The 144,179-nt window shown below is 41.0% G+C and overlaps 1 protein-coding gene across 1 annotated transcript; it reads right to left on the bottom strand.

Moving 5' to 3' along the window:
• Positions 1 to 51,371: 51,371 nt before the first annotated feature.
• On the bottom strand, positions 51,372 to 105,803 carry LOC136291899 (uncharacterized). The gene is made up of 7 exons (XM_066186990.1): positions 105,653 to 105,803; positions 53,586 to 53,686; positions 52,877 to 52,929; positions 52,156 to 52,301; positions 52,007 to 52,074; positions 51,677 to 51,762; positions 51,372 to 51,459 (listed from the first exon to the last, which is right to left on the bottom strand). Exons 1-7 carry the CDS (start codon positions 105,801 to 105,803, stop codon positions 51,372 to 51,374), a joined length of 693 nt encoding a protein of 230 aa, XP_066043087.1.
• Between the last annotated feature and the right edge of the window lie 38,376 nt (positions 105,804 to 144,179).

Here is a 144,179-nt window from a genome sequence, read left to right as displayed (position 1 = left end):
TGGTCCCCTCCAACTCAGAGTATTCTGTGATCTCTGACTGCTCTCCCTGACCAGGATCAGGGAAAACATGTGATGAACTGACCATGTGAAAAATTGACCAATACTCCCTTGGGGTGGAGGAGGTAGAGCTGAGAAGGAGGTGGGGAGTTGTTTTTAAGGCCTTCATTTTATTTCTTATTATTCTGCTCTGATTTTGTTAGTAATAAATTTAATTAATATCTCTAATTTGAGTCTGTTCTGCCCATGACAGTAATTGGCGGGTGACATCTCCCTCTCCTTACCACAATTCACGAACCCTTTGTTATATTCTCCCTCCCCTCTGCAGCTACAGAGGGGAGTGATAGGTTGTGGTGGGTGCCTGGCATCCAGCCAGGGTCAACCCACTACACCTTTCCATTCATTTTTTTCAGTGAAATGTAAACAATCCTGAGGCCATGTGATTATATTTGTAATATGCACATGGCAACACTTAGAGATGACAGAGGGATAAGTTGCACACTGGATGGAAAATAAGTCTAAACATTCGCCAGCTTATATTTAGCATAAGTATCAATCAGTGTGCTCCAGTGGATCTGCTCCAACATACCCCACTGTGGAAGCAAGCCAAAATCTGAGCAGCAACAAACAGCCCATTATCAATCCATTAGTCCTCACTGACTGAAGTGTACACATAAAATCTTGTTTTACATGCATACTCCTGCCATTCCCCAGCAGAGATAATGAGATTACATGTGCTGTATCACTCAGCCCAGAAACTTGTCACATTCTAATGAGTTTCTTCTCTCTGCCCACAGACACAAATGAAATACCTGCTTTTTTCTATTGTTACCTGAGAGGCAGCCAGCAGTCAGATGCTCACTCCAGAAAAACTAGTGACACTGCAGCACCCAGCTAACACATGTGGATTGATTATTGCCAGTTTTGTCTGTCACTTTGCATCACAAGGAGACAGAAAAGCACAGGTTGTGGCTCCCACGACAGTGTTACAAGCTGGGAAATTGAAAGTGGAGCATCCCTCATTCCCCCCATTTTCAATATAAAAACGATCCTGCCTGCCTGCCTTCCTTCCTTCCTTCCTTCCTTCCTTTTGAATTTGCACTGGGCACAGTGTTGATAACTCCAGGAGTCACAGCTCTTTCTGCCCCTCAAACCACCACACCACTGAGCAGGCTGGGGGGCACAAGGAGCTGGGAGGTGACACAGCAGGGACAGCTGACCTCAACTGACCACATGATACTCCACATCTTATGGTGTCTGCTCATTATAAAAAGCTGGGGAAGGAGGAGAGGAACATTTGGAATTACGTTGGTTGTCTTCCTCAGTCACTGTCATGATGGAGCCCAGCTCTCCCGAGAATGGCTGAATACCTGCCTGCCCGTGGGGAGTGGTGAATTCCTTTTTGCTTTGCTTGCATGTGCAGCTTTTTTCTTTAGTAGTTAAACTGTCCTTATCTCAGCCCACAGATTTTATCATTTCACTCTTCTATTTCTCTCCCCTCTCCCACTGCAGGGGACTGAGGGAGCAGCTGTATGAGGCTGAGTTGCCAGTGGGGTTAAACCACAATTCTTCTCCTTTCTAAAGCTGTGGGTACTCTGTAAACAACTCATTAGGTGCTCATTCCTTCTCTTAAAGCGGAGTAATGCCCTTAGCAAGCAGACAGCCATAACTGAATTTGGCCAGCACCAACGAGCACCTGGAAGAAGTTTCCCCACCCAAAATTCCACTTCTTTCAGAAAATCTTTTTGGGAAAGATATTTCTTTGTCTTTTCCACTGTGGATTTCTCTCCTACCAAACGGTGAGTCCACTGGGGATTCACCCAGGGAACCCCACAGTGAACCCATCCTTTGGATACTGATGGGACAATGCCACACAGGTAAAAGTTTCCTGGGTGTCCCACAGTGCTTCTGCAGCACTACAGTCCACAGTGCTCCATTTCAGGGTGTCCAAGTGCAGTGGTGCACATGCCTTCTGCCACTGCTCTGTTTTGGAATAAGGTTGCTTTTTGCAAAAAAGGGAAAAAATGGCTTTGTAGAAGTCTCTGTGCTAAAATTCTGCTTTGAGCTGTTGATCTGCAAAAATGGCTTCCTTTGTTTTAGTGGGGAAAGCCCTGCTATAAATAAAAGAAGAATCTAGCTGCTCAATTCTACTTTCCGATGCTGGATAGGTCTCCATTTTTGCTGAAGAGCTGGAAAGGTAAAAATATATATAAAGGGATGGCAAATTTATGCCCTAGATTTTAAAGCAGAATAGCTCATTGATCCTGTCTGGCAGATTTGCTTAAAATTCAGTGGTACAATATGTCTTAGAGCCTGAAGAGATGAATGAGGATCTGTATAGCTTGCGTGAGCTGAGGAGAAAAAGAAAAAAAAAAAATCTCCCATTACTGCATAGAGTGGTTGTCTTTTCAATTATGGATGAAAAGATGAGTATGACCCTGAGGGGTTGGATTCAAACAGAATGCAAGGGGGGAAGAGCCCTAAAAACAAGCAAAATCTTTGCTAAGAGATGATTAAAAGGGAACATAAATGTCTGGAAGTGTTTTGAAGAAGGAAGCGCAATGGAGTGGGGGAAAATGGTTATGGTGGAATATAGAGTAATGGTATTAAATTAACAAAAGGAAAAGGTCTGTTGAATATAAATAGAATCCTTTCTGTTTTCCTGTGGCATCATCTCCCAAGGGAAGTTGCAGGAGCTCCATCATTTGAGTCCTGGCAATATACTTGGGACAAACCACAAGAAAGTGTTGTTTAAGGCACATTACTGAGATGTTCAGGGATGGAGTTCCTGACCTAGTGCCTCATTTCTCCCTCCCCCCTTCCCTGGGAAGCCACAGCATTAATGAAAATAAGGTGAAAAAAGAAAAGACACCAGGGTTGGAATAGAGCTCCTGTTTATACATGAGTGGCAGGGCTACAGCAGCAGCAGAAAGAAGCACAAAGATGTGTCCAAACAGATCCAGAGGACTGGTGATGGGTGAGGGAGATGCACAGAAAAACTAAATTGCATGAGGGGTGAGAAAGGGGCAGGTGAATGGGCTGGCCAGAGGCAGGCAGTGCCCCTAAACAGGGACTAACAGAGCTGCACAAAGGCACTTGTACCCTGGCTAGATTTCTTCTGCAAGGGACTGCTTTTGGACACTGCACTCCTGTCATAAAGAAAAGTAAATTCCTGGTAATTAATGAAGCAAGCTGTTCTTGCAGGATATGGTCAGAGAATAGGGAGCATCAGGCAAGGTAGGAGCTGCCACTTCTACCTTCCCAGGCCACTTATTCCATGTCTCCTATCACCTGGCAGAGCTTGTAACAGCTTCCTTTGAAAGGAATGCTGATCGTAATGCTGATAATTCCCATCTATATCTTAATTACCATATTTAAGGGTCTCAAATGTATCTTGAAGCATTCCTTGGCTGAGCCCCTGGTGCTGCAGAGGAGACTGGCTCTTTGCGAGAGACGACTGCAGGGTCAAAGGGGTATATTGTTCAAGCAAGGCCGTGAAACCTCAGATGTGGAATCCCAAATGCTGCTTGCGATCTCCCAGGCTGCTGCTCAAAGCCCATATCTGGTCTTGAATCCTTGTTTACACATGAACTTTGTGAACATGCACCACTTCCACTGCTTAAAGTTAAGCACGGGCCGTGAAGAATTTCTTGAACAGAGCATCTAACTAGAGTATGGCATAAGATATTCCACCCAGACTGCTCAATAATTATTTTCAATGAAAAAAAAGTGAACAACATTTTTCGAGTGAAGTCCCTCAGCATCAAATTAAAATGACCTGGAGATGTCTGGGCTTTGCAAGGAGGCACTTTTAGGAATCTGACCATTTAGTTTTCCTTTAAATTCAACTGAAACCTTCAATGCTGCACAGAATCACTTGTCTGCAAGAACAGGGGTCAGAGGAGGCAACTGAACAGAGTTTCTCTTCTTTCCTGAGAAGACCCTTAAATATAAACATAAATTTTCTCACAGAAGTGTGTCCAATAGCTAAAAAAATATAAATCCACTCACAAAAGCAAGAATTCATTGTTTTAAAAGTAAAATAAAATAAAACAGCCATAGAGCAAATTGCCCCTCATCAGGACAGCAGAAAAAACTAATTTCTACAATATAAGACAACAATGATTATTAAGTTTCATGAAAATAAATTCAACAACCTTAAGAGTAGGCTATAAATGCTTAGTTATTATGTCAAAAATTAACATATGAACTTCAAATTTGTGCACCAATTCAAAATCTGATTTAACGAACTGCTGTTATAAAAGTCTATTGGTGAGAATTCCATTATAAAACCAAATGAAATCTTAGCTCTACATGAAATAAATATTTTTTCAAAGCCTAAGCAGACTGGGTTAACATGCAACGATCTAAATTATGTATTAAACTCAATTATTTTTATTATTGCTTTTCTATTAAGGTGACATGATTAACTCCATTCTTATTAGTCTCAGTTATAATCCGACTGCATCTCAACTTTGGTATCTTCTTGGGTAGAATTTGTTCACAGAGTTATTGTAAACAAGCCTGATCTCCAGAGTTCTATTAAGGGAGGTGTTTTGCGAAGAACAAAACAGCACTTGGTTTAACAGGCGTGTTATTGAAGTGGTGCTTTCCATCAGTTTTGGCAGCATTTTGAATGGAAGAGTGTGAGTATCAAGGTCCAAGAACTCACTTGTTTGGTTCTTATCCAAGTTGATCTCATGGCTGTGCTTCTGAAATTAACATTTTGCTTTTACACTTTTTCCTTCTTAATATTCACCAAAGACCTGACCCAGTTTGAAATGTGAAAGCTCCTTCTAACATGACCTGGGCTCCAAATCAGGTTCACTCAGCCCAACAAAGGAGGAGTCATTAGCATTAGGATCTGGAGTCATTTGACTAATTCAGTGAGCTAATGCAGCAAGTTATTTCAAAAATATTATTTTATTATAACACCATCTTCGTGCATATGGAAATCAAAATTAATGGCTCTGATTTTGAAGTAATTTATTTGTGTGGGTTTTGAATCTTGAAGCATTCATCATTCTTCACATATTCCTTTTCCTAGTGCAATTTCTCACAGCCAGAAGTTGTCTTCAGCATTTATAAATTTTCTGATGTTAGCAAGATGTGCAAGTTCGTTGGGAATGTGTTTTTAGTCCTAGTGAGTATGGACTCAATATTTTCTGAGCTTGAGAAGAGCTTGCTCTTCTCAAGAGAAACTTTTCAACAGTTTTCTTTTTCCCAAAACAGCCTGGTGTAAACAGTATTCTTCTTCCATAACAACAGGTGTTGTTTGCTTTTTCTGTTCCTTAGCCAGTGGGAGAGGAGTCAGTCCTATGAACCAATAATGTGGCTTTTTAGCGCAGCACTTTATAAAAGGGCTGGATGAATTGTAAATAAAGCCTTCTGATTTCTACTGCCTTCTGACTGGAGTCAAGCAACTTTATTTCGTGTCCCATTGCGACATCAAGTCATGAGAGGAGACTTCACTAGCTCAGCCCTTCTCTAGGAGTTTTTCAGTAACTGGAAATGGGCCTTAAAAAATGTTTACAAGATGTGGTATGCCCAACCTGAAAAACAAATACAAAAGTCAGGAATGTTGTTCAGATCTGTTCTCATTTTCACTGGGGGACCTTTGCTGCATTCCTAGGAAAAGCTTTGAACTTTGGCTTGAATGAGCTACTACTGCATTTGATGTGCTCTCCCCCTCACACATAGGGTTCCTGTCTGTAAATCAAGAATATTAACACTGATCCAAAATCCAAACCTTCATTGACTCAGTGTGGTGTTTGCACCCCATGCTTATCTTCTTGGAAGGTCTCCTTCCAACCCAAACCATTCCATGATTCTATGGTATTGTGTCTGTGCCTCAGCGAAAGCTTTTTGTTTATTCATTTGATGAATTCCTTTGAGTTTAAAGAAAGGAATTAATTTCACTTATTTCTTTATGTGATCATTAGAAAAGCTTTTAATGAACATAGTAAAACCCAACTAATTATCACAACGGCATTTAACTCTAAATAAAATTGACAGGAAGCAAGAATATGATACATATAATTTTGCACAGTTTATTAAAACTCATTTATCACTTTTTTCCTCCTAAAGTAACCTGATCATATTATTCCATGATAATTTAGCTAATATTTTTTCTGTGCATTTAATATTTAAGTGGCTTTTACTGATATTAAAGTCATAATGCATTTTATGGAAATTACCTTGCATTCTAATTACTTTTCTTGGTGAGGAATGGTAAACAGAATTATCTCGTTACGCTTGTTGTAGATGAAAGCAAAGAAATATTTAATGAGAAGAGACTGCTAAAGGAAAAAAAAATCTATATTCAGATTTTTTTTCAAATTAGTCCATTTTGCCATCAATTCAGAGACACACCACTCCTAGAACCAAAGCAGGAACCAGGCATGTATGTGAACAACAAAAGGCTCTGAATGGCAAGCTGTACTCTTTTAACATCAGTAGTTCCCTTTTTTTCTGTGGCCTGTCCAAACATAAGCTGAGGAGAGTTGGGAGGAAGACAATGGGCTACCACAAGAAAGCAAGAAACACAAATAACCGTGTCCTTGAGCCTGAGCTGCCCCACGCTTTCAGAGAATGAAGCTGCTGCTGGAAAGCTATGAATTGCACCTACAGAAATGGAGAGGTCAAGGCCTGTGTAAAAGTTAACCCCTTGTCCTTTTTTTCCCAGTTCTCTATATGAAATATACTTACTTCCGTGGAAAAATAGAGGAATTAATTGTGGAGAAATCAAGTTTTCCTGCCAACTCTTCTCTCAGTTTCTCTACTGAAGTCCAAGTGGAGTAAAAAACAAGGCTGGATTACTGTCTCTGAAAACAAAACGGGGGAAAAAAATATGAACTTTTATGAAGATGAAGTTGTGCTTGAGCACTATCTGAATGAGGCTTCTTTTCTTTCCTAAACCATCGTTTGGGGTATGTAAGGTGGAATCTGGCTCCAGGGAAATCATGGTTCACTGGCCACTCTGTGTCTGACACCTCTCTGAAAATCAAAATACACCATGGCTCTTGCTTTGTTTGCACGACATTGTAACATCCAAAGAGCTGCAGTAGAGCGGCTGAATGGAAAGTACAGTATGAAGAAGAAATAGGTAGAAAAGAGGAATAAGTGAACAGTAACACTAAGAAATTAAATTCCAGGTGTTGTTTCTTTGGGGCTCCACAAATTTCCCTGGATTTGCATTTTCCCTTTCTTTTGCACTGGTACAGGGGTTCCCCTCCACCGACCAAGACCTACACATGTGGCAGCAATGGTTGTACCATAGGTAATATATTTTATAATTATATTATAATTAAATTATAATATTATGATTATATTTATAATTAAAAATATAATTATAAAGAATAATAAAGAAATATCATAATATACCACCCATAGGTGTGACATGGATATTTTTCTGGCCTGGCTGCCATGTCATGAAGGAAAATCTTCCTGTAAATCTGGGTGGGGACATGGATTTTTCCAGCCTGGTGTGTGAGAAGCTGCAAGAAGAACAGGGGTGTCCCTTCTGAAAGGACATCTCTGAGGCTTTTGTTTAGTTTAAAGAGATCATCACATTTCTCTTCCACAAGCTCTTAATTTCAAGGGTCCGTATGTTCTGTTTGCATTTCCAAACTCCCCAGCAAGACAAATAATGAAAGATATTGCATTTATTTTACTTTCAACCTTCCTGTTCTGGTAACTTTGGAGCATCAGGCATTAAAGGCAACTGGATGGAAAATGTAGAGTTAAGCTTTAACTCACACTGAAATTTCAAATTCATTTTAATTGAAATGTTCTGTGAATTTCTGTCTACACTAAGCAAATTTTTCTACTTAGGAGAGGGAGAGTAGCAAGTTCTGTGAATAATGCCTATATTGCAATTTTCTAAGCTTTCTTTCCACTAGAAATGACCTTTAAATAAACTGATTTTAATTTACTTTTCAACTCATTCTTTCTATTTTTTGAACAGCAAGCAAAAGAAGCAAAGAAGGCCTTTCCCCTGTCATCACTGGAAACTTCACTGTAAGCTCTAAATGCAGTAGTCCAATCCAGTAATCTATTTATTCCTTTTTAGCCAAAACATCTTCTGCAACCCCTCCCATAGCTCTGCAAACAATAATTGCAATAATATTTCACCATTGTATTAAGGATCAGGTTATCTGTGCAGAACATTTAGAAAGGTCAGTGTCTCATATGTAACTTATAGGCAAAAATAAAACGACCAACGAATGTCATTGATATTTATTGCAAATGCTCTATGACATTCCGAGTTTGCCATGCACATTTCTCCCTGTAATAGAACATGCTTCTAAAATGGATTAAATCCTGATTTGATTTTAGTACTCTACATATTACAAATGCATTTAATTTTAAGTGACAAAATAAAATGTAGCATATGACATCCTAATCTGATGTATAGCAGTTTCACCAGCAATTCCCTGTGAGATACATCTTTTTTTAGTAAAAATGTCAGTGCTGCTTGAGTTAGCTCAACAGGGCCTTGTGCTCAAGCAGCACCACCCTTCAGTGTTTTCTCTTAACTAAATGTTACCAGAAATGAAGGGGTCTCAATAAGAGCAAGTCGAAGAAGGTTTATTTGCTTTACTAGGCACAAAGAGAACTAACTCCCTGTTGCTGTGCTCCAGCTTATTCGAATAGACAGTAAAGACAAATGCAGGCAGTGCTTTTGAAGGTCCACTGGAAGACTTCCCGTTGGATTTTAAAGACTCAGGAGGAGCACAGACAGAACAAATGTGATGTGACTGTGTGTCAAAGGCACAGTCTTCTTTTGGAGGTCACTGGGTATCTCACTGATGGAAAACAAATAAATGAGTAATAACATTAACTGAATGATTGGGTTATGGGCATTATTTTCTCCAGAATCCTTCAGAGGCTTCAATGTGTTGACATCAGCGAGGCAAAATCCTCTCAGGGCATCATGACCATTACGACCTCTCTTCTTTCAAATTATGTTAGTTCTGAATAACAATTATGGAAATTAACTTATTAGTGCAAATTGATACATGATGCTGGGCCAGCAGAATTGACCATTCTGTATTATTTTATTTATTTAGGCTGCAGTACCGGTTATAGTGCAATAAATGGAGACTGACTCTTATCATTAATGTAGAAGGATATTTAAGTTACGGGTGTAACAAGAAATTCAGTTATGTGAAATTTACCTCAGAAACATCAAAGAATATTCTGGTATTATTTGCAATTTGCCATGGGTGGAAAATGAAAGAAAGGGTTAGCACAACACAAAGTCTAAATATTAAGAAACTATAATTGTTCTTTGAGCATCAATAAGAAATCCTGTTTCTTTCAACTTGTGCCATCTTAGAAGAGGAACACATTTTTTTCCTTGCATATTTGTTCATGTCTTCCCTCATTCACCTTTTTGCCACCGCAGTTTGAGATGGGGAGGTGAAAACTGGACGTAAAACTGAGCACACAGATGTCAGAGGGAGGAAGCTGAAAAAAGACAAAGTGAGTGTGGGCAGAGGGGTTGTTCCGAGGCTGCTGGTGGCGCTGAGACTTCATCAGGATCTCATGAGGACCCTGTGGAGACCTCCCCACGCTAATGCACCAAGTGTCCCATCTGCCCAGCCACAGGGAAACCCCACGTTCCTCCAGGAAGGCATTAGGGAAAACTCTGCCAGTGCCAAGCCCAGCAGGCCTGGATGGAGGAGATGGAGGAAATGAGAGGGAGGAAAGCCCCTGCGCATAAACAAACACCCGATGTGAGCGTGACCCAACCCCAGTGAGAGCTCACACAGACACCACGGTCTGCTCACCATCCACCTCCCTGCTGCTGCACCATCCTCCAGAAAGTCCGTGAGGAAAATCTGAAGGAGAATAAACCTTTCGATGTGGCCGCCTGCATTCAGATGCAAATTTTTATCTATAAAGCTCGAGATTATCACCCTGCCGTGGGACCACAATGACCTGTCCTGAGCCTTGTCTAGGACACCACAAATCAGCTTTGCCAGTGCCTGTGCCAGGCGGGCACTGAGCCCTTCTAATCTGGCCTCTATTGCTCCAATTAACTGGGGACAGCCCCCGAGGCTTTAGTGTGTTTGCATCGACGTCTGACAAACCATCACACATAATGAGGAGGAAAACAAAATTTGGTGCGTCTTTACATGGAAGCAAATTTTCTCAGGAAAATGTAAAGATTGTTTTTTCAGCTTCCTTCATGCTACTGCAGGGAAGTACAGTAGCAGCAGTTGTAAAGCAAATTTTAATGATATGCCTGAATGTCACAGTTAAATCTCTGACAAGTTTTTACAATGGCAGCATTTTGATCTTTTTTTTCTTTCTTCTTATTTGACCCTAGAGATTACAATCAAAAGCTTTCCTTTTTTTTATCACATTAAAACATTCAAACTTTAACATTAAATCTTATCTAAAAATTGACAAAGCCTGTAATTCAAAATGAAAAAGGAAGATAACAAATACTGACACTGTGCAAGGAAAAAAAAAGTTATTTTTTAAGTTTTAAAAAATTAATTACGTTTTAATTTCTTGTCTTTGCATATATCATGCAGTGTTTGGGGAAAGTCTCGTTCCTTGCAATCTTACCTGGCTATCTGTGTAATGACATCTGGCTGTGCAGCTCCCACTGGCCATTTCAGTCATCAGCAAGCATTTGAGCGCAAATATGTTCTGTGAATGCTCATTTTCCTCTGGCTGTTTCAAAGACGCTTGGAAGAGAGCTAGGAATTTCCAAGAAGGGCTGGATGTATCAACTGCCCAAGCAACGTGTGCAGCTGGGGCAGTGAAAAAGATGAGAGAACAGGACCCTGTGTGTTTGCATCAGGATTGCACCAGAAGTCTCCAGAGCAAAACCAAAGCACAAAGGAGCCACGGGCTTCTTGCTGGAGGTGCAAAAAATTCAGACCCTTAGAGCACGAGGCAAAGAGGCAGAGATGTAAAATGACCTCTGGCTGGGAGGATACCCAGTGGTTTAAAAGATGGGGTGTTTTGCATAACACAGACACGAAAAGGCTCAGGGGTTTGGAAGAGTTTCTGGAAAACGGAGCAGCTGCTCAGTGTCATGTCTGGACAGCGAGTGCTCCTGGGTGCCCCTGCTGCCACCGGGCCCAGCAGAAGGACAGGGGGTCCCTCTGTGCCCGAGGCCATGCCTGCTCCTGGGGCAGATGGGGAACCCCTAGCCACAGACAGGAGACTAGGGGGAACAGACAGGAACGTTGTCAGCTAAGTAAAAAGTCCCTTAAAACAGACTCCTTCCTTACAACCTGCTAATAGAAATAAATACCCAGTACGCGGCAATCCCTCTCTTCTCTACCTGCATTTCTTGTGCTAAACTCAGAGGAGAGTTGTCTTAAAAATTCACCCACTAGCCCCAGTGAAACATTTTACCTGCTCAGAGGGATCCCTTCTGCTTGCTTGAGAGGGGCATGGGAGGGACAGGGAGGGAGGGAAAGCATTTCATCCTGGTCAAAAGCTGCACAAAGCAGTTTGGTGCTCAGAGCCCTCACACTCAAACAGGGGAACGCAGGACCAATAGCAGCTCTGAGAGTTGCTATTGTGCAGCTCTCACTCCTGTCTGTTTTGTCATGGTAAAGGAAAAATAAGGATAATGGTATCCGTAACTCTTCATGAGCACTTATACCTGAAGCTATCTTGGTGCAGCTTAAATCAAGATAATATCTAAAATTTTCCTTTCTGAACTCTTTCTTTTTCTTCTTAAATGGCAGCTTTCTGAGTAATTTTAAACTGTCAGGAAAAAGAAAAAAAAAAAGCCAAATAACAAAAAGCACCAAGTACCATGGCTCTTTCTTTCTCAGTCCTGATAAATAGATGTGAGTCTGCTGACAAGGAATTCCAGTGAGCTTAGATGTCTGTTATACTTGTATTTTACTCCTCCTAATATCTCAAAGATTTCTTTGCCCTCTCTGATCCCAGCTGAAACTCAGCCAGGTTGCATAAAAAAAAATAGCAGCATAAATTGAAAGTTTGCCAGGAATTCCTTGTTGTGGCCTTAAGTACAAAACTATTACAGTCTTTTCCTCTTCAAAGAGATTTCTTGCAGTTTCATAAAACAATCGGTCTCATCCAATGAAGTGTGCCTTTCAAAAATTCTTGTTGCTGTTGAAAGTCCATACCATCACTTTAGTTTTATCTCAGAGTTTTCCAGAGAGGTCTATTGCTCTGTGTCCTTCCTTCACCTGCAGAATCTGAAGTCTGTCTGTTTTAACTTTAGCTGCACCACTGCAATTCAATCTGCGGGAGAGGCATGGAATGTACAGTCTAGGTTAAATTTTTAGTCTTCTCATTCCATTCAAGTACTCATTTCCTCCAAGAATTCATTGCAGGGCTATATAGTACTGACACTTTCTCTAGAACACTGTGTTTCTAAGGATGTAGAGAAAGTTAACCCCACTTCCCTGGGATTTTAATCACTGATCGTATATCACCCCTGTGTTAGTAACAACGCAAAGTCTAGCAGGACAGGAGATATGGATTAATTTGGGAGGCAGAATTCATGATCATTCATTTTCCCATTATTACTGATGCCATCTCACCTGTATGAGCAGATCACACAGTGATGCTTCTGCCAGTGCTGCCAGCACACCTTGCTCTATGGCACCAGGGACTGTCCTCCTGAGATAGGGGAAAAGAGTTGAGAAGTTGGAAAGTGAGAGTTCTGACCCCAGGACCTGACACCAGTTAATAGATTTAGTACTAAATGTAAATTATTGCTAATATAAGAAAGTGGAAGACAATTTTAGCTGTTAATGAGAACAAGTATGAAGTAATTATTTCTTGTCAGTTTTAATGAGAGACAGCAAATAATGTACCAATGGATTACCACTTTATGCCCTTGTCTTCACTGGAATAAAGCTCCATGTTAGAGCACAAAAGATAATACAGGACAAGATGGAAAAATAACCTAAAAATCACTGCTGTGAGAACATCTGTAAAAGTCAAGTGCTGAATGAGTTCAAGCTCTGAAAATGCTTGGCATTGGCTTTATTTATGCATTTTTAATACATCCAACATGATCTTGATTTGAGAAGGAACAATACTGTTATACCAAGTAATTTGTTGATAATAAGTTCTGTCTGGTTTTTGTAATTAAAAAAGGGATTAAGAAAGGCTAAATCATTAAGGCTTGAACTGCTGCTGCTGGGATATGCACAGTAACACACAATTTATAAACTTTTGGCAGAGGGATTTATTTACCGATGCTTTTTCAAGATACTTCTTTCTTTATGGTATTTATAGAATGTGAGAAATAATAGACTGTGATTATGAGCAGAGAAGAGCAATCATCCTGATAAATGCCAGTGAATTGTAAAACTAGAGCCATTACATAAGGATGCAACTGCTGAATCTTGCAGCTCAGCTACTTTGTCTTTTGCACATTCATTATGTCAAGGGTAAATGGTCAGGTTTGGCCGGTGGTTAGGGGAGCATCGGAGATGCCAAAGCTCCTATGGCAAACCCAGTGCTCAAGTTCTCAGTCTCAGAAAATGGTCATTTTTTTCCTCAAGTTTTTTGGTTTGTGCATCTGTTTCGCAGATCTGAGAAAATGCAGAAACAACAGAAGGGAATGGGGCAGGTCCTCTGACGTGAACAGAAGCAGAAATTATAGGACCTCCTTTCACCCAGCATCACAGGAAGACACGGACTGGTGTCTCTACATCCCAAACACAACAGAATACTTGAGGAAATTCTTAATATCACATCTAGTGCCTGAGTAAAATGTATCTCATTGTTAAGTGGGATGTGTGTACCAGCCTGGGCTGTGGGTCTGTAAGAGGGAGAGGATGCATCCCCTTCCCTGTTAATGGGATGGAACCCAGCACCCCAAGCCAGCTGCAGCAGTTTCAGTGCAGAAATGTTGATTCAAGAAATTCTTTGCCTACACCAGACCACAGCTCTTTGAAATGCTTGTCGTTCATGACTTGGAGAAAACCCTTCCAAAAAAAACATTTTTAAATTTTATCACAAGTTTACAGGGTTCACTTTCTCAATTGCTTTATCTTTTATTGCTATGCACGAAATAAGGATAAAAGTCCGTACTACCTTTACAAATAGTAAACAGCCAGGGTAAAACAGACCTTTCTCTCTCTGTAGATATTTAAGTAGATATTGATATTTAATATATTACAGATGCTTTTTATCATAAACATATCTCTCTGAGTGTATTATCAATGAGGACCAAACAACATCTCTTTTGAGAAAACAAGGATTTTCAAATCTAGTGTAGGTAGTGATAGATTTAGGCTCAGGACTGCATTATGTTGGAATCAATGCTGTAGTTCTCTATACCTACTTTCAGAGCAATTTGGTGCAATCTTTTTCATGGACTGGAGATAAAAAATATTCTCTGCTACAGTGAAATCTATTAAGATCTATCAAACTTCAGGCAAATCACTTTCTGCTTGTTAATGCCACCTAAGAACAGCCAGAGGCTTTAAAATATATTATGGTCCTTGCTGAGCAGCAGCATGGATCCTAGATTACTCTTGCAAAAATTCTGAAATTATGCCAATAGATTTCTTATATTTTCCTGTGCAAGAACAGTATAGGAGATAATGAGAGAACACCAGGAATCAAAGCTTTTGCTTTAGAAAGATTTACAGCTGTTCCTTCATAAGTCAACACTAAATAATTAAAAGACTTGTAATTAAAGGCTAATTCAGTATTGATTGTGTCTTAGAGCAAGGGGGCCAGTTCACTGTTCTTGCATCATCCTGTGAGAGCTTCATCAGCAAGACAGCAAGAGTGCAATTACCCTAAGTAGCCCACAGTAGTAGGGTAGGATCTCCTCCGACCCATTCTGGTGGGCTGTGGGGGATTCTCTCACAAGGTCTTCAGTATCACACATCCCCTCCAAAAGAAAACATCAAGTCTGTTTCATTTGGGAAAGTGAGCACATGGACTCTTCAGTCCGGATGTGTTCTTGGTTCTCTGCTCCCTCTCTTCATGGTTTCTGTGATGGCCCATTCTGAGATGAGCTCTGTCTTCAGGGTGTCCGGCTGCTGCCTCCAGTACATTTCATAAACATGTTCAGAGTTGCCGTCTGATTAGAGGAATAAATGAAAAAGGGAGGGTCACGGGCACCTGTTATCCAGTCTGTAGACCCATCTGCCCCTCTGCAGCCATGCACATAATTTACCCAGACTTTTTGGAAGTGGAAGACTTCAGTTTGGTGATGCACACAGAGAACTTACTCATCATTGCACTGATGAACAGGGAAAGACAACGTGTGGTAATATGGCAAAGGTGGCTGTCAAAATTCAGGAAGTCCCATTTCTCTCCATGACACCTTGATGATTCTCTGATTAAATTTCACTGGCCCTTAAGTATTCTATCCCCACCAATCAACTGATTTTTTTTTTCTTACAGCATATGAGATCCTGTACGCACCGTATATCATAGAAATTAGGTCATATTTAATATACTGAATCATAAACATTAGAGATGGAAAATCTCATTGAGCCATCAAATTCATTCCTTTGTCAGTGGACAAAGGTTCCCATGTAGAATAGAATTTAATTTTTAGCATATAGTATGTTCAGTCCTAAAATGTTTCTTTTTTTAGTTGTTATTCCACAAAATTAATTTAGTCCTTGCTATCAGGGATTTTTATGATTATGTGAATTTTCTTTTTAAAACTTTGCTCCACAACTTTTAATTATAGCTCCACATTGCTCCATCTCTAGAAAATAGCATTTGCAGGTAATAATCATATGCCTTCTTTCCAGCACTATTCAAAATATAAAAAGATGGGTCTAAATATGGAAACAATCCTGTGCCAAGATCTCCAAATACCCTGCATTTTGTTTTCTATTCATGATTAATTTTTTTTTCACAGTTTGGGAAACTGAAATAACCACTTTTCCTTTGGAAACCAACTTTTTCTTAATGGAACTGTTAATTACTTTTCAGTTCTTACTATCATGAAAAAGTCCAAGACTATGTTTTCTTATAAAATCTGTGCTTTTTTTTTAGCTAAGATTATGAACAAGAACTAGTTATTTAGACATACATGTGTTTGGGACTCTCATGAATTACAAATCAATTCTTTTAGGTGACCTGATGGTTTTGCATCATATCAAAACATCAAACACTTCGACAGCAGGAAGCATTCCATTAGATATTCCTGCTTTAGAGGGTAAAAGACACAAAAGTCTCTCTGGAGGACACTTTGTGGTTTTTCCTTTCTCAGTGAGCACAAACCCCAAGGAGAAATTTACTGACAGAGTGTATTGAGGTGGGAGACAATCTATTTTTTTTATTGTGTTTTATCTAGAGTGCACCAAAATGGGACAATGCTGAATCACTGGGTGGGACTGAGTATGGAGTATTTTTTCTGTCACTGAGGAACACCTGGGGACAGAGACAGGAGATAGGGCCATATCTGATAAACCTTGTGCTCTTCATCTGGTCTGAGATAGACTGTTGTCTGGTATCATTGTGTACTCAGATAATGTAAAACAGCCAGAAAAACAAGAGATAACAGAGATCACAGGACCACAGACATGTTACAGGTGTAAGGGACCTCTGGAAGTCATCTGGACCCACTACTCTGCTCAGGTAGGGTCCCCTGGAGCAGGCTGTCCAGGATTGTGTCCAGATGACTTTTGAATAAGTCTGAGGTGGGAGACTCCACAGCCTTTTTGGGCAACTTGTTCCACTGCTCACCAGCGCAGTAAAAAATCTTTTCCTGATGCTCAGACTGCATCTCCTATATTTCAACTTGTGCCCTCTGGTCCTGTCACTGGACAGCACTGAAAAGGGCCTAGCTCTGTCCTCTTGGTACACTATAAATCAGGTATTTATATGCACTTACAAGATCCCCCTGAACCTCCTCAGCATGACCCCTCTCAGCCACTCCTCCCAACTCTGTTTCCTTTGCAAACTTGGTGAGGGTGCCCTGATGAATTGAGATAACCTTTCAGGCTTTTACAGAGTATTTGGAGCATAAAGAATGTGGCCAGAGAGGATGGCCTATTCATGAATTTTGATAATATAGATTGCTTTCTCTTAAGGCTTCCCACCAACTTATTAGAACCTTTGGCTGCCAGACAAAGGGTAATTCCTGACCAGTTTTGCTAATTTTCCCACTTGCAGCAATGTCACCATCCTACTTGACCTTTCAAATCAATTCATCTTGAGATACATTATTGACTAATTTCCTGAAATTCAGGTGAAATGTGTCCATTTTTAACCTTGTCCTTCCTTACGTACAGAAATTACCTTATCCTCTGGTACTAGCATTGCCATTAGTAAGCAATCAAAATTCTCCTCCAAAGGCTTTTCGATTTTATTTGCTCTTTCCACACTGATTTCAGTGATGTATTTCATCTAATCCTGGTGCTTTGTCAACTTTTTAATAGTACTGAGAGCTTTAATTGCCTTATTATCTCCTCTTCTGCAGTGAGGACTTTTTCTTTAGCATTTCTATTCCCCTCAAGGAAAGCATGGACTCTGGAATATTACAGGTCCTCCATTTCCTGCGATGAAGAAATTGCCCAGACCCTTAAGGATATCTACTTCATCTCTCAGCAACATTTAATCTATCATGGCCCCTCTTTATCTTCCTAATAAATTTCCTTCTCAGGCAGCAAAGACTTCATCATCCATGCTCCTCAGACACAGCAGTGTCCTGATGCTTTGTGTCCTTTTCTTCTATTTTGCAGACAGGAAACGCAAGATCTCAGGGCTCAGAAATCAGTGAGATTTTTGGGGTCAGGACTACAGACTAGGGATAGCATTCAGCTGGGAAAAAATGAACCATGGGCTTTGCTGCTTGTTTTTCACAGAAAAGCTGAGAAAAGAAGAAATCTGCCTGCCCAGAAGGATTTGACACTATAGCAAACTGAAGTGTGCCTGTCAGTCTTTCCATAGATGGCTGGCATTGGGGAACAGAGCAAAAATCTGCCTCCTTTCCCAGTTCCAGACTGTTTTCCGCAAAGCTTAGATTTGGGTGCCTCATTATGTTGTCCTCTGAAGTAAAGGCACAAAGTGGGTTTGGATAACATGAAACAGGATGGATGCTTAAGCACTGGCTCTCTGGATTACTGTCTTTGCTGCAGCCTCTCGTTAGAGATGCCAAATGGCTCCCCTGGCTCTTCCCCTGTGCCCATTACTGGGATCAGTGGCAGGGCCCCAGCTATCACTGTCCTGATGCCTCCCAGCTGCCTGCCCTGACCTGCCTTTGCTCTGCCTTTTTCAACCTCAATGAGCTTAGTGTGTGATTGGTGATTACCCCCCAGACCAGACACTGCAAACACTGCACACAGGGAACTGGAGGGATAACATAAGAAATTCAGGATTAAAATCTTCTACTGTCTTGCAAATGGATGCTGCTTTATTTACCTGACTTTCCTACCATGCACTCCAGATTGTGCACTTGCTCCATGTGTCACCTGCAGACAGATCTGCTGAACTGAGAATAAAGAGATGAATTATGCCAGTGCCTGAACATAGCCATGAAAAACATAAATAAAGGAAAAAACATATTCCTGCTCAGAGGTATATTAACTGGAACTTTTATGTTATTTATGTTTTGCCTCAGATACACACGTATACCAGGAGAAAAAAAAATCTTGTACTTAGAGTAAATCTACTGCACTTTGTTGTAAGCTTGGAAAAAAAGGTGTGTTGATTGATTTCCTTGTCTGAGTTATTTAGAAAGAGCTGAAAGCTGGAGGGCTGTTAGAGTCTGGTACAGTGAGTCCTTTTCCCCCTGAATAAAAACATTTAAAGGCTCTCAGTGTTTGTGCACGTACTCGTGTTATAACGCACGAATTAAATGTCAGCAGAGCCAGACCCTCAGCTGCATTTGATGGCAATACTGAAGTCAGTGCAACCACATTGATTTATGCCACCTGAGGAACTGACCCAGAGTTGTTACTTTTCACTGGATGTCACAGAAGAGCTATAAACGGATTTCTGAGCGCACAGAAAAGAAAATGCAACATGGAGAATGACTTGAAACCAGAAGCTCTGTCTGAAAGGAGTGCTCTGCCTTGGGGTTCCAAACACACCAACCTTTATCAGACACTTCCAGTGGAAATGGTGTTATCTGGGCATCCAGTGCTCCCCCGTATTCCAAAGGGAGGATGAAACAGATCCTATCAGTTCAAAGACAGGGCTTGTCTCTGAAAATTGTTCTCTTACCCCTATTACAGGTGATGTCTATGATTGCAGTAGCAAGAATTTCCATTTTCCTGACAGCAGCTTTACTGTGGGTTGCAGAACAGTTTCTGTGCATTGCCCTGCAGCTACCATACTTTGGCCTCAATATGTTATTCAGCTATTTTATGGGTTTTTTTCAGTAGCTTTTCTGTGGAATGGGCAACAAATACAAGTACTGTGGCAGTGAAAAGACTATGGGTTAAAAACCTAAAAACACTCCATGCTGTGAAGCATTTAAATTCTTAAACTAGATTTAAGGTTTATAGTTCAAATCTGGGTTGGAATGGATGCATTTATGTGGATTCTAGCAGAGCCCCTGTGGCTTGTAGCTGCAGGGGATTTGGTCCAGCTTGATTTGATGAATTGCTGGTTTTCTAGTCAAACACTGAGATTTGACTGTCTCATTTTGCAGTAGCATTAAATAATCCAAAGACATTTGTTTGTCTTTCTATCTCCACTAAATCTGAAAACAGTTTGAACCTGATTTTTGATTCATAAAGAACCTCAGTTAGATGGAAAGGCTCACACCTGGATATGCTCAGGCTAAATCCAAAAGGAAACACTAAGGTAAAAGTACTGTATCTCCATTTCTGGTGGATTGTTTTACTGTTTACAAATCACCTTCTTTAATATCAGGTTCTTTTTTCTTTGGATTAATTAATTATTTTACAGAACAATCCAGACTTATGGAAATCATCTTTCTCACACAGAAATAGTTATGGTGGAGAATTTTGTGGGTGTGTGCTGCTGTTACAGAGATGACAGGCTTTGGTTATTACCCCTGCACACACAAAGTGTGCTGTGCAGTCTGGTCTAAGTTGTACTTCCTCTGATAAATAAGGAATAACATCCTCCAGTAGATATTTTCCTGAATAAACAATAATTCATGCTAAAAGGCACAAAACTTCTCGGATTAATGAATAATCCCAGAGATATCCTACAGGGATCTGAGTATGTATAAATAATATGACCAGCAAACAGGGGTTAAAAGCAAACCAAACTCAGTGGAAAGTTTTCACAAACTAAAGGCAGTGCTTTTGCCAGGTTATCCAGCTACTCACTTATGGCTGCTGGGAACTGATAGCTGGGTACCAATATTAGGACTCGACCCACTTTAACACATGAAACACATCACCTCCAGGAATTCTGCATGGCATTTGACTTGCTGTTTGAAAGTCACAACTTCTGTCTGATCTGCAGCTGGGAACCAGGCTTACTGTTGTGGCATGTGAGTGCTTTAATAGATTGTGTGTTGGTGTGTGTGTCTTGAACTTTTGGTGAGCTCAGCTGATCCAATCAGTGTGTTCACAGGCAGCAAAGAGCAACACATTATGCAACTCAAGACTCCTCGTCATCCTTGATGAGAATTACTTCTAAGGCATCAAGAATCACTGTTAAATAGAGGGTTAGTGACACTGGTGAGCAGACAGAGCACATGCTTACTGCTTCAGATGGAAGTGTGCTGGCTAATGAGAGAGGCAATGACATCCACTCAAGGCCTTGCATCTTTTCGATGATGTGTCACCATTCAAAGGGCATTGCAGATGTCAGCTGATAAGGGAAGCCTAAGTAGAACTGACATAGCATTAGGGTGAAAGAACACAGAAAGTGTCTGGGCTGTCATATTCTGATGAGATAAGCCACCAGAGTTTCCTTTTCTCAGACACCTATTACACAAGTGCATTCCAGGTACAACCTCACCTCCCAACATCCTGCAGTCAGAAGGAGGAGTAGAAAGAAAGGGGGTTTGAGCTTTGAAATTTTCTGGGGTTTTGGTTTTCTCAAATACCAGGAGAAATGAAGAATTGGATGCAAAAGTTTAAATTTCTGGATTAAATATTTCTTTGTGAATTTTAGCCATGATGTTTCTGAGCTATCTTTAGTTCAGATACCAGAGGTTCCTGCCTGCTTTGGATCAGTATCCTGTTAGTCCAAATCATTCACTCAGGTTTCTACTGTGAACATAACAACAGTCAGTAAATCCAGGGTGCAGGAGCAGGATTCGTGAAAACACAGTTTTGTTAGCTTTGTGGGCGTCTTGGTTTTGAGACAAATTAGCAGGAAATTAGTTTATTTTGGTTTAGTCTTGAATTTAGAATAGAGAGTTCACCAGTAAAATTCAACAAATATTCAACAACACAAGGCAGCTAAGTGACATGATCACAGCCAAAGCAGCCTGTAAGAGCAATTTTCCAGTGAAGTACAAGGGCAGGAGAATGGGAACACCTCTTCTCCCCTGTAAAAAGGGCAGAGGAGCTTCTGAAGACTCAAGTTTTGTAAAAGGGTCTGTTCTTCATTCCCATCTACAAGACAGTGTGACAGGATTTTTCACCAGGTATGGTGATTCTGTAACCTCAGCTGTCTCTCCCAGAAAACCAATCCAATGTGTCAAATAACTTGGAAAAATACCATCTTGAGGACAAAATGGACTAGTTCTGTTTTCTTTGTCTCATATTTGTAGATATGATCCCAGGCTTCTAGATATGCCCCACTGAGGACAGACAAGTAGAAAACACCCTGATTAGCAGAGTTGTCTTGAGCTGCCTGTTGTCTTCTCACACAGAGTGCAGCTCACATTACTGTTCTCTTTAAATGCCCCACTTTATTCAGTGCTGAATTACAGCTGGACAATTCATCCTGGCTAAACTAAATAGGATAGTTGCACACACTGCAGCCTGTCTGTCATAGGTCACCATTATGATATTAATGACCATCTGTAAGCAAAGTACACGGGCAGGGTATGATTAGTGCAAGCAATTTAGCCACTATGCTTTTGTCAGCGTGAATGCAGTTTAAATTAAACTGTAGTTGGCTGCAGCTGAAGAAGCTTTTACTTAGCTCATAATGAGCAGATTCCAGTTTTCTCACAAAATCCTTTCCTTCAATAACTACTCACAAGGCACTTGCAGAGTTGCAAAGTCTCTGTGCCTACATCTTCTATTTCTGCTCTCTTGGCTGGCAAAACTCAGCAGGTTCCAGATCAGACTTTCCCCCTTTTCCTTTCCTGAGAGAGAAATATGATTTTTGTGTAAATCAGAGTTCTGTCTTTTGTACATAGGTACTGGTGGTTTGAATGGAAACATTTCACCTTTTAAAATTTTTTTTCTCTTCTGAAGCCAAGGTGAAAGCCTGGCTTTTTAAAGCTGAAAACCTGATTACTGGAATACAGTTCTCCCACAGTAGTGCAAATTAGTCGTCCATTGTGCAGTTTTGCAGCCAAGGGAAGACATAAGACTATCTTAGAGCCAACCTCTAGGGATGCAGTACTCCAATTCATTCTGCTGTTTGTATCTCAGAAATCCTCCAGAGTGCAATTCAATGACCATTGAAGCCAACTGGCATTGAACTCTGCCATAAATCCAAATCTCACGATGGACAGGGTTTAAAAATCCCTTGACAAAACTGTGGATGATTCTGCTGCAGTGGCAAAAAGGTCTAAGGGGAGCCATGCTCTGGGCTTAGGAGGAGAGAGGGAGAAGCAAAGGAGTGGTTTTGCCTCTGCTTCTGGCACTGGCCAAGCTAACAATAAGGACAAGGTATCGTTCTAGAAATCTGTGGTTTAAAGATAATGCCGGAAAGCCGGAGAGGGCAGGGTAGAACCAGGGTAATGACTTAAGAATGATACAGCAGTAATCAGCTACAATGGCAAATAGAGTGTACAGTGCATCAGGACAAATCTGGATGCCTTTTCTGAGCACAGGATTCAGCAGAAGTATGCAAAGAGTGTCTGGAACCTGTGTAGGGGGTGAGCCAGTTTTGTGCTCCTGGCTTTGAGCTCTGTTAGTCTGAGAGGTGTGACAGCCTTATTACAGGCTTCAGGAGCAATAACCTTATTTTCCCAGCTTTCTGAGCAAATAGTATTCTGATTGAATCCAAGTGAGCTGGCTTGCACAGAAGCAATGAAACAGCTGATTCCAGTTACAAGAGTACTGCCTTAAAGTGAACTTGGGGAGGTTGCTAATAGGCCTCTGGGGTGCTTTCTAGAATATCATAAGGAGTTGGAGTTTTTTATAGAATTAAAAAAAAATGCTGGACAGAACATACACTGGGGAGGGGGTTAGCATGATGTAATTTAGGGAGTGTAGGCCAGTCCTGGCTTTTTAAATATTCCATGTTTTCCTCTTTTCTTTTCCATTTCTTTGTCTTTTATTTTTTGGTCTTCTTTTAGTTTTGATATTCTCACACTACTTTCTCCATTTCTCAGCCTGTTTACTTTGATCAATGCTGATAAACAACAATCCTGTTTCTTGCCTTAGCATCTAGTCCTGGCTATTCCTGAAGACATTATTGGGCTGGGTGGATTTTTATTTTGACTTGCTATGGACATCCCTATGCTGTCATACTGTTGACATATGCGTTACAGAATTTCTGAAGTCCACAAGTCATTGAAGATTCCCATGTTGCTTACCTACAGATATATTTTGAAAACTTACTCTCTGTTACCCTGAAGACTTTCTTTCTAACATCGCTATATTAAGCACAATAGACAAAATATTGTCTGTGTCATTGTTACATTAAAAGTTCATAATTTATATTCAAAATCTAAATATGCATTGATGCCACAGTACTAAATAAGAAAGAATTAAATGCAGCCAAATAGTTCTATGCAGAAGACAGAGGGAAATTATGAATCTTCTCATTATGAAATTCCTTTATTCTCTGACCAGCTGGCTGGAATTTTTGGAAAGAGCAAACAGATTATTTCTGGTGTTTGACCAGCACTGCCACATATTCGAGACACTTATCATAAAGTGGACCCAGCGGGACAGCTGTTAGAAAGCTTCCAAAATAAATGTCGCCTGGATTTCTGGCCAACATGACCATGATCAAATCCCTTCTTATTTGGCATTGCTGAGCATTACAAGTCTGTTTGCTTGGTATTATTGCTCTGGAATACTTATTCTCAAAGCAATAATAATGTTTGCCTTTACATGTGGAAACATATTAATAAGTGAAGTAGAACATAAGCTGGTTATTATGTTAGGTGTTTGCCTTGTATTGCTTATTCTCCTTGTATCTAAAAGTCTGAGATGTCTAACTGAGCAGCAGTGAGGCCTGTTCTTGGGTAATCAGCTACGTACTCTAAATAATTAACAGGAAATAGCTCATGATCAGTTTGTGGAGGAAATCTAGACTGGTACTTGTGCATATGGCGATGTATGACAGTACATTAGCAGAAATCAGGACTTGCTCTGATTGGCATTTTGACTGCCATCTGGCTTTTAAGAAACACATCCCATTCTCCCTAATTTGAGAACGGCTGCTTTTGCACAAGGCTGCTCATGACAAGCGTCTTGCACTGGGACAGGAAGGGAAGGAAGGCTGTGATGTTTGATGTTCCCTCTGCCCTGAGACCTCCAGGCCCAAAGCCCACTGTTATATGGACTTAGCTCTAGGAATGCATCCCCACACCTGAGCAGTGGTTTCTAAAGAAGGAAAAGGGGTTTCAGTTACATCCCTGACTTTTATGGAAGGGCACCAGAACTTTCTCTGTCTCTCTCACCATGGTTGGCTCTGTGCCAAGATAAGAGCACCTATTGAGCTTTGGAAATTTTTCTCAAAACCTGCTGCTGTTTTTATTGGCAGCAAGCCAAATTATTCCTCCTTAATCGTTGTGTACTTAAGAAGGAGCACAGAGGTGCTCAAGTGCTTTTGGGGCTGTCTTAGACAGGTGTCAGATGCTTCTTTGGCACCTGAGCACGGCTTTGATCTTTTGTTTCTGTATCGTTTGTTATTTCCTCTTTTATTAAAGCCTTTGCTTTACAAAACACACCCAAGGGGCCGTCTGGCAATATTACTAAGCCAGTCTGGGAGGTTACAAGCAACCCTCAGAACCTGATACGTCTTCAGGGGGCTCATTACACTCTGGCCACGTGTAAGACAGTATCAGCGGGCCACCTCCTTCCAGTGCTTAGGGAATTCAGATCTGAGACTGCCAGGGTAGGAAGGAGTTTCATACTCATTGAAAACAATGAAACTTGTGTGGCCCTTAACCACACTATCACCGCACCGTTGTTTCAAAGCCTCACATCCCAACATTTCTTCACTTTGGCTTATTCTAGCCACGTAAGGAAAAGTCTGTGGGAGAATGGAGTTGAGAAGTGCAAAGGGAAAGTTGAGTTTGCTATCCCATAATATAACACAGTTTAGAATCCTTTCTCAGGAAAAGATCAAACTCCAAGTAAATTCAACAGCAGGTCCACAGGGTGGCCAGTATCAGCATATTGTTACAGAGGTGAAATCTTCCTGATAGCAGCTAAAATAAAATTGTTCATGGTTCTTTGGTCTTGTGTTAGCATAGTCCTGTAGCTAAAATCACCCTTTATCCTGGCATTTGCAGCACCATGCTACTGGCCTGAGTATCACTCTGACTGTGAATTTACTTCCTTCACTACTCTGTTTTGGTTTATATAAATTTGCAAAATGAAAACTAAGACTTTCAATCTCCGCTCATAAAATATATTCTCCTTTATCTGACCCAATCAGTGCATCCACTCCTTAAATCCAGCCTTCAGACTGAGTTCTTGTCAGTGCCTTGCACAATGGCACTCATACTTCCTCCTTAATGTTGGGAATATCTGAAGAGATACCATCTATTATTTCAGCTGCTCTTCTTACTCAGCCCACAACACATTAATGACTCATTGAAGAATGTTTTTTTCTTCTGAAATCCCTGAGTATTTTCCTCTTTGCTGTGTCCAGCTCATGAACTCTCTAATCAGCTCTCTCATCAGTCTCCATGTGCATGACATGCACCTCGGCTATGAACCCACATTACATTTCTAGCATTTTTCATAGTACTACAATTCTTCCTTTGTTTTCCAATGTCTTATGATGCTTCTCAACCCTGTTTCATCAGCAAAGACTTACACTTTTAGAGCCAGACCACCTAGAGAAAAGTGGTCCCAAGACTTTCCTTCTGGAGCTTCACTAAAAACATCCTCTAATCCATTGCCATATCCCCTTCAGTCAGTTCCTCACTAATTAAATTATTTGCTTTCATCTCCAGCTTGCTCAGTTTAACTACTAATGTCCCAGGTACTGAGTGGAGAGGACATTTCATCCTAAGGAAAAATAACTGTCTAACTGAGTGAGAAGTCTGAGTTTGGTACAATTAACCTTCAATAAAACTTTTTCTGTGCTTTATTTTGTTTTCCCTCCCTTCCTAATTTATTCTTAAGCATTTCACAAACTAGATCAGAATGTACGGCCTCTAGGTACTAGATTTCCCTTCCTCACTCCTTCTTTCTTTATTTACAGAGACTCCCAATCATAAAGATGTATTATCTGTAAGTTTTGATATTTGTTCTCAAAATTTCATAGCCCTGTTCTTTGAAATTCAGCACGAGAGAGCACTCAGCTCACCCAAATTACATCTCCAGACACTGTCATTTCCTTTAGCTCAGCCCCACCTCTGTAGAATGTCTATAGCTTCACTTGATAAAATCACAGGACTGGAAGGGAAGGTTCATCACCTAATGCCCTGAGCAAATCATCCATAGTTGCATTATTTTTAACTCTTGATTGTCCAACTTACCTATAAACATTATTTTGAAGATTCAATAACATTGCCAGACAGTATATTTGAGAGTTTGTTTGTCCTTACCAATAAAATTTCCCTTGTGTCTAACAGGAAGTTTCCTCATCTAAAATTTACACTCACTAGTTCTGGTTCCAGTCATCATGGACATGGAAAGAAGACCATATCTTATCTCTTTCTCTGACAGCCTTTGGTCTTCTCAAGTGCTGAAGTTCTTCTTCAGTAGCACAAAGAGCCCCAGTTCTTTGCTCACACACAATTGGTTGTGTTAGTGTAGACTGTGACCACTCTTGCTGCTGTTTTTTGGACAGTATCTTTCTCAGGGCACTGTGCTCTAATAAAACAAAAATCTCACAGAACCTTTCTTGGTTCTGAGTCAGATACAATAATTACTTGATGTGCTTTCTGACAGCACTCCTGCCTGAACTAGAAATTATATCACTGGCTCATGGCCACCTTTGCTCTGCTATAACCCCAAGGTCTTTGTGCATAAAATTATTGCCAAGTCCATTTCCACCCTGCTCAGAGAGGTGCAGTTGGTCATTCCTGCCCAAATATTATTTACTTTGCTTTTTCTCCCTAACAAACTTAATTCCATTCATCTTCCTGCTAATTTTCAGAATGTCCCTTCAATAGACAAGTTCATTTTGAATTTTCAATGAGCCTGTAGTCCCTTCTTGCTCCATATCCCCTGCAAATTTAATAAACATACTTCCTATTCCATCATCCCTGTTAATGAAAATATTGAATAAATGCAGACTTAGGACAGACTCCTGCAGAATGTCACTCAATACACCCTTCCATTTGGATAATGAACCATTGATAAGTACTTGGTATGTATAGATTTCCAATCACTTTTTCACCCCTCTCATGCCAATTTCATTAAGAGAGTATTTGGCTAGCTTGCTAATGAGAATGTCATGTGAGATAGTGTCAAAAGCCTTATTCAGGTCAAATATGTCTGTTGCTTCTCCCTCCCTCACGCAGTCCTCAATCTGGTCAAAGAAGAAAGTTGGATAGATGTGACACAGCTGGCTCATGACAAATCTATAGCGTGTGCTGCATACCCACTCTTATCTTCCAGGGGACAGCTTGTTCCAGACTTTTGCTAGAAATCAAAATGAAGATTGGTGGCCTGTCTCCTTCACAGAATTTCTGGTTTTTTCTTCCTTAATAACCTGAAATCCCCTGGCTCTACTTCCTTTTACACACTCCTACTTGGCTGTTTCTGTTATGTGCCTTCAATGTACCTTTTATTGCCTACTTTCTCTTTTATCACATGTTTGAGAAGATAAAGCAGTGTGTTTATTACCTGCAAAGCTCCTTCTTGTATTTTCTCTCTGCCACGGAAAATATTTAAATATTTTTCATTACCTCTATATTTTTCTTTCTTTTCTGTTCTGTGAGGTTTCACTGCCTCTGGCTTTATAGAGGAAATGGAGGGTGACAGGAAATGTAGAGCAGGGGCCAGGTTCTCCAACACAGAGGTTTTCCTTTGCTTCTGGAAGCGCCCACCATGCACGGGAATGATCTGCTTATCTTCAAAGCAGAGAATGTGTCCTTCTGGCACTGCTTATAGGTCCCTAAAACACCCTGCAAAACAACTGCACATAACTGCAGGGGATTTTTCCCTGTCAAAGGTTTTGCAGTCTTCTGAACTCTAAGAGCCTGCAAAGCTTCTTGTTGTCAGCCCAGAGACCACTTTCTAAGTTGTCTGCTCTATTAAGCAAATCTTTCCACATTTGTTGTAATTTAGAGTGTTTAGACTCCCCAAACATGGTTTATTGCACCATTGAAATACTCTCATTCATTTTTAAAGGTTAGACAAAATCAATCAAAACAAATCAATTTACATTTAAAAAATTGTGTTAATGTGACGCCGTTATGTAACGGAGACTGAGGAAGCCTTGGTTTCACAGGTAAATTAAAATAGATCTAGCAAAATAAATGAACTGCTGCTATTGTGATGACTAAGAACAGAAGTGATTCATCAAGTGAAGAAAAAGAAATTTGGGTCTGGGTCTGAATCTGATGTAACTCCAGGGGGTGATGCTGATTCTAAACCAAATGAGAACTGGTCCAGAGCCATTAATTGAACAGCATAATTAGTTTCTGTGGGCATATTTTTTAGATTTTTTTCCTCCTAACCACTCCCTAGCAGTTATATTAATAGTATATACATCTCCCAGATGAAGCTTATCTCCATATTAAATACCCAGTGTGAAAAATGGCTGAACATATTTGTGAACTTTATTGTCTCCAAGTGACATGTTTGCTAAATTTCAAATCATTACAATGCCTGACAATCTTGGTCATTAACTCCTGCTTAAAATTCAGAAGTTCAGACAATATTACAAGCCATGCTGGTAGCCTTGCACAGCTCTTGCCTGAGTCAAGGCAGAAAAGAGCATATTGGAGGCTGAACACAGAGAAAAGAAATTGTCTGTCAGATGAACTTTCCTTCTCCTTGCAAATTCTGAGGAAACTTGGGTGAGGCAGCTCAACAATTCCGTGGCATCTCAAAAATGTGAGGTCTTCCTGCAGTTTTTTCCTGCTTCTTTCACTGTCTACTTCAGAGGTGAACCAAGCCTCTAATTGCTGAGGTGGTGACGAATTCCAGTACTTTGGCCAGAATTTTGGGCACAAGTGGCAAGCTAAGCACTGACCTTTCAACACATGTCAGTGTGTTTATGATTTGCTTTCTTTGGAGCACTATCTAATCACATTCAGTCCTGTTTATAATACTAGAGGACATGAATGAGGTTTTTTTCACACTTACTCAATAGCAGACTATACCTCCATTTTCTCTTTTCAAAGGAAAAGAACTCTTATTTCGTGCAGAAGTTAGAGAGGAAAAAAAAATCACAACAAAACCGTCACGTTTTTGCCATTATATTTCCAAATTCCAGCTGGATGAGTTTCAGCTGAAGTGTCCAGGGGGAGTGTAGTGGCACCAGTCTGGAGCAAGACTCAGATCAGCAGCAGGGGACAGCAGCCCATTAATGTAAGGACAGGGCTGAACAAACTGCTTGGAACAAAATATCCTGGATCCTTCTGTTCATTTTTAGAAGCCAAAGCAACTTCAGCACTCTAAGGAGCTGTAGGAAAGTCTGGAAAAACCTACTTTATTTACCGCTTCTTACATTTACAAGATCTACTTACAACTAGGAGCAGAAATGCTGATGTTTGGATTAAAAGTTGTTTTAAATTTTGGTTGGGAGCAGCAGATTTGCCAAAAGTCTCATTAACAGACCCTGCTTTTGTCAGTTTTACAGCCCAATTGCAGTGGCTTCAGAGCCTTGGTTACAACTCACCCTCTGAACTTGCAGATGCTTTTCCTCACCAAGTCCTTATCTTTAAAATTGCTCGTTAATCAAGGCCTCCTTAAATCCTTCAGCAGATAATAATCGATAGCAGCCTTAGCGAAATTTAACTGCCTAAAGGTTTTGGCAGTAGAAAATACTCTATTTACTTCTCAAAGTGAGCATTTCTGAGTTAAAAATCCTTATAAGCATAAAGAGTGAAAAAAAAAAAGCATCTTGGAACTAAATTAATAGTAAACTATGTGTATTTGCTCTGGTGACAGCTTTGTGAGCAGCATGGCTGCATGGCGAAGGCACAACCATTTCTGCACTGCTTTCTCAGAAGAAAAAAAACCCCAAAACCTTCTGCTGTGTCTCAGGAAGAAGGAAAGTCTAAGGATATGGCACTGGATGGGGTGTCATGAGACCAGGTCTTCCTGCCTGACCTTTTGGCTGCTCACTTAATCTCTCCCTATTGCAATTAATAGGCCCGTCATTGGGGATAGCACTCCTCCTATCTCTTGCTCTCTCATCACATCTGTCACATTTGTTTCACTCTTTGGGTGACAAACTTTCTCTCTGGTAGTGCCCTTTTATAATCTCCTTTTGCAATCCTCCAAGCCTAGATCCAGGCTGCTTTAAGAAACAGATTAGATTATTGCTTCTGAGCAGTGGAGATGAAGGTCTGCCTCAGAAAGTTGGACAAGCTGTGCAGTGATTTATTGGCAGTGCAGTGATTTTGTTGCCACAGCAGAGTAAGTCTTGAGAAGGAGGAAAACTCAGGGGGACAAGGTGAAACTCTGGGTAAGAGGTGGGTGGGGGAATGCAGCTTCTCTTCCCTCTCTTTCTTTGGCTCTAGTTTTTTACCTCTTTTGGTATAAAACACACAGTCCCCTTATGCTGGGCACTATCTAGTCTCTACCATGAGCTGGCTGTGACTGAAAATTTCCAAGCATTCGTTGTTTTCAGAAGTCTGCAGCTCCCTTTGCAAGTGGAAAGCAAACAGACCCTGATGCTGCACTAATGGGTGGGGTTTTCCCCTCTCCTTTCCATCTTCAACCACCCTAAAATAGCCATCTCAGTTTTGGTCATCAGTTCTTTAAGGGGAAATTATGCTAGGGAATGGAAAACTTTTTTAATGCCAAGTTTTAGCAATTATTGTGTCAGGTTCCAAATGTCTGGAAAATAGTGTTTCCTAATGGAAACTGACCCTTCTCTCACCCAGATAACACTGCCACTGTAGCTAATATCATGTGTCTCGTGATACTGACTGTCAGCTGAAATTGATTACCCAGGATGTTCCCCCCACACCCTGCTGTAGGATGTCACTGCTCATATTTATAACTGGCCTCTATCTGCATACCTAACAGTCTGTATGTGCAAAGCCTTGTCCTCATTCTCTCCAGAAATGTTTATTGAAAAGAAAAATACAATGTCCAAGATTTCTTTCCCCCTCCCATCATTTATGCTGTGAAAGAAATTTGTTGGTATTATAAAATAATTTGTATATTTGAAAATTAGTTGTAGCTTTCTGAACTTCACCTCAGCTCCACACTGCTACATTATATAAGTATTTATTTATGACCTGTGTAGATTTAATAAAAATGTAGATTTAACAAAAAACTCGACTGTATTCAAGTGTCAATTGGTACTTAACACCCAGGCTTACATTTATTGTAAAGGTTGTTTTCTTGAGTGCTAGAGAGATGAAATATCGAAATCCTTAGTTCCAGGAATTGCATTTTTTATGGTTCCTAGAGACGTCTCCCTGAGGACCCAGAGCATGATGGCATACTTTGGTAAGGAAATAAAAGCCCAGCTACTTAATAAACAGTCTGTCCCTTCATATTTTAAGATATCTAAACAGTATTTGCATTTCCCAGACTGGTACATGATGTTCTGACGACATCTCAAGACATCAGGTAAATAAGAGAAGTGAATGCTCCCTTACTTCATGGGAAAGGTGTTTTTGATGTTTAAAGCACCATATTCCATTTCATTATGGCAATGCTGGACAGACTTAATGAATGTTTTACTTTGATCCTTGAGATTTGATGTCAGGAATATCAGATCTCGAGAAAAGCAGTAGGATTTGGATCTGTATTCATCACATGTTTGTAAAAGGAATGGAGGATGAATAGCTTTGCCTTTGAAGGAGAGGAGCTGAAGAAGAAAAAGATGCATATTTTAACTAGCAGGCCTTTGGTAAAACATGAGCACATGTTAATGGAACAGATACAGCCATTCCAGCTGCCATGTTCCACCAGTGCTGCGCTCAGCAGATGGATCTGCAGTGACTTGGATCAGCCTTCAGAAACAAAATTGACCTCAGCTCCAGCATACAAACTTTCTGCATCTCATTGGCTCCCCTTCCCAGGCACTGTGTTTTCCTGCTTGAAGAGGTTTAAGTCTACAGGGAAGATATTTTTCCTGCTTTGGAAAGTCACTCATACTGCAGTGCACTGGGATCTTTTAATATTTTGACAAAGGAGCTGAATGGTTCAGCACAAGAGATCTTTCCCCATTCTTTCAATAGTTGTGCAGCTGAATGAATGGAGAGGGGTCTATGAAAGGAGACTGAGTGTACCTGTCATAATCTTCTCAGCTGATTTATTTTCAAGAAAAGTCTAAAGTTTTCAGTCCCTTCAGATGTGGTGTATTGTCTCACAAATAATTTGATAACTAAGGTTGCTTAGATGGTTTTACTTTTTTGCCTTTTCAAATCAAATTACTTACAGTTTATCTATGTGTATGAAAAATATTTTTTAAATTTTAGTGCTGGAGAGCAAGAAGGTCTCATTAAAAATTGAAATTTTTTTTTTATATTTTTCAATAAAACTGTAATGCCCAGAAAATTGAGCCTTTAAGAATTTTATTATTCTAGTATCTTTTCATGTTGATTGCTGAAATAGTCTAGCTTCACAAAAATCTCCTCACAAAAAAAAAAGTCAGCCCTTAAATTACTGTTAGCAGTGTACAAAGAACTTCATCACATGCTGTTTTAATAGGAAGATCTCAAAAGCAAGCAGACACTGAAGCTGATAATAGCAGTTAATTACTTCAAATGGAATAAAATTCCTATTGTGAAGAAGATCACCTTTGGAGCATAGGCAAACAACAGTTTAAGGAAAATGATTTTTTCCTCTGCATTGCATTTGCCGTCTTTGGGTCCTTTCCTACCACATTTATATGTGTCCCAGATGTGAGGGCATTGGGGGGCCTTTTTTTCAATTTTTATTCAATTTTTTTAAAATAGAATAAAAAACTAAAGCAAAACAAAAAAAAAAACCACCTCTTTTTATCTCAGCATGGGGGGAGAAGATGGGGCAATACCTTCTTTCTTCATCTTCAGGAATGCCCCATCAGATTTTTTTTTCACAGTCCTAGAGGAAAGAAGCAGATATGTAAACAAATATATATTGATTTATTTGTGGAAGATTATTCAGTTGTTATCATAGCAAAGCCTGGAAGTGGTGGAGTCAGTGCTCGTTGCTGGAGGTACGTTTCCATAATAGGATATGCCGTACTATTTGTACTCCATCCAGCTGGCCCATTGGAGCATAGTATTTTATGTAATTATTGCAAAAATTTTAAAAGATAAAACATGTAAATGAACCTGAGTGGTAGTAATAGATGATTTTAATTACCCAGACACAGACAAGATTGCATTAAGTAGAGGAAATATATTTCTAAATCTGGAATGAGAGTGCTTTCTAATTCAATCTGGGCATCAGCTGACAGCCAAAGGAACAAGGCTGGGTTTGGCTGTAACTTGGAAAGAAGGCTGACAAAATAATGTTAAGGGACAATATGGCCTTCAGTATATTAGTTGAGGTCACAAATACACCACAGAAGGAATTCAAATGACAGTCAAAGCTATGAAGGGAAGCTATAAAGAGGACCCTAACCATCAGGTTCAAAATAGCAAACTGGGGTGCCCTGTAAAACAAATTAAATAAAGCATTAAAGAGAAAGACAATAGAAATCAAGAAGGCTAAAATGAACACAGAATATTCTGTGATAAACACACTTGACAAATGGCTTGCCTTACACCTGCTCATATTCTCATTTGTCAGAGGCTGGGCAAATAACCCCTTCTTCAAATGTAAGATGAAACTCCTCTGTGCTGCTTAAAACTCATAGATCTACTGGTCACTGAAGGCAGAAGAAAATGCACAAATTTTTGTGACACTCTATAAAGACTGACCTCCTTCTACCCCTTTTGTTTGCGCTTAGACTCATCCTTGGAGGAGTTCTTCACGCTCCCTCTCAGTGTTTGGGTCTAGTTTATTTAATTTCCTGTGCTTGCCCCTTTTCCCTTGTTTGTGTTCTCTTCATATTTCAACAGTGCAGGTGCTACAGAAGAGCAAGAATATAAAACTCATGGACTATTGGTGTATGCTGGAGCCAGACCTGGAAGGGATCATGTAGGATGCCAAATCAAATCTTTGCTAGGATTGCTGACATGAACACACGGAACAAAAGAACTAAGGGAATTCAGGGGAACACCCTTATTTCTCTGTCCCATTAGAGCTGAAGAAAACACAAGGCAATGAGGCTATCCAGCTGTTAAAGACCATGACTGGGAAGTTAGTAGCAGTCGAGTTGATAATGTTTCTAACAATCTGAATGTTTTCTTCCCTTCAGCATTGACAAAAGGAACTGAATGTCAAATTTCTGTGCATAGGGTACATTTCCCTTGTGGGGGAAGTGAAATGTTAAAAGGCTCCCTGATTGTACCAGAGAAGATAGGCAATTAGAAGTATTAAAAGTTGACAAGCAGGTTTCTATGAATTATATCTCAGAATTCAAGAAGTAGCAATGGAGATAACAAAGACCTTTTGCTGCTGAGTATTCATAGATCACCACAGACAAGATCAGAGGGTAAGAACAGCAAAAGGCAGGGCTAAATCAACAACAGTGAATAAAAATTGACTGGGGCAAAGAAAGAAGTAAGCCAGGTCTGTGTCTGGCTTGAGCAGGAGGTGTAGTAAGTGCTGTTCAAGGATGAAAGCAGCAAAGAAACTGGTGGTCTTGGGCCTGTAATGGAAAGATTCAAGTGTCAAAAGAAAGAGGAAAACACAGTAGCTGGGGAAGTAGTGAAAAGGAATCAAGCCAATAAACAGCTGAAGTTTTCCTGTCCTACCCATTCCCCTCAGTCTCTGGACATCCTGCCTCTGAATGGGTATCCCAGCAGAAGGATGGCTTTCCCAAAGCACAGCCTGCAATTCAGAAATGGCCCTTACAGAAGTCATGAAACCAATCCCTTTCCTCTTCTTGCCAATGCTGTCCATGGCTCCTGTGCTGTGCTCATCCTCCCTGCCCCTGGAACCCCCTAATCAAAAAGGGACATTAATCACAGGCCACTTCAGCTGGCTTTATTGCTGGATACTTGCACAGCTTCCATGTCTAAAAGTGCATAACACCCTAAGAACCCCGGGGGGGCATTGAGGTAGAGGAGAGAGCATTTTGTTCCCCTGGGAGACCAGGGAAAGGCTCTGCCAGCATTTCCTGATACTGCCTCTGTTTGAGAGTTATTTGGAAGAATGACAGTTATGGTAAGAGCAGAAGATTGAAAGGAAGCAATTAAAAATGCTGTCATAGATGATCTTACGGAGAGGAATCATCTCTTTCCCGGCATTAATTACAAATAGTACAGGGGATGATGACCAGTCCTTTAGGCCACTTTCTACTTTAATGTATAGTGTTTGATGCCTTTGCCCTTCTGTAAGCTTCCACTTTTAAAAATCCCATTTTTCTGTGTTATGGCAGCACAAAAAGACTCTGCCTAGACAGCAGGTTCAGTAAAAAAAACAGGGATTAAATAAGTTGTCTTGCACGGTAGGTGGACAAAATGGGGAGGAAATGGGTCCTCAAGCATAAAACAAGGATGTCTGAGGCACAGAGAGAAAGTGATTTGCACATTTCATGAAGGGAGTTAATAAAGGACAGTCAGATAGTGTAGGGGTGGGCAGAAGAGCTAATTTCAATGCTTTATTCAGCAATGGGATTCAGGCTTATCCAGAACCTCCGTGAATAACCAACACAAATACTGTAATAAATAACAATGACAAACAAAGCTATGCAGCGATTTATGGAGATTTTTTTCCCATTTGCATTTTGATGTCTTTTAGAAAGTGATTACTTTTTATTAAAGGAAAAAAATCATAAGAAAATTCTGAAGTGCATTTTGTTTATTTGGAGACTAAAAAAAAAAAAAAGCTGTTAGCAAGAGCTGAGTAGTTAGTCTGCTTTTAAACCAAGAGAATCCTTCATTCTAGGCTTACCTGAAGAACTCTGTGACCTTGTGTAAGTCTGATCTGATTTCCTCACAACTCCACCAATCCTAGAGAAAAATAGGAAAAAAAAAATCAGGATCTCATTTAGAATCAGGGTTCACATCTCATCTCTTTTCCCTTCAAAAGTGAACTATGGAAATAAGAAAGATGACTATTGTTTAAATACTGGGAAAAATATGGAAACAAGATGAAATAAGGGAAATGGCTGCATTCTGTAACCCACTTTGACAATGATTCAGGAGTAAACACACCCCAGGTATCCAGCAAGAGTGAGCACAGTCATTATGAGCTTAAACAATGGGCACAGTTGTGCTCATTGCTACCCTTGTGTAGGTCTGCTTTACAATCCAGGTTTTCACAGCAATTGTCCTGAGCAGAGACAAACCAAAGATCTCAAAATATGAGGCAACACAGCCTGGCTGCACAGTGCTGAAAATCCAACCATTTGAGTTGGATTCTAGGTACTGCGCTTGATGTGCTTTCTTAGGAGAGAATTTTGCCTCATTTCCCTGTTTATATATATATATATATATATATATATATATATATATATAATTTTTTTTTTAGGAGAAAGCATTTTTAGTGCTTACTTTAATGATGTACTGATCCTCTCAGATATCTGTTTACACTTATCTTTGCTTTAGGAAGGAATGTCAATTTTCCACAGTTACTATTCAGCACATCATTCTGTAAAGACCTAGGAAAACCTGAACTCTAAAGAAGCTGCCCTGGGAACCTGGTCAGGAATTTTGCATATACTACACAGCAAGACCAGATAAAAGCATTCTAATTTATTTATTTTATGGGCAAGTAATTATTTTATGCTTTGGTCAGTCTGAACTATGGATGAAAAATACTGTAAATAGAACCACTTGAAAGTGCTGTAGAACTCTCAGATAAATAATAAATTCACCTGTGAATTTGAGGAAAATATTTTGACTAATTGTATATTTCAAAAGCATTACATATTAAAACATAACTTTATTTGAGTTGATAAGCAGGGCAAATCCCAAGTGGAATTCTCACAATTTTACTATCATTTTCACCTAAGGAATGTTTTCTTAAAGCAAAATTAAATCTATTTGTTAATCATCAGCTAAAAGGAAACTGATTCTTTGCATATTTTTTGCCTTACTGACATGGTTACATAATTGGTCTGGTGACAGCAACACAACTATTGCCCACCATTTTGTCTATAAATTTTATCACTACTAGAAATGTTTTTGTTTTTGTTTTTGTTTTTTTTTGGTTGGACTTGTAGTTTTGTGTCAGGAGCAATCTCTCTAACAACAGCAATAAGTGTGTGAACTTTCCACTGCTGAGTGTCAACCCTCAACACAAAAAAACAGATCTAACTTTGATTCTGTCAGGTGATTTTGTCTATCCTTTGTTATATCTGCCAGTAGAAAAGTCTCGGTTTGAGACTTGGTAATGCTCAAGAAAATAGGGTTAAGCAAGAATTTCTAGACTGCTTGATTCTGCAACTTCACTGTTAAATGCTCTTCAGGGTTACTCTTAGATGACAGTCAATGTGGATAGTCTGGTTTATTTTTATTTTTGATTTTTTCAGATTTTAGTGAACTGGAAAACATCCAGTGAAACTTAATATCACCACAATCACACCTTGGCTGAAATTCTGCAGTTCTCAGAATTTAGTCTGGACAGGTGAATTTATAATTTTCCATTTATGACTCAGAATGATCTTTGAAAATTCACTGAAATTCTCAGAGAATCTGGCCTGAATTTTGAAACTTAAGAAAAAAATCCCAGGTACTTATATTCCTCATAATACAAAACAGTATTCAGAAAAGCTTTTGCTAAATATACACAGAAAATAATAATTTCCCCTTATATTTATATACCTTCATTTGTTTGTCTCACTTTGCCTGCATATGGTGTTATGTTACTGTGAATACTGCTGCTTCCTGGGCTACTGCTTTTATTTCCTGAGAAGATGTATGGCCAGCTCAGCTTGGGAAGGTGCAGAACAGACTTGCATGTGGATTCTGGCTCAACCCTTTCTTCCTCCTGCTACGTTTGGCAAGAATTACACAGGCAGAAACGTCACTCACATTGTCAACAGGGACAATCCCGTGGAAACCGCAGAGGAGGGAAAAAAGCTGCCTGCTTTTCTTTACATCTATTTGCCAGCATAGAAATATCAGATAAGGTTTCCTTCCTGACCCTAGTATTCAGTAGTATGGTGCTATTGTTCTCATCCAAAGAAAGATGCACAGGTTTGCCATGGGCATGTCAAATGCATGGCTGAGGGGGAACAGGAGACTTCCTGTTGCCATGGAACCCTCTCCAAGGGAGGGTGATGGATCCAGACCCCAGCAAGGCTGAGCTTGGCTCTCTAGAGCTGGGGAAAAGAGTATTTTCTGAAGCCAAGCTGGATGGAGCCTTGGGCAATCTGATCCCGTGGGTGGCATCCCTGCCCATTGGTGGGGTGGTTGAAATGAGATGATTTTTGTAATAGATGCATTGTATAAAATCACGTATTAAAGTTGTGTGTGAAAAATTATACATTGAAATTAAAAACCTGGAGTCTTGGAGACAGTCCTAGGGCATCTCCAAAATTCCAAAGTCTTCTTTGGTTTAGAGGTGCCACCACAACATTTGCAACATAAACAGTGGAGATAACATTAAGATGACCCATTAATCAAGGGGCGGGCCACATTTTCGCAGCTACTCAAGAATCTGATATCGATCTCGATGGAAATCTAGCAGTCGACTTCATCAAGTGCCCCAAAAGAAGATTCAGTGACTCTGTTTGGACTTCTTTCCAATTCTTCAGGAACTCCTTTCAAAACATCCCTCAAGGAGTGAAAGACATTGAGGCAGTCGTGCTTTTTGCAAGCAGTCGTGATTTTTGCCTCAGGGCAGAAAAACCGTATAAAGTTAATGCCCTGGGACTCCGGATTTGTGGGCAATACCGGAGAGCACCCTTCTTGCTGCCTGGTTGTCCACCCAGCATTCGATCAATGTTGTCCTGATTTATCGTGGTGTTTCGAAATTGATTTTTGAAATTGCTAAATAAATCTTTGGATTTTGAATTGGCTCTTGATCATTTATAACAATTTTTATGGTCCCTTCCACACCAAGACATTTTGTGATTATATGATCCTGTGGTACCACCCCAGCAACACTGGATATGAGGAACATAAGAGCCATGATGTCATCACAACACTAATTTATCACTCACTGCCAACACCTAGACCCAGTTTTCAGGGCACAGTTGCAGCCTACTCTGTGCCATTTTTAATGGTCCTGATTCAGTGCCATCAAAATGCTCAAGGACAGTGCCACAGCCTCACTTCCCAGCAGACTATGCTGAGGTGTGCACAGCCATCCTCCACCACTGTGGCAGGACAAATCAGTCACATGTACATGTATTTATGCAACCATTTCCAGGCAGCATCTGTCTCTCCATTTCAGGTGGAAAGTCAAGGGTCCTGACAGCCTAAGCCACCAGTTTTTAAAATTTCAGTCTCTGTAATGCCCATAGTTTGGATAAAAATACATATATCAAGGACTCTTGAAAATGGATGACTCAACATCCCCTTCATAACCTTAATTATTCAGGATTTAGCTGGAAAAACGCTGGTGCTGTGCATTATTCTGTGATCATGTAGTTTCTAGTTCTACCAGACTGTGGTCTGTGATTTCCCAGAAATCTCAGGAGCTTGCTTAGACATGGGAATAAACTGTGCAGTCCTCCACTGGCAAATCTGAAGTGGTGCTCAGATGCTCCTGCCTGGCATCTCTTTGTTCATGACATGGAGAGCCACAGCCCAGCTGGAGCAGAGCCTGGGGCTGAAGGCTGCTCCTGTAGGTACAGCATTTTATTTTGCTTCAGAGGCCATGGTTGCTGTTTCTGCAGAAATGTAGCTACAGCCAGTAAAACAAATCAGAACAAAACAAGACACAAGAAAAGGAGGCAAGCCTAATAATAAATCAAGCCAAACAAATATGCTGGGAGCAACACTGTTTTCCATGGTGATCAGCTTGTCAATGAATCACAGAAAACTCCCAGTGAGCAGTTCCACACCGAGATGCTCCAAACCTCCTGCCCCAGCCACAGTTCACTCAGCAGCTCCCTGGGAGGAACAGCACACAGATCTGTGCTTACAACCTGACCCCCCAACACAGGTCCTCATGCTGCTGGTCCTGCCACAAATCTGAAACACTGAGCCTTGCTTAAAAAATGCATATAAATCAGTCTGAAGTCCTCTGAGCTTCAGACCACAGCCCATTACGGGCTGAAAGACTGCAGAAAGACATAAAATATGGGTTTGTTTGCCCATATCAATTGCCTTTTTATCTCCTGTCTTCTAGGCACAAAGGAATTTGAAGTGAGGAGATGTCAGTTTTGGTTTGTATGTTCACGGTTTCATTGTAATAAATTATGTCTTTGACACATTTTTGTAAAGGCAAGGAAAGAAAAAACACCCTGCCCAAACCCTTGTAGTCTCAGGTACAGAGAAATCACATGCAGGCTGGTGTGATCAGTTTTGACACTGAGAGAAATCAAGTAACTTGAGAGTTTTAAAAGAGACATCAGAAGGTAGGCTTCAGATGCCCCGTGCTGTGCCATGCTGGGAACCAACATCCACACCCTGGGGAGCTGGAGGGAGAGGCTGGAGCTTGCAGGAACTCATAGACACAGCTGAACCACTCTTGCCTTGGCTGTGCTGGCAGGGATGCTGTGGGGCTCAATAAATACTGACAGAGTTAAAGTGTCCACTGCCACATGAGCATGAAATCATTGGCTTTGCTGCCTTGCATAAATTGCAACAGCCTGAGAAAATGCAGCAGGAAAGCCATGCAGGCAGGGAAATGCTGCTGCCTCGTGCCTGCCCTGCTGCTCGTTCCTTGAGCTCCAGGTGACAGGGAGTTCATACATAGTTACTGAAGATTAGTCAGAGAGGGGCAACTGGAACCACTGCCTCTACCCCTCCTCAGCTGCCAAATGAGTCTATCAGCACTGCTCTCACTGGGAGATTAATTAAAGTCTGTAAAGCGCTTCGGATGTACTCAGATGAAATATCACAAGATATTTAATCCTTTGATAATATTTATTTGGCTGATGCCTGCACTAGAAGGGGAAGGAAAACCAGGGCACATGTCTTTTTAAAAACATCCTTTCTCATTAAAAAGAGCCTAGCTAAATTAAAATGTTTGTGGAATGTGTTTCCTGTCAAACCTCGAGCCTGGGGGGAAAAGTACTGGAGAAGCATTTGTGGCTGCAGATGATGTGTCCATCTGAGCACAACTGCAGGGCTTTGTATGATTTGTGATATTAAAAGCTGACTTATTCCATTTTCCTGTAATATTTCATGCTCTTAATTCCTGCATTACTATCTCATTTAGTACAGCTACAGCACATATTAATTGCCTATCCAGACAAAACTTGCTTAAGCTTTTTTTTTTTTTTTCAAACTGAAATGGAAGCTGGTGACTTTATTCAACTCTTTAAGACCCAGATGGAATCTTTTCTGAAAGCCTCAGTAAAAACTGGTGGTTTTTTTGTTTCATTATCTAAAAATCTTTAATCTTTCAAAACTGACACAAAATACATAGTTACTGCTCTCACTTTATTAATTTTAATTTGTTTTGATCCCATATTTGCTGTTTTAAGAATCATCCCAATCTAACTTGAAGATTAAAAGCCAGACAAACAGCGTATGATACAAACTTCACATCTGTATTGTGTTACACTTGGCAAGAGAGATAGGAGCACTCATTTACTGGAGCTCAGCATGGGGTGAGAGTTCAGAGGTTATCATTCCTGTTGGCTTACAACTTTACAGATGTTTTCCCTTTATGAACAACAGAACTGCTTGTCAGTCACAGCCCAAACCTAAAAACCAGATGCTTCTACCTTCTTTTCATAATTCTTTCCACAGTTCTTTCCATGTTTTGCAGTCTCTTTTTAGGGTTCAGTAGTAGGGAAATGATTACAGATTGGCAGTTGAAAAAGATTAGTTAACATTTTAAATGTGTGGGGAATATGGCAAACTAAAATGATAATGAAAAATAAAATCATAGTCAAAACATATGTGAAACCTAATCTGCAATAATCTTGAATTAATATTAAAGCCTATATCACATTTTTCCAGTCTTGCCACTGTGGGAATACTGAATACACACATGTAATATACATTTATATAAATTGGTCATCTAGGTGATACATTGCAGTAAAACCTAAATTTGATCTGATTTAGGTACATGACTTATTAGAGTTGTGAGCTTTAGTGTTGTCTTGGCTTGGATTCTCTAATCATTTACAAAACACCTAAAGAACAACACCTGGGTAATTAAAAATGCCATTTGACAGAGGGAAACTATAACCAGAGTATAGGTGATTGACCAAATCTCATAGGGTCCCTAGGAGAGAATTAAGAAATTACCCAGTCCAAGTTGGCCCAGTGTAATTTTTTTTTTCCTCTCATGCAGTGAATGACACTTAAAGTTTGTATTACAAATTCAACCTCAATCTCAAGAACCATAGAGTCCTAGAATTATCAAGGCTGGAAAACCAGAGCTCTAAGATCATCCAGTGCTTTCAGGTAGTTGTAGACTAAACACCCCCAGCTCCCTCAGCTGCTCCTCATAAGATTTGTGCTCCAGAACCTTCACCAGCTTCTGCAATAATTTTCATCTAACAGGTGAAAATTTGCTTTAAGTTTTGAGAACTTCTATTTAAGAGAGTTCTAGTCACTGACAAATTTTCAGGTGTGTGGAAATATACAAAGATTGTTTCAGATGGCAATGAGCAGGTCACAAAAAAAGCAAGTAATTTAAAGGGTTGCCCTCTCTGATTAATCCTCAGTAACTAATTATGTATTAACTCTTTGTAAGCTGGACCACAAGCCAGATTCACTGGTGTGAATTTTACACAGAGTGGATATTATTTTGCAGAGCAGCTGATGTGGAAGTCACAAAGCACCAGTTACCACACCTCACCTAAGGAGAAATAAATCACAGAACACTATCTGATCACTCTTTACTTAAATATTAAATTTAGCTCTTCCATTTTATAGTTTCATAGTCATCTCTTCCTTTTGTAATCCTAGAAAGAAATATAGTTTTTGTTCATCTACACTTTTCAAATTGTAGCTGTGATTATATATGCATAAGTTCTTTATAATAAAGAGTACCTAGAGTGACACACATTTGAAATCTGCATTATGCATCTGGAAAGACTGAGTGGGGATGGGTGACTTGTCACAGGCAATAAAAAATGTCAGTGGCACATGTTTGTGTGTAGTCTGAGAATGCTGTTTGATGTACTTATCAGTTTCTTCCTACAATATGCTGTAGTTACTGAACAGCACAGCTTGGCTATTGATGGGTAAAAGAAGTAGAAGATAAGAGAATAGGCAGACAGTGATTTGGATTCTGCAGATGATATTTTGCAGGTTGGAAAGGACAAAGACAAACTGCAAGCACCAGCAGCTGATATAGCCTCAATAGGAAATAATTCTGGGCTTGGAGACAGAGAAAAAACATATGCACAGTAAATCATGCAAATCAAGTCTAAATGGTGGTGCATTTGACAATAAGGCAGAAAATTATGGAGTTGGAGGTTTTGGTTTTTATGATGGGGTTTTTTTGCTTCAATTTTGTAATAAACTTCTGGTTGGACTGATCAGCTATTAACCTCTTAGCATGCAAAAATCTGTGGTGCTGGAGCATACTGGGATAACAGAAAACTTGTACTGGGGAGATGGAGGATGAAATAATCGTCCATCTGGGTCTTTACTGACTTCCCTGGGTCCCCTGAGAAAATCACAAATGGTTAAGAAGCCAGTTGGTCGGAGGAAATGGGGCCAGTTCCCAGTATCTAAGGGTGAGAGGTTCTTTCTCACACTTCATTATTTCCAGTTAACTGCTCATTCTTCGTATGTTTAAATCCCTTTAAAAAGTCAACCAAATGAACAAAACAAACAAAACCAACCCAAGAGCAGTGAGACTGTTTCATTCCTGCTCCCCTCCGTAAAATCCCTGGAGCACTTCCCCTTGGAGAGGATGCTGACCAGATGAGGACAGCCAAAGGGAGCTGCCGGCAGTTTCTTTGTCACGGTAACATCCTGCAGGAGAGCGTGATACTTGGGGATAGAGCTAACGACCAACTGTGGCACCATGCCATGGAACTGTCAAATTATCTGGAGAGAGGATGGTAATGAATGTGCATCACTGCTACATACAATTTGCTTTTAAGCAGGTAGGTAGGGCTGTGACTGAACAGAAGCCATTAAATCACAAACAGAAGGAGAGCGATCCAATTTTCTGCCTTGCTAAGGATATGAATAGTTTTAATGATAGCTGAAGACTTTGAGTTTGCCCTTCCTTTTGTAATCGTCCTCAATTGTTTCCTTCAAGTACAGCAAATCTAATTCTCTAGTTCATACCATCAGCGTTGCGCTGGTCTAATTTCATAGATGTTTTCTGAAGAAGCAGTTTTGTTTTAGTGCAATGGAAGGAAAAATGGAGTTCATTGTTCAAAAGCTCCTCTGGCAATGAGATTAATGGAATATCTCATTTTACCTCTCTTCTGTTGCATTACTGGAATGTTTTCTGCAAAAGGAACTGTGATGCATCTAGGCAGCAAATAAAAGAACAGTGGGACCCAGAGTTTGCTGTATGCAAACTGCAAAAACTACCCTCATCATCAGGAGGCTCTGTCACCCACCGGCTGTGGATGTGCAGAACTGCAAACACTTTTAGTCTAATCTTAGTGACAAACTGTAACTGGCCCAGATTTTGGTCACTATAAGATCATATTTTAGGCAAGAAAGGGCTGTGTTCAAATGTGTATTTTGTAAAGAAGCCTACAATATAAATTTTAGTCAGATCAGCTCAAATAAGATGAAAGATTGTTTATAGTGAGTTCTGTCTGCCAGTATTTACCTTTCCTGCACTGCTGAGCCCTTTCTCCATTTTGTTAAGATACAATTGAAAATTTTGTATATATAATTTTTTTACAAGGACGGCTTTCTGCTTTTGCAAACTGACCTTAAACTCTGTACCTTAAAAAGTAAAAACATATGTGCATTAAAGATACTTTCAATGCATAGTGCATGTCTTCAGAATAGCTTTTATCTAGTTATGATTAAAAACATTTCACCACCAAGACAACTTGATGGTTTTATGACTTATTGACTGCCCTGTTACTGTGTAACATAGTTAATTGGCTCTCTGCTTGCTTTAATCTTGGATGTTTGATTCTGCTAAATCTTTAAAACACTTTTCTGACTACATTATCCTGTAAGTATTTAAAATAAATGCCCCTCAAATGCATTTTTTTTTGCAGTTTTAGTAAGTTCTCTTTAACAAATAAATGGGGGAAAAAGTGGAGACAAGGGAAAATGCATGAAATATTAATAAAGGCTAATATGATAGAGTCAATAGATAGACATTGTTAAGATAAAAGCTTGTTTAGCACAGCATTCAAGTTTGGATTCTCAGCTGGGACAGTCTGAAATAGATAACACTTTCCTTTTTCCTCTTTCCCCTGTTTTGACACAGGCAGAGCCAGCAGGAGGAAATTTTTTCCCTTTCCCCCTATCGTCTGTCTGCAATGGCCAGGAGGAACTAGTCCTTCCTGGAGATCTTGCATGCAGACTTTGGATGCTAAAACACCGTTTGGAAGAGGTGGATAAAATGTGGATAGGGCCAACATAATATCAGGCACATCCTGTGGGGACCTGCAATTCTCTCAGGGGTAGTGCCACTGATCTGACCATGGGTGTTGTAGATACTGTGGAGATGGATAGCAGTGACAGTCCAAAATAAGCCTCTTAAGAAAAGTGTTAATGGAGGGGAGCGTTTGTGTGTGTAGGGGTTGGAAAATGCAGTGAGAGCTGGACAAGAGCATGGGTGCAGGATGATTGGGTCATAGGGCAGTCCTGCTTTGTCCAGGAGAGTTTGTACAGCACAAATACTCCCTTCAAGGCTCCGGGGAACAGCATGAACCTCACCTCCTCATGGGGACAAAGGCATCTCCCTTTCCAGCCAGGTGCCAGGGGAATCAGTTTGTTTGCACACTGACAGAAAAGAAACGTCTTCAGTCTAGCTGCTCCATCAGAGTGTATCCTTTAAAAACCCAAGTTAAACCATTAGCCATGCACTTGTTGGGTGTCTGTCACAGACAGATCCTCCTGGGGAGCTCTGAGAGGTGGGGAATGACTCAGGCTTTTTAAAGTAATTTAAAAATTACTATTTTAATTGTCAGGAGACAGAACTGAAATCCTGATGGATTTTAAAGGTCTGCTGCGAAGGCAATGCGAAGTGGTAAAGGATATTAAAATGATATCCCTCTAGCTGTTTATTTTTACACAGTTGAATCAAAAGGACATAACAGGAAAGTTTCCCTATTCAACCGTGTACAGGGTTTCTTGTCACTAATATGCTTCTGGTGATTTCTGTGAAACCCTTCAGAAAAATGAAGCCTTGGAGAAAATATTTTGGGGAGTGAGGTGTCTGCATGGTTTTGTGTCCCTTGAAAGCCTGCTTTTTGTGTAGGACAGTGTCAATTAAAGTCATTCCTGTACCATGTCGCTAGAGGGACATGAAAACATGGAACAGATTAGTTCCTGTTGTTCTTAGTTACTGCTCTTCAATGTGAAAAAACACAACAGGCATGACTTGGATCTTTTGTTCTCTGACTGAATGAAGGAGCTTTAAAATATCATCTCTGTTTGATGCTTGTTGAAAAAAACCCAACACATATTAGCGCTGAAGACACTGCAATAGTATAGAGGTACCCCAGCAAGTATTCAAACAAGATGCAAAGAAAATCTTCAAGCATAAGATACAAAGAAATAGTGTCTTTTACAATCCTTTGCAAATTGACTTGTTAATATCAGGTATTTATATTAAGCTTAGCCACATACTTGCTCATATTCATTTTAATAGGGGAGACGAACTGTGTTAGACTTGATTTCAGTTTAGGGTGTGATCTCAAGCCATGAAACTTTCCGTGTCTCCTCTGGGCTGTGTTTGGCAGCTGTAGGGGAGAAGGAGGCTCTTCCATGGGCCTTTCCCACAGAAAAACTGCAGTGCTCAGCTGGGAGGCAGCAATGGCACTGCTCCTTAGCTCTGTGAACAGCTCTCCTCCACCCTTGTGCAGCTTCAAGCCATAAAAGCCAGCTCTAATCCTCCCACATCTCACACTAGACTGGAAAAGGACCGTCCTGGGGCTGGTGTGAGCTGTGAGGCAGCAGCTGTCATGACTGTCCCCATGTGTTGGAAACCTGCTGCCTCCCAGCTGAGACCTAGTGTGCCTGCCTGCATCCCAGGCAGGAGTCCACCCATGCCTGGTGGGATGCCAGAGGTGCCCCAGGCAAACACACAGCAATGACACTGCACAGGGAATCCCACTACTTTAAGCTTAATGATGTTCTTCACATTTGTCTTGAAATAATCTTGTGGGCAGACAAGGTCTGTGCAATCAAAAATCAGCAGTAACCAGGTTTTAGATACGAGTAATTTACAGGGAAGCAAATGTGACACCACTGCCTAAAATCTCTTTTTTTTGAGAAAGCTGTTAAGAAAGCAAAGCTGAGGCATACCCTCTCTTGGCCAGCCCGGCTTCCAGACTGCTCCAAGCACACTTTGATTTTATCTGACTCAGAGACACAGGGCTTGCAGTCATTTTGCATCACCCTCTCTGCCTTTCCTCCAAGTCTCCACCTGGCCTTGGCTGCCTGAAGGTGCCTACAGCTCTCCCCTCACACCAGCTATCCATATAGTGAAGAATTTTGGTGCCCAAATGGGATAAGAGCATTTCTGTTTCTGCATTGGAGACAGGAGGAGAGTGCTGGTGACAATTGTGTCCCTTGACTCTGTTTCACGTGGGAGATTTTACTGACACCCTGTTTGTCCTCAGCAACTGCAAGGGTGCTCAGAACTGTTTTCCTTTCCAAAAAACTCCTTGGGTGGCTTCTCTTTTGCATGGAGTAATTAAGGAGAGGCAGCTGAGCCCTTTCCCTTCATGCCGTTGTTTCTCCTGGGTATCACATTACAGGTGCAGGGGTCAAAGTGTGACCGTGTCAAAGACTGGTGGCAATAAATAGCTGCAGAAGGGGATTTGTGTTACTGCTGATCTGGTGGGAAAGCAGAGGGAGGCTGGTCTCTTTTCTTGCTTCTATCTATCTATCTATCTATCTATCTATCTATCTATCTATCTATCTATCTATCTATCTATCATCTATCTATTTATTTTCTGACTGGGTTTATTTTATTTTGTTTTTGAAGAATGCAAATACTCAGGAGGGCGTTTAGGTCTAGTTTGTCCCTCATTAGCTTTTGAACTGTTACTCCTGCAGCGTGATTAGTTACGTGTTGTACCTGTCACTGCCTCTGCCCTTTGTTCAGTCTTGCTAAAATATAGTAGTACCTCATTTCAGTGATAGGCTTGACCTAGAGTAAAATGGGCAAATTCTTACAGAAAGTGCAATAATTGCAATTGATTTATTCTTCTATGGGGAAATAATGTCTGTCTCAAACAATAACATCAGCTTTCTCTTAATTGCATTACATTAATATCAGACTATTCTGTATTCGTATCCACATCCAAAGCTGTGAAACATGTTTGGGTTGTGTTGGGTTTTTTCCCCTACCCTTATGACACAAACAACTCCCAGAATAGGTTACTAAATATGGGAAGCCCCTTTTTGCCCACTTTATAGAAGAAAGACAAAAGGGAAGAAAAAGAATTTTTAGTAACACACTGAATTTTTAGTAGTAAGCAGGAAAGCTGTATCTAGCCTACCACAGCCCCATGTTTATCTTTGTTGCTAATCCAGTGGTGGGGATTATGCTGTATTAATGATGTGTGGGAGCTCCAGACTATTTCTTATTCCTGGCTCACAACATCTGCTTTAAACAAATGTCTTTTGTGCACATATGTGACCTTTTGGCTACCTGCACTTAAGTCCACCTGTCAGGATGGCATCATGCCTGCTCATGAGTGTGGCCCAGCTGCTGGGGCACAGAGGAAATCAGCCTCTGTGGCCCTGTAAATGTTTCTCCACTCCAGAACACCTCCCTCTTCTCCCAGTCCCATGGTGCACATGGCTCCTGGCTTTGGGGAGCCACCAGCCATCTGATTTCCAGAGGGTGCCAGCCTTGGACAGCTGGCTGGGGTTTCTGGTGGGACATGATGGCAGACCTGAGCTGGCACCAAGCAAGAGAGATGGCACAGCAGCCTCTCTGGCCACAGGGTCCCTGCAAACTCCAGGCACAGTGAGCTCAGTCTCATTTGCAGCAGGAGGCTGGGACACAGCTGACATCCAGCCTGTAAACCCAGCCCTTTTCAGCAGGGCAGAATCACGGATAAAATCCCAGTCACTTTTCTCCTTCCTAAGGTCGACCTATGCAAGACATGGCACCTCAAGAGAAAGGTTTCACCAGAATGGTTTTGTTCAAAATAACTATATTTTGTGAACATTGCCTGATTTTTATTTAGAGGGGATGAAACTTCAGTTCAGAGGAAAAATTCCCGGTGTCTGATGTTGTCAAAGCATCAAATTTCACAGTATAGTATTTGGCACCTAAACTTTTTTTATTCCCCCCCCCCCCCATTTTCACTGTGAGATGCCTGTTTGAAAGGCAGGGTTTGTTTTCCAACTTTTGTGCAGTTGGACACGCTTGCTTGCTTGGAATGCAATAACATGGAGCTCTCCAAAGTCACTTTGGGCTGAATTTTGACAAAAATTACACCTGTTCTGTTTTTTCAAACTGAAAAAGAAGTCAAAATGGCAGGATTTCCCATGAAGTGATAAGTCTCATTTCTCTTATGCTTTGGCTGGGTTCAAATCACCATAGGGAGAAGTTTCCAAGAAGGTTATTTATAACTTTTTGAATATGGAAACATTTCAGTGTTTTCAACCTGCAGCATGTGGAAATAATCAGGGAAAAAAAACCCCAAACATTTCCGTGGTTTTTGATAACTGAAACAACAAGTGCTAGGTCCAGGAATAGTGAAAGAGGAATGGGAATTAAAGTACTTTTCCATATATAACATTGAAGGAGAGTGGGTGGAAATGCCCAGAGATAGGGGTTAACCCAAACACAAAAGAGAACTTTACACGCCCTGCACTAATTACACTGAGGAACCTTTTGACACAGGACGTTGTGGAGGCCAAAATTTTAAAAATTGTAACTGAGTTCAAATTGGGAGCAACAGATTTGATGTAGGAGGTCTATCAGCGGCAATTACAATACTCCAGATGTTACTTCCAGCTCAGGAAGTCCTTGAGCAACAGACTGCTGGAAGAGTCCCTCTATTTCCTCTGCTTCCTGGAGCTTTTCTTTAATTGTGTGCTTCTGTTGGAGGAAGAATAACAGGTTGGAGGATCCTTGGTATCATGTGTCCTTGTGTTATTGGCTTGTCAGAGAACTTGGACAGCAGCCGTGGCAAATGGAGGGTGTGACAAGAGACTCCAAATGAAATAAGACAAAACAAAACCACACAAAAAGTACAGTTTCTTTGGTTTGCATTTCTTTGAAAACTAATTTCATATAACCCTGTTTTCCAACCTCAATAGCTGCAGGACACTAAGCAGGGAGTCCTGGCGGAGACCCTGCTAGGAAAGTCCAAAGGGATCATCAAGAGCAGGCAGAGAGGAGGAGAAAAGGAAAAGAAAGTTTAGAGATGGTGAGAACAGAGGGCCCTGTTTGGCAGCTATTTAGTGCTTATCTTAGTATTGTATTTGGCACCCAGTTACCACAGGGATGTGATTGGCAGCTGATTGACAGGATTACGTAATGGAGCTGTCTCTGTTGAGCAAGAGCCATATTTTCAGGGGAAAAATACCACTCTGCTGCTGGGGATGGGACCAGTGCACAGTCTGCTTGGATCAGCTGAGGGTTTTGAACAGAATTTTCTCTTTGAGCAACTAAATATTAACAGCTCCTTCACAGTGAAATGGGAGTGAAAATACCATCAGGACTTCAAGGGTGTTTGGACATCTCATCATCCTCCTGCCCATCTGACAGACCCTGAGGCATCTGCCAGGCTGGCAGCACTGAATGCCTATTGAGCTAGCAAGGGGGCACCCCAACCTCAGGGAACTCCTGTTTCTTTGCAGTCCTAAACCCAACGCTTTCTGAAACGTCGCAGGAGAAAAAGCTGCAAATAAGGACAGTGGTAACTAAATACAATACAAAGAATTGGTGGATAGCACAGCAATTTTCCTCTTGGATATTTAAAATAACACTGGTTTTAGGAACTGGGGCACAGTGGTGGGCACGAGCCAGCCTTGTTTGTGTTTGAAGGGCAAGTGAGCTGGTTTCCCACAGGACACCTCAGCAACAAGTACCTTGATCCCACCAGTGCTTTTTCTTACCTGACACTTGCTTGATTTTTGAGAATGTGGGGCTTGTTGTCCCTGATCATGTAACCCTGGGCTTTGCCCACACATCTTTGGGATTCCTGTGTGAAGTGAGGGTGGTTTTTTAGATGGTTAGATAGGAAATGAGCTCCTGCAGGGACTGAGTCCACAGGTAATGTGGCTGGAGTGCTGCTGATAGCATCCCTTTAGGAGATGCTCTCTAACCCCCTTTGCTTCCAGGGAGAACTGATCACAGATCCTGAGTTATAAAGGGTGAGAAGAGAGTGATGCCTGAGTTCCCAGCCCTCCTGGTTAAGAGCAGATCAGACAGGAACTCATTCTTACCTGTAAAAGCTCAGAGCAACACAGTAATGGCCCTTCTGTCTGCAGATGTAGGACCCTGGTTGGCCACACTGAGAGGAGAAGGTGTGAGAGGATTGTCATTGCCCCTACCCCAGGGACCTCAGCTGCTGTGAGGGAGAAACAAAACTCACCTCCTGCTCCCAGCTGCTCTCTGGTGAGGCTGTGGTCCTCTGTAGCCCCAGGGACAGGCTCCACACTGGCTTTCTTTGTGGCAGGGCTAGGCTGTGATGGAACAGATGTCCTGTCCCCCCAGTTTATGAAGAAGTATGTCTTTTCTCTTTTCCAGACCATAATTAAACATTAATGATGTACAGATCAGCATTCAGGGTGTTGCAAAGCCAGGGAAGAGCCCACTGCAGGGTACAGGTATTTGCAGTGCTGCGAGCACATATGTGAATGCGCATGTGGATGGATGTGTGTTCACACATCCATCCACATGTTCCACATCTGTGCTTGTGGAACACAGCACAGATGTGATCTGCACAGCAGGCAGGGGTGCTGCAGGTCCTGGATCTGCTCTGGGCTTGTGTTGGTGTCTCAGCAGTGTGAAAGGCTCTCCTCATCTGCAACAGCAACTTGTACATGCTGCAAACTCTGCTCTACAGCTCTTGGTGAGTCAAAGAGCTGCTTTTGGCTGCCCTTGGATTATCCCTGAGCAGCTTCTGTAGCCAGTGAAGTCTTTCACTGCGAGGCACAGCACGGAGCTCTCTGCTGTGCAGAGAAGGGGGCTCCAGTGACTCCCTTGACACAGCCACAGCACTCATGAGGGGGGTGGGAGGGCTGGGGAAAGTTCCTGCCTTTGCCAAGCAGGCTGGAGGACAGGAGCAGCTTGTGGGGCTGGAATATACTCACCCTAAAGAAACACTGAACACACCAGGGGAACGAGGGGGATTAGATTTCACGAGCTAGCAAATTAAGTTTCTGTAACCCGTGATCAAAATTCATACTATCAGCTGGAAATAATAAATTTAACTGGTTTCACATGGCTGTATAACATCCCATAAACAAAACTCAGTTTTTAGGTTTCCTTTTATTCACCACCATTTCTCTCTCTTTCAGTAGGACGTGGAGAAAAAATCCTACTAAAGCCAAGGCAAAGACTCCCATTGAGTTCAATGAGAGCTGAACCTGACCCTTTATAGGACTGCTTTTATAGGTCTCTGTGCTCAGTGAGCTGTTGTTAGGGAATGGGAGCTCTGGACCACATGCCAGAGAGTGTTTCTTTATAAAGATGCTTTCCTTTGGACGTGCAGCAGCGACAGCAACACCTGTGTGCTCACACACACAGAGGCACAACAGCCATGGAGGAGTCATCCATCTTAGGAAACGTGTTGTGCCTTTTAAGTGTTCCTATATCAAAGACTGATAAATAAAACATGGGTTTAGTGTTAAAAGGGAAAAAGAGCCCTTTTAACAGATTAAAGTGCTCACAGTGCCTGACACTGTGAAATAGGAGTGTTGAGCAGCAGGGCAGTTAAGAAAAAGGACTGGCTATGCTGACAGGTATAAACTGTTGTGCGTCTTGTAGCAGTCATTGGCGGAAAAAAAGCCCAAAATCTACTTCCCCAGCAAAGCCTTCCTGGAAGGTAACAAACTGCAGCCCTCTATAGCTAAACTTCTGTATGTTCTCCAGCTGAATGTCGTAATGGGAAGCTTTTCTCCCTGAAGGAAGAAAATAGTTTTTAAGCCCATCAAAATAAATAAGGAAACAAAATCAGCATCCTCTCAAATGATATAATGGTTTATTCCAGCAGACTGAAAGCCCTGCTGGGTTTTGCAACATTTTTTCCTCAGCATCCTGACTCTTCTTAAAGCCCAGCACACTGAGTTGGCTCCTTAACTGATTTCCATTTGCTCCTCAGCAGTTGCAAAAGTAGTTGCAAAGCCTTACACATTTTCTCATTCCTTCACAACTGTGAACAGAGAGTCCAGGACACCTGAAGGCTGTATTTGCACAGACAAGGACATTTCTCCATTCAAAGAAGCATTAACTAATTACATTTATTTGGCTGATCAGAAAAGCTGACTGTTGAAACTGAATTTTCTTTCACTCTTTCTTTCTGAACCTGTGTTACCTTGGTGGAGGGGAGTCTTACAGCAGAGGTCACTGAAAATCCTCCTGAATATTTTATCAGTTCTGCTCCTTATGGCTTAGTGTACAAAGACAAACCCTTGTGTGTGAAGGGCACGGAGCTGAGACGGGGGAGGAGGGATACACCAGTGTCTGCCCTGCTTTGCTCTCTGACCAGAACACAGAGCAAGCTGTCTGTGGAAGTGGGAAACAGAATTTGTGCACCATTAGGATCCCACTTGATGTGGAGCCTTGCTTTTAATAGCTAGAAAGAGCCCCAATGAATGTGAAACATTCAGAGAGCCAATTATTTTGCTGTCAGGATGGTAAGGAGCAGTTTTATGATGCCAGCTGCTGTCCCATCACCCTTTAGGACAAAGTTGCCTAGTGCTGTCATGGATTTGAAATGTTGCAGCAAACAGCAAGCCCAGGTTAGGGCACAGCCAGGCAAATCTGTGATGCTCTTTCCCTACCCCAGCCATACAAAGCGGCCATGCAGTGCCCACTGTGGAAAAGCCATGCTTCCTCTTCCACCCGAGAATCATCTACATAGTCATATAAACTATTTCCAAAATGCCCCAGCCAGCAAGACACATGGCCAAAGGCAAAGGGGGGGAAACTATAAAATTAAATTGCATTATTTATTGGAGAGATCCAAGTTCTATATTGCTCCAGGGTGTCATTATGCACCTCTGCTCTATGCTGATAATAGTCATCTGCAATCTGATAATGACTTTGATACCTTTCAAAAATGATGATAATTTAACACCTCTGTGAAAGGCACCCTTCTAGATACACTGGCACCCCTTACAGACCATGGTGCTCCTGGAAGGACTGGATGGGACCAGAGCCTGACAAACCACACTTGATTTCCACTCAGCAAGGCAGAGCTGACTCAGCCAGCAAAGGGACACTGACCATGGAAGCTGCTTGTGTTGGATTTGGGGCAGTACTGGCATGGTAGCCGGTGTCAGGTTGGGGCAGATGGGAGTTGAATACCAACACCACAACCATATAGAATTGTCATTAATATTGTCCCTTTGCTCCATTCAGCAGGGGAGAAGGAGGCAGTTTTGTGTCTGACAGGCTAGCTCACCCTATGTTCAGTAAGCCTTACTTAATCTTATACCCCATGTGAATTTTCTATTTATCTTCCATTTATCTCATGTCACTCATAATAAGCATCCTTCCAGCCTTAGCAGGTCAGAGCCCCTTACACAATTTCCCTATATTTCAAAACTGATGGGATAAAGTAACAGGGGAAAACGCTTTTGTCCACAGGAGACCATTCTAATTTTGCTTTTTAAATTAGTGTTTTGTCCCAAATCCTGGAAGAAGCTTACACTTTGGTCAGGAAGTCTTGAATTTTCCATGACACTGTTTAACTTGGTAGCATTTCCTGTGCACTCACAAGGCAATGGCTTTGGTGAAACCCTTTTGACATTATAGGCCAGCATAGAGCTCAAAAGCAGCCTGGGACTTTTTACTTTTTAGTTTTAAATAGCTTATTTGCTTGCTTATTTATTGCAGAATTGGCAGCCTGTGGGTTGATAGCTGAGGTTTGTCCAGCCAGTGCTTGCTGCAGGGCACTGAGCACTCACTGGGATTTTCTGCCCACCTCCTTCAGCCCTGACACTCAGTGAGCATGTCATGGCCTCTGCTGACACTGAAAATTAACACTAATTACACCAGCAGTTTTGTAGGGTGAATATTTGCCCACTGGGACCCTGAAAGAGACCTCCTCACTTCACAGAGGCTGCCTGATGTCTATTAGATAAGAATGATTTACTGACTACAGCTGGGCACCAGCAGGTGACCGAGGTGTCATCAGTGTCCCCTGACACCTTCAGCCTGGCAAACCTGGGGCTTTTGAAGGAGTTAATGCCACCCATCATTGAGATTATTTAAAAACATCGAGATTGTTTTGAAAACTGGTAGGAGGTTTAGGGTTTAGTCCTCCCTTTGCCCTGCCATGGGAGAGGAGCAGAATGGATTGTCAGATCCATACCCTGTGGAAATTACCTTTCCTCTGCTGCACCTCCTAATGTTGTCAGGTAATTTGTTGGGACTTTGAAACCCAAGAGAGAATGTTTGCTCTGTTGCACATAGCAAAGCACTGCAGAGCCCAGTAATCTCCGTTATCTCTCCTTGGATCTGTTCCTGAAGTCTGCAGGGTTTTTTTTTTTGAAGTCTGCCATGTAGATGCCATCCTAGTGCAGCCAGGAGAGGCAGGTGTGGTAGAAGAAAAGGGTGTGAACAGGTATAACAGTGAAAAAGAAACACTTTAAAGGAGAAATGATGCTGAAGCCAGCTGAAACAGTGTACTCATTCCCCTGAATTTCTGTTACCTGTAGCCATTTTCTCTGCATGACTGCCCTTCCTTTCCTCTTATTACCAATAAATGCTGTTGTCTGTGGCATGCTATTAACTTTTTTAATACCCTATTTTAAAAATTAATGTATTTTTAATAAAATGTCCCAATTGATCATGCAAAGAAAATTCTCTCTTTAAGAGGTACAGTATATATCGGTGCAAATTGTAACTTCCTGACATCTTCCACCATACACTGCTGGGCAGCAGTTTTTGTTCGAAAAATAGTGTTTCCTTTGTCAGCTGAATTCTCACTTAGTGATACTGACATGAAATATATTATATTATATATATTATAATATATATTATAGCAGAAATACACACAATGGTGACATTGGGATGTGTAATTGACTATTTTAGGCTTAAGCTGGACTGTTTTACTTATTCTTATGAGAACAATATTGTTTCCTTGCTCTTCCTTTAGTTTAGAGTTGGTTTGGGGTGACTTCCTTTAACCCTCCTCACTCAGTAATGAACACATTTATTTTCACTGCTAACAATTTCATCCACTGTATAATTTCTACTGAATATACTGGAAGTTCAGCAATTCCTGAAGTTTCTCACAGTCTCAACATTCTGGGCTCTCTTCTTTTTGCCTTGTTTTCCACCTATTTGGTGAAAGGAAGCACAAAATGTGTTGATATTTGTGTCAAGGCTGAGGCCCCATATTTCAGCTTCCTAAAAGAGAATTCAGAGGCAATGAAACTTTTTTGATCTCAGAACTGTGATTCAAGCCACCTAATAAATTTCTCCCCAGCAAATGCTTTTTCTCCACCACTTCTGTGCCAGACAAATGGCAGAAATTCCCTTCCTACCATAAAATACCCCAGTATCTCTTTTTTAAAAGGAAGAAAGTTTGGGCAGATGAAAGAAAGTGGAACTGTGTTATATCAGAGGAGCATTTGTGCCTCAAAAAGGAGCTGTAGCTAATGACTCAGAACATCCTCAAGGTCCTTCTGACCCACCTCAGTGGCACAAAAGCACTCTGATACCAGTTTCCTTCTCTGTTTTGTTCTTCTGATTAAAATTTGAGGACTTGCATTATTTGACAAAACAGTTCCTTTTTGTTCTTACCATTCAGAAAACTAATTTCTCTTGCTCGTGGATTTTCCCCTAGTATGAGCAAACTGAAATTCACTCCAAGTAGCCAATTCTGAAATTGAAGCACCACTTAAGCATTATTCCTAAAGCTTTTGGAAAGAAAAAAAATGAGGGGGAGGAAAAAGAAAAAAAAAAAAAAAGAGAAAAAGAAAAAGAAAAAAAAAAAGAACAAGCAAGATTTTTTATCTTTGCTTTAAGAAAAATGGGTGATACATGAAATTGAAACTAGCTTTGCTGGATGAGGTGATGAGTAGAGATGAAGCATTCCTTTGTTTTCTGAGGGGAGCAGCAGGCAGATCAGTGAGACTGACCTTTTGGCCTCCTAGGCTGCTGGTAAAGGTGCCCTGCCAATATCTTTCTTTTTCTGCACAGAGATTTCTCTGTCTCATACTGGATTCACAATCCTCCCTCGGTCACTGGGAAGCTGCAAAGTCTTGTTTGATTGACTGTGAGAATGAGGGATGCTTGAGCCTGGGGTTCCATCCCTGCTCTGGCTGTCGTTGATCAAATGCCAGATGACCTCTCCTGGTCATTTTTGTGCTCTGGCAGCCATTCGGGGTTTTATTTTGTTCTTTGCCCCACAGAATGTCCCTCACTGTGTGATTATACTGTGCCTGATGCTGGGAAGTATTGAACAGATTTCAGAGGGGTATCTCTTGACATTTACAATGTTGAAAATAACAGACTTGCATCAGCCTCCACCTATATCTTTAGATATTAGTGTCTTCTGACTGGACTATCCTGTGTTGCATAATGATGGTGCATTACAGAAAGCTCTGGAGATTCCTCCCTAATCAGCCCAGCTAAATCCTTTCAGGGGTCATTCTTTGAAGCTTGTTTTTTGTTGTCATTGGCAGATTTTTCCAAAACAGCCGAAGGAAAATCACAGATCTTGTGATTTCCTGAAAGGGCATTTTCAGAAGCTCAGGAAAAAAGAATCTCAACAGGCTGGGCAGGAGCCTTCTTGCAAAATCTAGCTATAGACTTTCAATGTAGTCCCATATTACCCTGAAAAATTAAAAAAATCTCTCACAACCTGCTAGGCATTTTCTGAATTTTAGGTCCAAAATAATTTATTACAATTGAAAAAAAAAAAAAAAATGGAATGTAAGAAATAAGCTGAGATAACTAACACTAAAAGTCTGTACTACTTTTGTGCTCCTTCTGAGCCATGAGAACCAGCTTAGTGGTACTCACTGCATTCATGCAATAGTGAGAGCATGGACTAACTCAGCAGTATCAGAATTGATTCTGAACCTCAGGTGTGTATTAGACAAAAAAGTAGTCTATTCTGTTTCGATTGTGGGGGGTTTTAGATCAATCCTTTGACATCTTCCTGTGCAATCTGAAAGGGAGTCCAGAGCACCTCATATTTGTGTGTATTCAGAGTCTCTCGCAGCCAGGAGGGCAGCAGTCTGATGGTTTCATCTACTGTCAGTTTGGAGACCAGTTTAGGCTAGACATTAGGAAAAAATTCTTCATAGAAAGAGTGATTGGGCATTGGAATGGGCTGCCCAGGGAGGTGGTGGAGTCACCTTTCCTGGATGTGTTTAAAACAGACTGGATGAGGCACTTAGTGTCCTGGTTTAGCTGAAAAGGTGATGTTGGGTCATAGATTGTACTTGATGATCTCAGAGGTGTTTTCCAGCCTTGTTAATTCGGTGATTCTGTGATACAGGGTCTGAGATGTCCCTGATGCTCAGCAGTGTGCCACGGACATGTTACCCAGGTCCCCTGGATTTGCAATAAGGGTGTTCTGGCTATTATCACAATTTATTTGCCTTGCAGGATGGATAGCCCAGAGCAGCCCTCAATCCCTCTGCTGAGCTCCATGAGTCATTCCCTGTGGATCTTTCCATCAGCCTCGAGGGAGTCACAAGATGCCCATAATCTCTGAAGAGATACAGCAGCATTCCTCAGAAACAACGGATCAAAAATCAAAAATGGTGTTAAAATGAAGTTAGTTCTGGCTGACCTAAGTCACAATGGATTTTCCATTAATTAAGATTTTTTACAATAAATAGTAAAACATAGAGATCTTCTGCCTTCCACTGTGTGGCATTTCTATTTATATCACTCAGAGATGTGACCAGTTTAGGGCTGAGAGCAGCGCTGGTGATTTTGCTCAGCTTCAGTCACTAACTGACATGGTTTTACTCCTTCCAGAACTGTCTCTGCAAAATTTTCATCATTTCTTCCTGGTTGAAGGCCAGCTTTCCCCATGGAAGAGCCCCGACCTGCACTGCCCTTGGGGGTGCAGGTTGTCTGAAGTGGAAGTCCCCCTAGACTCCCACAGTGCCTGTCCATGGGGCTGAAATCAGAACTCAGCCCTGAAGTTGTTCTTTTCAGGTGTCTGGGAAGAGAAAATTTCTTTTCTTAGAGAAGTTTACTTTATTTGTCAATACACTCATATTTCCTTAATAAAGGCATTTTATGTTCCAAGGGAAGGTTGGTACTCCCTTCTCTTTTCATTTAAGGGCTAATTCATACGCAAGCTAATTTGTTCTGGCTATTATCACAATTTATTTCCGTTGCTACAGGGCAGCCAATAACTTTAATAAAGGAGGTTCCAGTTACCCAATCTTCCCAGTTAATAAACTGCATTGAAATACACGGAATGAATTGTCTCCCACATGCTACAAATACAGAAAATTACCATGCTGTGGTGTTATCACTACCACACAGGTACAATTAAATGTGTGTTATGCATGGAGCTGCACAGAACACTACCAGTAATGTCAAATGCAATTAAAAAGGAACTATTGTGTGGCTCCATCTGAAAAATCAGCCTGTTTGTATGTACTTTACACAGGATTACTCACTGGATAGGGCAATATTGAATCTCTTGATGCTTGGGATTCATGGGAGAGAGCTAAGCAAACAAAGGAGCACAGCCTGCCACAGAGGTGGTTAATAGTGAGGAGCTAAGGCCTTCCACCTTGGAAGAAAGCATGAGATATTTATTTCCTGCATCACTGGATCACTATTTGTTCATTAATGTTGACCTTATTGGGTATAGGCACCATTCAGAGGGTTGCAGGTTCTGTTCAGCCATGTGCACTATCCCTCTTCTACAGAAGTGACAGTTTTATACAAGTCCCCTGCTCTCTTTAATAGATCATCTTTCCATCTCGTTATGCTCTAGTTCTTCTCCCTTTATCTTTAAATCTCGAAGTCTTGACCTTCTTTTTATACCCCTGTCAGCCTGAAGACACCCCAGATCCAGGCAATCACTACATTAAAACTGTTCCCATCTTCCCCTAACTCAGCTCTTGGCAATAAAATCATCTCTTAAGACCCATGGCTATATTAAATAAATATGAGCTTAGTGTTCTGTTCACTTTTATTTGGTGGTTTCTTCTGCTTACAATGCAAAACTGTGATATCCTTGGACAAAATTCCATGGTGACTGAAAGCTGAACAAAGTTCTGCTAAGTCTCTCTAAGTTGCACTAATCATCCTTTTTCTCATGTGTGGGGATTTAGCAAGCCAGGACAGCATTAAGGAGGGAACCTTTCAATTGCAGACATTTTAAAACAGAAAAGGAGAAACTTTGTGATGGTGGGTTGATAATTTAATGCCTTAATTCACTATCCACTTAATTGAGGATACTAGTGGGAAAACATTTTTTTTTTCTTTGAAGGTAACAGGATAAGCCGAGGAACCCTGGTTGAGGGAGGAACTCCTGGGGCTCTGGGTGCTGTTCACACCACTGCAGGTTATCACACCTCAGCATGACACTGACCTAATTGCAGTGTGCTGTGTGAGTACTGCCCCTGGCAAAGCCAAGGGAGACCAGGGACAGAGGTTACCCCATATTTTTTTATTAGTCCTGGATGCTTCTTTCTACCCCTTTTCAATTATTTCATTTAGGCTCTCAAATAAAGACCACGCTTCCAAGAAGGGATTAAAAGCACGCCCTGAAAATGCTGCATTTCACTTTGGTCCAGGTGCCAGGCTTTGCCAAAGAGAAGCATAAAGTGCAATATTTCTAAGATCATGTCCTTGGATAGAACAAATCTGACCAGCTCCACTGAGACCACAGGGGCTACAGCACCTCACCGCTATCAGTGTCGAGCTTGTGTTTTTATTCCTTCAGTACAATGCACAAAACAATTGAAATGATGGCCTAAATAAGAGCAATTCCATTAAATTATTCAGAATTTGTTCCTTTAAGGAAGTGTTTGAGTGCTGTCTCTCTCAGAATTGCTGAGGTCTACAGTTCTGGCTTCCTGGGAAGCATTGCTGGAGCTGGAACAACCCGTACTGGATATAAGTTTGGTAGTAATCTTCTTGTGTTGGAACTGTCGACCAAAATTCAGACTCAGAGCACGTCAGCTCATCCCAGGGCCAGTGTGTTCCTTGTGCAGCTGTTGTAGCCTTTGGAAAGCAATGCCCTCTGTGAAGTGAATGAGCTCTGGAGGGCACCTCCAGAGCTCATGGGGAGGCACCTGGGGGCTTAATGTGGCACAGCTCATGCCAACATTGCTTAAAATGTCATAAGTACTGTGGAGTTACAGTCTCATCGAGTGCAGTGCATGCTGTAATATTGGGGGGACCTATTGTAGCCTGCCTAATTGCTGCCTTACTTCCCCCCTGCCTTTCTCCCTGGCCCAAGTTCATGTGCATATGTTATCCTGTGGGTGAAAGCTAATATAATATGAATTAAAGAAAATTGCACTACTCCCTAATGCCCAAATCACACAGATTGATTTGCATTTACTTGTAACTGAAAACACATGGCTGGTCACAGCTTAAGAAAAATAAAAAGGATTACAGCAACCTCAGACCATGACTGAAAGGAGTTACTGAGCCCTTGCATTGTATCATTTAGCTTCACAGTGGAGCAGATACCTAATCTCACATACAACAGGCCATCTATAATCAAAGAGTTTGCTGCTCCCTGGCTGTCCTGGAACAATCACTTAAGCATTTGTCTTGACAGATACCCAAGGATCGTTTGGCGAGGGGAAAGTAGCACCAAAGGAAAAATCCGAGTAGGAAAACCTTTAAGAGACTGATTGAAATTGCAGGTGACAAGAGGATTGATGGCAATGGCAATTAGGCAGCCCGAGGGAAGTAGATAACTGCTAGAGATACAAAAACTTGGTTCTGCATGTGATGCCACAGTCGTCCCCTGATCGGGAGAGTGACCTGCTCTTCTCTCTCAGGTGGCAGAGTGATTTCCAGCAGGGCTATGGGTCTGCTCCTCATTGTAATTCAGGAAAGGCCAGCACAGAATATTTTCACTGTTCTCATACCCTGATGAGATTGTTCTGCCACGACACAGTCAGTACAGTGCCTGAGAAAATTACTTTGTGAAACGCTGGGCTTCAAACCATTACCTGAAGTAAAATCCTTAGGCTGAATTTAAAGCATGATGTGATGCAGCTGCTTCTCCTCTCCTCTCCTCTCCTCTCCTCTCCTCTCCTCTCCTCTCCTCTCCTCTCCTCTCCTCTCCTCTCCTCTCCTCTCCTCTCCTCTCCTCTCCTCTCCTCTCCTCTCCTCTCCTCTCCTCTCCTCTCCTCTCCTCTCCTCTCCTCTCCTCTCCCTTCTTTGTTTTGTTTTGTTTTGTTTTGTTTTACTGTAACTTTTCTTAGAAATTCTTTAATACTGGGGATTGTTTGTTTTTCATAGTTTTGGGATCATCAAATTGATGGATAACTCTAATTAATGGATCCCATGGCTGCACTATTGAAATTATCTCAACCACCAAAATGTCTGTTTAATCAACATCAGAGTGCCTGCATTCCTTTGGTGCCCAGATAAATCAGCTAACCAAAACAAAGTACCTCCAACCCTCATTTCCAACAATCTGAAAAGCTGTTGGTGAGTCTGAGTGTAGTTCTACAGCTAGCAGCTCTCTGGCAGTGTTTCTGATGAAAAATAAAAGCTGGAGGGGGCATGGGAGAAAACTTCTCTCTCTAAAGGAAAAGAGTGATTTTATTAAAATTTGAATTCTGGAGGTTTTTCTTGTCTTGTTATAATTTCTAGTGCCAGTAAGTTAATGTTCTCACTGAATGAAATAACGATGCCTTCAGGAAAAAAACATGTCTGTTTTCTTCTTCTTTAATTATCTTTTCTTTTTGAGCAGTTGATATCTATTGAGGCATCCAGAACCCCACAGACATGAGCAAAATTCCAGTCTTTCAGAAGTGATGCCAAAACAGAGGAAACAGTGTGAAAGGAACGTCAGTCCTGGTGCCCACACTCATTCTTTCACTGATCCAGGGGCAGTCCATTTCTGGAACCAAATTCCCAACTGTGGCTTTAGAGGAGGACAGCCCAGCCTCCCAGGGAATGTCACCTCCATGATGCTGAGCTGAAGCTTAGGGCGAGTTCTTTGTGCCCTGCAGTGGTGATGGCATTTGGGGTTCAGGCTAACCCCAAACTGTGTAATTGGACTTGCCCCAAGTGGGACAGGGGCCCTGCTTGGGCAGGGGGGATCCAAGCACCAGCTGAGCAGGGGCTCCCAAGCCCTGCAGATCTGACAGGGCCATTTCATGGGGCTCACATCCATCCTCACCCCCCAGCTGCCTCCTCAACATGTCACTTGTGCACAAACTGGAGAGAGACTTGTAATACAAAACAAACGACCTTTTAATCCTTCCAGGGGACTGAATGGAACTAATAACAATATCTTAAACTGGTTTCCATCAGAAAGATGTCTGGATCTATGTTTCTGGATTCTATTACTAATCTTAAAGAAGAAAAAAACATAAAAATCCAAACAAGTTTTTTCTGCCTTTTATTCCTTGGGATAATGATTCCACTGTAGTTGTCAGTCATTAAACAAATCTCTCTGTGCAGAATATAAAGGGACCACAAATACCGACATCCCGAAATGAAGAGATTCATTAATCACAAACACAATGAATAATTATTTTTAAAAGAAGAAGCACAAAAGGCCTCAGGACTCAGAGCTTGCATGGTGGGATGTAGCAGCTGGGAGTATTGCAAACCTACCAGTGGTGCCTGCCCCGCTCAGAACAATCTTTCCCAGAATATGGCCTGTTGGGCTTTCTGTTTGTTTCAATATATTGTTTGTTTGTTTGCCACTTAGAGCAGTCCAACTGGCTGTATTACTCAGTAGGATGCTAATAAAATTTAATAGCAAACCTTAAAAAATGTTTATTTAAATGTACCATAGAAATGATTCGTTAAAGAAAAAATATTCCTTTCCATATCCGTATGGTTTCTGTTTGAAGTGCTTTTGGACTGGACTCAAGGCATTTGGGATTTTGCCAGGAAGGGGTGTAAACAAGGGAGGCGTGGAACTTTTATTCTCAGAGAATGATGGCAGATCCAGAGTGCAGCCCTGCCAGGATGTTTGTGCTTTAAATTCAAATCAGATACACAAAAAAACCCAAACAAAAAGCCACTACTTTCACTCAAGAAAGAAATGTGGTGGGATCACCCGGCTGAAAAATTTAGATATAAAAATATTTATTAATTTCTGTGGTTCATCTGCCTGCCAGAACAAGTTTTTTCTGGAATATTATTTGCTATCTGTAAGTATCTGATAATTAGGAAGATTTTATTTTATAGAGCAAAAAATAGTTCTGATTTTATGCTACCACTTCTATAAGTATTTACATCAAACCTATTCTTGACAAAGTCCATTTTTCTTCAAGAAGATGTGTCTTACTGTCAAGAAATAGGGCTGGAAGGTCTCATTTGAGATTGTTCAGTCTGTTGCTGTGCCCCCAAAACAGGATCAAATAACTTCTTTTGTTTACCTTGTTCATGGAAACCTCAAACGATGGAAATTCCACCATGTTTTATGGAAATCTCTCAACTATTTATCATCTACAGCTTTTCCCTGATGTTTCGCCCTACGTCTCCTTTCCTGCAAGTTAGACAATAACCCATTAATCTTTGTCCAAGCCATAAAGTACAAGGAGAACAATTCCTTCTCTCTTTGCAGCAACTTTTCACACCCTTGGGGTCTGTTATCTTCTTTTTTTCCCTAGCTGAAGCTACCCAGTTCTTCCAAAATTGAATTGTTTTCCTAGACTGTTGAATGTTTTTGTGCTCTCCATTTGATGCCCTTTCATTGGCCCACCTCTTTTTCTAACACATTGCCAAGGGTGTCAGGTGAGAAGCTCTGTCTCTGCATGGCCTCATGGAAGGATTAATCCACAGCAATTTCATGTGCAGCCCCTCTGTTTACACAGGCCACTCCAATATTTATTTTCTGCAGTCGTGTGACAATGTTGACTCAAGCTCAGCCTGTGAACCTTGGTAACCTTCAGATCCTGTTTCACAGGGCTGATGCCCAGCAGACGTTTTGCATCCGGTGTTTGTACAGTTCATTATCTCCACTTAGGACCGTCCACTCTTCTCTGTTTTCATTGAACCACGTCCAGTTTTTCTCAGCTCATTTCACCCATTTGTCAAGCAGATTTTAAATTCTAATTCAGTCTCTCAAAATGATTGCAGTTCCTCCGTGCTTGATATTCACCCATTAAAGACCTGCCACCATGCCTCAAATTAGGGGGTAATCTTCCTAACCAGTAAACCATTTAACAAAGTGTATGTCCAAGAGCTAAAAGACACCTGTCACATGCCCTGGAAAGCTGAGAAGAAGGTCAGCTTCAATCATGGCTCACTCAGGTTCTTGAGAAGCCCAGCATCTCATTATCCAGATGGCCCTGGGCATAGAGAAAAGGGCAGCATGGCCCAGAACCAGGACTGCCAACATTTTATCCAGCATTAAGGAATTTTTGTTACCCAGAAACCATCATATCAACACAATGAGGTGCTGGTCACCCCACAAAGAAACAGAGTGGAAGCTGCAAGCTGTATTAATGAGCCATTTGGTGCACAAGCATTGCTTGGCAACTGCCATGCGTATATGTGAACATAATCTGGCATGAACGTGCACTCAAAGATGTTGTTAAAGCCAAGCATGCCTGTGTATGTTGCATATTTTACATTCCTATTTATTATAGATGTACATGTTTTACACTGCAGGAAGAAAAAGTAGAATCCATGCTCATTTGATTTACGCTGGTACTGTTTACCTATAACTGCTGCAAAGGAATCCGTGGTATAAAGTACTCTCCTCACTCCAGCCAAATGCATATTGCATCTCCCTCTAGTGGCTTAACCTATATGTCTATCCTCCAAAAATAAGTCTATGCATGGTACTAATTCCATTTGTCATGCACCAGAACATAATTCAGTCAGGAGAGGAGATGATCTCATTTATGAACACATCTTTATTTTGAGGTATCTCCTGTTTCTGTGATCCTGCTTAAAGTCTGCGTGAATTCTGTACCAAACTCTGGTTTTGCATACAGAAAATCATGATATACGTAAGGAGGAAAATGTGGATTTCCAATTTAAAATTACTTTGGTGGTAAGCTAGCAGAAACAATGAGACAGAGGCCAAAATTCAAGTCTGTCAGGCAGCTCTGTAGTGAATATCTTAATTTTTCTTCAAAAGAGTGGAAACAGCTCAGAAATCAAAAAATTTTGGGCACCAGACATGTGCTGGGAAGAGTTACAGCCAGAACAGCCTCTCTGTTGCATACACCCCATTTATAATCACCATAGTTTGGAGAGGTGGCTAATGCTCAGATAAGTGTCTAAATCACTTGTCTAAATCACTCCCACTCAAGCTACTTGTTTTCAGACTTGCAGGTAAGTCGTCACCTAGCTAATCAGCTATAAAATGAGGCAGTCATGGCTCTGAGTAGTATTTCTCTTCTCTTCCAATCATTGAAAAGTGCCAGATGCCTCTGAGCACAAACGACCATCCCAGCTGAAAGCCAACAACTTAACTACTCTCTGCGTTCATTAGAAATTCCATACCTCTCTCCAGCCCCGTGTCCTTCCTCCAGAAGACACATAAAAACAAGGTCTTGGGCACTTGTGTTAATTAACATTCCCCCAGACCTTTTTGCAAAACTGGAGATAATAGTCCTGGTGTGCTGGCCAACTTCCAGTGTGCAAATTGCATTCGGCTTACTTCAAATTCCCCTGGCAGCTGGAGGTGGCTGAGGTATTTGGATGTTCCCTGTCCTTTGCTGTGCTGTGCACACAGAATGAGCCAAACTGGGAGCTGGGCTACAGGGGGATGGGGAAAAGCTCCCCCTTTGGATGAGGGAACAGCTAAAGATATGGTCAAAGATGAGCACAAATACAAGGAGCTAATCCACAGCTCATATGGAAAGAAAAGAGTTTATTTACTTCCCACTGACTAGTTTCTGGCAGTAAATTAACAAGTTTTCCCATTTTTCTTCTTTTTTTTCATTACACAGCTGCTCTTATAAATCTCTAGCTATAAATCTGAGGGAGGAGTCCGCAACAAAGCCATAATTTAGTCTTAAAATTTAGGTGTCATTTTATTAGTTTCCAGGTCTATATTCACATTCTCCATGGTCCTAGACAAAGGTCTTTGTCTTCTTCAAAAGTCTCACATACAGCTAGTTGAAAATTCAATGTACTTACTAAAACCTTTTTTTTTTTTTTTTTAATAAAGTAAAGTACTTGCAGTTAAGCCTTTTTGTCTTTGGTATCAATACAAATTCTGCTTATGGTATTCAGTTTGTGCCCTAGAACTGTAATTAAAGACTTGTCACAGAGAATTTATTTATCTTCAAGTGAGAAACACTGTATACTTGGCAATATAATTTTGCCAAGTACTTATTTTAGTGTAGCTCTTCCTAGTCTGCTTCTACTCCATCATAAATTTCTATTTCTACTGAGGTTGAACTTGTAGACTCTGGATCAACTGTGAGCACTGGCACTGATTGCCTAATGATGTCGTGGGGTCTCCATGCTTGGAGATATTTAAAAGCCATCTGAACACAATCCTTGTTAGCCTGCTCTAGGTAGCCTAGCTTAAACAGGGAAGGTGGACCATCAGATGATCTGCAGAGGTCCCTTTCAACCTCAACCATTCAGTGATTCTGAGAATTTTCACTCATTTCACTCTATTGAAGCTTAGAGACCAGCAGCAAGATCCAAATGTAAGGCTGGCAAAGACCTGTCAGGAGACTGCTTCAGGTTTCACTGTTGATAACCTGATCCTTGTGTAAATTCAAAAGAGAAAACTGAATGTTGGCCAGCATCTATGAGTCCTATCAAATGTTTATCCAGCTCAGGGTAGTGTGATGATGCTGATGCTTTAGGAAGAGATAATAGGGAAGTGAGGGTAAGATCTTCTTTTCTCTTCAGTCTGAAGATTCCCTGGTTTGCAGGACACCAATCCAGCTGAGGGGAAAGACCAGCAGCACAGGGGACAGCAGAGTATAAGGATGATCACATTTCCATGTAATTCAACATGAAATTACTCTGCAAGAAATCAGATTGAATATTTCAGATTTAACCCTGAGCTATTTTGAGGCCTGGGTCTCTGTCAAAATCATGCAGTCCTTTTGCTTCAAGGCAGCTACTTGATCCAAATCTAAACTATTCTGATAAGATTTTTTAGATAAAGAAGTGAAGTTATAGGGTTCTAAAGGACAGAAAAGATATTTCTCACTGAGATCCCTGAGACTTCCTCACCTGATAGTTATTTCTTTCACTAGAGTCTTATCTTATGTCTTTTTCTCAGAAGCTGGAAGGACAGAACAGGACAGGACACCACCTATCTTGGTTTTGGTTTGTTCATTAGGCCATCAATGAAGGCTAGGATTGCTGTCCTTGAGGTTTTTGATCACTGCTTATTTCAAAATCAAATGGAGTTGTCAATCCCCAGTATTAGCTGTACAAACAAACTAAGTGATATTTATGATAGTCTTGTGTATTTATCTTCAAGATGACTTTATTTGTCCTAGGTTGTGGATCCCTGCTTGATCTTAGATTATTATGATTTGTTTGTTTTGTCTGCTCCTCAAAGATTTATATTTTCAAACTCCTCTAGTGGCACTAACAAAGGTTTGATAAGCCAAGTGATAAACCAGTTCTGCTTTTAAGTTTCTTATAAAACTTCATTACAAGTGAAATTAATCACTGTAGATTTTAATGTGAAGAAAGGACAGAGGCTGTTATTTGATGGACTGTGTTGAAAAAGCTGGGTAAGCTTTATATCACTCTATATGATAATAAAAAAATTACGGTGTAAGACCAAGGTCACATCATTAACACGTGAACAATAGCACAGTGTGCTCATGATGCACTGACAAAGGACACTGGTTCAGCTTTATGGCTCATACTGTAACCTTCCTCCACTTCACGTGCACTCCTGATACATTTGCAGTTCAGCTCATGACTGAAATAGACAATGTTTTAGGAATAAATGGTTATATTTCATTCCAGTTTACTCAAGAAAAGCCTGACTTATACTTCTACATTAATGTCCTGGATCTATGTTTGTACATGTGTGTGATTTCCTCAGAGTACCTGATTGGGTTTGGATATGTAGCTTATTAATACATAGGGGATGAAATTATGAAATTTCAGTAGGAAATTATCTCCAATTCTAAGAGGCAACTTGCTTTTTGTGATTTTTGAGGTTTTGAGTTGTCTTGTTATGGTAATGCTAAATTGAGACTACACTAAAAACAACCATTATTTCACCCACTAAATAACTTAATTATCAATTAGATGATGCAGTGTAACAAGTACAATGAACAAGAAGTGTGCTGTCCCTTTCAAAACTGTCACCAGAGACAGAATCTAAGCAGCTGGAATAACTGTGGCTCTGTAACTGCACCACTTTGCAACAGCAAAGCCTGACCACTTAATGCTGTGGAAATGCAGTGGGAATCAGCAATTAGAGGCAAATAAAATTTTGTTCAGGTGATTTGGTGCAACACACATAGTGTATTTCATCTCTTCCAGTAAAATGAGAACAGATTTGAAGGTTTTAGTCATAAAACAGGAATTTAAGTGATAAATATATTCCAACGTGAGCGGCACCAAAGCAAGTCTACACAGCTGCTTTGCAGAGTAATTTCATGCAGCCGTGGGTGAATGTGATTTTTTTTTCCCTGAGCCTGAAGGAGGGGATGACTGATTTAAGTGCTTCATGTGATTAAGTAGACAAGGTGGCCATTTTTATGCATTTATGCAGAAGCAATAAAAATGTGTGGTCATGCACCAAATCCTAGGGTCAAAACTGCAGTTACTACTTAGGCAAAACTCCCGTTGACATCCGTAGTTTTTATTGAATGTGGGCATTGAGCCTTCTCTCAGGCTCTTAGCCTGTCCTCTCACGTTCTTAAATAACACCATCAGGTGGCTAAGAGGGGGAGGAGAAAAAGAAAAGTGTTTCATGTGGTCATTGGAATGCCTAAAAACTGTGGCTGCTCCTTTTTTGCACCCCCAAACCCATGAGGATTCACAGAGGAGTCTAGAGGGCAGTCTGACCCATGAGCTGCAGGCTCACAGGAGGATCTCTGTCAAGACATGTCACACTGCCGGGGCTTCATGGCATTCTGTGAAGTTTTGGGTCTGTTTACATTTTTTACCCCATTTGGGGCTTAAACCAGCAAGTAGCTCAGCACAGTGTGAAGTGGTAAAGACTGAAGTTTTAGATGAGCACGCTATGTGCTCTGGTGTGTGCCTGCTCACTGGCTCTGCCATGGCTAATGCTTGAACATCAGCATTCTGTTTCATGATGACATTAAGCTGGATTGGTTCTGTCTATAAAAACTTTTTGACATGTGAAAAAATTTATTCACATCCAACTCGTTCTCACAAGGATCATAAGGACTTTCATAACGACTTTTTCGGTCCCCCCACCAGAGAGAGCAGGGAGATGAAAATGTACTCTGAGCCAAATGTAGCCCCTCCTCCATGGAGCCTGGCACTTCTAACCAACTCTTTGGAGTGCAAAGAAACCTCACACCAAAATGCTGCACCGTGCTCTAAGCCTGCCAATGCTTGCACTGCCTGATTTCTGACTCAAATAGTAAAACTGAAACATGACTGAGCTTCTTGACATTTACAAAAAGGTGCTTGTTAAAAACAGTTCCTCCCAACTTAATTAACACTAAAACCCTTTAGGTGTTCCTCCAAGTACATATTAAAACAGCTGTCCTTTTCCCTGAAATGGAAGTAAACTAGAAGTGAGCTTCAATAAAACCAATGGACTATGACTTCTCCCAAGCACAACTGTAATGAAATGTTACTGCTGTAATATCCAGCTAAATAAAGAGTGGTGAGCTGGCTGGGCCAGCTGCAGTGGCAGATGCAGACAGGATCATGGGCTTTAAACAATGCTATCACTGAATAAACACAGACAAGGAGATAACATTTCTACACCTCCCCAGTTTCCACGAAATTAGTTTTTGTTATTCTAAATCCAAAAAGCTGATAATCCTCCCAGTGTAAAACGAACGGCGGTAATTGTTCCGTACATGGTATCATAAACTGCCATTAGTCATTGGTCAGGAATATTTGGAATTATGTGTGTGTAAATTGCATTGCATATTTGAGGAGACTTGATGCTTTGCGAGACTGATCAGCCACTGGTTTATATATCACCCTATGTGCCACACTTTCCTTCATGAGAAAGTTAATGCATGACCTAAAGGCCGCATCCAAACTGGTATCTTTCCTTGTGGAAATACCCCAATAAATTCTTAAGAACTGACTAAAGGAGTAAGTTAAACAATTCAGTACAAATATGGACCTTCTGTGTTGTGGTCAAAGACAGAAGGTAAAACGTACATCATTTAAAATATACTGAGATTTTGAAATTAAACACCATCCCAAACTGTGGTCAAAGTTCAAAAATTTCTCCAATTTGGCTGTTGAATATCATGCCATCTGAAAGTATCAAAAAAAGAGAATTTTTTAAAAATGGCAACAATATCCAGTAAGACTTCTTGAAATTGTTGTATTCATGTGAAATGTTTAAATATTACCAGCATTACCCAAAGGGACAAAAGTAATATTTAGTGTTGTCAGTCACTTGACAAGGCAAATGCAACAGTAAAATGCTAAATAAATATCAAAATTTATCTTTTTTCTCAATCTAAGTGTCGAAACGTATAATGGTCCAAGCTGAGAATCCTACAGTAGCCTACAGGCCCACTGGTGTTCATGGACTGGGTTTGGATGCATATTTGATCCTTGCAGTATTTGTTTTCTTTTATCCTCCCTAAAACTGAACTTTTCGCCCCTTTAAAATTGGCTTGGCCAGATAAGAATCTGTGTGGTTATAGGATGTAATAATGTATTTAATAATGATGGGAATGATTTGCTCGTATTAAATAACAGCATTTTACCCAACAAGAAGTTCCACTGAAGTCAAAAGGCCACTTGACACTTGGGTAATAAAGTGCTCCCATGCCATAAAGGAGATTACTCAGTTCTATTCCTATGTGTTTTATTGGCCAGCATTTGAACAGATTAAGTACTACTATTGTGGAAGATAAATCATCACAAACTCACCATGTCATCTCAGCTCATTTTTATAGTATTTGCAGGGAAGGAGCTTTAAGCTCAGATAAATATTGAAGATGACACTTTCACTGAAAATAACCAGCCACTGGGAAATAAATGAAATGTGCATAGATATTGCTTTTAAAGATAAAACTTGGTTCCCAGGTTTTTAAGGGCACACTGACAATAAACCATCAAAATAAAACTTGGTTTATCTTGCAGGAATTCATATGGTACCCACAGAAGGGTGCAGTGAAAATTTGTTGTGCCCACAGGGTTTTCAAGCTTCTCCAGAAGGCCATGGTCAGGCCCCACAAAAACCAAAAGCAGGAGGAAGCTGCAAGTGTGAGAAGGGCTGCCTCATTTTCGCTGTTGCTGTTTCATATCCCTGCTTTTCTCCGTCTGTGTTTACAACAAAGAAACTTTATCTAGCTGTAATGTCCCCATCATTTTTCTGGGGGAATGGCAAAAGTTTTGGGAAGCATTAGTATCTTTTAATATAAATGAATAGGAGAAAGCAATGGAGAAGCAGAAGATATCCCATCATTTAACATAACCATCCTATAGCAGTCAGTTTGGGAGAACAGGCACTGAGACTTGAAGGGTAAACATATTTTATTATCCTTTGGGCCAGACACAACAGTTTATCTTCTAAGAACAACTCAAGGGAACATTTCCTTCCCTCCCTAGCATCCTATTACTGTATTTTAAGAGGAGGGGGTGATTGTTTACCATTGCTTATAACATGTCACCAAATATTTAAGCCTCCTTCAACTAACATGATGGATTGGTAATGAATTTGCTCAGCAAGGTAATTCATGCATAAAAGCTGACCAGATATCAGTTACCTGTTTCACAAGAACCAGGGCAACTCTCAATAAAAAGGGTCCAGACTGTGGTTAATTTAGAGGCACATTTTTTTTTTACTTAAGCAGATTTTATGAGAAGAATTTAGAGACACCAAAGCAAAGTACAGTCAGACTTTTCATAGAAGCACAGGATGGTTTGAAACTACAAAAGTCCATTTAGTCCATTAGTTCTTGCTTTACAAATCCTCTTAGTTGCTTGATTGTACAACAAAATTATAATTCTCAATGGCAACATCACAGTTTTTCACAACAGAAATGAATACATCACCCCACAAATTCTTTCTTGTAGGCTGGAAAACAAGTGACATTTCCTCATCTCCAGCTTTCCTGAAGAGATATCAGCAGTGTCAAGAACAGTGATTAAGAACTACACAAATACAATAAACAGTTAAATCACTTTCATTCACTATTTGTTAATCCACTATTTCCAGGGAAAGGTGATCAGGTATTGAAGAGGTTAGCTTAAACAAGAGACTCCTTCAGTTCTTGGCTCTTTCTCCCTGATTCCAACCTTGCGGCTCATCTGAATACTTTTTGGTTTGAGTTGGGTTGGGTTTTTTCCCCTAATCAACAAACAGAATTAGTTGCAAAATTAAAAAAAAACACCCATCAATTTATGTTAAACAGCCCTAGCAGTATTTCAGCATCCAGCACTAAAAGTGTTGCTTTCCCTGTACTGCTAATACTGCCTTGTTTCTAGTAAAGAAGTAGTACTACTAGTAATTTCTTTCTATAAATATATCTATATATAAAAATATATGTAAATATATAAATATAAATAATATAGAAATACACATTTTTTATATATATATATATATATATATATATATATATATATATATATATCTCTATATATATATATCTACCTATATATAAATATATATATTAAGTTCAGACAGTTTGGTGTTGGTTTCATATGTGCTTTCCCTGAGAGGGCAGAGGTGGATTTTTACCCACAGCTGTGCACACACACATATCCTCACAGCTCAGAGCAGGGGGAGAGGATAATCTGCCTCTGACACACACTGGTAGTACCATGTTGAATTGCTGGGAACTCCTGAACAGATTTGCTAACTAGAGTTTTGTAAATCACAGGTTATCCTGCATTTTCCAAATTACTTCAAGGAATCATGCAGAGTTGCTAGTTTGAGAGCCAGCCCCATCCTGTTATACTCCCTACATTGCTGATAAAACCTGAAAATGTTTGCTCTCTGGTTAGACAATAATCATGTTGGCGTTTTTTTCTCATTTTTCAATTTTCATAATTATTTTCAGTGATTTATCAGAGCTGCAATTTTTTCTTCTTTGTCTTCATGCACAGATTGACTGTTTGTTCCTCCCAAGGACATTTCCATCGCTGTCAGACAATGACTGGATCAAACAAGGGGGGTTTAGACCCCTTTGCTTCTTTTCAATTAGTGAACAGACTGAAAATGGAAACAAAGCATATTATTCATGCCTTTCTTTCCCCCATTACAGCAGCTTTCAGGCAAGCCAAATGAAGTATTTTTTAACACTTTACATAATTATCTTTGAGCTTAATGAAATTATGGAAATTTGTTAAAGAGCTGGCTGTCTCTGGCTACTGTAGCTCACAGGAAAGTGGGGAGTAGCCACAAACAAAGGGAGCCCATGAAAAGCTGTTGTTCTGCATTAGGCAGCTCTGTGTTGGGACCAATTTTCAAAAGGCACTCAGGCTATATGTTTCAAGTCTTTAGGAAGGATCTGTAATCATTTAATAGTTTATTTGTGCACCATCTGAGCAGAATTTGAAAAAGGTCTCTGTCCTTTGAATGTATATTTTGGAATATCAAACCCATTGCTGACGCAGTTTCCATGTGACTTGAGGTGTTGGCCAGAAAAGCCATTTTGCAAAGATGGGATGTGTGCAAGTATTCATCCATCTATGGCTTGTGCTGGGGTGAAAATACCACAGAAAGTCAGAAGCACAGTTCTTCGACTTATGGGATGGATATTATATATTGCAGGAACATTACTGTTGAGCTGAAGTCAACAGCTGGAAAATTTGGACTCAGTATGCCCAAACCTGCCCTTTGCCTCCCAGCATGGATAAACCCCAAAAACATCCTGTTACACAAGTGAGAGCTGCTGAAACCTCCTTTCCATCTTCACTTCCTTCACCCTGTGCCCTCTCAGCTGTGCTACTTGGGCGTATGTGAGTAGCACAGCAGAATGTAACAGAAAGTGCATTTATTTCTATCGGATGCTCCTGAGACAATATCAGTAATCCTTCTCTTTCTTATTTATTTTACTGATGGTGTATTTCTTTATATTGAAGTTGTCATTGTCTGCTCAGAGTAGTACAGAAGAGCTCATCTCCCATAAAATAAGTAAAATTATGGCTGTGTTTTCATTCTGCTGTCCCTCCCTAATGGGACAGTTGCCATTTTGAATAATGAACCTCTTCTTTGATTCCTCCTTCTTTTCTGCAACCACGGAAGAAAAAACTTGACTATAAATCATTCAGAAAAATAAATAACTTTTTTGTCTGTTATGCCTGATCTTTATGTTTATGCACCTCTCAGGAAAAACAAAATCCAGATTAATGATTTAGCCAGATCCATTTTTTTTGTTTTAATTTGAAAAACCATGGAAAGAAAGGGTTATTGAAGAGGTAGCCAAATACTCTTGTAGGAGGGTCAGGCAGCAGGCTCCTCCAGTCCAATAATTCTGCTAAACATGACCAGAAGCCAGACAAAAGTTAAGCAATCAGACAACACTTCTGAGACATATTTTTACAATTCAGTATGATCAATGGACATTATCACAGAGAAAATACCTACCCTAAAAAAGAAATGAGAAAATAAGCACACAAAATATGGAAACATGATTACCATGAAGGCAAAGCATTATGGTTGTGCTTCAAATCATCTGTGAAAAGTTGCTTGGGGGAGAAAAACAAGAGTGAATATTTATAAAAGACCACTCATCTACGTATAGCTACATTCATCTATTTCAAATTTTCACTCTTTGTAAAAAAAGTAAACGCAGTAAAAGGGAAACAGAGCTGATTTCTGCCTTAGACCAGCAGCAAGCTTCTGTTGGAAAGGATGTGAAATCCTGATTTTCAAGAACTCAGGAAACAACCTTTAAAAATAAGAAGAGAGAGAGAGTAGGCATAAGTTTGCTGTTTTGAGCGAGCTCTCATTCCTGAGATCTCTTTTACAAATTCTGTGTCTGATTGGCCTCAACTTTGAGAGATTCAGCCAGCCTGTGATCATTATTAAGCTATCCTGTGCAAAATGCATGATTTTTTTGACATTTCATGCATTCCAATATTTACCCACGTGTCCACATAACTGTTTAAATGTCTTTATGCTCTGCTCACTGTCTCCAGGCATGTTTGTTAAGCAGGACATACTGCTGTGCAGATGCAATATTCTATCATCTGCAAAACATATTAAAGATGGAAGGTTTAAACCATAGGTTAATGAATAGCTGTAAACTCTGAGTGTCAGTTCAAGAGCTCAGAAGGAAACCTTTGGCCCCCTGGCTGAGTTCATGTCTAAAGAGAAATGAAGACCAAGAAACCTTAAGACTGCACTCAAAGTCCTAGTTAAAGGGCATTGCTCTTGTTTGCACTTAAGACCATCCAGTGGAAGCCTTTCTTTTCCTCAGATTTTAAGCATTTAATTTAGCAATTTTCTAGTTAGGAAAGCACCTTCTTTTTTTTTTTTTTTTTTTTTTTTTTTTTTTTTTTTTTTTTTTAAATGTCACTGCTCTGCTCACATTAAGTATCCTTTAATTTTAAGCAGTCACTAAGTGTACAGAGGTTTCACTGGGTCTTGTTCCAGGCACAAATATCAAGAAATGCTTGAAAACTTCATAAGTACAGGAAGAGGCTATTTATCTTATCAACATACTTTATCAAACATACTTAGTTGGTCATCCCAAGTAATAAGACCTAAAACTTTCAATAAATATGTTCATTTTCCAGGATCTAAGATCCAGTAAATATTATTCAGTCATATTTCTGACTTTTTTATCTTCATTTGCACATTTGCTGGAAAAAAAATTGTGTATGTAGATTAAATTTCTAAGAGCATTTTTATACAGACACATGAACTGAAATGGGAAAGGTGAGGGGTGAATAGAGCAATTATAATGTGGATAAGGAGGACGCCAATGAGAAAGAGAGAGAGACAGTGAAAGAGAGAAGAAAAAAGAGAGAGAGAGAGAGATTTTTTCTGAGACGGGAACTACTGTAATGAAAAGATGGTGCCAGCGACATTTCTGAAAGATTTTGGGACATGTTTGATTTGATATTTTCTTTGAAATGTTGTCATAAAATTACAACTGAATCTGGTATTTGCTGGTATTAGGTTCACTCTTAATACCAGATGGAAGATTTGTGTGGTCTTCAGAACACACCCCAGTCTATCAGGGAGTATGACAAATTGCAAAAATACAGAGGCAAATGCTCACATTGAAGCACAATTAGAAGAATTTCTACAGCAAGCTGGGGACTCCTTACCTAGAAACTGCAGAAATGGTAAAAAAAATTGGCTAAATCAGAAGTGTAACAGAAGGGCAGATGGATAAGAAGCAATATGGTAGAGTTGCTAGAAATAGTAACTGTTGGGCACCAAATACTACTCCGTGTTTGAAACAGAAGCAGTAAACAAGAAGCAAGAAGTCTATGTCAGCATTACTAAAAATAAGTAGAAATCCAAATGCCTGAGATGACAAGAATCTCTTGAACCGGCTCTGTCACCAGACCAATTAAGACACGGAACTACACTCGTCTATTATCCCTCTCAGACACATCAGTCATTAGAACTATACAGGCCTTCAGTGTAGTGCAGCTGTGAAGAAATAAATTCAGTACATTTACTGTGTCCCAGGAAGAGTATTTAAAGACTGCAGATTGCAGTTATTTTACAAAGAAATATTCAGATTTCATCTGGAATAAAATTTATGACTGGGGGTCAAAAAAGACATTTAATCTGAATTAAGTGGTTAGAGGAATTGCTAAAATGATATGGTGAAGTCCATCCTAGGGAAAAACATGGTCAGTGTACCAAAACAAAGGCTGAGAAGGAACTAGAATTTTTCCCTGTAAAAATATTGGAAAAGTAAATGCTAGGAGAGGAAGGAAGTGATTTAAGGCTAAGGAGGGTTTGCACAAAAAGTCAGGAAATTGAAAGAAGCAGCCTAAATGCAACTGTCTCAAAACTTACAATTCCTCATCTATCCAAGAAAGCAGATTCCTCAACAGCTGTGTGATGGGATGAGTCAGGGTAACCCTGGAACCCCAAAGTGCTGCCTGAGCTTTGGAATGAGGTTCAAAGATGCAACGTCTGAAAGTTCAGAGCTTGGATCCAGTTACACAAATATATTTATACAGTTATGCTCCCAAATTTTTGTCCACCACACAGACTGAAAAACTTATTAGGGCCACTCATGTTTGCAGGGGATGGGGCACAGGTTGTGGGTATGAATCTAACGGGACAACAAAGGTATTCAAGCCATCAAAGCCACAGTACCAGTATTGAATGCTTGCACAAAGAGGAAATGGGTTTTGTGTCATCTGCATATGCAAATGTGGCCCATAAAAGATTCACCTGGCAGTGACAAAGAAGTTAGGTGGATCTTCTAAAAAGTCACCTTAAAACTGTAAATTTACTGAGTAAATTATTCAGTGTGGATTCTTCATGCAATTCTTCTCATAGTATGGGAGAAGAATGAATTTAACTATTTTGAAACCATGTACCTACTCCTTTTTTAGTCAGTGAAATTCCAGAGATAATAGAATTTATTATTGAAATTTACACTTCAGTGGTGCAAGAAGATGCTACCAAAATCATAAATGTAAAACCATGGAATATGTTGAAGCAAGCAGTGGCCTGTAATTCAACTGGAAGTTTTGTTTACATGTTAGGTCACCACAAACTCAGTGTCATGAGGCAGCATTTGGACAGTCCCACACTGACATGTTGGTATTTTTCAGAATGGCTGGTGAAATCACTGCCCCTGGGACTCACCTGTAAAAGCCTGACCCATAGATGAGTGAAAAAGATGGAAAAGCTCTGTCTAGTTCCCATGGGCATTGAACAGGGCCCTTAATATTATACGGAGGTTGAAGCAGTTTAATTCTATTTCAGAAATGCTGTTCACTTCCATAGCAAGCTGGAGATGCAGGAGTTGTTCCTATTTAATATTTGAAGAAAAAAAAAAAAAAAAAAAAAACCCAAACATCTGACACCCCCAAGCAGGTGTCAGAGATTATGAAACAAAAGGTAGCTTGCAGTCTGACCTTGAGCAGAACACTGGCCATGGGTCTTTTTGTTTGACTCAGTCCTTTAGAAGGATACAACTATATTTTCTTTTCAGAGTCAAGAACAAACCATGCAAGTTGTTACAGTGAATAATTCACTCTCTCATCATATCCCTTACTTGAAGTCTACCTAGTATGTACCCAGTTTACAAGAGTATACCTAACATTCCAGTAATCTTCAGTGACTCGGTGCACCCAGACCGGTACTACTCTGTCCCTCTTGCCATAGCCTCTCCTATTGTTACATGGTAATATTTTAAAATCATGGAGCCATTTTTAAAGACCCTTTCCCACTGTTGAAGCAGAACCTTCATTCGTCAGGGCTGAATGCTTGGTTTTCTTCTCGTCTGTATCAAAACACATAGGTTTTTTGCTGCAATCCACTTACCCTGCTATCCAGATCATTCCCTGTCAGCAATTTGTCTTCTTTTATATTCATCATGTTCCAATTCTATGTGTCACCTCAAAATTCTATCAGCAAGGATTTTAAGTTCTCTTTCAGATCACCAGCAATGTTCCAGAGTTTAGGAAGATGAACAGCTCTCAGCAGTCTCTCACCGGAAAATCATATTCTTCAAATATGCCAGTTATATCCATTTGAGGTGGGTCAGGTGGGTTTTAATCATCCTTTTCACTTATCAAATAGCACACAAGACAAGTAAATTGTGCAGTCTCAGTCCCCAACACACATCTGTGCCCTGATGCAGCCACATTAGGAAGAGGTGACTGCAGTCATTTTGTAATTACCACATAACATGTTTGGCTGTGTTACTGGGGGATCTAGAGCAAACCTATGGTCCTTTAAACATCTAGATTATATCAACAATGTGACCTTTGTCAGCCAAGTTTATAGAGTAATAAGCTTTTGGTCAGTTTGACAAGATTCCTTTCCAGCTGATGCAGCCTTGTTATTTTAGCCTCCCTTCTTTCTAAGTTAATTGCTAGTCAATACTAGCTGGCCATTGTTTTGTTTGGGAAGAATGTCAGGGTCATATCACCTATTCTATTTAAAATAATAGACTAGCATGAGTTTCCCTTCTGCCTTCTGGATCTTCTCAATCAACAGTATAAGAGGCTCTTCAGACAAGTCTTCTAAGGTCTTTGTTTGAGAGTAATGCAGATGCAGTATTCAACTTTTTTTAATCTAATGCCTTTTATACTAATTAATAGAAAAGTCTTTCCTTCTCATTGAAAAATCCTTTTTCTTGTTTCTATCTGGTGAAACAGCAGCACCATCATTAGTATTTCCTCTGCCTGTTATTATTAGTCTGAATTCTACAGGCTAAGATTTGTTCATTTCCTGTTTTTATAAATTGGGGATTTTTATCAATTTTCTACAATCCCCAGTTTCTAATTTTTATTATTTCTAGTATATCCTCAACATTTTCATCTGTTATAAAAATATTTTTTATTCTGATATATATATTTGTTTTGCCACCAACAGACTACTTTGATTTTTTTAGTAGAAAGCCTGCACTGTGCTGTGAATTACACACACATATTGAAAAACAGTTTCCACTTCAAATAGTAGGTTTCTCAGATGTTTTTGCAGGTCTTCTGCTCAGGACACCTTCTGTTCTGTTCCCCGCTGTCTTGTCTTCATCCTCCAGTGCTGGCTGAGCAGCTGTCCACCAGGGCATGTGCCCTGTGCAGCACCACCAGACAGAAGAGGTGGAGGATCATTGGGAACAGAGGGGAGAGAGGCTGAAGGAGATGTGAAGGCAGCACTTGAGCTGGGAAAGCAGGACAGTGGGAGACCAGGGCTGTGATGAGCTGCCCTGCTAATACTTCTAAGCCATAAGCCTGCAGTAGTTTCTTCAATACGTGGCCCTGTCCCAGGCAATTCCTTCTGGTCACATGCCTGCTCTGTTCCCTGTAGCAAATGTCCCCCAAACGTCCCCAAACACAATCACTTCTGATTTGGCATTTTGCTTATGGCACCATATGAAAGGACAGAGGTTCACCCAAGGTACTTCCTCACTGCTGGGAATCATTCAAAGCCAAGCACAGAGCTAAACACAGCTTAAATTCATGTGACTTGAAGCTTAAGGGAACATTAACACAAATCTCTGCAAAAGCCAGCCACCATGATTTGTATGTGAGCTTTCCCAGCTGCTTGTAAGTGAACAAGTTTTATGAGCAGCTTGGTTTTCCTTTGTGCAGGAGGAGGTTTCTCGCCCTTTCTCTTCCTCCAGACTGCCTCAACAGAGAGAGACAGTGTGTGTCTCTCCAGGGAAGGAGAGACCTGTGGGCACAAGAGCAGTGCAGATATGATGTCAGATGTGTTTTAACACAGCTGGGAGAATGCTATAAAATAGGACTTTTAGTGTTTGAGGGATTTGCATGGATTCCAGATGTTCACTCTATGATTAATCTTGCTACGTACACAAGCAGTGTGTCCCCATGCACGTGTAAAACAAAGCCTGCCTAACCTAGGGAGTGAATAAGGGCACGTTTGCTTTCCTGGAAGTCTTTTGCTTGCTTTTCCTTTCAGATCTCATGTGTCAGGTCATCCACGATTTCTGTCAGCCTCGTGAGATTAATGCAGGACCTTATGGCTGCTATGATGATGTAATACCTTGATTTCACTGAAACTGAGGAATCTGTATGAAAGAAAACGGATTTTAAATTACAACAACCTAAAGTAACCTGTCTGAGCCTTTAGAGATGGACACAGTATTTGAAGGCACAAAACAGCCTTTGAACTGAAGATTGGGAAGGAGTCTTCCCTACAGGCAGGTCATTCTGTAATTGTTTCGAAGGCCTTTCTTGACACATTCTCTAATGAAAATGCTGCTAGCCATGGTCAGAGACAACAATGCAAGAGCTGGATCCCTGGCTTGAAATGGTGCAGCAATGCCTGGGTTCCCGTCATTCACTATCAATTTACTCCATTATAAATTGAATTGGGATCAGGCCCTTCATATTTCACAGAAAGCAATGGTTCCACTCTTTCAAAAAGCATCAGGGTTTTACTGTTAAAAAAGTCTAGTGCCCGCATGTAGCCCCAACAAAAACTGTGCATGAGGATTATTCTGTGCAGACTAAGCCTTCTATTTTCATTCTCCACAGGCAATATTGCAGCTTAAAACTACTTATGATAGAAAGGTGAGTAATAAATTTAAAAGAAACTTAAAAAGTACTGGGATTAAAGCAATGTACAAACCCTAAATCTTGGGTGGAAGGCTTCAGAAAGCCAAAGCTGGCAGATTTGATTTGCTTTGTCTCACTGACTCTGAAGATGGAGCAGAGGGGAAGAGGGCACTGGGTTTGTTGCTCATCCCCTGGGAGTTGTTGCACTTAAACTGGAAGACTTTCAAGCCAAATATTCCAACTTCTGAAGACAGCACTCAAAAAGATCTCCATTGGCTCCAGCCACGGTCATATTTCGAAATCGCACCCTTGTCTCATTGCATTACAGTCAATATTATCATCAAAGACTGGAAATGGGTGGGCCCTGTTTGGGATTGTGGTCCACTGAGGAGCACAAAAAGTGGCAAGTTTTCTCCTACTTTTTAACCTTGAGGTGGAGATGGGCACAGTGTGGGCAGCAGTTCTGGAACCTGGCAGCTCCTTTGCCACAGTGCTCACCAGATGTCCCCAAGGTGGCCAGGGCTTTGGCAGAGGCAGCAGAAGTGTTGGATTGGGAATGCAGTGTCCAGGTTGGAACAAATCCCACAAGCCTTGCTTGAGTTCCCTGACTGGTGTGCAGCCCCACACCTGCACAGCTCAGCTGCTCCTGCTGCCCTGGGCACAGAACTGTGTGGCCACACCACAGGTGTGACATGCCTCCACTGGCTGCAAGGTGCTGTAGATGTGACCTCAATTTCATCTTCCCTGAAGGGCCAGAAAAACAAAAAGCAGACAACTGAACCCAAGAACCAGGAATTAGGATTCTTGTACTTATTTATGATTTCATCGTGTCTTGGGTTAACTCGCTGAACTAGCGTGATTCAAATTACTCACCAATAAAATGCAAATAAGTGTTCCTCACGGGAGTGTAATGAGATTCCACTCACCCTTTTCTATTGCTTTGGAATCCTCACATTAAGGCATTTATTTCTGTGCGGGTATTTTCTGGGTGGTTATTGTCTGAATGAGATGGAAGCAAGATTTGTTTTGTTTAACATTCACTGTCACACTATTTGAAAATCTCAGTCTGGTTTTACCAACCGGCTATTTTTTCTCTTCACGGAAGAAGAACATCCTGAATACCAAATAATCCGTGAAGTGTGTTTAAGCACAGCATTACTGGAACAAGATTGCTGCATCATTTGTGAACTTTCCCATGGGGAAACAAAAAGGCAAAGCTGCAATAAATCTCCAGGTAAATCTCGCTATAGTGGAGATCAGTCAGAGGCATCCTTCATTCAGAGGCAACTAATTTATTCCTAAACCAAATAGAAAATATTGCCATCAGTGTCAGGGCTTTCCAGAGGTTGAGAAAACAGCTATAGTCAAATGAAAGAATATTTTTAGCACTCTAATGACAAAATAAAATTACACTTGTGCTTTTCTTGGCTGCAAGGGAGAGTAAGAAAGTAAGAGACCCCTACAGCATGTCTACAAGGGCAAAATAGTCTTAATTTTGGGAGGATGTATGTGATTCCATGCAGTGACAAGAAGGAGAGTCCTATGGAGAAAAACTCATAGGGTGACACCTAGATGGTCTGTCCCTGCTGTGGGTGCTTGAATAGAGGGGTTAGCAATGAGAAAAGGGCTGAGTGGTTATACTGCATTATGCCCTCAAGGAGGAAGGTCTTTCTTTAATGGGGTTTTGTGTATTTTTCTCACCACCATTACATAAGTGGTCCTGAATGACTCACTTATTTCTTACCAGCTTAAAAGCTGAAAATTCACGAGCCAAAAAGCTGTGATTTCCAAATGAAAACAAAATAGGGGGCCCTGCTGTTCTTTGGACTTCTGTGAGGAGCTTGCTCTGCTACACTTTCTGCCAGCTGTGGTTGCAAAGAGAACAAGGTTCGGCTCATCTGTTTGTGGGTATATTACAGATGGCTGTGTCACAGCTGGTTTTCAATTCAGCCGAGGAGGGTAGCAAGTGACTCAGCTCACCCCAAAGAAGGCACTGCATTTCACAATAGAAACCATATCTAGATTCTCTGGAATATATCAGGAAAAAAGTTCTGAGGGTGCTGAGGCCCTGGAACAAGTTGCCCAGAGAAGCTGTGGCTGCCCCATCCCTGGGAGTGTCCAAGGCCAGGTTGGATGTAGCTCCGAGCAACCTGGTCTGCTGGAAGGTGACCCTGCCCGTGGCAGGGGGTTGGAGCTTGATGAACTTTAAGGTGCCTTCCAACCCAAACCATTCTATGATTTGGTGATATTGACCAAGACTTATTTGGCTACAATGAGAGCTCAGGATGACGCACTTACTCAGACACCTCCATTGCAGTGACCTAGAGTTCAGCGAGATGGATTGCATAAAACCCAAACAAATCCAGTGTGTCCAAGGTCGGGTCTGCAATCCCCACATCGGGCTCAGATCAGGTCTCCATGTGTCTCCCTACCCTCCTTAGGCCCTTTGTGTCATTGTGAAAAACACTTCATGTGCTGTGGGACAACAAATTTCAGCAGCTGCTTCAATTTAATGCCAGGGGGAAAAGTACCGTCTACTCTGGAAAAACACCAAAAGCAGCATGATATGAATATTTCTGGGGTGTGGGGGAGGAGTATGAAGTAAAAACAAGTTAAATGGAGTTTTAAATAATGCTTATTATATTTTCTTGCAAAGGTCCACGTTTTCTGTGGAGTTTTGTGGAGAAATCTTCTGGTTTTGATCCCTTTTAGCTGGGGGAGTGTGTGGGGGGAGGGTAGGGGGGTGGGCATGGTAGGGGTGGGGAGGGAATTTATGAAACAGAATTGCACCTGAATCAGAAAATCTAGTTCCTTTCCTCCATTAGCTCTCTTGTCTTCTCCTCCTTTAAGAAACAGTCATGATAAAGGCTCAAATTGTCATAATTTTGTTCTTTCACACTGTCTTACAATTTAATTATTATAAAAGAACCCATTTGGATATAAGTTACAACAGTCTATATCCAGTATGGCTTCTCCAATGTCAATGACGTTGCAATAGTATAATACTGCAGTGAGCTCAAAATGAGCCCTAAAGCTGTCATTATTCTCGGGGGGGGGGGGGGGGGGGGAGAGAGAAAAAAAAAAGAGTATTTTGTACTCATTTATCTCATTCTGAATTTCAATGAAGCCCTTAGTAATATCTCTCAATTCCAGTTTTAAGTATTGATAGTAACCTGCTGTGTGACACATATAATAACCAGCATTGCCTATTGCACCACATGAATCTGTTTCCAGTAAATAGGAATGAGCCTGAGGTAATCTTTGAAAGTGTATATTCAGTTGTGCTAGAGGGCATTTTGTGGTTAATGGCTGTAGTCTTGGATTCAAATCCAAATAAATTCTACTCCATCCTGATTCCTTTGGTAATTTGCCTATACCTAAGACATCAATGTCTTATGATGCACACAATGAGAGGAGGCCAGAACGCAGGTGATTTATAGAAATGGTGAATTGGGCAACTATCCAAACTTAAGTTTTGTCTAGGGTTTGCCTTCCACTGCTGTAATACTGAGGCTCTTGGGTTGTTCCCCTGCTCTTCTGATTATGCTTTTCTGAGAGAGGCAGCTGTGTGGGAGGTTTGGATGCAAAGGGCAGAGAGATCAAGCCTTAACTTGGTGTGGAGCTGTTAAAAAGGCTTAGGGCCATATTCTGATCAGCTGTTGAGAGCTGCAACTTCATTAGTGTAATCTAAGGACATACTTAAAAGTAGAAAATATCTTCTCTTTGGATTGCCTTTTTAACCCAATGTCTTGATTTTAAACAGCGTTTTGAAGAACTGTAAGTGAATCCACATCCGGAATTACATTGCCAGTAGCAACTCTCAGAAATGTCAGTAAAGATAACTTTGAATCTGACATACTGTTAAGTTTGGATCGCTCCCTTGTCAGTGAGACTGAACTTCTTTGCAAAGCATCATTAGCTCATGTCTCCTCTAGGCAGAAGCATTGAGAATTTTATATTTAAAAAAAGAAAAAAGAAAACAGTAGTAATGACTAGGAACATCTGTAGAATAAAACAGCCATCTGTATTTATAGTTAGGTACACTAACTCCCACAGTAGCATGCACGATCCTTTAGAGACTTTTGCCCTCCTCAGACAAGGCCAGTACTGACGACAACAAGTAGAAATTTGTGGAGTTTCTGTATTTTGGGATATCATTCTGATTCCCTTCTCTTGCATTGATCAGACCTCTGCCTACCAAAGAGAAGGTGGGAAAAAGTGCTGTGTAACCTCTGCAAAAATGCAAACAGCATCATTAGGGCAGACAAGCAGACGCACAGAGCTGTCACCTCTCCAAATTAGTGATAATGAGAAAGAAAGGAAGAGGCACAGGCAAGCAAACAAACAAACAAACAAACAAAAAACCCCAGAGAAATAAATAAAAAAGAAAACATGCCTCTACCTCTCTGCTTTTGACATTTTTAAACTGGAAAAATTCTTCAACTCCAAATCCGTCAGTTTGTATCCTGTAATTACTGCCAGCCATGTCTGTTCAAGCAGATATTCTAAGTGGATAAGCATAAAGACTCTGATGCTTTTGGTAATAATTGTGACTGAAAGAGGAATATCATTATCTGTTGATTTATATTTACCATTCCTTGTCCAGGTGCTTTCCTCCTCTGTTAAGTATACCGAAGATTATGTGCAAAATTGCACAGCTTAATGGGCTGAAGAAGTTTGATGGCAACACTTAAATTGTCACTGTTTTTCCAGGGTTCCTCCTGCGAGTGTTAACGTTTACAAAAGTCTATTCTAAGAAACCAATTGCAGAAGTTCTACTCTTTGCACATTCCTCGGTAGCAAGTGCAATTTTACAATTTTAGAAAAGTTAAAGAAGGAAAAATGCTATTGTTATATTTTTATATGGAAATTAAAGCCTAGAAGTTTGTATTTCTCTTTGTTTGATTCAAACAAACAACTGGAGTCTTAATGGCCTTGATTGAGGGTTATTCAAACTCACAGCCAACAGTTCAGAACACATCCAGATCCCAATAAAGTCACTACAAAGATTCATTTAAAACAGAATCACGGGGTGCCGGAACTGTAAGTACCCAGACCAATGTTATCTGGTCAGAAAATTAAGAAGATTACCACAAATCTCCTTCAAATCATGATTTGCAGGCTTGTAACCTGCACACAAGGTAAAATACAGCATGAATCTCTTTCAGTCATCTGTAAAGGAGCTGCATGAGACACTGTTCAGATGATGCAGCAGATCCCATCACACATCTGCAGTTCAGTCACTTTTACTGGTGTGTTGAAATCTCAGATCTTCTTTAGCTGCTATTTTCAACCCGTTTATTTCCCTTGGGCTCCCCAGTGGGAGCATGGAGTTCATTTTCACTCCTATCCCTTATTAGTCAAGACTGGTCGCTGATTTTTGTCCAGTTAAAGCGCAAAAGTAAAGCTGCATAGGAAGTCTAATTAGGCTATTGTTGAATTCAGGGCTGCTTTGTAGAGGAAATGGGACAGGTGGACACAATCACTGAGTGGTTCAGGCTCCTGGAATCAATGACAAGTACTAACAGAGAAGAAATTAAAGGCGGGGTCCAAAAAGGATCCAAATATAACCACGTTATCTCATGTGTCTCTCTGTTTTTGGTGCTGTGTCAGTGAGCAGTGATGTGTTGCATCAGATTGCCACATCCCAGGTACTGGATGTCACATCAAATAAGTGAAACACTGAATAGCAAACACCAGACTTAATATGATTCATCACCCTGAATAATCAGTATGTTGAAACCCTCTGTAATCTGTGCTTAGAAATATGCAGTGGTATTTTTTTACCCTCTAATCTATAACTGTAGAATGGAAACTGTAAGGTCAGATGTGAAATATGTTGGAGATAAGCCAGCTGGTGAATGGGGGGGGGGAAAAAAAGGTTTTAAAAGAAATAAACTCACAGAGATTTTTCACTCCTTAGGAATAAAATTTAAGTATCTTTCCAGGTGAAAGGATAAAATGACATGTCAGCTGTGTCAGTAAAGTGGAAGGAAAGGATAAGTCCCTCTTCTCTACAAACATCTTATGTGTACCTCAGTTTTCCCCAAATGGATGTAATATTTTAACGTACTACGAGGAGAGAAGAAAAATAAATGTTAGTGAATGTGAAGCACTTGAATCCTGTGTCAAAGAATGCACAGAAAAATGAGCAGAAATTCAGGTGGAAGACTGGACACATGTGTCTTAGAGACTTTCTCACTGAAATGCTGATCATGAAACAAACAAACAAACAGACAGCCAGACAACCCCGTAAACTGACACTGAGTTGGTGTGTTATGGGTTTTACCACACTCTGAGGGCCAGCCTGGCAGAAACGTGGCTATAATAGTTAGTGAGACGGTGGATCGGGAGTGCCTTGAAAAATCAAAAAGGTTTTAATAAAGAAGGAAAATAATACAAAAAAAAACCAAAACAAAAGCCGAGTACAGCACAAACTCCTCGCTTGCTTCAGCACCTCAAAAAGCATCGAGTTTCTCTGTTCTCTCTCTAGCTCTTAACAGCTTAGGTGGGCTTTTTGGCCCTTGGCCCAATGAGTGTAACAACAGTCTTTGAGTTACACTCTCAGAGCCCAATCCACACTTCTGGGCTGGCTCCGAGCTAACTACAATGAGAAATCCACAGAATCTTTCAGCTAAACTTCCTAACATGTCCAAAGGTAAATTGAGACTTTCCCCATTTGGAAGGACCCGCTAGTGGTGTAGGGATTGCATTACCACAGTGTGTTTTCTGTAAAGCTAGAGAAGTCAGTCAGACACTCTTTGTCTTCCCAAACCAGGGTCAAACTTGTGGGGTTTGGGTGTTTCAAGAGCAGCATCAGTTCTAGCCAAGATGTTTCCCCTTCCTGTGGCTGTAGAGATGTGAAATTCTGTCTTGATGAGAAACCATTCTTTTGCCAAGGAGAAAATCAATTGGGTGTTAAAGAGCCTACACTGCTCAGTTTGCCAAGAAATCTCTTCAGTAATGTTAGAATTACAAATGAAAGTTCCTAAGTATTTATTTGCATTACAATGTCGCTGGAATCTAAGACTCGGACATGGTTTTGGGACTACAAAGGTTGCAGAGATGTCTTTATTTCTTGACTCTTTTATATCAATGAGCTGATAGAATGTGCTTTTACAACGGTCCCACAGCATCTACTGACACCCATAATCATTACTACATTTTCACTATTAGCCTGGATTAATAATTCGTTAATGAATGGAATTAATTTCTTAATGATTTGCTATACTTAAATCCTACCTATTTTAAAATTAGGAAAAAAGGCCAAGCTTAATGAAGGGTTTGGAATCACTTGGTGTGAAGCTAAATTAAATTGTGTGCTACAGAGCACTGCAACCATGATTTGAAGTCAGAATGAAAGGCAAGGAAACCAGAAATCATTTCCTGATTCCCGCAGCATATCGAATCATGAATAATCAAGATTTGCTAGTATATTTTAATTAAGAGCAATTTCAAAGAACACAAGTCCTGAACGGGGATCTCAGCTATCTCCTAGTGTTTACAATGCATGAGGAAATTACTGCGCCCTTGGTGTCTCATGCAGCCCATGCTGAAGAGATGCCCAGTATCACACCTGACAGTCTTTCCCCATGAAAAGAACACTCTCAGCCACCTCAGCATGGACTGCAGAAAGGGGCAGGTCCAGAGGAGGGAATTGCCCTTCAACACTGATCACAAAGTGCCCTTTGACTGGTTTTTTACAGGTGTAGGGACAGGCCAGGGGTTTGGTACACGAGGGCACAAGACAGAAACAAGGACCCCTCTGCTCAAGGATGAGTGTCACAGATGTCTCTGCTGTGACTGAGACCTTCTGCTTCAAATATGTGACCTCAGGTGAGGTTTGTGAATGTCAGCTACCCTGCAGTCCCCGGGGCCACAAGTGCTGTGGGAAGGTGACAAGCCATTCCCTGCAGGGGCAGCAGAACACAGAGTCAAAAAAAACCCCACCGGTTTTGATCTGCTCTCACTGGGTCTACTTGTGAGCTGCAAAATAACAACTTGAGTCCATCTAGAAACCACAGCTGGATTGCAAACAATGTCATTACACAAACAACAGCACACCATCAAATCTGTTCTCCAAAAACTCTTTCCTTGTGCTGGGTTAGCGCGCAAGGGAGACACAGCAAACATATTAATGATTTTGGGCAACATGGTGCTCTTACAGTAATTGCTTTTACTGTTATCGTGGAGACTTTGAAATTACTGCAGCAGATGTATTTTGTGGTGCACCCTGGTACAGTAGTGCTTCCATTTATTATTTATCTCTATTTGGCTCTCTTTCACATTTTTTGTGTGTTTTAATGTCTGTTTCATCTTGGTTTCAGAGGGTCTGTTCCTGATTTTGGAAGGCATCAGATTGCTAATTTGACCTCAGGCCAGGTGCTCCCTTGGTATCAGCATTATAAATAAATGTAGAATCAAAAAATCATGAAATAATTTAGTTTGGATGGGACCTCTGTTGGTTTTCTGATCCAATCTTCTGCCCAAAATAGGTCCAAATTTGAAGGCAGATTCCACTGTCATGGTAGATCAGGTTGCTTAGGGCTTTTCTCTGACAGTATTTTTTAGGATATTTAATTGTGGACATTTCACATCCTCTCTGGGTTACTGCTCCAGTGGTTAATCAAAATTCTTTACATAAAAAAAAAGAAAAATAATCCTAGTATTTAATAATTGTCACCTTTGTAACAAAATATGAGTGTTGCATGGTGTTGCTCAGCTGTGCTCTCCTGAGAAAGGTCAGCTGCATATTTTCCATAACCTCCTATCAGGAAATTATGGGCAGAAATAAGAAACCCCCTCAACCTTCTCTTCCTAAGGCTGAGCAAACCTGGTTCATACCCCCTCTCCTAACATAACCTGTGCCTTGGTATTTTAATGGCCTTGTTTTGGGCTCACCCAAACATGCTTGTTTTGTACCTGCAGCCTCAAACTAGGGATGTGTTTGGTAAGCATCACTCTGGCAGCCCTGAACTCCCAATGTTTCCCATCAATGTGGGTTCTGACCAGAGTCCAGAGTGAAGTTGGAACTCAGAACTACAGGTACAAAATGAGAGACTTTAGTCGCTGAGGAGGTGCAAAAGAATCTGTGTTAGAAACCAGCATGGCTTCTCTGGTTTTTCCTTCCTGAAACCAAAGGTCTCAGCGCTGTGTGGACTCCAGAATGCAATTTAGGCTGTAGAAATTTGAGCTACTCTACATTTAAGCAGAGAAGAAAAGGATCAGGTAAATACCAGCCCACAGTGACTATTTGTCTCCTTCTCCACTATTGACTGTTCAGAAATGTTTTAGCTTTTGTAAACCTACTGCCAGTTTGACACATTCTAATGCTTTTCTTGTCCCTGTAATCAGTGTGGGCACATACAAGCAGAGCTGTCTCCAAAAGCCAGAGTCACCTTCATGCAGCAGCCACATTTAAAATGCAGCATGCAAAACACAGTTACACAGACACATCTGGGCAGGATCCTGGGAGGGCCAGGGCATCCAGAGGAGCTGAGAGCCACAAACAGCTTTAGTCCCCATCCTCCTCTAGAGCACAGATTCCAGATGCCCTCAGCAGCCCACAGAGCATCCTGGGGCTAGGCAGTCTCAAGAAAAACTAAAACACCGATCTTCAACAGATAGATATAAGTGGTTAAATGATGAAAGACTGAACAGCAAGACCAGAAGACCAATTAACGTTGGGATACATTGGGCAGGCTCCTGGAGTTCTTCTCGTTTAGTTTTGCCTGAAAGGAGTTTGGTTTGCATGGCCCAACACCCCTCCAGTGTGAACTAGAATACAACAAGTGGGAAAGACGGGCCTGCACACTTTAAAAGTGCTCTTCTGATTTGAGCTTCAGAGCTAGTGCAGAAGCACTAAAGTCTATTTCCACTTCACCTCCAGTCCAAAGATATTAAACAAAGTAGATGTAGATGTGTTTTCCTGTTTTGTTAGGAATGGACATATTTATTTGACAGCAAGTAGCATGGAAAGGAAGAAAGTGTGCTTTGGGGCCTCATCAAATTTTTCTAATTGGATTTTAGTGTGTAATTTAAATCACATTTTGCAGGAAGCAAGATGATGTAAAAGATGTCCAGATCTAGTCCTTCCATTGTACAAATCCCTTTGCCTTTGGGATCAAGTGTGAAATATGCCTTACCAATTTCACTTGCAATTGGGATCAACATCTGGGGTCTGTATATTGGTATAGTACATGTTAAACGTCACTGCTCTTCACAAAGTGTTTTTTCCAAGCATAAAATGTTACTATTCTATGATTCCATGATTTGTCTAAAGTGCCCACTATTCATTAAGATGATGATCTCTAAATATTGCTAGGAGGTTGAATCGTGCTCCTGTTGTTGGAATTTATTGAGTACGACTCTAGTTTCCTCTGTGTGAAACACTGTAATAAAACCATAAAGCAATGCATCGCAGCTGTGATTTAAAGGACACACTTTTTATGATCAGATACTGTACCTGTTATATAGAATATCTGCTCAGAATAGATGTGACAGACTCCAGAGACAGTGAATCACTGAGCTCTGCACTTCTCCCAGTCTCTCTGCTGGATGATCAGATACACCTGTATACACTTGTAAATATCTCTGACATCAACTCACTTCTCCTCAGGAGCAACGAGAAAAAAAGGGTGAGGACAAATGTCAAGGAACTGCTGTTATCACTAAGGAAGTACCAAGCCAGGGAAAAATTTGCTCTTATTTCCTTTCCAGAAATGGAGGAATATATTTGCCACCAACAATTTGTGATTCTCTCAAATGTTTTCATTCAACTAGACACAAAATAACATCCGCGAATAACCCTCATTGAGCCATCAGGAGTTCACTGTGTTTGGCAGATTCAGCTGCTTTGTACAGGTCATGGGACATGTGCTGCCTTTGTGCACTCTCAACTCCAAAAAGTTTTCCCTCTGCAAATGTCACCAAGAGCAGTGCATACGCAGAGTTTCGGGTTGCCTCCAGTTGATCTAAGGGGATTACTGAATACACTGTACGTCCTTTCCACAGAGGTCAGTCCTCCCTGCAAATGAAGCCCCTCAGCTTTGGCTGTGAGGGTCCCTGAAAGCTGACTTGGGGTTTGTGACAGTCCCTGTATGTCTGGCAGCTCTGGGGTACCCAGCAGCTGACCTGCTTGCTTCCCCCATGGCATTGTCATCTGTCCCACATCACCTGACAGGGTTACCCCAAGTGGTGTCCTTAATACCAATATGCCACTGGTGCTGTTTCTCTGGGTGGATGCTGTGTTTGAGAGGCAGACAGAATTAAGTCTAGAATTCATAGAAGAAAGAGAATGATTGTATTTCACAAAGTAATAAAAGCAATAATGCAAAGATGTCAAACTAGGAACCAGGTCCAAGTAAAAACCTGCCTTTGAGCAGAGATTCTTTGGGCTTACCTGTTGGCCTGTTTCCTCTATTTTAATAGTTTTTTATTGCTATCGTGGAAGCTACTGAATATATGGCACTGGTTTCTGTCACTGGTTTCTGTGGTAGCTGTCACAGGAATGGCAAGTGGTTTTTCTCCTTGGTGATGATATTCATCCTTCTGGCTGTCTCTTAATGTACTAATAGAGCTCCATTCATACTGTAGCTTGCAATCTTTACTGTAGTTCCCCTTACAACATCCCTGGGAGGTAAGCAAGTACTGGAAGCATATTCCCCATTTTATCGCACAAGTGAGACAGGAAAGAAATACAGGAAAGCTGAGGTTTTACAGCACATAAGCATCAATTGCTCATTTAGAAGAAAAATAAAACCTCTCCAGAATCTTCCATGATTCATGCAGTGTGGGAGGCAGAGGAGGTGAACCCCAACATGCCACCCTCAGCCTCCAGAGTGGGCTTCTCCTGGGACCCCCACAGCACTTTCTCTCCAGACAGAGGGGAGTCCAGTGATATCAGTGGTTTTCTATTTCAGCTTGGCATGTCATCCACAATAAACCTGTAACACAAGGAATTCCTCCAACAGGGTTCAGTTACATATCACTTTCTTTTCCAAATAAATCAACACGGATTTTTTAGACATGATTGCCTCCTCTAGCTAAAACAGGATCATGAAAAAAAATAACTACAGTGGAGAAAGAAGTCTAGGAAAAAATGTGCAAAAGCCATACAGAAGTATTCAATAGCATTCAGTCCTCATGGCAACCTAACTAGGTTCATCCTGTTTTACAAAAAGATACAGATTTAATGTTCAGACAATCCATAGCTGTCTGGCTTAGAAGTATTTCCTTAGATTATTTATCCATGTATATCTTTAGATAAAAAATATATACTTGACTGACAAAAACCAGGAAAATATAAGGGTCAGTTAAAAATATTCTACATGCCTACTTCAGCAGCAGAACATGTGAGGCTTTAGCAAAAGCCTCCTGTGGAAGAATCACTTTTCTCTCAAGCAGGGAAGTAATTTTGATAGACTGAAACATTCCATTTATCAGCACAAAGCTCTTTGTTTCAATTCAAATTGTGTTGTGCAGCACTAATGATGACATCATGCAAAGAGAAAGCAGGAAGATAATAAAATAGATGAAGTGCAGGAATCCTGCATTCATCTTTGCAGACTTTTTGTGTTGGTTTAGGTTTTGTTTTGATCAAGGCATGAACAAATATTGGAGTTAAAGCATTTTCCACTCCATAGTAAAACCTTGATTTACAACAGCCTTGATTTACAACAGCCTTGACTTACACCGTTAGGAAAGAAGGGATTTATCCTTCTTTGACAATTGTCTTATCATTTAAGTTTGCCTCTGAGGATGTAATTTTTAAATAAAATTAAGTGAACCCAGGGCAGGATTATATATTACATAAAATTCTTCCCAGGGTAGAGTTTCAAGTTTACATCTTTCTCAAGGAGTAGTTTTAAACTTCTTTCTTCTCTAGAATTGCTTCTGGATGTGTGGACTCCAGTCATACAGGTTGTCATTTTTATCCACCTCTCTAAGTGACCGTCAGCTTATAACTGCAGTGGCTCTCTACATCTACAAGTAAGAAAGTCCTCTGTTCTCTCACCCATTGGGATGACTTGGCATCTTGATGGAGGTATTTCCAGTGCTTTTAATTGCATCCCAGTTCATCCAGGTAGGAGAGACCAGCCAATAAAACCTTTCAGAGCTGCAGGCACTGCACAATTCCCCTAGGACAGTTCTGGGTTTGTGGGTAGATGGTTAAATTGCTGTGTACATCTGTCTCATCTAAACTAGCAATAATGCAACTGTAGTCACACAATAAATGACTGTTTTCCAACCAAAAAGAAAGAGTGATGCAATACATCTCATATTTGTGTTCTGTTGTACCAGGGTGGTAATAATGTTTGAAGGTAACAGTCAAAATCTATTTCCAATCCAAAGTTAGGACCCACACTGGGTAAATGCTACTGCTCAGAGAGTTTGTGAACTCTTGAATTTTTGACCCAGTTAAGGTTGTTCTCTTTGTCTACATTCCTTCAACTACTTCCTTCCACTATTGCTTGTATTATAAGGAAACAGCATGGAGCAATTGTTTTCCCAGAGGCTTTGTGCTCTAAACAGGTAACAAGGAATAAAGAAATTATTTTCCATTGATTCCTAAGGGAACACTGATCTTTGTATTAAGTGACTTTACCTACCAAATGAATAAAAGGGCAGGGGAAGGGCAGGAGGAAGTTACTTGTGTAAGACAAATTGAACAGATCTAACTTTGTACCTTAATTCCCATATCAATTATTCTTGAACACTTAAGCAATTACTTTGCTGTGGCACAGAACACCAAAACAGTGCATATTAATTGTGTATTAGATCATAACCAAAGAAAATGAACTTTAAATGCTTGCTGTGCACTTGGGTCGCTGCCTGTAGTTAAGGATGCCTGACAAATTCCAATAAAAGATCTTCAGCTTTCAGAGGAAACAAGTTCAGGATGCAATTTCTCTTGCCAGAAGTGCCCTTAGGCTGAATTTTCTCTCTTCTTTTTTTTCTTTTTTTTTTTCTTTTTTTTTTTTCTTTTTCTTTTTCTTTCCTTTCCTTTTTTTTTTTCTTTTTCTTTTTCTTTTTTTTTTTTGAGAAAGCTTTAGCTATATATAGTTATTACATTTATGTGAACAAAGGGGAAGGGAAAACATACTTCAATTTTGCCTCCAAGTAAACAACAAAAATTACATCTGGCAAAATGCTATACCACAACAGGTGGGAATAGAGACTTGAAAATTAGGCTGGTTCCTCCCCCATCAAAAGCACACCTTTTATTTACCTGGTGACTATTGATTTTTTAAACTCAGTCAATATGTGCTCATAAAAGTCTTGTTAGAATTTGGAAGCTGAAATATTCGAAGAGTCCATCTGCCCTGAGTTTAGCCCACTCTTTAATCTGCCAGATAAATGCACATGCATTTCCATAGAGTAACTGAGTGCTGTTATCTTGGCTGTGATGGCTGAGTAGACTTTTCCTGCAATTTGTTTCAGTCACAGCTGGATACTACTGAAGGAGAAAGCTTAGAAATTCTGAGAAAAGAGATCTGTGTTCTTTACTATTGGTGATGCCCGTGCTGTACAGAAGAAAGAGAAGAAGGAAACTTCAAGCACAAATGGGGAAGTAGGGACATTGTGAGGAAATTTATGAGAAAGAAAAAAAATGAGGAAAAAGAAAAGCTGATATGGGGCTAGGACAGAAATTCACTCATGTGTGAAAGTGATATGGCTTTTCCTGATGTGCTCATGTGTTATGCACAACAGGACAGAGAAGGATCCCAAAGGCATGTTCTATCCAAAGACTTGATTGCAATGTTAACACTTGTTCAGTAAATTGCTTGGTTCCATCTTTCTTCAACACAAAAAATAAATAAAGAATCTTCAAACAAAAATTCAGATGACGACAATGTTCTTATATGTTAAGTTCTGAGTACTGAATAGAAAGAAATAGATTCTCAGGAGCAACTATTTACAGAACTCTCTGGGGTGTTATTTCCAGCAGAAATTTAAATTCCATCATTTTACTTTCCTCTTAGCCAACTCATTGCTTGCTCTTGCTGGACCAGTTGAATGGATGGCTCTTCTGAGATGCTCAGTCATTCCATGGGAAGTTACACAAGAGGCTCTAACCAATGTAAAACAGCTGTCTTAAATAACAATAATTCACAAAATCTCAGTGCCTGTGGTGCAGGATTAGCTGCAGCCCAAAGTTGCAAGAATCAGGGAACAGAATTGAAAATTCTGATTCAATGGAGATAATAAACTACAAGGGAAAATCCTGAGTTACCTGAACCTCTTCAGTAGTTTTGTTATTAGTCCGTGGGGATGTTACTGGTGCTGGTCTTTTCTGTCCCCAGAACTTGGCCATTTTCCTTTCCTTTAGCTTTGTTTAAAATCCCAGATTTCAAATCTGCCCTTCTCCTAAAGTGATGATGTACAACTGCTTTTTCTTCTTCTCAAGGCACCATAACATCAATGACAGCAATGCTCACTGAAAACACTCTGATTTGTCTTGCAGGTGGATGACATTTTTTTTGCTATTATTTGACCTGCTCTGCAGATGTGGAGTAAAATTCATTATGAATGTTGACATTTTCCCTTCTGGTTCCATATTCACAAATAAACATTTCATTACACAGTCAGTATGAAATACATTGTAAAAGGTGATTTTATGTGATCAGATGCAGCTCATTCATGTTGGAGGGTACAGCAGCTTGATGATGGAAATGTGTGTCTGTTGCTTTGAGGTAACACCATATTGGAGCTGAACAGACTGCCATCTGATTAATAGGCCCTCCCACCCAGAGCTGCTAAGATAAAATAGATGGCAGATTTTTGTTATTTTGGGCACAGACTTCTCCACATGACACGGGTATGTCAGCCAGCACAGTGTGTGCTCACACACACTGTTTACATTACTTGATCCACACTACCTCTCCAGGTTTCCAAAATTAATTGTTTTTCCTTTACTGATGGCAACAATGGGGATGACCCTAGAGGAAGAATTTTATTAACTAGATTTCAGTTCCTTCTTGTTATTGTTCATGTGTCTAAATCAGCAGCTTATGCTACGTACTGTCAGAGGAGGGGACATCCCAGTTTGTCCCATCCTCATATTCAAAACTCCATGAGCACCACAGTCCACAGAGCACAACACCTAGTGGAATAACAAGATTTTTTTACTCTTGTTCCTTTGCCCAGAGTTTTAAGATTCATGTCTCTACTTCCAAACACCCATTTTAACCATTTACTGAAGACACACATACACAACTGTGTGAAATCTCCATGAAATTGCCAGGCAAAATCCAGCTAGGCAGTTCCCTGGATTACATGGCTGTGTTGTAGCCAGCTGCTCCAGGCTAGATGTACATCCAAAGGGCACTGCTTTAAATTTCAAAGCTCTCATACAGCTTTCCCTGTAACCGTTTTATGCAGTCAACCAGCTACAGACCCAGGAAATGCTGTCAGCTGCTACTCACTGTAAATCCTCCTCTCAGCATCCTTTCTGCTTTTTGCTACTTCTAGATGGCACTATACTCTCCCATCCTAACTTAAAGAAAACTGTCTGAAAAACTAGCTTGAGTATACCCCCATCTCCTATACTTCTGTCATTTTGTGTGCATCACAAAGGACAGAAAACACCAGTGATGCTGAGCAGGAACAACAATGGATCAATCCTTTGACTGATCACTAGTTATCCTCCTGTAAGAATAGACCAGAATCCTGATGGTCACCTTTCCACCTTGTTCTTTGTAGGTTAGACATCGGAGACTGATCACTTGCTGTGATTCCCACCCAACCAAGCATCAGCAGGACTGTGTGCCACATAACACTCTCTTCTTACATTAACAGGGAAATTAAAAGATATGATGGTTAAATGGATGTTAGGTCTTTGATTTGTGTGGATGAGGCTTGGTTGTATTTTCCCTTAAGGTCAACACAAGAAATGCAGATCATTTTCAACTATAACAGCTTGTCATATCAAACATTTTTAAGAAAATGGCTCATTGCTCTAATTTCTGAAGCAGATTTCAAGGTGCATCATCTGCTGCTGCCTCCTCTGTCCTCCTCCATGATGTGCACTGTCATTTTGGGAGGATCACAGGGCTGTGTGAGCCAGTCTCTTGAGTGCCTAATGTCTGTAGTTTATTTATTTATTCTCTTGACTCCAACCCAAGAACAACTGGAAAGGATATGTGCAGTTACTTGGATCTTCAGCAACATGGAAATTGTACCTCAAGTATTCCTTGGTGTTTGTTGATCTGGTCACTGCTGCTGAGCAGCTGTGAAGTACCCTTGATTTTCCCCCACAGGTGAAATTTGGTTTTCCTCTGATTGCTCAGATTATCCATTTTTGAGAACAAGAAATTTCTGCTTTTTGAGGGCATATTTGTCATTTCGTGGCTGGAGCACCATGGGAACTGAGATGAGCTATCAGTAATGACAACACCTTTCCTTTTCCTTACCTCCAGTTCCAGTCACATTATGCCATGCCTTGTCTGGGGAGGGAATCCAGGAGTGTGATGGATCATTCTGTCTCTGAGGTGAACAAGCCTCTATGGTGCATCACCTCCAAAGAGGGGAAAAGGATGCCAAGGATTATCAATCCCAGGCCTGGGATCCTTCTTCTTGAGGACAAAAAGCTGTTGCATACACGAATGGAAGATTTTTCCAAAGCTGCCTTTCAGCTGCCGTCATTCAAGGAGATGAGGGTGGTCTAATACATATGTGACCTCTGGTGCAGGGAACGAATTCTGTATTTGCAGCTTTCATGGCTCATCTAAACCCTCCTGCTAAGATCTTAGCTCAAAAGTAAGGTCTGGTTTCAAAGTCCCATCTACTGATTCATCCACATGCATAACTAATTCTCTGGCTCGTCTTAGGCATGTTTCGTCTTTTGTGCCTAGTTTTCATCTTTCACAGTTGTTAAATGTGTTAAAAACTTCTTGATGTGAAACCCACATCACTCCTTGGCTTGCATTTCCAGATCACAGAGTCTGCAGCCTGAGGTTGTTGCTGTTGTAACTCAGGATTTACCTAAAAGCTGTAGTCTTCAAATGCCAGGAGTGTGATGTTATTCCTGCCACATTCCTGTTCTGTCTCCAGCTGCACAACTGAGAAAAGCAGAAGACACTCTGGCAATGTCTTTACCCTGGTATGCCAAGCAAGCCTTAGCCCATCTGGCAGGGAATTACCACAGGGATGGGCACAAGAAACTCTCCCAGTCATGAGTGACATCTGCTTGCCAGCATCTCTCACTTGTTCAGGACCTGTGGGCAGGGAATCAGGGTAGGACAGCTCTCCCCAGTGCTCTCTGGAATCCTTCTTTTACAAGCTATGGAATTATCAGTTTTGAACATTGAGAATCCAGTTAGCAGGACCTTTTTCTCTTGCATGCTTTCAATAACTTTCTTGGCCAATTTTGTTCTAATTACTTATCTCCATGGGTCTTTCTTTTAAGTTTAACTTGGCCAGAAAAAGTATAATTGTGGTTTTTCACCTTCCTAAAAGGATTTAACAGACCTTTAGGGTATAAGGGATTTTGCTTTTACATATATATGTATATATATACACACACATATATATACATATACATACATACATACATACATACATATATATATACAGAATGTACATACATACACATACCTCTTCTGTATTTTACGGGATGATTGCCTTTAACTAATTTGTTTCAAAAATGTCTTGGATTCATAGGAATATTCTCCTTACTGCCCATTTCTTCACCCTGTGTCAGTCCAGGTTTCACTTTGTCATGGCTCCTTGTTCTTGCTGCTGGTGGAGAAGACTTCCCATAGAATAACTGAGATAACGTAAGTATGGATAACCATGAGTCTTCTGTCTGGCTATTCTGGTGCCCATTTATAGAGAACATTAATTTTTTTGAGCTTTCTACTTGATGTTCCTCTGGTCCTCTATCTTACACTCTTTAATGTCACCCTCTTTCTAATGAGTCAGTTATATTTTGGCATCTTTTGCTATGCAAAAACATGCAAACAAGCTTATACTGAGAAGATTAGTCATGGCTGACATCCAAAAGAGATCAGAACATTTCAAGTCATGGCATAACACTGTAAGCCCTGCACAAACATGAGATTTGAGCATTTTGAATTGCACAAAACAAGATCTGGTCAGATAAACAAAGACAGAAAAAGTGAAAGACAGGCAGAGACCTAGGTGGCAATGTTTCCTTCCGCAGAGGGAATTTTAAACAAGAGCATTTGACTAATGTTTCCAGAGATGAGACTGGTTGAATGCCAAAACACAGTTTTCATAACCTTTAAACCTGAACTATGTAATTGTTGCATGAATCAAAAGAAAAAAAAAACAGTGACAGGTATGAACAAAGAAAATCTGTCAATCATGTGGAAAGGGGAAAGATTTATGCTGCAAGTAAGACAGCAAAAAGAGTTGGGGAAGTTAGAATGAAGGAAAAAACATAGTAACATTGAAATTAAACTATTTCCCCAGGTTGAAAAGGAATTTCAGTTATAATTAAAAAGCCTACACGCATGTGACCTGCTGTCATCTAGAAACAATTATAATCCTGCAGTGGCTGAGAAAACAGATGCAGTCCCTCTGAATAGCTAAATTAAACCCAGTTTTTTCTCCCCCTTTGATAAGGCATCCCAAAGTGAGCCCGAGTACACAGCTATTACACACTAATTAGTGAGACAAGGCACAGCCTCCCTTTACCAAGCAACCAAGCAGCCACTCAGCTGCAGCCCATCTGCCCCTTTGCAGCTTTGCAGTGCTTCAGCAGAGACATGCAGTAGTGCAACAGCAGCCACGGTGGTCTAAAGGGTAAAATTTCATAGGGAGAAGTAGTGTCTTTATATATCTTTATATAGCTGAAAAAATTGAGCCAACTTCAGGCTCTTTAATCTTTCCCAAAGGCTTGCCTAACATCTTGTCCTTTTCCCCAGCTATGCCTGTTACTTTAGTAAAAGATTTGGTCTATCCCCACAGCCTTAACATCAGAGACAGGACAGTCTGAGACCATTCACTCTTTCCTTCATCCATGGGCTAAAAGCAATTATTCTACAATTTTAGGAACTGATATGACAGGAGGAAAAGAGCCAAACTGCCACTCCACAGGCACTGCATTTCAAATGTAAATGTCTTGCTGAGCTATGGCAATATTAAAATAGCCTCTTGGCTGTCAGAGGCTGCCCATAGGACTATCGTTCTCCAGCACAGAGTGAAAGCGAAACGAGATAACCCTGTGATGGGAACTGGGGCCTGAAGTCATTTCTCTTACACCATAAAGCTGCTGAAAAGATTAGTAATTGGAAACTGCTCTTAGAATGTTCTTAATAGGATTCACCTCTCTAACCAGTGTGGTAGCTGGTAGGGTTACCTCTGAGGTCATTAATTAGTCACTACTTTAAATGAGCCTCTTTCTGTGTAACTTCATCCTTCTAAACTTTGTAACTTCAGTGTAGTCTCCATTTCAGGCATATGGTTTTCCCTCAATGAGGCTGTTAGCATGGTAATTCCCCCCTTGCCAACAGCAATCAAGAAGTAATAAAACAATTTGGAATCTTTATTCATGCATTAGATTTTCCTATCCAATTGATACATTTACATCTTAAATGTAGATTATTAAAAAGATGATGATTTTTGCACTATGTCAAATTTAGTGAAGAACACAGTGCGTTTACTTCTAAGGCTCATCTCTGCTTTTCTTTTTTTCCAGAGGCTTAGAAAAGCAGAGTCTCTTAATGAACCTTTGTTAATATGCACATTTATATGATCTGATTGGCCCCTGCAGCAGCTTAGGAAAACCTGTGAAAAGGCAGCTGACAGAGTTACCAAAAACCCCTGCTAATTGGAATTATTAATTGTTTATAGATTCATTTACCACAAAGAGAAGAAATAAAAGGCAGCGACAGAAAACCCCTCAATTTTTCAGGCAAGACAGTCCGTAGTAAAATGGGAGTAAGGTCATGTCCCTGTTAAATGGCACATGCTCAAGTTCCAATTATGTGCCTTGTTTTTTTTTAAATATCAATCCTACAGGTAAGATCAAAGTCTGTAACCTTGAGATCTGATGTTCTCTGCTCCAGGAGCCCTTTCTGCCACAGGTATCAGAGCACCTGCAGAGGGTGCAGCCCTGTTAGACACAACAGGCAGGTGACTGGTCCCACGGGTGTTGCCAGCTTTTGCTAGACCCGCCCTTAAGTGATTTCTGACTTGGCTGGGGGTCCTTGGAAAGGAGCTGGCACAGACTCAGGGCCAGCAGCGCAGCTGGGAACTGCACCCTGGGCTGCAAGCCTCCTTCATTAAATTGCCCTGCCCTCCACTGTCAGCCCTTGCTGCTCAAAGCACAGGGTGACGAATTTCTAAATGAAAAAAGAGAAGCTGATGAAGAAATATACAGAAGAATTGTAAAAAGCTTGTGTGTTCACTCGTGGGGGAGGGGACTTTGGCTCCAGCTGGGCATGGTCCAGAGGACAGACAGGAGATGCTCTGAACTGCCACACTGGGATGAGATTCAGGACTGAGAGAAAGCCTCTGCCCCCTGGAAGGGCTGCCTGAGGGAAGGATTGAGAGTTCTGCATTGCTTTTGAACTGGGCGACCCAAACTTGAGCTTGCTAAGGGCAATTTGCCAAGAGCCCGAGGGCTGCCCCCAGTCTGTATAGGCATTTGCATAAGTGGTTTTTGTTGTGATTTCTAGGGGCTGGGGTTTGTTTCGAGCTCTTGGAAATGCTCTTGGTATGTTGGCATGGTTTTATGTGGCAAACACTCTCAGTACAGCTCATACATTCGAGTCTGAGAGGAAAAAACAGTGCACAAGCACCAACATTTCTCACCCGCTGTCTTGTGGCCACCTGTTCTAGTTCAGCTCCCCTCAGGGGGAAAAGCCTTTGTGTACCCAAAAAGGGGACCTTCTAGGTCTCCAGCACTCATTCTCATGGTGGATTTCTACTTACCATGTGCTAGAAATGCAATGCAGCAGAGAGGGACCAGTCTGAAACATTCCTGAGTGCGTGGAAGAAAATTTCCTTACACAGCTGGTGAGGACCCAACTAGGGAACGTGCCTCCTTAGACCTGTTTGTGAACACAGAAGGGATTGTGGCTGATGTGATGGTTGGAAGCCAACTCTGGCTTCCAAAGATCAGGAAATGAAAATTTTTTGCTCATGGAGAAGCAAGGATGGAGGTCAGCAGAAACAGCCTGTCTGAGATGAGAGCTCTGACTTCAACTCGGGAAAAAAAAATTGAGGGTTTAAGACCTTTGGAGGGAGGGGAAAGCAACATAGGAGAAGCACAAGGATGTTGTGAGGCTGTGCAGGAAGAAAGTTAGAAGGGTTAAATCCCTTAAATCCAACTTGAACTTAATCTGGTTACTGTCATAAAAGACAATAAAAATGTTTCTACAAATACATTCACAGCCAAAAAAAAAAAAATACTAACAAGAATCTCCATCCTTTACAGATGAAAAGGGAAACACAGTAAAAACAAAAAAGGATGAGGAAGAGGCTGAGGTATTTATTAATGTCTTCTTTGCCCCAGTCTTTAATGGCAAGACCGGAGATGTTCCCCAGGACTTGGTACTGGGCCCAGTCCGCATCAATAACTTCATCAATGATCTCAATGAAGGAATCAAATACATCTTCAGTCAGCTGGAAGTTGATGCAGCTCAGCCTGGAATGGTCCATCCTGGTCTCCAAATTTAGGGCAAAACTGTGGGACCGAGGAGATGTTCAGATACCATGGCCAGGGAAGAGGTCACAGCCTGACAGAGTTCAAGAGGCACTTGGAAAATTCTCTAGGGCACACGGTGTGAATCTTGGGGATGGTGCTGTCCAGGGTCAGGGGTTGGACTCAATGAGCCTTGAAGGGCCCTTCCAATTCAGCTTATTCTGTGGTTTTGTGCTTTCAGATGTTTTGGCTGTTTCTACGCCTGTACATTTTTAGTGCTTCTGTGCCTTAAAGGAAGAATATTTCTCAGTATTTCCATGCTCCTTAGAAATGTCCCAGCATATAAATCAGCTGTTCTGGCTGTTTGCTGGAGATAGGATTTGTCTATTTCCCTTTATTTGTTTTATCTTCCAGAAGAGATGATTAGAAGCTGCTTGTTGATTGAATGTTTAGCTGAACAGCTTTCTCCTCACTATGTAATACAGGGAGCAGTTCAGGAAAATTGCCTCATGAACTTTAAATACTGGGCAAAATATGATGTTATGTCTGCTGGATTCATTTGAGTGCGATAAGCACACTGTAGGAAGTCCTGTATCACTGAGATCTACTCAGGCTGTGCTGAAGTCAAAATAAGCCTTCATTTCTAGTTACTTGCAGCAACTGGGCATTTGCAGGCCCTGCAAGGTAATGGTAGTGTGACTGAGTGGGGAGGAAATAGGGCTGAGTCATTGCACTTCATAATCAGTTCTGCCATGGATTTCTTCTATGTATCTGAAAAAACTCCTGTAATCCATAACATACCTGAGGGAGGCATGCATCCTCCCTCAGGTTCCTACAGCTTCTGGTAAGGAATATAAAGGACTTTCTGCATGGCAAGGACCCTTTCCTGCAAAGGATGAGTGAGGCAAAAGGACATTTTTGGGTGAGGTGATAGGTGCTGGAGAGCTTGGCAGAGATGGGAACGAGGGGAAATGTGACCTGGCAATCTTCAGTGTCAAACCACATCCTTGCCTCTCAAGCAGTGCTGGAAATTCTCTTTCCCTTTAAGTTGCAGCCCAAAGCCACTGTGGTTTTACTTGTGTGTGGCCAGAGGAAGAGGTTTGAACAAGGCAAGCCTCCAGTGCACAAACCATGAAAGCTCAGTGGCCACCCAAATAAAAAGTGGAAATGAGCAAAAGAAAGAAAATCCACCACTGTGTATATTTCAATGGCATGTTTAAGGCCCTTTCAAAGCTTGAAGAAAAGCAGGCGGATGAGTAATGGCGAGTAAATACTTGAGGCTGGCAACACTAAGACCTTTTGTTTGTTTAGGAAATTAATTTCGAGGTTATCCTCCCTCCACTGCTTTTCCACAGTGGTATGTCCAGGTTGCAAGCTGCCCCAGCTCTGACACGCAGCAGCCCTTTGGATTTCCTGACCTTGCCTGAGGAGAAGCTGGACCTGCAGAGAGCAGGGAGTGTGGGGCACAGGTGCCTGAGGAAGTTCCTGTGCCCCAGAGCAGCTCCACAAGCGTTGCCAGGTGCTTACCAGACCTCCAGCAGCAGATCACCTCTCTGCCGAGCAGCCCTGCACGTTGTGGGTCAAGAGTTTGTGCAGTTCTGATGTTTGTGCCTGTGGAGGCTGTGAGGGTTACACACTCAAATCATGACTGAATTCCAGGCTCAATACTCTGCTGAAGTGACATCACCAAACAGTGACAACCAAAATTGTGGGATTTATGCTGCGGGTGGTCATTCAGCTGGGAGCAGGTCTGAAAGTCCTGCTTTCATTTTGAGTTGGATAATCTTACAGGTAGTTTCAGTGCAGGCTCGGGTTCTGCTATTCTTATTTTAAACCATAACCTTTTCATCTTTCCCAAATGGGATGCTTTGGTTGTTGTGGTTCTTGTGACTCAAAACAAGTAGAACAAAAATACTGCATCACACACAGCCCCAGGGGAAGGCACTGAGACCCTCCTCCTCATTCTGCAGACCCCCCAGAAACTCTTCAGTCTGACAATGCTCCCTGGGTATATTCAAGGCCAGAAATATTAGAAATTAAATCTCTCTTCTTGCATCAGCAATCCCATAGAAATGCACAGCTAAAACTACTTTGGCTGCAGTTTCAGGAAGTCTGGGATGCAGACCTAGTTAAAAAAGGATTCAACATCTGGCATGAGAACATACAGATGAGGAAATGCATCTTTGAACACATGTAGCTCCATTGTGTGTTCATCTCTCCTAAAAGGCCATTTTATAACTGTCATGGAATGAAAGTGCTGGGACAGCCCAGAGTTGGTCTACCAGCAGTTCTAGAGGTCACAAAACTCATGTTCCTATACACTGGCACACACAGGCAAGCCTTTCCTCTCCGCTCTGCTGGCACAAAACTGGTGTGCATGAAGCAAGGCATTGCAAATAGACAAAAATGACACCAAAGATGATAGGTCTGAAAATCTGGAACTAACATAATTTTGGATTATTTTGCCAGTGAACTTTTTTATTTTTTCTTTTTTTTTTTTTTTTTTTTCCAGTTGACTGCACTTTTCTAAAGACCAGATTTTGAGAGGCCTGAGAGATCTTTGTAAGCTTCCATCATTCTGGGCTTTTTAACTTTTGGAAGTCTGCCTTCATCACATTGTCACTGTCTTAGGTGCTCCTCTCTGAGGAGTTTTTCCATCTGAAAGACAGGAGTCGCAGTCCTTCTCTCAGACCAGACTCACACAGCTGTGGTGCAGGTGCAATGGGGTTGTCTGGTGGTTGTAAGGGAAGGAACAGTTATTTCAGGTGAATTCCATAAAACTGTTCTCAACAACAAGCCTTCCTGTGCAAGCTAGATGTACATTCAGCTTTAAAACTACAAGCAGGAATCACCTGTCTGGGCCTTCTCCAACCCTAAAGGAGGTTTAAGAATCCATCTTGGTTAACTCAAGACGGAGGCTGATAAGGACAGGAACTCACTTTACTTAGCCTGTTGTATTCACAGAGTGCAGTGATGCCTGTGACTCCTGAAAAGTGGCCATTCCTTGTGTAGTTCCCTAAAGCAACTATTACCTCATGAGCTTACCTGCCAGATCCCTTCCTTATCTGGTATAGGGTCTCTTTTTCTCTTCACCTCCCTCTCTCTGAACTGGGAGCTGCCTGCCAGTCTTTCTCACTGATAAAAACATCTTTATCTTCACTGGATACCTTGTTTTCCTAGACAAACTGGGGCCTACATCCCTACAGATAACTCCATCTCTTGTTTACTTCTTCCCATATATTCCTTTCCTGCTAGTGGTCTGGTCATCCTAGCTGGCTCTCCTGTGTCTACCTGGCTTTTGGCAGTGTTGAGCTGTGTTTAGCCTGAACAACACACATACTATTGAGTTTTAAATCCTACCAAGGATAATATTCCATCTACAACCACAATATGCCATTAAGCACACAATTACAGGTTGTTTTCTTTGCTAATTAGCAATGCAACACCACGATCTGTGTGTAAATCAGCAACAGATTTATTAGCCACCCACCTTGCCTTAGATTGTAATGACTCTGATCTCATTGTTGGAAGCCCCAAAGGATAAATCACAGATGTCTTGCAGGTTGTGACTTCAGTTTTTCACTGCATTTAGGGGGTGAAACAGATTTATGAATACTTCAGCAACGCAGATTAAAAGCTGGAATTCATTGGCAGTAAGTGCTCCTCTGTTGTATAAGGCTGTAATGATCATCAGTATTGATTAGGGAGCTGCACAGTATCTGTATTCTTTCCCCTATGTTTTAGCAGAAATGTACGGTATATCTCCATAAATATACTACGATATCTTCCTCATGGTATTAATAATACATTAGATTCTGAGAGTGAACATTTACTGCACTTTGCTAGGTAAGTGGCTGCAGATTTTAAGTTTCTCAATTTGAGAGCAGGGATGATTGACTCCTGGAAGAAACAATATATGGTTTATTACAGTAAAGCATATCACTGTTGATTGTTATTGGGAAGAATTTTCAATGCCTTTAAATTGTATGCTAGAGGAGCTCTTTAGAATCACTCACCCTATTTAAAGAGAAACTGATGTCTGACTTATTATCCGGCATCTGCACATACAATGTTAATCAAAAAGTCCACCAGCAAGAAAAGTTTGTTCCTACCCTTGAAACGCTTTAGTATACCCATTATTTCCTCTAAGGTAGTCCAAATATTCTATAGTCCGCACAATCTCAGTTTCAAGTAAACACCCCTTCAGAAAGAATAGTTTCCTCATCAAAAGTTTAAGTTGTCACCCAGTAAAGAATCCAGTGAAGTGAATGAAAAGTGACAGTGAAGGCCTTCAGGATCAGACCTCAGTGTGAGGGACAGACTGCCTGGAGGCCGGGAACATCAGTCCCTTCAAGTGCAACACGAGATGTTTCAGGGTCTCCTGCGAGAATGAGGTAGTGGAATGGCTCTACCTTTCCTCTATCTGAGTGACTCGAGTTCAGCACTGCTCCAGCAAACACAAGCAGCAGTGACTGCAATCCTGTCACACTGTCCCAACATGGCTTTTAAGGGATCTCTGCTTTTATCTTGTGCTTCCAACTCTGCCTGGGTCTTGCTGCCCTCTCAGTGCCAGCCTTAGAGTATAGACATTTATGGTGGCTGTTAGACTGGTAAAGAAAATAACCTTATGGCTGGCAATGTTTTCAAATATTTTGGACCAAAAAGAGATCCCTCAGGAAGAAGTTGTGTTTGCTTTGAAGTGGATTATTCTTCATCACAATTCTTTTCCGGCACTATCTCTGAGCAAGAAAAGGGTGGGCACTATGGTGCAGTATGCTGAACACATCTGAAAAGTCTTCTCACACTCACAGAGAAAAAGTTCACCATCACAATCCTAAATGATTAAATGGTATTCTTCCGAAGTGGATATGTGAGATTTTAACTACCCAAGAGATAGAAACCCTAATCCCAGTAAAAGGGAAAGGAAGTAGAGTGAGGAGATTCATGACTGTTAATAGTGCTTGTGTGGGCAATCACTCAGCTTTCATTGCTAGAGCTGAATCAACCTTGTGAAGCCATCTTTTGTTGCTAAATCAGTGTAACCTTTTCATGTTATTGTCACCGTCAATGTGTTTGTGACATTTACACAGTGGCTATACCCCATAGTCCTTTTCTGTTTAATATTCTCTCCTCTTGTCACAGTGTCATTCAGGGTGTGGGAGGGTGGTGAGGTCAGCAGTCACATGCTCACCCACAGTATTGGGGCAATGAGAACAGTCTGGCAGTATTTTGTGTAGCACTGAAATAAATCCTGGCGGATGCTCCCACTGACAGGAGGAAAAACAGCTCTGGGCTTGAACCCCAGTTCTGCAAATTCTTGTCACAGATGCAGAGAACAGGGCTGGTAAAACTCACCCAGTGAATCCCTCTGCCTCAAGGCAGGGATAATTACATCTCAGTCAATCCTGGTAGCTGTTTGTCTCATCTGCCCTTAAAGACATCCAGTGCTGGAGACTACACAATCTTGTCAGACAATCTGTTGTGTGCCTCACAGTCCTTGCCACTGAAAACATTACATTATCCACTAGACATTTCACAGGGGATGGTTTCTTCCAGTCTTTATCTTTCGTTCAGGACATGGGTCAGGGTTGAGAAGTTCATCCCAAAATGTTCATTCCCAAATATTCTGTGTGCTCTGCATGCTGTTCTGCTGCACCTTGGTGAAGCTGAACATATGCTGTTCATTCTGTGAACTCTCACCTACATCACAGGAAGAGTAACAGCACACTCTGTTAGCAGAGGCTTTGATCACTTCCAAACATTGCACAAAGGAACCTTGAACAACTAGGAAAATTAGCAGGCTGGGATTACTTCTACAGTGTCCCTTGCTAAACATGGCAAACCAGGCTCTTCTGCACTCCTCTCTGTCTGGATTCCTTTTCCTTTTCCTCAGGATGGCAGTTCCACCTCACCACAAGGCTGCAGCTGCTCTGCTGTTTTCTTCCTGCTCTGCACAAACCTTTCCTGCCAAGAGTATGTCTTTGACCTCACACAGTTCTGCAGTTCTCCCACGTGAAGCCACCTGACAGGTCTGCTGACTGTTTTTTAAGGTTTTGGCTGGAGGAAAGTTGTGGTTGAATGGTGCCTCTAATTCTCTCCTGAACTAAGGTTCAGGCTGATGCATGAATAGAGGGGCAAGCCAAGCTGGGACATATGGGCACAAGTGAGGGGAATGGAAAGGATGACATGCTAAAAGCAGGTCCTTTGCTCAGTATGCAAAGTGCTGCAAGCCATGCACAAACATTAAATCATATCTGCAGCTGTGGACAGTTTAGCCTCTTTATCCTCAGCCTGGTGAGGAGCACCAGCTTTTCTTGCTGTAAGACATTGTTCCACATTTGTAAGTCAGTGACTGTTTGACCCTTTGGTTGTCAGAAGACAGGAAAATAGCCTTGGAAGCTTGACAAGACATAAATACCTTCCTCTTTGTCCAGAATTACTAGGATTATACGCAGGGTTGCGCAGGAAGGATTATCACATGAATGGGTCTGAATTTTGCTGGCTCCATGTGCAATTCTGTCATTTCTCTTCCTGGAATAGTGCTGAAATTCTTACCAAAGTGTCAGCAGTTTAGAGGTCATAATAAGCAACTGAAAGGTAAAAATCATTTAAAGCCTGTTTCAAAATGCCATGGATGTCGTATGAGTCCAAAAATCCTCTTCTATTTTCATTTCCCAGCCGAGGGGAGGGGGTATTAAATTATGTAAATCAATCACAAATTGCTTAACCTTTCCATGAGTGCACTGTAACTGGGGAGGGTGAAATAAGCCCATTATCAGCAACAGAGCAGCAAGCCCTTTTGGGGAGCTGCAGTTGATTCTGCTTACCCCCTCCAGTGCTGCTGTGGAAATTGCTGTTTGTGAACTTTGCCTCTCTCAGTTCAGCTCTTCTCATCCCAGGGCTAGAGCTGCACAAAACCTCCAAAGTGCTTCAAAGACAGCAGTGTGGAAAGCACCATATTCCCAGCATTCTGTCACTGCACCCGCTTGGCTGTGCGTTAGTAATAACTGATGACAGCCAATAAAATCAAATAAGTACATGTGCAAATGGTAATGGAGGAAAATAAAACTAAATAATGCCTTAGCAGGCCCTGATTACCTTGATCTTGGCTTGCTGTCACACTAGTCTGTCCTCATTGGGGAAAAGACATGAAGTTCTACAATCTCTTCAGAAGGAAAGGTATGCATGAAGGGGTTTTCATAGGTAATTATTTACAAATTCCCTGCAACCATGCTGCCTCTGTTGTTTTTATTAACCTAATAAAATATATTATCTGGAGAAAAGCTTGGTGCATATAGCAGTTAAATTTATATGTGTTATTCTAGTATGACAAATATTTTGTTATAGTTTGCTAGCAATTATTCAGAATAACACAAACAGCTTGGTATGATTGTAGCCCTGCGAATTGACATTTGAAATATTTATAAGTACAGCCATCCTGCCATATGGGCCCTCTTTGGAGTTATCAGTCACCGCATCCCACTGCCTCTGCAGCTTCACATGCTAACACTGCCTGCTTCTGCAGCTGGAAGGAGCAGAGCTCTGGGCAGCAGGACATTCCCCATGCTTCAGGCATAGCTGTCAGCCCTGGAAGATGGGATGGAGGCTGGTGGAGCACATGGCTGGCTGAGGCAAGTTCTGCAAACACCCACGTATCCCTCGTGTGCCGTTTAATGCCACACGGTGGATCCGGAATAATGGGTCTCTCTGGAAGTGAGTTTTAAATGCAAAAAACACCTACCACTGATTGTTCACTTTGGAATGGTGTTATTACACGCTGGGGAAACAGAGGGCATCTCTCCTTGGCCTACTGATTTGCAGGGTCTCTCCTCATCATGGAAAATGCATGTGATGGCCTGGCTAGCAAAAGAAGGACGTGTCACGGTTTTTTCCCCTAAAATGAGTCTTTCTGTTCTCACATCCAATAGCTTATGAATAAATAGCTGGTACTTGTTCATAAACAAATGTTCATAAAACAAATTTGTTCATAAAACAAAACCCTTTCAACAGAGACTCACATCTGTGCAAAACTCTCACTGCTCTCAGTGAAATTCCACTCAAAGGAATGATGACAGGGTACATCCCCAGCACAACCAGGAACTAAAACGTGTGTTGCATTCTTTCTTTAACCAATTAGTCGTATGTACAAATCTTCTGCATCAAAAAATGAGGTGGAAATTCCTCCTGGTTAATTCATTTGAGTCTTGGTTTCAGTCCTGGGAATTTCAATCAAGTGCAAGGATCATTGAAAACTCAGGAGGGGGATAGAAAAAAAAAAAAAAAAACAAGAAAAAAAAACCACAAAAGAGGGAAGAGCAAAAGAAAAGGAGTATGTATTTTCTACACACATAAAGACTCTCGCTGTTTTAAAACCTTGTTAACTTACCCGAGAGTGATATTTGGTGACTGGTGCATTTTGTGTGTGTAGAAAGCAAATCCCAGAGGATTCCTAGGCTTGGTGTATCTGCAAAAGAGACAAAATAGGTAGAAAAATAAATTTTTTGCTTAGCTGCAGCCAAGCTGGACAAACAGCTCAGAGAATTAAGCTCCCAAAAGTATATTTTCTCCTCTGAGTGCAAAGGACTTTTCCAAGCAACTGGCAACTTCATGTCCCCTTTGTCTGCATGGTGTTCACAAGAGCCCCGAAGAACGAGGATCGATGAAAGAGAGACAAGTTCCTAAATGAGACAGTGAAAGTAGATGAAAAATGCTTCTCTGTTTGATAACAAATACTCCTCAAGGTGAGAGACACAATGACTGATCAAAATGTCTTCTGCCAGAGGAAGGAGACCTACCAGGAGCCAGATATTCTGTCCTTCTCTTTGCTCCCACTTTGCTGGTCACCTTACACTCAAGGTTCAAAACAATTTTGGTGAAAAGAACCCAAAAATTATTCAAGAATGTGGTCCCATTGAACCACAAAGGCCAGGAATATTTGCTTTTCAGAATTCATCTTGAGACAAATAATTCGGAAAAACTTCTGTTGCTATCTGGGGTTTTGGCCTTTGCCCATATTGTATTAAATGCTTTTACAATTTCTCCATCTCTAATTAAATACATACCAAACTGAGGGCAGTGAAAGAAAGCAGAGAGGATCTCGTCTTCAGAGAAACCCTCCAGTCTCTCTGGGTAAGCTACAAATCGGAAAGGCCCTGAGCATGTCTCCTGAAATAGGGGAGACAAATGAGAAATATGGGCTTTGTTCAGAATAAAAAGCAGATGAGGCTCAAAGGCACTAAGGCACAAAAGGATTAGGACACAGCACAGCTTTTCATTTGTCATCTGCAGCTCATCTGGGACCCAAACAACACCTTCAATGCCTCCTGCTCTTCGTCTTAAAGGAGAATCCAGAGACTCCCTCCAATTCATACATAAAATGATGTTGACAGAGAGCCATGTTTGGAGACATTGTGGCTTTTTGTTCCAGATAATTAGTCCCCTTGTACAGGCTGACTGTCACCAGAGAAAGGATAAATTGTGCCACAGTGCATCTTCCAGGCAAAAGGATCCACTACCTGGACGGGATGCTGGAGGGTTTAAGGATAGATGGCAGGATGTGACAGGGAAAACAGGTAAAATGTTTTTTGGTAAAATGGTGTTTGGTCTGGGTAAGTTTCATCTGTAAATGGCTCTGCTATACTGCTGTAAGTCACAGAGGCTTGTTTGGGTTGAGAACCCCTTTTAGAATTCCCCCTTGCTTTCCCAAATGAGTGCACATGTCAGCCAGCCAGCAGCACCAGGGCTCTCCAAACACCAGGAGAACTCCTGGATGGCACAGGCCCTAAGACTGCTCATTATGCCCAGGTCTTGGACAATAAAGACTTCTGGTGCTCATTCCACTGGCCAGTCAGCATGTTCTCTTCTGGTTACACAAGAGACTGCACAATACATCTTAGTAAAGGAGCATCCCAGGAGGTAATTTTTATAGAAGTGAATAAATCTACAACCTCTAGAAAGATTTTAAACTGGTATAAACCAGCCTTTGCCCTGATGACAAAAAAGCAATTTCTTCCATTTTGATTTGCTGTGGATTGATCCCTTAGTTATATTTTCATATCATTCAACATGCACAGGAGTTTACAAAGCCTATATTTATTGATTGCTCCCCAGACTGTTTAGACAGAGATGTCTTGATTTTCACCTTGGTTCTCTGCTGCAAGACAGGAGTACTCCCAAAGAAGCAGGTGAAATTCCAGTGGTGTAAAAGTGGTGGAAGCCAAAGCAGAATTGAGAATCAAGAAGTCTCATTGATCATTGCTCACAGTGATCTTTCAGCTACCCTTATCAAATATTAACAATAATGACTTATTTATATAACACGGAGAGCTAGGTGCAAGAGGATAGGCGTAAGTCCCAGAGAACTAACAAACTAAATAATAAATACATATCAATCTAAAATAATAAATAATAAATCCCATATTCCAGAGTCACTTCATTTATTTTTTTCTTTGGAGCTGTTTGCCCTCACTTTCTCTGATCAGCAGGAGGGCTTGGTTAAAAAGATCAGATAAGAAATTAATCTCTTTGATGTTTACAAAGGCAATAGGGCTTTCACACTTTTCTAAGTGCAATCCAGCTGCAGGTAAAGAATTCTGAAGCTTGTGGAAGTGCTAATTAAAGCCAGTAATAACATGATTCACCTTCAACCCTGCTCTGAAATGCCCAGTGGTTTTTTGCCAGGAGGAGTGTTGTATCTCCAGGGCACTGCTTTTGAGGAGCTCTCGTTTCAGGGATCTGCAACATAGCAACCATACGGGCTAGAAAGAGAGGAAGCCAAGTTGTTTAAATCAATCCTTGTCATAGGATCCCACTGTTTATTGATATCCTGAAGGTGAAAGGTTAATGCTTTACTCAGGAAACCACTCATCCTCCAAAATACTATTATTGTTTATCTTGCTGAAATCTATTTTTTTATTTCCCAAGACATTTTTATTTAATTTCTGTTCCAGGTTGTCTTTACTGTTTTCATAGTATCACTGTACAGACTTAATCCTTTTCCAATCTGATATTGCAAGTTGTGATGGAAAATGCCAAGTGTCTGGTATTTTTTGAAATAGAAAGATTAGCAGAAAGAAAAATTATTAACTTGAGGCTACTTGTTTTATCCCAACATGAGTTATCAGGAGCTCCAATCAAGCAATGGAGTTGAAAGTAACAGATCAACTAGAATAAACATTTGTCCCCAGGAATAATATATCTTGTCACTTTAGTAGCTTGGAACATGTTCTCATTTATCCAGCCATTTTCTTGGCAGAGCAATTGTAAATGGCCAGTTTGAAACGAGGTCTGTTCCCATTGATTTTATTCTCAACTTTTTTTTTTTTTTTTTTTAAGTCTTTGTGCCTTCTGGTTAATAAAAGAGCATGGAAGTGAAAGGTACATAAATCTGCAGCGTACACAAATAGCATTTCATGTGAACAGCTTGGCCTGTGAAATTCAATGTGGAGGAACTTCAGGTGAAATATTAACTACCTAGACTGTAAATAACTACTAACATGCATGATAATACCAGAAACTGGATGTGTTGCTTTAGAACAGGAAAGTGTCTGTGATGCAGATCAAGAAATAATTGTCATGTTCTTCTTTTCTCAGCATTTACGATCTTCCTCTCCTCAGGCTGGCTACTGGAAATAGTTAATAAATTCCTGGTCTGATGCAGGTTGGCAAATACTACATACCTACACTCATCAACTTGAAATTAAAATAATGTAGTGAAAGAATCAGAGAACTTGAAGAATATGCTTTCTGTGTTAGAATTGACATAAATCATGTGCTATTAAGACCATAGAAAATACCAGGGTCCAGCTATAACCACTGAGAAGTTATGGAGAGATTTTCTTTGTATGACCAGTTTTATAATATTGTCACAGGTGAAAAAATTGCTTCATTTTTCAGTGCCTACTGACTTCCCGTGTATTAAAGTGGAGCCTGCAAATATCATTCTAATCAACTAGGAAAGCTCTTACTAAATAGAACTGTTCATTTAACATGACAAAGTTCCTTGCATCCTGAGTGGTGTTTCTTCCCCATGGTTTAGACTGAATCCAGGACCTACTGCTTGACCTCGTCTATCAGCTCTGTCATCCCATCAGGACAGCCAAGACTGGCTTATACCACAACAAGGTATATTTCCACATTCAGCCCCAGAGACCTTCTGGGAAAGTCTGAGTACTCTCCAATGCATTTTGCCTGGACAGAACTGTCCGGGAAAATCTTCCTCAGAGGTGGCCCTGCTGGCTCTTTCCCTCTGGGAATCTCAAGCTCTGTAGTACTTGAAATCATAGTACTTGGGAATCACAAGCTCTGGGACTTCTAATGAGTGCAGAGGGATTAAGCAGTTTGCTCTGTAACATTCTGGGCAGCAGTGTCTGGCTCAGAAATAGAAACTGCTATTTCGATCTTCCCCTGAGAAAATAAACCTTTTGTATTTTTATGGGATGCTCAGGATTGGACAAATTCTTGTCAATTTCAGTAAAGCAAAAATTTGTAATTGCTGATAAGTCTCTTGTCTTAGTCCTTAAAACATGGGGTACAGCCAGAAACTCACAGCTCAGTCCTCTTTTCATTTGGCATTTTCTTCCTCCTTAATCTGCCCACTCATGTTCTTTCCTCCTCCCCTTGCTGGGAAAGCCACCCTCTGCATGCAGGGATGCCAGTACTCACCTTCCTGCACAGAGTAAATCCTCACAAAGCAGCCTGCAATAGATTAGTCTTCCAACAGTCACAGCAGGCAAGGATGTCTTCAGTTTGGGTGCAAAATTGTGGAAAGGAAGGAAAATAAATCAAATCCTATTTGCCAAAGGGCAAAATTTTGCCTTCAAGTCACTGGCCCTGAACTGAAGATTTATGGAGGGCAGGAATGAAGTGATATAGTCCTTGAACCACATCCTGTTGGCCCCCAGGGCCCCAAAGGTGAGGGCCATTTTCTGGCCCTCCAAGTTTTTCATTGCGTGGCTTTGCTGACAGGCTTCAGCATCCCACAGAAGCCATGCGGGCGGTGGTTCCTTGGACAACTACAGGCAAGTTCAGACTTTTATGAGTTGTTTATTAATTTCCACTGCTGAGAGCCGATCATTAGTTCTCTTTTTCTGCAATGTTATCAGTTAAACTTTGCCATTCCTATTTGCATCTTCCCAGTGGTTCTCAGACACTTCTTACTGAGGGTGATTCTGTTGTGTGAGGCAGATCTCTGCTGCTGTGAATGAAAACCTCAGACATGACCCCATCCAAGGCAGACCTGGGAAAAACACCTGTTAAAATGAGAGATATTTTTCATACTGGCAAGTTCTTGCTGCTCCTGCTTGCTCCCAGAAGTTGTCCCATGTATTGCTCAGTTCATCCAAAGCTCTCATACCTCTTCCTCCTGCTCATCCTCACATCTGGATGTGTGCACACATGGCTCCAGGTGCCTTCTCAGAGAGCTGAGTGTCAATAAGGCAAGGCGCTGGACACCCTCCTGGCAGAAATGACCCTGCCAAAACCCACAGAGAACCTATAAAAGAGGGTAGAAGTTTGACCTTGTTTGAGGCTCAATTCTAGAGAGCCTGTTCCTTTTGATTCTCATTTAGTGACATTTCATTAGCAGAAAGAAAATGCCTGCATCGTTGATCATTATTAGACACAAGCTTTGTTCTCTGTCTTCAGTGAGGCTTTAATCTCCAAAGCACTCATAGCATAGACAAGGAGGCAGAGACCCTGAGCTACATGCTTTGCCTGTGTTTTGGGAGTTTCTCAGTTAAGCTTTTCCTTATAAAAAATCCCAATCACTTTCCACTTCCTCCCTCCATCCACGCTACTGATCTTTCTCATTTACTCCTAAAACTCTCTCTTGCATTAAAACCACTCAGCTTTTTTTTTTTTTTTTTTTTTTTGAGAAAGCAGAACATTTTCATTTTCAAATGATGGCTCCAAATGCTGGTTTCCAAATGTTGGATTATTTCAAGAAGGCAAACATGTGCACACATTCTCTCATTAAAGAACTAAAAAGGTAACGATCAAGTCCTAAATGCCACGCACAGTTGCTATTCCAATTCAAGCACAGCATGTAATACAAGGGGCAGTGGTAGGCTATAACATTATAAATGACACCCCATTGGTGATGGAGACAAATCAGATTATGTGTGAGTAGGCTATTGATTGTGCTTAGATTTCTTAATCTCTTAAATCAATGAAAGGATAGTAAATAACAGAGACAATGTGTGCTTGGACAGCAAAGCATCTTTTAATACTTAGGTTTTCATGAGCATTTTTTAATAGTCAGTAATATCCTAAGTGGAAAGATGCTTAGCCAGCTCAAAGTATAGGTTACTATTTATTACCAAGATGCCTCAGTTGAGATTTCCTCTCTGTTTATACTAGACATCAATTCTGATTTACCTCTTGTTGAGTTAATGAAAACATGTTATGCAGTTTTATTAAAGAAAACAAAGTCCTCAATTGACTGCCTCTGAAACAGTGCAACAAATTCTGAGGAGATTAGCATAAGGATTAAACATACAGATTTTGTTGCAGGAGTTGTTTTCATGAATACATTCTTAATTGATTGTAGCAAAACAAATACACACTTTGGTAATGCATGCTGAGTCTCCAATTCAGCATTATTTTAATTAAGTCTTTTGAATGACGAATTTCAGTACAGCAGATGTTCTTGAGTATTCAGGTATATAAATACAACCAGTGTCAGCATCTGATAAGCCTACAATTTGAGAGTTTAAGCACATATGAAACTCAGCCAATTGTCGAGAGCTGAAAATGGAAGAAATTTGCTAAACCACTGCTTGCACCTGTTTTGAATTATGATGTTGTTTCCTCCACACTAACCTCGGGGGAAAGAAGGAAAGAGTCTTGTGTGCAGTGCCAGAACATGGGGAAGGAGATGTGTTCACTTCCCACTTTGGTTTCTCATTAACCAGCTTTAGCAGTTGATCTTTGGGAAGAGGGAGTTCCAGTATATTTTAAGTACTGAGTATTTTATTCAGCAGATCTCTCTGTTTAGCCATAAGCATTCAGTTAACGAATTGAAGGTAAGTAAAAAAATGCCAAACCCTGTGATGAAGTGATTTTCTGGTTAATATTATGTCTCTTCACAAATAAATATATCTTCTCCATGCTAGGAAGTCATTTATCTTTCAAATAAAATCTGCTTTGACAGGGTGTCCAATGAATTTAAAAATGTTTGACATCACCGTGAGCTTTAAATGAGACAGTAAACATTATTGGTCATCAAATTTTTTGGGTGTGTTCTCATTAAAATTTCATATAGGCTTTTATTCAGTGGATACACTTCTGTACATGAGTTCCTGAGCCTTAGCTCCAGGCTGTTCAGAGTCATCACCCTTTTGCTGTGGGAAACACGTTGATAAATGGACTTGGCTTTCTTTGGTAACTTGACATTTTTACTGCTCTCTGTCCTTAAACACATATAGAAAGAAAACCTCTCCCTGTTTGGAGCATGTCCAGGCTTCCATGGAAAAGCAGCAGAGTCTTTCAGCTGTATGTGAGAGACTGAGGAAATGCAAAGGTGACAAAGGAAACCCAGAAGATGCAAAGGTCTCCTATGGAGAAATATCTGCTTTCAGAGAGCACTTCTCTATCTACAGAACTTCTGGGCTCTGAAACCTGCAAGTAAAGATGATTTCAAATCACCAGCCAATGCAGACATTTGTGGAGCAGAAATATTTCTTAGAGCAGAGTACAATAACACTCTGAAAGAATATGAGAAGGAAAATCAGGGAGGACACAGTATCTGAGTCACTGTGGGAAAGGGCGATGTCAGGCTGGAGTTGTGATTGGACTTCAGGCTGAATTGGATGTAATTGTTCACAGGTGTTTGGTCTGGCACCTAAAGTGTGACACTAGAAGCTGCCAACCTAGGCTAAAGGTCATGAGGAAGAAAATCACCTCAGCTGTCACCAGCACTGCCACATTCAACACTTTGCATTGCCCAGACAAATTTCTGTGAGCCAAACATTTCCCATGAGATATCACGAAGACCTAGTGTGAGTTCTGGATACTGAGCCTATCACCTGCCCTTCTGCCCCTTTCTCTGTCCCTTTCAATACCAGAGCCCCAGGCTTATATTTAGGGAAACCTGACGGTGTGTATTTGATCAAAAAGAACAGCTCTTCACACAGCTACTTTTCCATGATCCAGAGTCCACATTGGCAAGGATTGAGACAAATGACTTGGTGCAGCTTCGTGAGGTTTCCCAGCTTGGGCTCTGCTCAGGGTCACATCTGGCTCAGGCCAAGACAGGGAGACCACGGTTGTCTTTTCCAGTGCACCAAAGTCAGGAAACCAAACCAACCCTACGGCGCCCTCAGATGCACAGATTAATACACACCTTCAATATTTCACTAGAAATACTTCAGTGCCTTGTTTTATATTGATGTCCTCCTTCAGGATGAATTTAAGTACAAGTTCTGTGTGTTTCTGAAAATCTTCCTTTTCAATATCTAATATTCACATTCACACCTTTCTCCCTCCTTTTGTTCCTTTCATTCTCATCCTGAGCTTTGCTGCCTCTGGAAGCCAAAGACACCCATCCATCACAGCTTGTTTGACACGAAGGCAATTCACAGCCTCTCAGCTCCTGGCATGTGGACAAATGTGTTGGAGTAATACCTAACATTTAAATAATGATTCACCATTGAATATGATGAGAAATTGGCTGACAGTTTCAAGGTAATGCCCTTCCAAAGACATACAGTATTAATTCTTTACTACCATATAACTGTACATTCACTTGGAGAATCTTAAATAAAGTTTACATTTTGCAATTAATTTAGCGAAATTCTGAGTTAAATTACTTGCTATAAAAATATTAAACATATTACAACTGTCTGTACATGGCCTTCTAAAGGAAAGGGAAGTTTAATTATTTTAGAAGAGAAATATAAACAGTGTCAAGATTTAACCGCTGCTCAATTTAATGTAACTTCTGCCTAATTTTACAAATCATTATTTATACAGTCAACATACATAAAAAATTAATAAATGACCTCCATAAGATTGCTTTTGGTATAGTTAGCAGTGTAGGCAATTATTATAGTTATGTCACAAAAAACCACAAGGGAAATCTGTAGTTGCTTCCCAAACACAAAAATCATGTAAAGAGGAAGAGAAAGAGAGGAAAAAAGGTATAAAAAGGATCTTCATTGAGCAAAGTTTAACCATGAAGTCAATTTTGCATCTCTCCTCCAAAGAGTGGGGAGAGAACTTGAAAGCAAGGCTTTGTGACAGTGTGCGATGTGCAAGCAGAGACAGCAAGGTGAAGATTTCCCTTCTGCAATCACAAAGAGCAGCTCCGGGATGGGATTAGGGCAGGAACCTGCTCCCAGCCCCACTGCTGCACTTATGATGGTGAAGCCTCCTGGGCACTGAGAGATCTGGCCAAAACCCAGCCCAAGCATTAGTACTACAAAGTGTCTTATAATGGGTGGTGGCACGGGAGGAAGCACCAGAGACCATCAAATTTTCTTTCTGCCTGTGAAGTTTCCATCAGGAGCCATCTGGCATCCCCAGAGAAGTGCAGGCAGTGCACAGGAAGGACTGGGACACAGATACAGAAACTATTGCTCTCTATCACCATATCCCAGTGGTTTCAATGTGGTCCATGGGAGGTTCCTAAAGGGAAAAGAAAGATAATTCAGAAAAGCAAGGCTACTGGTAGCAGACTTGCACATATTCTGGATATCGTTTCCCTTTACTTCAGGGATCCAGAAATTGAGAATTCAAAGGTAAAAAAAAATCTTTATTAGAGAAATGAGGGTGTCAAAGGCAAGAGGGTGTCAAAGGCAGCTTGCCTGTGTCCAGAGGCTGTATGGGATGGACTGTTAAGGTTTTACCAGGCCACTGATAGGGCCAGATATATCCAAACTGTATGGAGGTAAGCTGAGCCCTCGTGAAGTTAGTCGGAGGTCCAGCAAGAACATGTCCCTCAAGCTTTGTTCTAAAATGCATGCTAAATTTTCAAACAGAGTGAATTTTCAAGTATTTATTCCACTTAGAACCTTGGCCTCTGATGCCAGAGTGCTATCTTCCCTTTCTTCATTCCTGCTGACTTTTACTCTTCCCCACTGTGCTGATTTACGTTTGGAAGTGTGAGCTGTGATATTGGGAGGCACCCACTGCACAGTAATTACTTAATTCCTTTCCAGAAAGAAAGGAAGAATGCAGGCAGGACTGAATGCAGATAACATCTCTAATGTCTCACTGCAGCAGCACACTCAAGTGATCTGATCCCATCCTTATTCCCAACAAGAAGCGGAGAAAAAGGGGATAAACCTGTTGTACCTCCTTCTGAAGCATGATGTAAAATAAAAATTATCAGGGAAGCTAAATTATTGAGCTACCACAGGAGCTGCTTCAATACCACAGTGCTTCAAAGATGGTTGTTTGTCAGAGCCTTAGGTGGTACTTCTCTGCGTTTGCAGGATGAACCTGAGCCAATAAAACAACTGTGCAGCACTCTTTTTCTCCTTTATTAAAAGGATTCTGGCAGATAATAGAAAATTATCTCTTCAGATACTGCAGATGGGTTTTACTGCACTAGACAATATAATAAAAGACATTAATTCTTCCATAAAATTATTGAGGATATTTCATAAATAGTGTCTTGGAAGGTCAGCAGGCTGAGTCCCCAAAACATCCCTCAGCAATGTTATATGCAGATTCACCTGAAGTCATTTTCAAAAGAGGAAAAACTCTCCACACTCTTTAACACAGAAAAGATTCAAACTATTTCCTCAGGGGAAAAAGAAATCAAGGCTGTCCTTTGGCCTCTACTCTGCAGGTCTCTGCTATGTTGATTATTTTGTTGGCTGAATGATCTGAACAGACTTGCTGAGTTGTCTCAGGAGCCAGAGCACTGGAGAGGAATTGGGACAGGGAAAAAAAGGAGTGGGCAAACAGGGAGTTTGAAATCTCATCTTGAATCAATAAATGGTTTACTACTGGTTTTCATGGAGGCCAAGAGTGTCAGAAAGAGAAGTCAAGAAGGTTTGAAGTCCAGGAATTTCGCAGTTCCATATGGAGAGACACAAATCATAAAAGTCCCTGATATCCCTACTTTCTCTCCTTTGCCTGGTATTAAGTTCCCAGACCCACTCACCTGTATTGCTCTTCATTTTTTCTTCATTACTGAAGGCGGAGAGGAAAATCAAGTCACACTTGCAAGTGTGGATTAGTGAGATTCATCGGGGCTTTGCTTTATTTTACCAGAAATTCAGGCACATGCTGGCCTGTGCCAATTACAATCTAGCCATTCTTCTAAATGGCACCTGGCAATGAAATACCTTCACTTCCTTATGTCCACATGAGAAAGAACATTTCCTTTTAGAAAACTACTGTGCAAGTCCCAAATCATCAACAGAAGAAATTTATGCACCAAAAAGCCTGTTAGCCCGGAAAACCACAGCTACATGTGGTTGCTCTCTCTGTGAAAGCCTTTGTTTCACTTTAGAGAGATGCACCATGATTTAGTGAATTGCCTGGTCCCTGGGAAGACCAATATCCTTTCATACCCTAAGTTCAGGAGGGTATTTAACCACTGTAGTTTGTCAGTGCTTTGCATCACTCTATACAATAAGCCAGCTTAATGTGATATTTTCTCTCCTTCCTCTCACACTTCCTGGCACTACAAAGTCCGACAAAAAGCCCTGGATGCAGCGTGTTTGTGAGACTTGGAATCCAGCTCAGCTCTGCATTATGCAATTAATCTCACACGTCTCAAATAGCTCAAAGCAGAACCACAGATCCTCTTAACCCCTAAGCCTTGGCGTGTTTCAAATCCAGATCTTGACCAGTGTGCCAGGACTGTGAGTCGGATGAATCACGTATGAGGCACAGTCTGAGAAACCTAGTGGGTGTTGTTAAGGTTATTAGGAGTCCTTCAAATCTTTTGAGAGCCAGAGACCATCTGGGTTCATGATATTGAATAAATCCTGCCAAAAAGGTGCCAGCTGGACATACTTGCTTTGGACTGTTACTGTAATAATATTTTGTAACTAAGCATCTTATTCTTTTATTAGCTCCAATAGTGATATTATTTTTTTTTTTTTTTTTTTTTTTTTTTTTTTTTTTTTTTTTTTTTGTGCTATTCAACATTGCATTGAGTTTCCATGGTGAGGTTTCGGTTTTGAAGAGGCTGCAAGGATGGCTTCTGTGAGAAGCTGCTGGAAGCTTCTCCCAAATCCAATGGACCCAATGCCTGCCAGCTGCAAGATCGACCCACTGCTGGCCAAGGCCCAGCCCATCAGTGAGGGTGGTAGTGCCACCCAGATCATGTATTTAAAAAGGGGGGAAAAAGCTGCAGAAAAGCAACAGAGGTTGGAGAGAAGAGTGAGTAAAAAACAGCTCTGTAGACCCCAAGGTCAGTGTAGAAGGAGAAGGTGCTCCAGGCACAGAGATTCCCTTGCAGCCCCTGGTGCAGACCATGCTGAGGCAGCACACAGAGGTCCAGGGTGAAGCAGATATCCACCTGCAAGCCCTGAAGGACTCAGTTCTGGAGCAGGTGAAGACCCATAGGAGTCTGTGACCTTGTGGGAAGTCTGCACTGGAGCAGGCTCCTGACAGGACCTGTGGCCCCACAGAGAGAGGATCCCACTCTGCAGCAGAGTTGCTGTCAAGGCTTCTGACCCTTCAGGGGTCCCCACTGGATCAGAACCCTGTTCCTGAAGGACTGCACCCAGTGCAAAGGAACCTTCATAAAGAATTCCCTCTTCCTGGGAAGAACTCACATGGGAGAAGTTCACGGAGGACTGTGTCCAGTGGGAGGGACCCATACTGGAGCAGGGGAGGAGTGTGAGAAGACCTCCCCTACCAAGGAAGTAGCAACAGAGGCAAGGTGTCAGGAACTGACCACAGCCCCTCTCCCCCATCCACTGGGAGAGAGGAGGTAGAGAAATAAGGAGTAAAGTTAAGCCTGGGCAAAGGGATAGGTGGAGGGAAGCGTATTAAGGATTAGTTTTAAGAATTTAGGTGTTTTAAGAATTTCTCACTATCCTACTCTGATTTGATTGGTTATAAATTTATTTTTCCACAAGCTGTGTCTCTTTTGCCCTTGACCTTGTCCTGACCCATGAGCCTTTCATTGTATTTTTTCTCCCCTGTCCACCTGAGGAGGGGAGTGACAGAGCAGCTTTGGTGGGCACCTGCTGTCCTGCCAGGGCCAACCCACAGCATCTATAATGGAGATGAATATAACTACCAAGTTTTAATATGCCCTCAGAAACAGTACTCTGAAAGCTTCCAAGGTCATTGCTATAGAAAAAGTATCTGATTTTTAGGACAAAAAAAAAAATACTGCAATAAAAAAATAAACCTTCTCTGGCATGGTCTGTTCCTCAGCATTGGTGTTAAATGTGTTATCAAATGCTGATAGCAATGCAGTCTCTGTGTATGGAGGGTATGGGTTACAGTCCCATCTGCTTTGGATGTTCATGACTTGGCTGTCTTGAGGAGAAAGGGATTGAAAGAGTTGACTCCAGCAGTCCCTTACACTTCCATATTCTTTAGTGCAAAGCTCTCTCTAATCCGTGTGTCCTGGAGCAGCCATTTGTTCCAGGAGTGTTCTTCCTAATAACACAATTATTTTCTGCCCAATATTTTCCCTAGTTTGATACTGCTTGCTTTTTTTTTTTTCCCCCCCCATGAAATCTCCATGTGTGGAAAACCAGATTTTCTGTTTGATCTAGGTGCTTATACTTGCAGCTGACTTGAAGGCTTCAACTTGTGCAGGCTGCTGATAAATGACCACATAGGCTGGCATTTTTAAGAAGGCAAAAATGTCTGATGTATAAAAACCCACAAGAGAGTGCACTGAGCAGGTCTGTGTGTGTATGTGCCTACTGGCATGGGAATTCAGCTTTGCCTGCACATGTAAGTGCAAGGATTTGCAGACAGAAGGAATGCAGGAGCCTTTGGGGTACAACTGTGTAATTCTCATCTTTTGTTGCTACCAGTCTGGCCAAGGCTTGAACTCAGGAAAAAGCAATGAAGGTTAAGAGGAGTGAAGCAACCCCTCTCCCACAATAAAATTACTTTGGCCTTAACTTGTCAACATTGTATAATTTGTATGGCCACAACACCAGCCAAGTCACAAACAGACCTTCCAAGCTATGAGCTCAGCCCACAAATCACACTCATTAAGGCTTCAAATCAGAGTTTAAAAAAAAAAAATCAACTGCATTTATGCCCGTGTATGAAATCTCTGCAGTTCAGTCATTGTTCCAAAAGTTCTCAGGCAGATTACAGACGCTGGCACCTTTGCTATCCTGAATGAATTACTGAGGATAAAATCTTTATTAAGCTTGTACATCTTGGCTCTAAAGTAGCAGTGCTGTGTGTAAAATCAAGGTCTCAGAAAGCAGCAGCAGTGTTTCACTGGGTCCTGCAGGATCCAGGCAGAAAGGGTGATCACAATGCCAATAATATACTTCAGCAATGGCAAAGTAAAGAGGAGTCAAAGAGTTTTAATCTTTAGGAGAGCACATGGCACTATCTCTGCCAGTCAAAAAACATTAAAAATTCAATGTTTTATTAAACAGGTTTCTGCAGGGGAAAATGCTGTGCTGCTAATTTGGAATGAAATATTAGCACAGTGCAAGCAAGCTTACTATAAGTTAACGTTTCCAAATTCTCACTTGCCTAGTAGGAAAGGTTACTTAAAGGATGACAAGTCTAAAGACTGATTAGGTGTGTAATCATGGTGTTATTATGCTAATGACGGATTTGTTTGTTGTCGCGTTATCAACAAAAGATTAAGCAAATTCCTACATGAAAGCTTGAGGTGAAACAGTCGGCTAGAGAAGGGCAGTAAATCTGTGCATTACCATCACTTCTTTCTGGAGTAATTATTGCTGGACGGGGTGCTTCTCTCTCAGTTCTCACAGGTGGCAAACCCACAGAGTTTGATGAGCAATTCTGCTTGCAGTCGTGTTGCTTCTTGGACTGGCTTGGTTTCCGAAGGCTGCACATTTCGGTGGAGCATCCACTGATGGGGCAGCCGGGAACATCATCTTTTCACTCAGAAATGCATCTTTGGGTAAAGAAACAGCCGGTGGCTATGTAAACTTTTCCTTAATACTTCAAGCCTGAAAGCTCTCCCAAGTGTGGTCCTCTCGAGCTGGATTTGATTGAGCTGTATGTCTGGGCACATCCTGAACTTATCCTGCCTGGGAGTATCTCCGCTGTGCCGTGGGCATCCTCTCCCTGCCAGCAGCCTGGGCTCAGACCTGAGCCTCCCCAAACAGGGCATGGAAATGAGGTGGGTGGCCAGAGGGCCTTTGCAATGAATTTTCTCTGCCATATCAGCATGTGGCCGATAACTCAATCGTGTCTGTGCATCAGTATGCGCCGGGCCGGGAGGCGGCAGAAATGCGGTTTGCATTCTGATGCAAATACCCTGCTCAGCCTCTGGCTGCAGCGTGTTGGGCTGTGTCTTGCAAACACTGATGGCTTGTGTCTGTTCCGTCCTTATATGGACCACCGGGACTCCTCAGGGGAGTTGGATTTTCCTTGTAGGGCTTTCTTTTCTTTCTTTCTTTCTTTCTTTCTTTCTTTCTTTCTTTCTTTCTTTCTTTCTTTCTTTCTTTCTTTCTTTCTTTCTTTCTTTCTTTCTTTCTTTCTTTCTTTCTTTCTTTCTTTCTTTCTTTCTTTCTTTCTTTCTTTCTTTCTTTCTTTCTTTCTTTCTTTCTTTCTTTCTTTCTTTCTTTCTTTCTTTCTTTCTTTCTTTCTTTCTTTCTTTCTTTCTTTTTCCTACACCTATTTGTTTGAAACCTTCAGCTTTTATTTCACATATTCCTTGCAGAATTCTTCCTGCAGAGTTCTGGCTAAACACACCTGAGCTGGGTGAGTCTGCAATTACGTAACTTGTTGTGATGGTGATGAGTTTGGGGTGGGGCTTGTTCAGTTGCCAATATGGTTCCCTAAAGAACTGAAGGAAGATTTGGACTCTTCGGTTGTATAAACTCTCTCAGCTTTCTTGAAATCCATACAGTGCCAAATTTTTCAAGATTTGAATCTGAACCTCTGTGCTTACGGACTAGGCAGCAAAACAACCTCCCACATGACAGTGTCTGCAGCTGGTCATGGATATTTGAGAGTCCTGTCAATGTAATTGAGTTTTCCCTTAGAAATACTTCACCATTTCATTCTGGGAAAGCAACAAAAAACCAAACACTTGGCTTAATTTTAATTTTTCAATGGAGGCATATTTTAGAACATTTGAGGTCTTCATAATAAAATTTATTTAAATTCCAAAGTGTTTTCTATTTTTCTTTGCAAAATATCTCGGTCTATAATTTTTTTTTTTTTTCCCTAGGAAAAGAGACCCTAAGGCACTTGTGAAGCAAGTACCAAGTGACGCAAGAACAAGTGAAGCAAATACCAAGTGAAGCAAATACCAAAATTACAGCTGGTCCCTGACAGAATTCTATCTCAATACATTCCAACGACCTCATTCATTTGTCATGATATGAAAGAGAAACAGATCTATACAGAGATCACAAGCACTGAAATAATCATGAAGCCAATTATGTTACCCAGTGGGACATAAATGTTTCTAACTTTAAGCATGCTATCTAAGGGCTTTGCTGACTAGGCAAACTGAGTAAGTTGGTGGACATTTGCAAGCTCTAAATAAATTAACAACATACTGTAAAGTGTAAAGGCATCGCTGAGACCCACTGAAACCTGTGAGTTATCACTGGAGCAGTAGTGCCAGCCACAGTATGCTTTATTTTTCCATGTCAAAAACAGTAATAACTTGAGGGTCTCACAGCTTAATGAACACTGTGTTGACCAAAAATGGGATTTATCACAGAGTTATCTATAGTGAGCTTAACTTCCAGTCTTTTTCCAGTTCACGTCTGCATTTTTCTTATGAGGTTCCTGTCAGCCGAAGATGGAAAATATTTTGGGCATAGTTTGCATAGCTTTTGCTGGATTTACTGTAAAATCAGCCATCAGTTTTGCCCCCTATAGGAATACCAGATATGTAAGGGTGAATTCTGGCTGCCAAACTTGGAAGGTGGACAGGGAGATTGCAAGGTTGGCTCTGCCGCCAGGGCAAGCCAGTCCCAGACCTCTGGGGAAAATCTGAAGAACAGTGCCAAGTGCAGTGTGGCTTTTAGTCATCATAATTGTATTTATAAAGCTACCAGGCCACCTGCTCAAGTGCTTGAGCTGCTGCTCAGCCGATTAAAACCCAGTAGCCAGGTCATAAAATATGTATTAGAAGAACCAGACGACGTGTTAACTCGTGGCATGGAGAGGGAGCGAGCCTCACCCTTGAGCAAACACAAAACCTATAGCTTGCCCCAAATGCGGCGTCCTTGCTGTCTCAGGCCAGGGGTTGGGGAATCAAAGGGTGAGTTGGAGGTGCGGGAGAGAGGGGCTGGAGGTCTCTCCGATGGTGCCTGGCAGGAGCTGCCAGCCCTGGGGCGCTGCTGCGGGGCTCTCCGGGGTGTTCTGCACCGCGGCCCTGGCTGGCTGTGAAAGGTCTCCTGACACCCGTCGTCCCCTCTACAAACAGCATTGCAGGAAGTACGTGCTGCTCTGCCACAGAAATGGGAACATCTGATCTTTCTCCCCAGTCACCATAGTTACCTTTTCATCTGAAGGAGGGAAATTGTGCTGCACGCGTTTTTGTTTGTTTTTTTTTTTTTTCTTTCTTTTGGTTTTGCTTGCTTGGTTGGTTGGTTGGTTTTGTTCGTGGGTATTTTTTGGTTGTGTTGTTGCTGTTGTTGTTTTGGGGGTTTTGTGGGGGAGTTTTTTGTTTGTGGTTTTTTTGGGTTTTTTTTTCTCTGTGGTTGTTTTGTTTTGTTTTGTTTTGTTTTTTTAAGAAACTAAATCAAGATGAAGCACTGATTCAGTTCTGAATCAAACACATCTTTCCCATGCTTCATTAACAGTTTTTTCTTTGTATCTTTAAGGAACTGAAAACTTTAACAGTTATACAGGTACGGTGAAGTCTGGGTGTGTTTTCACTTGGTGCCTTAAGTGCAGGGGCAGTTTGTTCACCAACCTTTTCCTGAGTAACTAAATGGCTGTTTTATCAGAAAATGTTATCTTAATATTCCCAGGTCTACTGTAAGGTCAGAATCAACAATACCCCTTTGCAGACTGAGCATTGGCCATGCACTTTATTTATTGCAAACATTGGCCAGTATAGAAAATCTGAAAATAAATTTTAAAACCCCTTAGAACTTTTAAAAAAACCAAAGAACAAAGAAAAACAAAACAAAACAAAAAAAAAACAAACCCAAAAAACAAACAAACAAAAAAAAGGTAAACAGAAATGAAAACATTTAAACTGTTAAGTGCTTTGGGTTTTTTACTTCCTGGGAGCACTAAATCTGAAAAAAAAAATAGAATTCTTGGAAGACATTAACTCTGCTTTTCTTTTGAAGCAGGTGAGGATACTGAGAAGGGAAAAGGATATAGAGAATTAAATATAATTAGGAAAGTTCATTATTCATGGTAATAAATGGGAATCCTCCTGTCCAAAGGTAAATGCTTAACATTCATGTAAAGGAAAGGAACTTATAGGAACAACAGAGTTTGTCACAGAAAACATGAAAAATATGCTATCAAAGTAACTCTTATATGGAATAGGATTGCTCTTGGAAAGAGTGTGTGACTCAGTAAGCCAGTCTCTGGCAACGTCCTATGCCCTTTTCTTTGGCAAACCCTGCAAGAGCCACCAGGAAATTTCTCTTACATCAGGACTCCTCTGGAAGCAGAAGGATGAAATCAGACCCTCTGTCTCCATACCATACCTGTCCCCCTCTGGGATGAGGGAATCAAGGGATGTAAAAGCATCAAATTTGGGCTGGCAACATAATCCCTGGGATCCAGCTGAGCCTGGCATCATTTACAGTGCCCCTGAGGCTTCTCTCATACACATGACCAACTCCCCCAAAACCTTGTTTGTCACCTTTGTTTCAAGTCTTTCTGTGTAATGCCACTAAACCAGCCCCAGGAAAAGGCACGTTCTCTTGGGGGATATGGGGAATGACAAGGATTTTCCATAAGAGAAAATAAAAGGAAAGCATTTTAGCTTTCTACTCAGAAGCATTTTGTTCTGTGATAGCACCCCAGGCTTGCCCAGGAGATCACAAGGAAAAGATCACAAAATTCAGTGCAGTAGCAGCAAAGCGTTGCTCCACCTGAGGTGAGCCCTCCTTCCACCCTCCAGCCAGGTCTTGCACCTTTCCAAACCAGAGCATTTGGCCCCCACACTGAATACTACACTTAGAAAACAAATGTTGAAGTTTTGATCTGGTTCAGAGCAGCTCCAGGTGAGGCAAGATCACATTAAGCACCTTGAATCAGAACAGTTTGTTCCTAAGAACACCTGCAGGAGCAAGAGGAAGGGAGGTGTTGGGGAAATAATTCACCAGCCTGGAGAAATGTGACATTTGGGCACCTGTAAGAATTTTCCTGCATACCAGTATAGTGACCTTCCTCCTCAATCTGGTCTGATGGCCTTGTTCCCGAGATATAGGCAGATATATATATCTACCTATATCTCTATAGATATATAGATATATCTATATATCTATATCTGTATAGAGAGATATAGATAGATAGATAGATAGATAGATAGATAGATAGATAGATAGATAGATAGATAGATAGATATAGATCTATAGATATAGATATATAGATATAGATGATATAGATAAATATAGTTATAGATATAGATGATATAGATATAGATATGGCATCCTATTTGAAACTCATCAGAAGTTTCTTGAAATACAAATATTTACTCTTTAAAAATCCACTTGTCTCCTTTTTCTAAAGTCATTGTCCTGAAGCAGGACAAGACTTCCCAGTAGAGGTGATCTGTTCTTGAACTTGGAGCTTTCATGCAAACATTTATTGTAAACCTGAAACCATTTGATATAAATTACTGCCAGCTCTGAGCTGGTCCATTTGTGGCAGGAACACCAAGAGTGCACACCCAGATCATGTACATGGTCATTCTTCCAGACATCTGTGATTTATGGTTCCAGGAAAGACCAGCCCCTCTCCCTGTAACTGAATAATGTCCTCCCAGGTCAAAAGTTAGATACCTAACCCTTACACTCAAAACCCTAGGGAATACAAACAAAGGTGGTGCTTCTGCCATATTCCATCTTGCTTTTTTGTAACATCATTTTAGGAGGTGGAATTTAAATGCTCAGGCAGTTTGCCTACCTTTCTGTTAATAATAAGAGGAAAGCAAAACAAAAGAGAAAAATTAGCCTTATTTCACCAGAACAGGATAGAAATAATATGTGGTTTCACACTTCTGGCTTTTTATTTACATGGTTATCCCATGCACTTCATTGTAACAAAGCTGTTTCTTGTATTATGTTGATAACTTCATTTCCATATTAAAGGCCCTTTTTCTCTGACAGGTTACTTTTCCCATGCCAGCTGCAGAACCATCAGTGTGCTGGTTAATGGATATCTGCCCCCTCAAAAATGCAGACTGATTTGGATCTTGCCCTGGCAGAACAGAAAATAAATCCCAAACCTATAGAAATTCTTCTGAGTCTCTTCCTCTATCACAAATAAAGAACCACTTGAGGAACATTCATGTATATGCACATCTGTTCACTCACGTTCTTTATTATGCACAATACAAATAACTGGGGAAAAAAAAATCTATTACTCAACTAGATTTTTTTTTCTGTTAAATTGTAGCTGGAATGTATTGCAGCATTTTTATTTGCACTATGGTAATCAGAGTAGAGAATCACATTGCATATAGAGTTGAATTCAAACCAGAGTTTTTTTCCACTGGATATTATAATCAGAATGGCCAGAGTGAAGTGGTGGAGTTTTTGACCAAAGAGGCTGTGACACCTCAATCTGTTGAGGCTTCCAAGATCTGTTTGGACTGAGCAACCTGGTCTGATCTCAGATCTGACTCTGATTTAAGCATGATGTAGGATTGGAGTCCTTTCCAATCTGGATTATTCTACAGTCTCATGGCATGTGATATCTGAAAGGTGTGTCAAAGAAGGCACAGAGACTGGATAACAAAGGAGGCAGAGCTGGAAAACAAGCTGTGTAGAAAACTGTTTAAATACTGTTTTAAATAGGAAGGGATTCAATTCATCATGACAACCAGGTGGCACTAATACCCAGTGGTGCCACTTACTGCTTACAGTTGGCTAGGAAGTTGTTTGCAGAAATATTTTTGTAAATAAGAGGAAAAAAAATTTGAAAAAAAAAATCAGTGTGTGATTGTATAAATATTCGAAGATGGAATCACAAATCTTAGCAACAGAGGAACATAAACTCCTAAACTAGAAATGATGATCGCTCGGGGATTATTCAGCTCATTTCCATGGTTATTAAACCTGCTTCTTTATTCTCTGAGATAATTCCATAAAACTATTAGGGTGGTAGACGTACATGACGCTGCATCTGCCTTTACCCTAAGCAACTCGCTTGTTTGTTTTTCAACTATAAAAGTGGTAAAGAAACTGTACAAGTATTCCTTAATGTAATTTACTATCCTACCACCATCTGCTACTGTTGGCACTGAATGTGTAGCTGAAAACCCTTTTATAAGAGTGCCCTGAACCAGGAAGCCAATTCAGACCAGAACCAATTAACATTCCCAGCCTCTTCCAAGGCACGCGGCAGCAGAAACGCACACGCTGACGGTGCCTTCATTTTACAAGTGTTGATGTTTTGTGAGTTTGAATATATTGAGGAACCTGTTTCACCTATAGCACCTCTGTCCACCCTGCACGTCCCTGGCACCAGCAATGAGAGGGCATGTCACAGTGAGGGTAGCTGTGACAAGTCTTTAGGGTTCCCTGATTTCAAGGCAGATGTGGCACAGACAAAGGAGTGGGCACGAGGAGTGCCCTGAAAAGGAAAATTTACTTTAATGAGAAAATAAAAATGCCCAAAGGCCGTGCACAGTATAAGGACAAAATTCCAAAGATAAGAAACAAGGGAGGACTGACAATATATAGACTTGGAGGTGGATGGTTCCAGAAACATTACCAAATATGGAACATGAACAACCAATAGGGGAACAGAACTTAGATTCATTAACATAATAACTGCAAAGGCCCCTGGGAGCATACTTCTACCTCCCCCTAAGGTAAACAAATGCCTCCCAGGGCTTGAAGCAAAGATCTGGCTTGTCAGGGGTGAGCTCTGGCTGGCCTTGTGCCCCTGCCAGGCTGATTCCCACAAGGGCAGTGGAGAGAGCTGTGCAGGGAACGTGCAGCTGCTTGCTCGTGACTGTTTGGAGCAACAGCTCCATGGCAGAGTGTGTCCCTCTGTCTTGCACATATGCTGCCCGTTTGTGCACCTGAGTGTGAGCCAGACCTCGGGAGAACACTAAAGAGTTGGTTTAGGATTCAAGGCTGATCTCCAGCTGCTGCAAATCAGTCTGGCTCTCCTGTTTCTTACAGCTCTGCACCCTCCACCTCAGCAATCCCCTGCTGGGTGATGGGGTCCTGCCAAGTCCTGCTCCGCTCTGTGGGGCACTCAGCAGGCATGCCCAGCTGATGGCACCTGGGATTTCACAAAAATACGTGAATCATGCTTTTGGCAAGCACTTCTAATGAAACCTTAAGTGAAAGCATGTGGAATGGGCAGCCACAATTTCACTCCAGCTCCAGTAGTCTTCTGAGTGATGTGTGAAAGGAGTTCAGGCTCTGGCGTGGCCCTTTGACAGAAAAAATCAGAAAATCTCCTGCTTTCTTAGAGATTTGTTGGAAATTTCTCCTGTGACATAAAAGTTGGGAAACCTCCCCTGAGGCTGTGGGATGAAAGCAGAAATATACAGTGTTCATGATGTCATTCTAAAAAATCTTCTGCTGTAGGTCATGCTCCAAACTCCTCTGGATGAGACCAAAGGCTGACTGAATATATACAGGAGGTCAGTGATAACATGGTGATTAAGAAAATCAGTGGCACTATTGGTTTTTTTAATCTTCTTGACGGATGTTTTGTGTTGGGTCTTTTTTTCAGTTCTGCCATACAGTGGCTTTATCACAAGTGAAAAGGCTTTAGAGTTCTGCCAATTAAATAATTAGAGCTGTGAACTAAACCACTTTATAAGAGGTGAATATCTATTATTGGGAAAAGAAGAAAGGAACCAAAGGGAATATTATTGTTGAAAAAAAAATTAATGTGCAGATCTCCTATTCAACAATCAGCATCAGGGCGGAAAGCCAAGATCTTTTCCATCTGCTGATCTTAAAGGAAAAGAAATATTAAGAACAACAGTGATAAAGCGTAAAATCACCAGAAGCCAAAAAAAGTGTTAACAAAGAAAAGCTGTATTCACGTGCTTAGGAGGAGGCATTGACAACAGAGGGCAGCCTCAAGGGCCCAAGTGATTAAATACAGAATGACCTCTGTGAAGTGGATACTGCACAGTGAGCTTTTGGGGAGGGAGGAGAGGTGTCAGGTGTATAAGATATTATGATCTAGGCAAAAATCACTACAAAGCTGATAAACAAATGCTTGAAAAGCCTTACCCAAGGAGTAAGTCTGCTTAGCAGACCAACTGTCTGCTGTCAAACTGGAAGGTCACACCATAGAAGCTGTCCTCTGTCCAATGTTATTCAATATTTTTATTAATTACTTCTATCATGGGATGGAGAGTGCACGTAAAAAATTTGGGGATGACACCTTACTGGAAATGTCATGAGAACACAGGATTAGACTTCAAAATAATCACAATAAATTGGACAAAAGACCTGAAATTGATAGGATCAAATTCAATACACTTGCTGTATTTAGAAAGGAAAGTCAGGAGACTGTCTCTTAGAGGATATTATAGCAGTAAGGAATCTGAAGGTTTTAGGTGATCACAAAATTGAAATTACCAGCAAACTGGGGATCCTGGAAGAGTAGTAGATGCTCATTTTTACTGAGCACTAACAGTATCTCATCAGCTCAGTCTGTGTCCTGCATGTGAACAACACCACAGACCAATAACAAAAATGACAAGCAGATAAAAAAGCATCACCCCTGTGGAAAACAATCAGATCTTGGGGGTGTTTTAACCAAGAAAAGAGAAATATGAGGCCTATAGGGGGATAGTGGAAATAAAAGGTATGTAACAGCTTGTCATAACAAAAAACATTATTCTGAAAAGGGTAGAAATCAGTCGTTTTCTATATTGGCAAGGGATTGGACAAAGAAAAAGATGCTACATTTACAAGAATGGGGACTTACGTGAGATATCAGGCAAGCAATTTCTAAAAGGTAGCTAAGGATCTCTGCAAGATAAGGGGAGAACAGCCAGTAGAAGGTATCCTCAAATGTGGTAATTGCCAAAAGAAAGGAAAACTTGTTTGCACTGGGAGGGAAGAGAGTTACCTGTATCTATTTTTGCTTCTGTCTATTCCATCCTAATATAAATGCTGCTATTAGGATTCCACTGTTGGTTTTTGCCGTCCCCATTTAAAAGCACCATCTCCATGCATTTCAAGGGTTTGTGTTTCATGTTAGTGGAGCATGGAGGGATAGGCTAGCCCAAGTTTATGCAGTAAACTGACCACCTCGGACTGCAGGTGGGCTGCCAAGTGCCCCTGCGCTTTGTTCAGCTGCTCACAAAGGTGAGACGCAGATTTCTGTAGGGTCTGGTTACCAGGAAACTCGACTGTCAGTATGGATTCGTGGCTCATGGCACTTCACCATCTCTGCTGAATTGACACTGAAAGCCCTCTCAGTTCTTTGGGATTAATGAGACCCAGACATTTTATCTGACCTCATTATCCTCCTATTCTCCACCCAGCAGCCTCCTTTGGTCATTCTTTTATTTGCTTGCATCATGTCTACTGTAATAAATGAGATGCCTTGAATAGGCAACCACCAATTTAGACACAACTGGCTTTTCCAATATGCAAGAGTTTTGTATGTTTATGGGGTGTGGATAAACATTGATAGCCATCCCATTGTTCAGTTGTTTGGAGGGAGCATTTATCACTGAGATTTATTATCTCATGAATTAAAGAATGGATACAGTTTGTCAAATATATTTATCTGTTAAGGGCATCAGAATCCTTTTACCTGTAGTCCTTTGTGCTGAAAAGCTTCCTGCTCCCATTTCTCCTGCTGCAGTCAGGAATCAAATTCTAAGATTGATTCCTATAGTCAGTCACCTGAACATCAAAGAGGTTTGGAAGACAACTTAACCTAAATTTGTATAATGTGTTCTGTACCTTAATGTTGCTTTATCAATATTTTCATCTTAGCATTAATATTTTGTATGCAACCCTTTTAAATCAGGCTTAGTCCTCAAGAGCAGTGGGAACTGAGACATCAGTGTCTATTTTAATTTAGGCAGTAGCTCTGAAAGTAATGAAGGCATTTACAGCAGAGATCAAGAGTAATGAGAAGGGTCAGAAGGTAGGGAACATACCATGATTACCTTTAGCATATATGCTCAAACCTGAAAAGTCCTGAATTCCTCCTTATACGCTACATAAACTTGGCTCCCACCTCAGATCAGAAAGAGCACAGGGCACCACCCTTTCACTTGGACTTTGCCCTAAATGATCTTATTATCTCTATCAGCCTAATTACAACAGCTCTTTTTCTGAATTTCAAAAGCCCTCTCTCAAAAGAGGGAAGTTGCTTTCCTGTAACAGAAATGCAATGGGAAAAATGATAGCCCTGTTTGTAATATTTGCAATCTATCCACTCCTTTTCTCCCTAGTGCAAGCATCATAAAGGAATAATATAAGTGTACACATGCAGAGAACAGAATTGTCATTTCAATATCCAACCTAACTATATTTTCAGTTTTTAAGAAAAGATAAAAATAGATAATGCTTTAGAGGCCAGTACAAAGATAAAAAGATTGTAAAGACTTATTGCTTCAATTAACTTATGACAGCAAACTTTATTATAAATACCCTGTCATTCCTTCAAAGGGGAGAGAAAAAAAAAAAAAAAAAGATTGTCCTCCCCTAAAAAAATGTAAGAATATTTGCAAAGATATTGTGCAAAGGATGAGTATCAGGGACTGTCATTTTAAAAAAGTTGGATTGCAGCTTTTATCAGATTGACATTGGTGGCAAGACTTTGATTTTGACAATACTTGAATTAGGCCAAAGTCAAAGGTTTTGAAAAATTTCACCTGAAGGATTGTTTTGTTTGCTGATTTTCAGAAGTATGGAAATGTTGCTGAAGGCAGCTGCCTTCAAGGCAGATGAAACTCTTGTTTGCCAGGGATGCTGAGCAATACCAAAAAAGCTGGGCAGTTTGCAGTAGAGGTACCTACGTACAAGATAAAAGAGCTGATCAGGTCACTTCAGTAGATGGACTTTTGAAGGCTACAGATATTGAGGAGTGCTTGATTCAAGTACACTTTAATTCCCTCTTCAAAGAGCAAGGAAAGTTGCTTCTTGTCTGAATAAAGGCTGTTTCAGAAGTGAGACATATTCAGTCCAAATTCCAGATCCAAGCTCTGTAAAAGTCTGATCTGTAAGCAGAAGCCAAGCTTGAAGCATGGGAGGAATCTCACCCAAGTACCTGGAATAACTCTTGCTTAAGCTGAAGTCTCCTCCAAACCACCTGGGGAAGGGAAGCTTTAATATTTAAGTCCAAGAGGCTGAGCAGCATCCTGAGACCTCCACTCACCTTGGCCTCACTAGAGCTGCCAAGCCACTTCCTCAAGGTCTCAGCAGCACTTCTTTGGGGCTGAATTCCTGGTTCGTGTGAATATTCTGTTGGTCTCTCCAGACACTCAGGCTGAGATTGGTACGAGACCTGATTACCTGGCTAGATTTGTGCCTATCATTATTCATGCACCAGGCATCATTCCTTTTCCATTCTGTAAGGCATATGACATTGCTGGCACATTATTATGAAATGTGATTCTGAAACGGCAAGATTTTTTTGTTAGAGGATAGCTATATTCCAATTACCATAAAATACACACTTCCCTCACTAGATTTCCACAGTTGCAAGTTACTGAATAATTTCAGTTAATGTGCTTCATTTGCTTCAGAATTATTTTATGATCCAGATGAATATTTTAATGATATTATGAAGTCCTTGTGACAATCCAAATAGCTAGTCACAGAGTGGATTAAACAAGACTGTGCTCAGTGTCTAAAGAAAATAATTGTTTAAGGAACGAGTTACTACACACAGTGATGAACACTGAAAATTGAAGTGAATGGATGGAGTTACCATGTTATTTTCAGTAGGATTATTCTGGCTTATATCTGTTGAGGAATTTCACCAAAACAATAAATGTAATCAATGGCATTGCATGAGAATAAAGGGACAATTATTGCTCTCACTGCTGGTTAGTCCTCTCACAGTCTCTTGTGATAAGGTTTGTTTTAGAAGGTTCCAAACTCTGGAGAGAAGAGGAATGTCAGATTCTCATCAGGTGTAAATCAGCACAGCTCTGCTAAAGTCGACAGAGGCTGCACCCCCTGAAAACCTGACCAGTTATGTTAAGCAAGTCTGATGGTTTTAATATTCCTCTTCTTGAAGTGAGGTTTATGGCCACTTTGTGATATAACGAATAAATTGAAGTTTTCTCAGCTGCATGCTATGAATCTCATGCAATGACAGTGCATTCGAGCTGCACTATTGTCTTTTACTGCATACATCAGGCAAGGGATTGCTGTAAGTAATTTGTTTTGGAAGGCTGGCAACCCTAATGGGGCGTGCTTGATAGTGTTCAAAGGTTCTGATTAGGCACAGTACACAGAGATGTTCTTTCAACTTGAATCTCCAAAGAAAAAGACTTAATTTTTAACAAATCACTTTCCTCACAGCTTCATCAATTTGGTTTCTTTGAAACTCAGCAGTAAGATGCATCAAAGGAACAGATTGTTTGCCCAAAGCCTATCAAAAAATGCCTTTTGCCTGAACTGAATATACCCAATCTATTTTCACAACTCATTTAGAAATGATCCTGTAAGGATTATTATTGCTATAATGGTTTGTGAAGCTGGAGCCCTAGGAAAGCAGCAAGGTGCCTCTGTGCAGCTGAGATGATATGAGCATCTCCTGGACAGCACTTCCACAAGGACTGAGGGGGAGGAAGGCTCTGGCTCTCAAAGGAGAGGAGAGCCCGGGCTGCTCCCTGCTGGCTGGGACAAAGTGGTGGAGAGCCTGCTGGAGCTGAGCTGCTTTTCCCTGATGCCATTGACTTTCTGTCAACTAGAACAGAGCCTCTCCCCCACCCCTCACAATAATCCAGAAATTCACAGCTACCCAGCGCTTCACCTGAGCAAATAAAAGCACTGAGATGGCTTCTTGTCTAGTGCCACAGCATGGACAAAGCATTAGAGGACATTATCTGTGCCAGATCGAAATAAGAGGGACCTTTCTGCTGTTAAATCCGTCATTAATCTCCCCAATACTTCCCACTCCCAGAGAGCCAAATCAGAAGAGACAACAGTTGGAAATAGCTTTAAAAGGATATTATCACATTGATTTACAAAAGAGAGAGCTTTTAGCAAGAATACTGTCCTTTCAGTGTGATCAGGCTTCATCTTCAGTGTTTATTCATTTGGCTGCTTCACAGGGGAATGCAAATCAGAGAAATGCAGGAGCTGTACAGGAGTGTGCAAAATGAATACCACACAGCATTCCAGGCTTCATCCCCTCCTTGCCCAGCTTCTGAGGCACAGAGCTTTGTGTGCTGAGGATCTTGGGAGGAAAAAGCAGCATAGCAGGGTTATAATATCTCCTTTTCAGGGAGAACATGAAATTCATGTGATTTCCTGGGATTTGAATTTGAGCCACTGCTGTGCACATGTTTGTTTGTGAGAGAATCTGGCAAAAATAATTTATTTATAGTCACTTTGAGGGGCTTCTGCAAGGCAATGCCCCTGACCCTTCTTTTGCTTCTTTTTGAGGCATTGATACTTGTAGGGGAAATCTGTGAACCTCCAAAGCTCTAGTCTGTTGTTAGAGGTGTCTTAAACTTTCTTTGATAAATAAAGTGGAGAAGCAGCTTTAGGAAAGAGCCAAGATTAAGCATTTTCAAGCTGGGAAATTAGTCATCTAGAACTTCCTTGTTCAATTGCTCATCTAGAAAGAGCTGGAAACTGCACCACAACTGGGAAATTGTCTCAGCATCAGCTGGTTCAAAATGAGACTTCTGGTCAGTGGAAGGAGATCAGTGGCATAGGAAGTGTTTGCTCCCATCTCACTTGGTTTATTGAGGCAGGTTTGATATATCATCCTCTCGAGGCAAATCAGCCTAGGTGAGGCAAGTCCCTCCCAAAATGGAGGCTCCAAAGGCACTGCATTTCACAGGTATGTATACTTAAAGTGCAAAGTATATGTATACTTAGAGTGTAAAGAAGATTCATTGCTCTGACAGCCTCCACTGCTATTAACTTCCATCTGTCAGTTCAGGTTACAGAGTAACTGAACAAGATCCAAAACCAGACATTACCTGCAAAATGATGAAGCCCTTGGCTATTAAACCAAACATACCTGGCTAACAGTGGTAGTATGGTCAAGTAGATACCTGACTAAATACGTAATTGTTATGCATTAAAGTATTTGGCCATTGATTGTATTTTTAGCACACTAGTGCAAAAGATTTAAACCAATTTATCAGAGCCAATAGGGAAATTATATTTTCAAGAGGAATTTTAAGGAATGAGAAAAAGTATCTCTGTTCTGTCCAAAAAGACCTACGTGCAACCTGTGGTTGATGAATTTATCCTTACTTTGTGCCAGTTGAGGACGCAGAGCAGGGAGATCCACTGAGTGCCATATGTTCCTCTCCACTCTCCCTGCTTGGACCCACCTGCAGTTAGGAGTAACTGAGGTGGTGTCTGCCACTGCCAGTTTTGTGTTTGTTGGGCATTTCCTCTTACCCAAGGGATCCTCTGCTCTGTGTTTGTGGATGCAATTCATTCCAGTCCACATACTTGAGTGGCAGATCTGGGCTAAAAACCAAAGTCAAAGTCTATGGTAGTTTTACCTGGGGGTTAAAAATAATAACATAAATACATATTTTGTTACCAGGTCAAAAGACTGTTTAAGGTATTGAAACAAAGCACCACAGGCACAATAGTCTATGAAGTCAAACCTGGTCAGTGAAAGACCCTGGGGTACCAAAATACTAATGCTGGTTCTGAGTTCACTCAGTATTTTCATTATTCAAGTGAAACAAGAAAAGAGAGGATGTGTTAATTAAACTTGCAATTGGACTCTTCACTAGGACGTGTCAGAAATACCAAAGAAGACCAAAATAAAAGGGCTTGAGGAAGCTGAAGAAGGATGAAACAGGATTTAGCTAAGAAAAAGCATTTGCTAATGGCTGAAAGAAAAAGTAATAAAATCTAAAAGTAATTATGCCAAAGTAGGTGTATTATTATGGTGCTAGAGAGCTCTGCAACTCTAACCTCAGAGTGTAGCTTAGATCA

This window comes from Chamaea fasciata, unplaced genomic scaffold (assembly GCF_029207755.1).
Source record: "Chamaea fasciata isolate MVZ Bird 193981 ecotype frontalis unplaced genomic scaffold, bChaFas1.0.hap1 SCAF_7, whole genome shotgun sequence".
NCBI classification, from domain to species: Eukaryota; Metazoa; Chordata; class Aves; order Passeriformes; family Sylviidae; genus Chamaea; species Chamaea fasciata.
The sequence above is the reverse complement of the archived record's forward strand: the minus strand, read 5'-3'. Positions and strand labels throughout refer to the sequence as shown.

What these genes read in the sequence shown, in the direction of transcription:
- LOC136291899 (XM_066186990.1), bottom strand. Translation starts at nt 105,803, where the DNA reads ATGGACCATTCCAGGCTGAGCTGCATCAACTTCCAGCTGACTGAAGAT. An exon ending in TCTTGCCATTAAAGACTGGG is followed by an intron (nt 53,687 to 105,652) that starts GCAAAGAAGACA and finishes TTCTTCCTTCAG; the next exon opens with GGAGAAAAGCTTCCCATTAC. An exon ending in GTGTTCAGTGTTTCTTTAGG is followed by an intron (nt 52,302 to 52,876) that starts GTGAGTATATTC and finishes GGTCTGGAAAAG; the next exon opens with AGAAAAGACATACTTCTTCA.